The sequence below is a fragment of the Physella acuta genome, unplaced genomic scaffold (assembly GCF_028476545.2).
Source record: "Physella acuta isolate Inbredline_101_S28 unplaced genomic scaffold, ASM2847654v3 ptg001142l, whole genome shotgun sequence".
Classification (NCBI taxonomy): Eukaryota; Metazoa; Mollusca; class Gastropoda; family Physidae; genus Physella; species Physella acuta.
Genome location: NW_026732659.1, coordinates 1 through 104,783, shown reverse-complemented (window position 1 = coordinate 104,783; position 104,783 = coordinate 1). Strand labels below are relative to the sequence as shown.

Sequence of the window (104,783 nt, the reverse complement as noted above, 5' to 3'; positions counted from 1 at the left end):
TTCTCAAACATTTCACTTTTTAGGATGTTGAAATTTGAAAAAGTTGAATATAAGAATTTTTAAAACATCCTAACTTCTTTACTACTCCAGATATATGAACAAATTTGATATCCACTAGGATATTTTAGGATCTTGAGTTCTTAACATTTCAACTTTCAAAAAAAGCCCTGGGATGGTTTTAAAATATCAGTTAGAAATACCTACTAAATGATGTGTGGGCCAATCAGTAGAACATACGCTGCTAACCTGAAAGTCTCGAGTTCAAATCCCGGGTTTGTATCAGCAGAATGTCCGAGAGTCAACCCACCCCTGATGGATAACTTACTCAAGTTAGGGAAAGTAAAGGTGATTGGGCATGGTGCTGACCACATTATCCATTCATATGCCAAGGTTACTGAAACAGGTGAACTCTATCAGCTCCATGGACCATCAAAAGGTTACGGTACTAAGTTGATGTCAAGATGTTTGCTTCAGTTATTATTTGTAACGAGCCGGCCCGCAGCATAACATACGCCGCTATTTAGTTGTTTCTAATTTTCAATAATTCATAATTTGTGAATTCGACAGTATCAACGCTGACACTGAAAATATTTCTTTAAAACACTATAAGTAGCTCGTTAAGGACCATAACCCCCCCCTTCCTTCCCCCCCCCCCCTACGTTTAAAATCGTTGGCTCTGCTTGTAAACATTTAGAGTGAACACAGCTCACTAAAACCATGTAGGGGTGGGGAGGTAGGGAGAGCGTTTGCAGCTTGTTTTCTAACGGCTCGAAGAGGAGAATTATATATATAGATAATTGTATGTTGTTGCATTGGAAATGTACCAATATTCATAACCAATCCCAAAAAATAAAAAAATAAACATACACTTAAAATGAAACTAAGTATTGTTACGCCTGCTATGTGAGAGGTTCTAGCACTACTATTATACTGTCTTTTCAATTACTAGTTCACAATATAATTAATTGTTGCTGGGAAGAAGTTAGAAAGGAGTCTTGATCTAGTAGTCTTGGGATGATGCCATATATGTTATCAAGTATTAATATCAGTTGTACAAGTCGTTGCATGTATTTGTATTGTGAAATAAACAGTAGAGTGACCAGCGTCTTTTATCAAGTCATTTGGATGGTTTGATTTCATCTCACTTTAGAATGAACTAGTAATTGGCTAGACCAGGGGTCTCCAAACTACGGCCCGCGGGCCGGATGCGGCCCGCGAGGTCCTCGCGTCCGGCCCGCGGAGATCTTTTTGTCCACGGAAAAAACGTTTGTTGGTGATGGCTGAGGAACATTTCTTAGATAAATCAAAGACAAGCCTGGAAGAAACTGGCTACCGAACTGAAATTCGATAGTTAATGCGGCCCTCGGACTGAAAAGTTTGGAGACCCCTGGGCTAGACTGAGTAGAATGGTAGTGTTGGAACCTCTCACATAGCAGACGTAACAGGCATAATTCCTAGCTTTGATAAGGTTTTCATAAATAATTAGCCTAAAATAATGCTGTGTAATAATAAAACCAATACTAAACTTTGTACCATTTCTAATTTAGTTGTAAATTTTAAATGTAAAATTAAAATTTTAATCATTAACTAGACTACCCGTCATCCTTTGGATAACTGTGGGATTTTGGGGTTCATCCATAAATGACATCTGTCTGTCACTGATCATCAAAATAAAAACCAGACCCCACATTCAAAAAGACATCACACCTCTGATGTGTTTTTTTTTTTTACTATCCCTTCATATGCTGAGGTCACAAAAACAGGTTAACATTACTTCACCTACCCAGAAGTCCCCCCCCCCCCCCCCCCCCCGCAAATCAGACATGTTTTTTTGTCTTTTAAAACAGATTTCGGCTGAGCTTTACTCTGACCATACTATCCCTTCATATGCTGTCACCAGTGAACTCTACACCTACCCAACTCTACTTCACCTGCCCAGTGTCCCACAAAGTCTCAGACTTGTTTTTATAGTTTAAAAAAAAAAGATTTCGGCAGAGCATGGCTCTGACCACACTATCCCTTCATGTGCTGAGGACACAGAAACAGGTGAACTTTATCATTCACATCTAAAAAATTGAAAAATAAATAAATTTAACTTTGACATGATGTGTCTCGAAACTCACACAAACACCTTAGCTATCTAGGCTCTTCATATCAGAGACATATTTAAATGTATATTACACCACTTTGAGTCTGCGTAAGAAACTTGATTTACGCGAAGAGGTCCTAGTATTATTTCAAATTAAATTTTATCCCAAATTAGCCAATTCCATAGCTAAACAAAGATTTATATAATACAGGAACTTAATATTGGAATAGATTCTAGATAGAGCTAGATCTAGATGTAGAATAGGGCTGGCTTAGGCTTAAGTCTAGTTTTTCTAGATCTAGATAGATAAATCCTATGTATTCTCGAATTAGATGATTATTGAAGCTAAAAAGCAAAGATTTGTATCAAATATTTAAGGACTAACATAGTTTTATAGAGAAACTCAATAATTTATTGTTTTTTTATAATTGATTTAATTTTTAAGTAATTTATTTTGGTTTGACCAAGATTCTAGAGCTAGGAATGACAGCTGATATCTAGATCTAGAGAAATTTATTGTATACTTAAATTAGAAGAACTGTTGAAAATTGATAATTGTGTTGGAACCCAATAAAAATAGCAAACAGATGTATCATTAAAGCTATAGCCGACAGAAAATTAGCTTTATAACGCATTTAACTTTTGAATGGGCAACAAAAACTTTGATGGAAGCCGCCATTATTGTTATAAAAAGTAAATAAACCATTGACATCACTATAAGTAAAGTAATTGTTCTGAACTTGTATAATTAAAGTGGCATTTCTACCAATGAATATATCAATTAATTAACGTCTTTAAATAAATTTGTGATTAACAGTTTGGTCAAAAAGAACATTATTCTCTACCTAAATACGTATTCTACAGCTCTACACACAGTGCAGATTCTCTCCTGTAACCAAACAGACAAATAAAAAAACAATAAATATACAAACATGTAAACAAACTTGAGTTTTATTACTAAAGTAGTACAAACTATAATAGATAATTTAGAGATTTTCTTCTTATTCACTTCACTGATAAAATAATTGTCAGAAGAGAGAGTAGGTGGGGTGGTTAAGGCGCATGCCTACTGTCCAGAAAGTCTCAGGTTCAGATCCTAGATCCAAGTCTGTAGGATGTACATGAACCCACCCAACCAAGGTGACGGAAGGATAACTTATCACACTATATCCCCATACGCTGAAGTTGCAGAGAGAGATAAATGAAACTTCACCTGTCCAACAGACCAATCTAATTGATTTAATATGTAAATGTATAAAAATACTTTAGATGAAATTTGAATGTTGCTTAATCTTTGCACGCATGATTAAGCATGGTCATCTTGACTTGTCAGGACTGATTCAGATTTAAAATAGTAATGTTCTAAAGCCTATTTCCCCTTATATTTAGGCCTACTGGCTACTTTAATTTAATAATATGGTTTATTTATATGTCCAAGTTTAATTTAAGTTAAATCTAAGAATATAAATAAATATTTAATTGGTGACTAGATGTTATGTGGATTGCTTTTTTAATCAGTTATTTTATTTTAAATAAACAATTACGTTAATTTTTTAAGTTAATTTCTACAACAGGCTTAAAAAGTCTATGTAATCATACTAATTTTTAAAAAAAATCTTTAAATAAATATATCAAGGATAAAATTATAGTTATTTTTGTAAAAATTAAAGCTGTTTGGGAACCATCAATTACGCTCATTTTCATATTTTTGTATTGAAAATAAGCAGTTGAATAGCTGATTAGAATTATTTTATTAATTCAAATGTTTAATAAAACTGCCCTCAACCCCTTGTTGAAGTCAACCGGAATGGCCAGGGAAAGTAATACAATGAAAGTCACAACAACTATTTTCCATGATAAAATACATAATAGTGGTCAATGGGTATAGCCTAGTAGTTTATTTACATTAAATAATATAACATCCTCTATAATCACAAAACCCTGACTCTGCTAGTCCAAATTTAAAAATAAATGTGTTAGCTAAATTACAGTACGGGGTCAAAAACGGCCAATGACAGAACATCCCAGTCAAATCGACCATGTCCAAAGGGCTAAAGACAAATGGACTGTCATTTAGGCTCCCGTCATTTCAGCTCCCGACTAATAGGGATTTAGGCTCTCAACAAAATGGCTCCCGTCATTACGACTCATGTATATTATACATTTAACCTTCAGTGCTTGCTTTAAAGCAACAGATCTCTACTGTGGTAAATTAAACATCAAAATTTTGAAGTTGGTGTAATTTAGCTGCTACGGGCTCGATTTGTTTGTGCATTGCTGTTTGATCATGAAAAAAATGTTTTCACGCATTTAAAGATGTTATGGTGGTGGTGGAGGAAGGATACTTTTATGCCAATGTTTGTCATACGATTCGTTTGTCTGAAACCAGTAAGTCGAGAGTCATTTTGTCTAGAGCCAATTTGTCAGGAGCCCATTTGTCAGGAGCCCATTTGTCATGAGCCAATTTGTCAGGAGCCCATTTGTCATGAGCCAATATGTCGGGAACCCATTTGATGGGAGCCAATATGTCATTGTGTAACTATTTCACAAAAAATATTCAATTTTGGTTGAAAAATATGCTTTCTGGTAACAACCATTTGAAACCAGCTTTTCAAGCCTATTTTAACTGGCTTACACATTTTAATGTATAATGAAATTTTTGCTCAAACAAATGCTAAATTTTGTAATTTTTTTTTAAACCGATTGAAAAATTATTACTTTAGAAAGTTACCCCCTTTCAACCTAGACTAAGTTTTATGCGACTGTGGCGCTGGCAAATGCCCTAACCAGCATCCAACCACTTTGCTTTAAATTTAGATTTCAGCAGTTGAATTAATTGTGTGATGTCGTTTTAGAAATGTGTAACATTAAAAGGTCCTAGAAAATAAATTTACACTTATAATAAAAATAAAATATATACTTTGGAAGGCTATATTGAATATATTAAATTATTAATTTTCATTACTTGGGAAATAAGTATCCTTATAAAAAGTTTATAAATAGCCTTTAAACCTGTGCTAATGGTTGATAAACTTAATGTGAGTTAGTGACAGCTGCTGCAAATCTTAACTTCCATTACCATTTCCCTTTTAAACTTAATTTGATTCCAATGTAAACTTGTTTTAGGCAATACGTTTTTTTTGTAGTTTTATTTTTTTTTACAGCACTGATGAATAAATTATTCTTTGTCTTAATATTTAAAAATTAAATAATAATATGGTAAGTATATTCAAAACAAATGAAAAAGGTTATGATATAAGATTTTCAAAATAGTTATAGTTAGAAAATAAAATGACTTCTAGAAAAAAATAAAGTTTATTAAGTAAAACTCACAAGAATATAAAATATAGGGCCAAATATATTTGAATATATTTTAATTTTATTTTTAATATAAAACTAATATTATCTGCAGAGGAAAAAGATTTTCTATATAGCAGCCAATGTTTTTTAAGTAATTCGCTGTATTTCAATGTAAAGGTAACCAAATTATAGTAGGCTTCATTATTATTTTGTAAATCTTATACAAGATTAATCTGTTTATTTAATACCCCTCTTTTGCATTCTTCAAAACAGCCTAAAATGTGCTTAACTTAAATTTTGAAATGAAAATATATTTCCGTAAAAAAATATGAAAGTTACATCTCTGTACGTGTAAATGTTAAAACAGACATTGAGGTAAGCTTAACTTTTTAAAACATTAATTAGTAACCAATAAGTTACTGATTTTGAAGAAATATGTTTCACGTAAGCTAGTTATTATATGGTGGTTCAGTAAATAATAATAATTCTATTACAATTAATTATTTTCATATGCTTTTAGTTCAATAGCTTCAGCCTTAAAACTTGAGAAAATGGTATTTTCACTTTTAAAATATTTTTTTCTTGGCATTGCCACTTGCGTTAGGGAAACAAATTTCAAGCATTTTTCTAAATTGTTTTAAAACTCACTAGATTTTTAAAATGAGTAACCATTTAAATATCAAACTACAATGTAGGCATCAATGGAAACCCACAGGATACAAAAGAAATTATTTGTCTAGTGGAGTGTTATATAAATTAAGGTCTAAGATCATTTGCCAAACTAACTAGAAAAAAAATTGGGATCTTTATCCAGATACGCCCTGCCATTAATGCAAAAAGTGCATGGGTGAAAATGTTAAGCCCTGCTACTTGAGACTTATTTCTGATGTCTAGATATTTGAATATTTAAAAGCAATTTCTTATCTGCCTCTACGGTTAGGGGTGGGGTTAAAGGTACCAAAATAAAGAACTTTTCAGGCAAATTATTAACGACCTGTCCCAATTTCATCGTCTTCAATAAGGGGTGGGGTTAAAGGTACCAAAATAAAGAACTTTTCAGGCAAATTATTAACGACCTGTCCCAATTTCATCGTCTTCAATAAAATCTAAAAGTACAAAGTTTAATTTCCTTTATTTAATAATCTTTTTTTTTGTGGCGAGGGTTAACTTTTTGGCACGGCTTATCTGGATAAGATCCAAAAATCAATTAATGAAGATTTTAAAATTAAAATAAATTTCATTTTAAATAGCAAACATTAAAGAAAAAGAAATCTCTTGTTAAGTATGTTTTATAGAGAAAACAACAAAATGATTTTAATAGTAGTATCTATTGATTCAAACATCGGAATCAAAATCATATTTTGCAAGTTATTATTTAAACCTGGCTATCACAAAAAGGCCCTCAAGGCAAATGATTTCAGCCAAACATATGGCACTCATCATTTTTTATTGTCTTGTGCAAACATTTATATAAAAATTTAAACATATTTCCACTTAAATTCTATGGATCTTCAATGGATTGTTTTTACCTAATCTTGTCAGTTATTGGTAGTCTCTGAACCAAAAACCTGTGTTATAATCATTCTCCTACTGACTAATGAACATTTTGTACTGAAAAGATATTAGGTTTCAGTTGCCAGTTTGCCACACAAATAATATTAGAGAATCAGTAAGGGTCGGCGTGGTCGAGTCAGTAAAGCTCATGGTTGCTAAACCAAAAAGTCTCGAGTTCGATGAGGCTCGTTAGCTGGGGACAGCCACTCTTCTAGGAGGAACAACTCCAAAATCAAACAACTTCTGCCTTGGTTGAACAAAGGCTAAGGAAGCAAAGGATGAAATTAGAGTCAATGGCCTCAATTGCGCATAAACAGTTGACAAATATACTTAATTGTGTTGCAGGGGATCCCTTCAACACAAAAATTAAGAACAAAGAAGAAGAAGAAGAAGAAGAAGAAGAGGACCAGTAAGTGAAGAAAAGACTATCAGGAGAAAAAGCATGGATAGGGTTTACTGCTTGAAGTATTCTCATCATGCTTTTGTTGTTTCTATATATTCTGATTAGGAACTTTGAATGGGCACTATAATTATCTAGTTGGCCTCTTCTTTAAGAAAAATTTCTTCTGCAGCATTTCAGCGAAAACTAAAAATAAACTACAAGTTATTTTGGAAATAAAAGTACATAATAACTGTATATGCTATTATGTATTCTATTAAGTAAAAAGGTTGTTTGGTCATCTACAGTTGCTTTACAATACATAACAAGAACATTTCTGCAATACAGAACTTTTTGCTTTACAAATTTTGTTCCTATTTTAAATTGGTCTAACACATTTAAAGAAAAAGTATTGCATTTGTTAGTTAATCAGTGGTTAGAAGTTAAAAAGAACCAAATAAAACAGCAAAATACAAAGCAAAACAATAGCCTTTAGCTCTAACTTACCATGCAAAAAATTCAGTAGACATTAATTTGCAGTTAAATTGATAAGTCATTGTAGAAATAAACATGAAATTAAAACATGGCACACAAACATACAATATATACATATATATATATATAAATCTATCTATATCTATATATCAATATTTAAATATATATAAATACATATATATAAAATGGATATAAATATAAATAAATAAATAGATATATATATATATATACATATATATATAAATATATATATGTGTGTATATATATATGTATATACATATATATATATATAGCCTATATACATATATATACATATATATTATATACATATATATTCATATATAGATACATATATATTATATACATATATATTCATATATAGATACATATATATACATATATATACATATATATATATATATATATACATATATATATATATATATATATATACATATATATATATATATATATATATATATATATATATATATATATATATATATATATAGATACATATATATATATATATAGATACATATATATATATATATATATATAGATACATATATATATATATATATATATAGATACATATATATATATATATATATAGATACATATATATATATATATATATATATAGATACATATATATATATATATATATAGATACATATATATATATATATATATATATATACACATATATAGATATATATACACATATATAGATATATATACACATATATACATATATATACACATATATATATATATATATATATATATATATATATATATATATATATATATATATATATATATATATATATATATATATATATATATATAAAGTTGAAATGGACTCTGTGGCTCTGCATGTGGCGGGCCCTTGAATGACATGCACACAGTAAAAAAAAAACCTGGACTTCCATCGCCATTGTGTAATATTCTTAAAGTGTTTATTATCTCAATTAATGGGGTCGGCGTGGTCGAGTCGGTAAAGCTTATGGTTGCTAAACCGAAAATTCTCGAGTTCGAACCCTCGGGCAGATGAGGCTCGTTAGCTGGTGACAGCCACTCTTCTAGGAGAGACAACTCCAAAATTAAACAACTGCTGCCTTGTAGATTGTTCTTGGTTGGACAAAGGCTATGGAAGCAAATCCAAAAAGAAAAGCAGGCTGAAATCGGAGTCAATGGCCTCAATGGCGCATAACCAGTTGACACGTAACGCTTAATTGTGTTGGAGGCGTGGTCGAGTCGGCAAAAAGCTCATGGTTGATAAATTCGAACAAAGTCTCGAGTTCAAACCCACTGGCAGATAAATATCGATCCCCTTTAACACTAATAATTAAGAACGAAGAAGAAGAAGAAGATCTCAATTAATGATTTTAAAAAATGATACTGATGGTTTTGTAAAACAATTTTCATTTTTCAAAACTTATCATTTTTTTGACGTCATGTAGAATGAACAAAATCAAAGAAAATGTATCACCTTTACAAAAGATCTAATTGTGTCTGAAAAAGTGTATAAATTACTTCCCTTAGTCCCTTATCACCAATGACTTTTGCTTGATAAATCACAAATAAAATAATTACTTCCCTTAGAACCAAGGAAGGGGGGAGGGGGTACTTTATTTTTAGTTTGTTTTGATGTTGGAAAAACATATTATTAGCATGAATTGATAAAGTGCAATATGCTAGGTAAATCAGGAGTATTTTAAATACTACCTTTTATTTATTTTATACAATGAAGTTACTGTTTACTAATTATTATGTTTAATCAATCAGTTTAGAAAGTGTTCATAAATGTCCTCTATGTTAACTGTTATCTTTCCATTTGAGGATAAGATGGAGTACTATAGTTGTTCACTAAATTGAATCAGGCGAGTCCGCTGACGCTCTGGCAGGGTGCGATTTGCGCCTGAGCTTTCCTGAGAGCGCTATGGTGCATACATTCATTTTAAAGAGTGCGAAAGGCTGTGGATAAGAAGGTTTACTATAGACCTTCACTATATCTAATCTAGGGCGTCCTCCAGCCCCGACAAGGTGCTATGTGGCGCCCCGGGCATTCCCATCACAGGCTCTAAACCTTTTCTGAACAAAAAATGATTTAAATTTAGTCTTTCTCATTGCTTGTTAACCATTTAAAAATGATATAATGCGATTATGGCAGCGGTTATTCACCGTTACCGCTGTATAATTTTATGTTTTTGTGAATCTCATATTTAGTTTAAAAGGTGTGTTTTCAAAACATTATTTAAAATAGTAAAACATTGTGACTAACTCTGTTTTTAGTGGAATTATCTTCAATATTTATTTAACTTTATATTTATTTTAAATTTCTCACAAACTAGGCGCTATATTATCAGTATTGATACTGCATTTTCATGTTCCTTTGTTTTATAGGAATTAGGTCACTAAATTTTATACATTTCTTTTCTCATAGATTTTTAATAATTTAAAATTAAACTACTTAAAGAGCATTTCAAGATCATAAATGAACTTTTTTCAAATAGTAAAAATGTGCAAATTGAGCTAATATGATATGATGTGCTACATGCTACTAATGAAAGAATGAGGCATACAATAACTCAACACAAAGTTGAAATTAGTGTTCATTATAAAAAGAATGATGTAAAACTAAAAATTATGACACTAGCTTCTATTTGAGTGAAACCATAAGATTTTAAGTAAAATTTTTAACATAGATTCAGCTTTGTTTTAACGCATAAAATCTTCAAAAATTTTTTTACTTTCTTCTTCAACTGTTCGCAAGCTGTAAAACCCTACTAACAAAATAGAACCCGTAAGCCTAATTATTAGCGATATCAATACTACCTATTCTCTGTTTTTGTATTCTGTAACAATAACATTTTTGTTATATTATAAGGCCATTAAGCCTATTTAAAATGTAAAATAAAAACGTAGCGAAGCTGTCTTAAACATTATAAACCAAAGGTGGAAATTATTAATTGAACAGTGGTGGATTAAATTCAACAGATAGACTATGTAAGATACAAAGCTTATTAATATAAGAAGTACTAGTTTAAAATACAATTTTACGTGTTTATTCTGTTGTAACAAGCTGAATGTGTACACTGACAGTCTTCATTTATTTCATATCATATTAGTTTATATTGCAAAAGAATTAATAATACCCTTGTAAACAAAGGCCATTTGCTTGATACCCACTCACACTAAGATAACTATTGTATAAGAATTGGGGGGGGGGGGGGAGGCTTTCAGAATTAAAGACCTTTTAAGGGCATGGCTGGGTGATGAAAACCAAAATTGCTTATTTCTAAACCTAATGCTAAATTTTTTAGCATATAGTTTTAACTGACCTAAATCACGGTGGTGAACACCTGCGAGTAAACAATCAGTTGTTTGGCAGCTGTAGGTGTGTCTCAAAATGTGTTCATTATATGTTGAGAGCCTCGCACCCACAGAACATAAACAATCCGTTAAGGAATTGAAGATCGTTATATTCGTGTTGATATAAAATTCAGTAATACAGATAATGTAAATCTAGATCTAGATTCTCTAGTTAAGTAAAAAAGATTTAGTAGCAATAGATCTGGTACAGTAACAAGCGTGAGTCCACTTAACCCCTACTAAACCCCCAATAAATCTCTTTATTTCTGAGGTAACAACCACTGCTGTTCTTAGATCTCAGCAGGGACGTGATCGGACAAGATATACTGATGCTTCCCCCTAAAAATGTCTTACCTACATATACTCAACCCCCAACTGTTTCTAGCCCACCGTAGAACTTCATCTCTTTGTAGGTAACATGGATTACTGTTCTCAGCCCAGCAGAGATGGTATGTTATGTAATTTAAGACCATCATGGTCCAGCAGGGTGGAGACCAAAGAGGAGTCAGTACCACTTCCCTTCCCTCAAAATTTCTTACCTCCATGCAACTTCACACCCAGCCCCCAATCGTTTCTAGCCCCCAATTGTTTCTAACGCATCATAAAACGTGATCTCTTTGTAGGTAACATGGATTGCTGCTCTTAGATCTCAGCCAACCATAGATTTTGTAATTAAATTTAATAAAATAAGTTGATTCTAGATTTTATGTCTACCTAGCGTAGCCAGTCACTCTAAATCTAGATTTAATTTCATTTACAACATGATTAGATTTAGAGCTGGATTCTAGATCTAAATATTAAATAAATATTCCAATTAAATTTTATTATTACTTTTGACTTTGTTCAAAACAATTGCTATTAATATTTACGAAGGCCGAGCATATTTGTTTTTTTAACAGGTGCTTTGTTAATTGAAATGAAGTTCATTGTTTATTGTCCCTACCTTTATTTGCTGCTGCTTCACTCACACCGCTTCGATAAATAGGTCTATTGGCTAAAAATTGACAATGTCTAGTTGCTGTTGATTGCCAATCTCTTTCACCTTGGTTTAATATAACCCTTGGCAGTCGAAATAAAGGAATCCCTTTAGATCCGCCACTTCAAGTATCACAACCTTCCGCAGGACAGATCGTCATTTTAAATGCAGACCTGTACAATGTGATGGCGGATGTTTACATACTGAACGATCCATGACGTTATATGCAAGGACTCTATTAGTCTAAAAAAATGGCTGAAAATTTCCTGCCGTTGCCATGGCAATCGCGACCATCTTGGATTTTTTTTTACTATATTAACCATGAAATAACTAGACTCTCTTAATTATTATTAAAAGTGATAAAAATTTTCTCTAGTTATTCTGTATACATCTACCAACAAAATAACAAATTTTAAAAAAATTTATGGTTTTTCTTTTACAGTTAAAATTGTGTATTTTTTGCACAATTTTTTTTTTTAATAAGTGATTTTCAGAAAAAAAATTGTAAAAACAAAAGTATTTTCAAATTTGAAAATGTAATCACGATTATTAACAACATGTATATGTATAATCCTGCATGTTTTTATTGAATTTGCATAAGCCATCTTTGAGTTATTTCAATGTTAAAAAGGTAAATAAAATCCAAGGTGGCTGCCATCACCCATGGCAACAGCATGAAATTTTTGGCTTTTTATTTTTATTTTTGGACTTAACTCTTTGAGTTATAACTATTACTAAATATTATAGTATTAGGTTTTTTAAAAAAAGCATTTTGGTTGCTTTGGTTTTCATCACCCGCCATAGCCCTTAAGCTACGATATTGGGTTGCTCTTGTTGAATTTGCGAGTTTGATCCTTATGAATACTACCTTTTAAAAGTATGGTTGATAAGTTTGCAATGTAGTCCCGTGGTACCTCTTGCTTTTCTAAACGTGATGCGGAATTGAGTCTACACATCATTGTCCACAAATAAAGTCACGCTCTATTTTTAGACCCCACCCTCCCCCATCCATAGCTTATCCTCATTATTGTCAGATGTTTTCTCCAGACCAGAGGGGGGGGGAGGGGCTGGGGTTAGCAGTGACAGCAGCAAAAAACTCAAGGTTTTCTTCATAAATTTAAAGACTATTATAGTTAGTTGCACACAATTTTTCAATTGATGAAAATGACAAAAAAAACGACAGGGTTGTATTAATGGGACTAAATGCTGCAAAACAATACCAAACTTATGTTTATTGGATAAACGGTTCTCTAGATATGACGGTTTTAGTGTAAAAATTGCGGGGACAACTAAGCCTATGGAGAATGAAACCAAAAGTTGGTCACGTCGAGAGTACGAAAAAAGCGAATGGGAAAATCTTCTAATAAAAGGCATAATTATAATTTCTCAAAATTATTACATTATCGCAGTTTAACTTTGCGCGCGTCTAGTCTAGAGCGAAGAGAGTAGGTTACGTAAGACTAAATAAATTGTAATAAAATGTTTTTAAACAATCTAGTTTATTAGCTTTAAATATATTTACGCTTAAGGAAATACCAAAGCTAGATTAAACTGTCAATGAAAGCTTAATAATAAAAAAAGCTTAAAATTAAGTAGGTTTACCGTTTAACACTAGGCTAATTAATTACTAGATCTAGATATCTAGATTTAAATGTAAATAGACTCTACTCTACTAGTTAACTAGTACCTAGATCTAGTACTAAATAGCTAGACTCTACCCTAGAATCTAGACCTAGACTCAATCCCCATCGCCATCATATCTCTAAACTCTAAAGTTTAACTAGATCTAGATCTAAGTCTAGAATCTAGATTTAAATGAAATTCACGATTATTGAATTTTTTACGGACACATGCATGGTGCATTAAAATTAAATTAATTTAAAACAACAAAGATCTAGCTCTACTCCAAAATTCAACCCTGATTGTTCATGATCTACGACGGGCGCGTTCTAGATTCTAGATCTATTGAGAGACATTTTTAAAAAAAATATGCATCATGACAAAACTTGGTTCATTAAAAATAGGCCTAAACAAGTAAACATGGATATTATTATTAATGGTTTAAATCATGGCACAATAAAGAGTAGTTTAAACTATTTATTATAGCATACATGGAAACTTATGCCTACATTAAAAAATTGAATAAAACAAATTCATAAACAGAGTGTGTCTGTTTTTTTTTATTTTATTTAATATATAGGAAAGTCCCAAAGTTTACAAGCTTTTAATTTTAGGAGTAATGTGTGAATAGAAGCAATAATCTGGCTAGGTTTGTGTACAGTGTAGGATGTGTAGTCTCAAAGTCAAATGAATAAGCTAAAGGCTGATTATTTATGAATATATTAATACATGCATCTGATTTGCAGGAATAATAAGATATATCATAACTACATATCTGATCAGTCCTGCTAATCAGATGCATATATTATTATTAGATATATATTTATGATATTGACAAACATGAACTTAGAATTTTATTTTGTTGAACAAGGAGCAGTCACAAAAATGTATATATAAATTCTTGTGTTTTATAAAGAGACTAACTTTGTGCATTGCATTTATTAAAAATTGTACAATATAACTTCTAAAGGAACATTGCAATGGATATAGCTTTAGTTTATTAAACATTGTACAATATAACTTCTAAAGGAACTTGTAAATTAAAACTCAAACAACAGATGCTTACTGATCATATCAGTTATTAAAGTAGCTACATTGAGTTCTGAGTCTTCACTATTTTCCTCATCAATTGACCAATAACTTTCAATAAGCAATTACAAATCTATCAAGTTTTGTCTCACTAGCTGTGAGTCTTAAGACTATTCTACCAAAAAACAAGGTGTCATTGTCATTTATAAATTCCCACTTGTGTTTTAACATTTGGCCAGTCATATCTTCTCCACTGATAATTTTAGCTAACACTTGTTTTTGTCTGGTCTCCACATTGCAGAATATTTCATCATTAATAAATAACTGACCTTTTGCCAACTTATCAACATCTATCTTTAACTTCTTTCTTTCTTTATTTTCTTTCTTGATTCTTCTCTTCTTTGTATGATTTCACTTTCAATTTCTGGCTGTTGGGTTTTGTGTGATCTTTGCCTGCGAGCACCTTCAGTTATAGCAAAATCAATTAGCTGATTTTGTTCATTGATACTTTTTGCATCAAGCCACTCCATTGTTTTATTTAAGCTTTAACCTTTTCTCACAGATAGTGGTGTTGCCTGTGTGTTTATTCCTACATAGGGTTCATTGAAATAACTAACCAACTGTTGCCAATTTCTTTCAGGGTTTGATTTTAAGAGCATGAATTTTTTTATGATTCTGTTTACAGAGTTTCTGTTAGCAAAATAATTTTTTGTTGTTTTTATATGTCTGTTTCTATCTAATAGCTCATCAAGTACCTTGGAGATATTTTTATTTTTTATATAGTACAAATAAACTACATTGCCTATTCGCACTTCACCACTTACATCAGAATACCTTTGATAGAGATTTACTACATTCAAGGCATTCTTCTTCCCCATTCTGTCTTGCCTATAAATAATAAAATCATAAGTAGTTAATTATAGTTATACTATTTAATTTTTGACAATGGATAGCTAATAAAAAATTAATAGTTCTGCTTATAATATATTTTATTATTAAAAAAAAAAATACACTGACCTTTTGAAGAAGGGCATCGATACCACTAATTAAAAGAGTGACTGGTTTTTGTGTTTTTGTAACGTCCGCAAAAAATATGTTACTACTAATATATCAAGTTATAGGCTTAATAAAGTTAATTAAGATTTAATAATATTAAATATATTAATATATTTATTACAGTTATTAGTTAAACAAAAATTAGTGTGTTTGTGAGTGCTTAAAAAGAACAACTGAGTAATAATAAGCTAGTAAGTCGAAAACGATATGCCTATTTTAAAATATATAGTATATTTAATAGGCCTACTTAATATGGTGTTTTATTAACAAGAACCTTACAATTTAAACAATAATTGAATCCCTTATTTTAATTTTATCAATATTAATCATGTATAAAGCCTTTAGAGCTAATTAATTATCTAGGAAGTTCGGGGCTTAAAAACTAGATTTAAGGCTGAACGTAGATGCGTGTTAAGCGGTATCGATATTACTAGTATTGGTCTACTTTGTGAGACCATTTTCAATATTTTCTACATTGTTAATTATTAACAAAAATAAGTCTACTAGTGCATTTAATTAAATAGATAAATATATTACACTCAATCTATGTTTAGTTTAAGTGTGTATCTTTTTACAGTATTTTATTTAAATAGCTCGATTCCCAGTTCGATCATGATTACAGCGAATTAGTTACAACTAGAGCGGGCCTTCAAAACGTTACATATTTGTATAAATGTGTTTTGTATTAACATTTAACACAAGATAATTACGTTAGCAACATTTAAACTCCAATTTTGTAAGTATTCTTTTTTTTTAAAAGCGTCAATGTCATAAAATTTATTATATTTTACAATCAATCAATCGGCGCGGAAAGGGGTTTAAAAAGTATCGATACCGTTTAAATAGTGTCATTCGGAGGATTGCTTTGTGAGACGAAGTTCGTAGTCTGCTAAAGCGTAAAATATTACAAAAAATTAGACTTAAGCAGAAAAATGGATTATTAAAATAATCCTAACAAATACAGAGCTAATCCGAGTGTTAAAATATTTTAATACAATTTTTGAAAACTTACCTTTTTAAGTGGCTTTTGTTTTGACATATAGAAAAGGGGTCTTGAAGAAAAAATTAATCTGCCGTAAGCGGCCGCATCAAGTCGTTCCGACTAAAGTTAAAACGGGTTACGGAATCACGTGATATCTATTTTAAAGCCGTTTGATGCGCTATGTGTCGACGGCTTTAGACGTAATTATTTTCTTTGTAAACGAAAGGTTTTGAGACTGTGACGTCATATTCTCTTGGTTTGTGCAACTAACTAGACTATTAGATTTAGGTCCTGATCGATCATGTAACCACATCATAGTAAGCATACATCAGTATTTTGTATCAAAAGCTAAGAAGTAGATAGAGTGTTTTTATTTTTATTTTTTTAGTAAAAAAAAATCAAAATAGCCTGACGGTCAGCACAAACAAAAGTTTCCCGGCTTAAGTAAGTAGCCATGCTGCAGACTAACTATTACACATCAATATTGACACAGGCTAGTAACTGAGTGAACAGCATTCTTCTGTTAAACCAGCGAAACAGTTATAAAGCAGGATGGGATCATTTTAATATAGGGTAGCGAACTAAAAAATTGAATTGATTGTCTGAAAAGATTTCCGTTGTTCCGTTAGTCAGAAAAATATTGTTTTTTCAGCAGATTTTGTTTGGAGGAAACTTTTTTTAAAATGGAAATTGTGGATTTCCGGAAATACTAGAACTGTGTTATTTAGATATAAAACAAAGTAGACATTGTATTTCTTGGATCTTAAATGTTGGAGGGGGGGGGGGGGGAAAGGGACACTGAAGATTACAAAATTTGGGGGAAGGGGGGGGGGGGGACCAGAGAAAACTAAAGCTTTATGGGTTTTTTTTTTGTATGAAAGCCTTGAGAATATGTTAATCAACCTCAGTAATAGTGAGTTAGAGCACCTTAACGACTACCCAGGTGTCAGTGGCATCATTAGGCGCTCTCGGGAGCCACAAACTACACTACCTGATTTATTTAGTCATTTAATGTAGTGGTCCACACTGACCTATTGTAGGGTGCTCATTAAAATCAATGTAGGTGAGATAGTGCTCAGGGTGCTCCAGGTCACCAGCCAGCGGACAAGTCTGCTTTAATTTAGTCTACTATATAAGCCCATTGTATACATATATATGTGAATAGTAAATACTGGTGGATACATATTGTCTTCTTTTCTACATATTGGAATTATCTAAATATAAGAAGTTTCTTAAACTTTTTATCAATTTGTCCCTATATATCAATGGTATAAAAACATGTAGATATAAAGTGATACAAAGATTCAAGTTACAAATTAATCCAATTTGATTATTAATTTAGTTTTTTGATAAGGTTACATAAAAAAAACTCACCCTATCAAGTTCTAATGGATCATTTGCTAGCCAAAGCCAGGTCAATTGCACATGAATCATGCCTTGTTTGACATCCTCCAAGGGTAGCCACTGTATAAATAGTGTTAATACAAAAATCAAATTTACATATTTCAGAGCAATTTTCTCCAGTGAAGTTATAAGATATGCCATTATCAGTTTCAGCCCCCCAAAATGCCACCGTATTGTTTTCATTCTATTTTTAATAATAAATAAATATTTATAAAAAAACAAATGTTGTATAGGAACAATTAAGAAGAATGTAAAGAAATAATCTGGCTTTATAAAAATCTATTATTATCTTTGGAAATCAGCCAAGTTGAGTTGAAGGAAGATGCTGGAGGAGGTATAGGGTTTGGAAGATGCTAGCGGAGGAGTTTTTCTTCGTTTATTTACTCACTACACTGTTAATGCTCAATCACTTTAATTCACTTACACGTTATGCTCTTAATATTACAATTCATCCCTACACTTAATTAAAATTAACTACAATTCACTCAAAATAGTTGAAATTTAAAAAAACCCTGATATGTAATGTCGCACTGACATTTATTTCATTACTTTTTGAAACATTTGATTATTTTCAATATCCAGTCCTTCAGTGGACTATTTATCTTTGTAACAAACATGAAACAAAAGTTAACATTTAAAGGATTATGGATAAAAGCTTATTTAAAAATTAGTTGAAAATGAGTTATTCTGGAACACACACAACCACTATGTTTCATAGTGCCACTGACAGAAGTCACACTTTGTCTTCCTTTAGGTAATAAATTCAAATTCTATTTTTTTTAATAGGTCTGAACTATAAAAAGACTTACAACATACCCAGGTATTAAAGGTTTAGCACTCCCTATATTGAGTTAAATAAGGTGTGTTGTTGGCCAACTGATAAATAGCAAATATTTTGCTAGCCTCAATGTCTTTTTTATTTAATAATATGATCTGCACCACAATGGCTAAAACTTCTCACTTTGTTACATGCAGTGGTGACCTACTTTAATTTATCAAGAGAGACATTACAAATCTAAAACCCTAATTCAAAAATATAATCCACCACCCCTTTTAGATTAACGTAGATGACAAAATAGAAATATCATTGACGTTCTGTAGTTCATGTCGTGGAATTTCAGAAATGTGTTTTTCTACTAAGAAATTATTTAATGTTTGTAGTTGGCTCATAGCGTATTTGAGATTATTAGTGACGTCATTGGCTATTAATTTCTTAACAAACACAAAAAATATTGGCATTAGCAAATTTTAGAGTTTTTAATAACTTGCAAAGTTAATAGTTGCTCAACAAGTAAACCTTAATAAGCGAGAGATAAATATATACAATAAGACTGCATTCACTTGCAATCCAAGTCATTTAACAGATCTACATTTTATGCAGATCTAGATCCATCCTGCAAGGAAACAGTTAATAAAAGCCTAGAAAGTTTCAAGAGTCACCTCAAGATGATCTGTGTTTTGTCAGGTAAAGAACGGCACGTAATAGTTGAATACTCATTTGCAATTTTTTGCTTAGTCCCTCAAAATGGTAGCCTGCTAAAAATTATCCGACATATTGTTTGTAACAATGTGTTACAAAAAGAGTCAAAGTTAAAGTATAAAATTACATAACAGGACAGCCATCTCAGGAAAAGCATGGTTCATGTATGTAATTAAACTGTCAGTCAAGTCACTACTAGTGGGATTGTGCCTATAACTGGGCCCCACCCGCTCTCTATGCCACTGCCTGAACATTATGGAAGCACTAGGGGCCTATTAAGGATTTTTTTTCTACAGCAGAAAAGAAACTGGATTTTATCATTTAAAAAAAAATATTTTTATAAAACAAATATTAAATTTTCAATGCAAAATTTTACATTTTTCTAAATAGGAAAAAGGGCCTCTTTGTTCCTTGGTCCCTGTGCCTTGCTTATGCCTATGCATGTTTACTGTAGCTATGCCCCTGCTGTGTGGCCTAGCAGTAGACTGTTGGGCTGTTAAACAAAAAATATTGAGTTCGAAAATCCAGGTTCATGTCAGTAGAATGTCCATGAGGCCACCCAGCTCTGATCAGGTACCTAATTGAAGTTAGGGAAATGAGGGGGCTGGGAATAGTTCTGACCACATTTTCCATTTAAATGCGGAGGTCACAGAAACAGGTTTTTTGTCACATATAAATAAGTTTTCAAATCATTATTTTTGGAAAAAAAAAGACAAAATGGATCAGCACAAAAAAGTTCTAATTTTTTTGGAAATAACCTTTCTGTGGAAAAAATATTGTTTTTCATGGAAACAAACAAAACAATTTGTGGTGAAAATGTATTTCCAATTAAAAACTGATAAGTTAAATCTCTGCTATAATGTATACTTAAATTATAAAGTAAGGTAATAATAATGTGTAACCTCATCTTCAAATCCTTTATCTTGAAGTTTAGACAAATCAAAGCTGACTCTGAAAAAAAAAATTTTTGCTCTAATAATTGATTACTGGTTACCTGTAACGTCAGAACATGATTACATATAATCTCACATTCCCTAAAACATCTTTTGTAATGTACTTAGAGTTTTCACTTTGCATAACCAACAGCCTGAGGTTAGTGAACTATGTTTATTACATTAGCATTTTTTTTTAAAAAGAAGCTTTTGTGAGGAGCCTTATTGGTAGGACCTTTTTATCTCAGGCTTTAATAGGGGACTTTTTTGTGAACTACTGGTGAACTACTCTTCTGAATAGAATAATTTAATTTTGTAGATTTGAAGAGGCTGTTTTATCACACATCTTGAATTTTGCCTGCATTGCTCCTTTCCCTAAACATCTTCCCCATGACTAAATCCATAATCATTTAAAATTAGTGGTGTTTAATAAAGAAAATTAAAATGGAATGAAAGATTTAGCTTACTATAAGTCCACACAGATTAATTAATTTTTGTAACACATATGTAGTGGCCCAAACAAATTTTTTGCAGTGGGAGAGGAAGGCTTTTTTGTCCCACTAATGAATCAAATAAGAACAGTTCTCCCCCCATTGAATCAAATATGAATAGTTGAATATTATCTTACAATATTTGGCCTAGGTGGTTATCTATTCACCATACATGATATAAAACTTACCTGCCCAATTCATCATCGGTTTTACCAGGATCTTCATCAAAAACTTCTAAATACAGTAGCTGACCATCTGCTGAGTCCACAGTCATCTCAAATGATTCATTCCACACAGGAGCTACAGAATTGCCAATCACTTTTGTTTTCATTTCCTTTGGACCAACTGAAATAATTGTAGGGAAATGAAATCTACAAAGAAGCTGACAAAATAATTACCTCTAACCAAAATGTTAAAAAAAATATGAATCCAATCAAAAGCTCAGCTACTTAAATGTGCAACTGAAAAGTTCAAAGCCCATCTTCAATCCTAAGCATATACTCCATCAAATGTGAAAGACAAAAGCAGATAAACTATTTCATCTGCCCCAGTTAATGTAAATTTTGCTTCATTTTTTTATTTTTATTTTTGGAAAGATAGCTATTAAGTTTTCATGCAAGCCTAATGTGTAGCATATCAATAGAATTTTATCTGTTCTAAAATTCAAGAATCAATTAGATTATTATATTTCAAGACGAAACAGGAAAATCCACAGATGTCCACTTTTTGAGTTAGCGCCCTATTTGTTTAGTACTAATGCATACTAATGAACAGTACTAATCACATATAAGAATAGGAAAGTGTAAAACAGTCTCAATCCCTTTATTATTGAGGATTTTAAAATTATTCCACAATTTTTTTTAAATGGATCTCAAACACATTTTTCTCCAAAGTAGAAAACTTTAACAACTGTGGTTTCCTGTGGTCTTCATTTGGTTTCAATCATTTTCTGATCGCATAACCTAAATTTCCTCAGTAACACCTAGGGTTACCGTTATGATGTGTTTTTTTAGGGCATTTTAATGCAAATGAATCTTTGTGAGAATGCACGAAAGATAGTGGAGTTTTATGTAGAAATTGTGTTTCTGTTGCCTAAAAGTTAGATCTAGGCTTTTGATGTGAGAGGGAGTTTCATCTCTGTAGTCTTGTATAAGGAAGTCTAACCTAGGTAGTTTATTTCAGAGACTGAGTCTGTGTAAGTATTGTAAGAAAGAGACTGCCTTGTCTGGGTGTCTGATACAAAACTCGGAAAGAAAGAAATATTGTGAATATGACTCACCACATGTGTACAATTATGAGTAAATAAAATTCAGATCAAATACCCAAATCCTGTCAAGTAATTGTCCATATGAAACGACAGCTGGTTAAATCAGAACCCTCACAGCCCTAACAGTTACCAAATATAGACAGGCTACAGATGTTTATGAAAGATCCTTAAAATAAGATGGCCAGAAAAAATTCAACAGACAACTTACTGGAACATAATAGATTGCGAATGAGGATGGATCGTTATACCCTGATAAGGGAAGAGGAGAACATCAAGAGGTAAGCATTAGACTGAAATCCCCAGGGGAAGAGGAAAGTAAGCCAGCCAAGGCAACCATGAAGAAGGATGGTTAAAGGAGAGGCAAGGGCTGCCAGGCTTATGTGATAGTAAATAAAGACAGCTGCCAAACACTGAGTGCGATGAAAAGGTGCTGTTGCAGCCCTTTGCTGTTTAGGGGCTCCAAAGGAATAAGTCAAGTCAACCTGATTTATTCTTTTTTAGAGACTAGCGTACCTGTCCACGTGCATTGCCGCTGGAATAGAAAAAAGTCCGATGAAATATATAAGAAGGGTTTCATCCATGCGTTACCAATCCTATATTCTTAGACTCGTGACCTTGTTTTCTAAAAGTGAGTTATTTAAATGTAAACAATGCCTGTGCTTGGATCATAAATATCGGGACACGGGTTTACCTACACTACCGCATGAAAACCTTGAGTGTACATTAATCACTCGCCAAAATAATATGGTAGAACACACTTCGGTGACCGCCCATGTGTCAGAGACGTAGAGGGGCGCCAAATCGCATCCTGCCGGGGGGGGGGGGGGGGGGGGGGGGGCCATGCGAAATTAAATCCCCCTTCTCAAACACCCACCCACCCCTATTCCCCCCTCCCACCCCATAAACCTTCTCGAGAGTATTCATCAACTCCCTAAAGTTTTATGGCACCGGGATAAACTGAGTCGAACCGCAATTGTCTTTTATTTTTATATATATTGCGAAATTAAAAAAAGATTTTTTTTTACAGAAACCTTCCCTGGAGTGTTCTAATCAGCTTCCCCAAAGTTTGATGGCGATTGGAATAACGCCGTAAAACCGCTATCGACGTTTATTTTTATATAAAATATAGAGAGAAAATCGCACCCTCCTGTGGCGCCGACCTTACGAAAATAAAAATGAGTTTTTTTACAGAACCCTTCCCTGGAGTGTTCTAATCAACTCCCTGAAGTTTGATGGCTATCGGATGAACGTTGTGAGACCGCAATCGACATTTATTTTTATATACCATATATAGAGAGAAAACAAATCACACCCTGCCGGGACGCCACCCCTGAAAATTTGAAAATGTTTTTAGCGCAAAAACCTCCCAAGGAATATTCTTAACATTTTCCCAAACTTTCATGTTGCTTTTTTTTGTGATCCATTTTGCATTTTACAAAATATAATTTTACCTTTGATAATAACATAAGGATCTGATTTTCCCTTTCCTGTAATTCCAATATCAGCTTTTTTTAAATCTTTAGCCTCTAAAATCTTTACTCTCACCACTCCCTATAAATAAAAATGTTTTTTAAAATTAGAATAACTCCACAAAGATATCAAAATCAGTTAATAAGGCAATGCATAGGTTTATTTCAATTAGTCATAAGTACATGTTTTGTAATAGCTCTCACCACTAAGAAATGTTACCACCTGTGATTTATGTTTATTTTTTATATTAAGTTTTTACTAACAGTACGTGACAAGCCCTACACTGGCACGTGAGATAAAAATTATTTATTAAGGGCAGTGACTAAAGTACTCATTAAGCATCACATACACTGCGCTTTTCGGTGTTTGGGAATTTATACAATTTTCAATTAAAGGTCTATATGTAAATATGGATATTGGTGAAAATAAAACACATACATAATCATAAAGGCAAAAAAAAAAACCAAACAAAAATGCAATAATTAACATTAACACTAACGGAATCATATACACAAACATAAACGACAAAATAATCATAAACTCAAACGTAATCGGAAACATGAAGTTGAACTTAAATACAAACATAAACCCAAACAATAACACAAAAAGTAACATAAAAGCAAACAATAACAGTAATGAAAAGTTAAACATAAATATAGTGGACATTTAGAAACAGCTCCTAAGCTATTATTGATTAAAAACAATAATTAGCAAAAAGAACATTCATTGTATAAAAAATTAAAAAGGTAGTATTTATAATAACTGTGTTTTAACTACCAAATTGCACTTCTTCAATCCATGCTTATCTTTTTTTTTCAACATCAAAACAAACTAAAAGGAAGTAATTTTTTTCTGATGGCCTAAATCTATTTCTCAATTGACACTTTGTTCTCAGGTGAAATCTCTCATGCAAAACCAGATAATGCATAAATGCCATCAAGGGAAGTAATTGGTACTAAGTGATGTAATTTATATACTTTTTTCAGACAAAATTAAAATTTTTGTAAACAGGGTCCATAGCCAAATCCCAAAAGAAAATTCAAGGCTTTTTCAAGGTTTTCAAGGTGATTTTGGGGGGAATTTCAAGGTATAAACTACCACTAACGGGCATTACAATGAGGGTGATGTATGTTTTTTGCACACACAATTTTTGAAATAATTTTGGTGTTATTACAAAATTATCTAAGTCAGGAGATTGTCTGAGAGTCCAGCATAATCCTTTTTGCAATCAGTATCTTTGGTGTCAAATGACACTCCTCCAACTTCAATTTTCAGAAAAACCTCTTTCAACACTGGCTTGACCATGTGACAGAAGCAATAGATGTCTAACAATTTTCCAAATGTTCACATAAGAAATTTTGCTACCAAGCTGTTCTATGAAAAAAATGTCCAGCCTATCATGTTCTCAATTAGATTTAGATAGACAACCATTTAGAGTACATGTATCTATGTATGTTGAAAATTGAAACAGAACTTGGTCACACTCAGCTGATTTCAGTTTCCATTTGTTGACTAGGATGTGAAGAATTCCCTTCATTTTTTTTGGTGAACTGGCTCTATTTTTAAACATTTGCATTAGGCTAAGTCTCTCACTAATGACTAAAGTAATGGAGATTTCAACAAAAAATTTGATGAAAATCCTATCAAAGTTGTCTTACAATCAGATTTGAAATTGAGAATTTGAAGCTCACTTGCTTTGTTTATTTTTTCTAGAGACTTTATTAGAGAGTCAGCAACAAACCCAACTTCAATTGAATGACTTGTCAATGTCAAGTGATAATCAGAATCAGGTCATTATACATAAAAGGAAGCATTGGTTTCCTTTAAAAAGGACTCTGGACACATATAGAAACAAAAAAAAACCTAGCTATGCTTGTAGAAATTATCCTGCTTAATGTCATAAATGACCTCACGCTTTTTAAAAGATTATTACCTCTCCCCCCCCCCCCCCCCCGCCACACATCACAAAAAGCCAGGCCCCGCCCTCTAAAATGACGTCACACCTCAGCCTATAACCCCTCCCACACCCCCCCCTGATTGCAGTTCAATTTTTATTAAAATAGGATTTTTTTTCCCAAACTCTTGTCTGAACTCTGTCAAAATAGAGTATTTTTTTTATCAATTCCTTTTACAATTTATTAAAACAGTTTTCTAAAATGCTAAAATTCGTTTTCTAACATTGCTTTTTAATAATGCAAAAGTGTGATGTCAAACGATCTGACCCCCCCATCCCCTCATCACACACCGTCACACAATTACGGATCCCCCCTCCCCCTACGAGTGTGACGTCATTTATGGACGACCCCCAATGTCCCCACCTATGATATACATGATGACGTAAAGAAATATCGTGGAAGTTTTAAGTTAGTTCATATCGCGGAATAACAGAATTAAGTTGTTTTTTTAGCGCAATTTCCATTCTGGAGAATTGCGTTTATTAACTCGTCATTTCTGGGAATGGATGGATGAATGTATGGATGTGTGTCCGGGCTTTAAGTCGTATCTCCTCCTCAACGAAGCAATATCGATGACTAGTTACAAAAGCAATTATGTTAAGCAAGTTACGAGGATGAGCATAGGCCATAAAAATTCCGGGTTTCTTTCATGTATTTCCCGGAAAAGCCAAAAAAACTCGAAAAAATGCAGTTTTTGGCCCATATCTCGGCAACCAGACCACTTAGCGACTTGAAACATGTACCAATCGATTCCTGCCATAATTTAGAACAATATTGCCGAAGAAAGTTTTCAAAAATATCCTCTCGTTCGGTCACAAATTTTAAAATTACATAAACACCTACAAACCGATCGTTCTTCTAGCTTGAACGCAACCCAGCATTATACGTCAGAGCTATTTTTAGATAACATAAGGAAATTGCGCATAAATGTCACTAGACTTTTTTAAGTAACTTGTTTAAACAATTTCCAAGTAACTACGCTAGTAATACTCATGTCAGAGATGTAGCCGCCCGACAAAGTGAAAAGCCGCAATTTTCTCAAACACGGTAATTCGAGGCTTCTTAAACATTTCAAGGACGTTTTACCACAGTAAAAATCAATTAGATCTAGACCCTGCTAGACGGTGTAACTAAATTATAGCAGACCTACATATTTTGTTCAATGACCTAAAACGATGCAGATCTAGTTTTTGTTTTCGCTTAAATCTAGCAGTAAGCCCAATATTAAAGATAACCACGTTAAAATTAGATAAACAGCGTTTGTAGAACTGCCTTGACCGTGAGACACTACTGTGCTCGCGCGTGGTCTCGTGTCGTAGGTCTTACGGTCAGCGCGACCTTGAAGTGAGAGGTGGTAAAAAGTGTCCGTAAAGTTGAGTGAAAACAGCACAGTCATAGTCCTTCAAATTATTTTTCTTTTCTTTTGATAAATACACATTTTTTTTTTACGTCGGCGCAAAATCTTTCCTTTTTTTAAGAAGACAATCGGCGATGCTAATGAGCTGGTAATGTTAGGATTTAGTTTTTTTTTAATTACACAGCCTAGCGGTAGCCCATTGATGACGTCACGTAATTAATGCGAATTTTACCCCAACCTCTATCGTCATAAATAACCAGACAGCCACGTCAAGAATGACATCAAAAAGTTCTGTCTACAGCCTCACCCATCTCATACAGTCAATGTGTATTTGGTCCATTGCGCATGTGAGATTGACGATTACGTCATTTGCTATTGGTTTTTTTAACGAACGTGATAAATATGCCTATTGGCATTAGGAAATCTTGTTGGTTAATAGTTAAAAATCTAGATCTAGATCCACGACTATATTAATTATTAATATACTGCGAGGTCACTGTAAGTTGAGATAGACCTAGAAGACCTTCTAAGGTCGCAGTGACCGAAACATCTGCTATCGTGGGGTACACAAAGAACCGTGATTGATCTAGGTTCGTAAAAACGTGTCTTCTCGCACATCTAAAACAACAGAACACAATTACTCGATAAATTATATCTCGCTATTTACCCGTAATTCCGCAGCTACGTTTCGCCCTTTTGTGTTTTACCCACACCGAGAAAATTTAAATTTAAATAAATAGAAACCTACGCTCGCATAGTTCAGGCTATTCTTTTTTTATTTAAACCTAAGGCTTATTTTCTTGAAGAAAAAATATTAGTAGTTCTAGATGTAGGATTAATTATAATCGAGATAATTTCCATGCGTGACCAGCATTTTAATGATTTAGGCCACATTCCAATTTTTTTCTTTACGGACATCACCGATCAGGAGACAACAGACCACTCGCGGGGTCAATAAAGTTCACAATATAAATAGAGCCAACGACTGCCAAGATATTGTCGGGAAGGGATTTGGGGGGGGGGGGGGGGGGGGGGTTCGATTGTTATGATTGAAGATGTTTGAAACCATAGAACCGGATAACACGGAAATTTAACACAAGAAAAAAAAAAGGTCGACACTAAATCGATTTTGATGTTTACTGTGGGCTTTTGCGTAACATTTGCGAACTAATTCCGCAACAGGGGTGTCAAAATCGAAAAATTACGGACAAATCCGTACAAGTAGGTAGGCCCTAACAGAAAACAATGAATCTAGATCTAGAATCTAGTAACTCGGTCGTAAACGGAGATATCCGAAAAACGATGCTAAATTTAGCCCTCGGCTACCGTTTACGTCACGATCTAGAATCTATGTTAGGAAGAGCCTATGCAAAACTGGTCAGGTTGAGGTCATACCGCGAGGCTCAGCGAAGGAGAGGGTTGGAAATAGTAGACTCCGAAGTTAACGCAGACCCACGGCAAAAAAAAAAAGCCAGAAAAAATTTAGATCCATCAGAATTGAATTTTTTTTAAAAATTCGATTTACGCACGGTTTTCAAGGTTTACCTATAAAATTCAAGGGGTTTTGCTCATTTTTGGGGAATTCAAGGGTTTTTCAAGGATTCAAGGTCCGCTACGGACCCTGTGTAAACGTTAATACATTTAGTTTGATTTCCTTCTTTGAACTTTACATCAATTAAAATGTTGAATTGTTAAATGAAAATTTCATAAAATGTTCAATACTGAGTTTTCTAGACATCAATATAGATTTTGAAAAAAAAATTAACATTTTAAACAAATTACACAAGTGTGATGAAGTTGAGTTTTTTACAATATGCATGTCATCCACAAGTCCACCATCTACATACAGAGAAACAGACTCCATTTTAACTTTATATATTAGATTAATGAAAGAAAATGAGATCTCAAAGCTGAACATACTTAATATAAACAGTTATAAATAAAAATCTCACTTACTTCTGGTTGAGGATACCGTAATTTATTGAGATCCAAATCTTCAGCCAGTTTAATTGGAAAGCGATTGGGCAAAACCATGAAATTGGCAATCTGCTCTTGAATTATTGAGTGCAGCATATCACTAGAACATAGGAAATATTTGCTAAAATTTAAATTAATTAGTTTTAAATTAATAGTACACTAATGCAATGGGACAGGGTGGTAAAGAGCTCATCTGATAACTCAAAGATCTTGGTTCAGACTCGTGACTGAAGGATGTCTCATATTCCAGCCAGCTCTGATCGGTGTGTAACTCACATAGGGAAAGTGAAGGCGGTAAGGCATAGTGCTGACCATACCATCCCTACATTGCTGAGGTAAAGAAACATAAACACAACTTCCTTACAATAGGTCTTAAAGGGGGGCTTTACTTCCGAAAAATTAAGGAATATACATTATCTATCCTAATATATAAAAGCCCATGTGCGCACTTCTATTTCTCTGTCAGCATGTCCCAAGGCTATAAGATCAGTATCTTCAGCAATATAAGGAGACAGAGTTTCTTCCAGGCATCTCTTCGGGGGGGGCTTTGACCCCCCCGAAAATTTTTTACCGCCCCCCCCCCCCCGAACGAAATGAAATTTATACAATTTATATAGAAAATATATACTTTTAACGGTGTCCGCCCCCCCGAAGAAAGTCTACCGCCCCCCCCGAAAATTTCAAGTGCCCCCCCCCCCCCCCCCCCGGAGAAAAAAGTCTGGAAGAAACACTGTAAGGAGAACTTAAAAATACGGACTTTGTTGAAAATAATATGGTGATGTTTTAAATGTATAAAAACTAAATTTTATTTAAAGAAGCAAAATAAAAATAAAGCAATATTCGAAAGTAGAAACATATTTTTAATTATGCATCCGGAAAAGTGTTTATGGTTGTGACAAGAATACAAAAAACAAGTGATGTCACATGTTTAAATTACGGAAAGTACACAACACTAATGGCATTGCCATCATCTTCCAATTTTAGAATATAAAAAAATGAACTATTTCATTCAAATTTGATTTAGATCTATAGACAGACGCTATGAAATGTATACAATTTTCTCGGTCTAAACTATTACACATTACTTTAAAAAACACATAAATACCATTTAAGTCTCTTAATCAGTGTGTTGACTAATGATGTATATAATCTGATTTTAATTTCTCTAATAGGTATTGGTAGCCTATGTTTTTAGTTATTTCTTTGCTTTGTCTCTAATGTCGTTCAAGGTGTAGTAAAGCACATTGCGCTGTGACAGATAACTATTTTATCAATGATCTTTTCCAAAAAAGTATAACATTAATAAACCGCGAGTGATCTCCCCTAAACTTTCTCAAATATTCTTCTATAACTTGGAATATAGACATGATTTTTAATTACTTAAACTTTTAAAAATAGAATAGAATCTCATAGAAAAAAGAATTGCCCACCAAGCGAACGCCAAAACAAAATGTGCATAATAGTGCATTCTCTATACTTCATACTAGCCGTCCCGGCCAGGCCCTGCTCTGGCTTCTGTGAAAAACCTTTCTGTTAAAGACCATTACCTGTGTGTTTAGTAATCATCATAAACCCGGCATTGCCCACCCAAACCACAACCAACCAAAACCAAAACAACAAAACGCTAACACAATTACAAATACAAACGAAAACCTAACAACAAACCCAACCACAACCACCATTACAAACACAAAGAAAAAACAAACAAAAAAGCAAACGAAAACAAAAACCTAACAACAAACCCAACCACAACCACAAACACCAATACGAACACAAAGAAAAAAACGAACGAAAACGCAAACGAAAACAAACCAACTCCAAATGCAAAACCAACCACAAACACAAACCCAAAGAAAAAAACACAAACGATTAAGCTAACGAAAACAAACCAAATCCAAACGCAAAACCAACCACAAACACAAATACAAAGAAAAAAACACAAACGAAAACAGAAAGAACAAAAACGAACCAAATCAAAACGCAACCACTAACGCAAACCCAACCTAAACACAAAGCACTAACGCGAACATAAGCGCAAAGTGCTCACAGTCTAGCCCGGGGCGGAATCGCCTGTTTCAGCTTAATAAACGACTATAGTACCCCGACTTATTCATAGTCATTTGCACTCACTTTAACGAACGTAGGCGCCAAACCGAACACGGGAGGCCCGTGGCCCCAAATAGCAGCCTGTCTGGGTGCCAGAGAACGCCCATATTTGATTCACTGAAAGACTATAGTAACCTTTCTTATCCATATTCTATCGCACTGTTTAAAGCGAAATTATGCACAATAGCGCTCACAGGATAGCCCAGGGTGCCAAATTGAACCCTGGTGGGGCGCCGGCAGACGCGCCTGTTTCAATTTAATGAAAAATTATAATACTCCAAGCTTATCCGTAAAATACCTACAACATTTGCACTTGATCAATCCCCGCTAATTATGTAATTATTTTTTTCCCAACACCAAAACAAAGTAATAAAAAGTAAATTCTTTTCCACTAATGCAATGTTTTATAAAGGGAAGTAATTGTGTTTTCCTAATTTATCAAAGGGAAGTAAGTGCTAAAGGACTAAATATAAATAATTTTCAGACATAATTAGAATTTTTGTTATTTTTTTTAAATTGTGTTTAATGAACATGCCGACAATTATTACTATCAGTTTGAAAAATGAAAATTATTTCCCAACACTTTCAGCAGTAATTTTTTAACTCAGATTAAATTTAGACCGTGTGCACTATAATAATCTAACACTTAAATCCATCGAAGTATCCACGACAAACATTTTACACTTTACATATTACACTTTACATACAGAATTGAGCTTTATATATTAGATAGACCAGAAAGTAAAAATATAAAGGCCTATAATTCTTGTGAAACCCATGTCTATTTAATATAAATGCAAAGTGTAGGTTACTTTTCTTAACACATGCATTAGATTGTGTACTTCTTACTAGTTTTAGGGACCAATTTTAAAGCTTCTACCCACTCAATTTGCCCCTCCACCTCAGGAAAATAATAACCCTTTATTACTTTTAACCTTCCACCCATCCATTTTTAGTTTTAAATCTCACCAGGCATATTATTTAACTTAGAGTTTTAAGCATTACAAAATGCTTAATCAACGCATAATACTATGTTGCCACAAAAATACATTTTCATTGGTCACAGCCTGTTCAAAATAAGCACCTCTGTAAATAGGATGTTGGTGAAAAACATCTCATTTCAAAAGAGAGAAGAAAAACAATTACTAGGACATTTTTTTCTTCTGGCAAACAGCTTCTAAAATAATATTGAAATTGTGCTTGGCTTTTATAAGTGGAATTTTTCTGGAATAAATTGGGTTTTACCAGGGACAATGATCATTATTACACAACAGAAAACTTCTACAACTTGCTTGATGTTTAATGAAAAGACATGTTCTGTGACCAATAGCTATCCAATGACAAAGAAAGAAGAACACAAAATAAAGTCAACTTTCATTTGGCCCAATTATATTTCTCAATTGACACTTTGTTCTCAGAGTAACATAAGAAATGATGAAATCTTTCAGAAATTACGAAATGAGATATAGCCTAAATGTCATTAAGATTTATTTATTTGGGCAAATGATGAGAAATATCTATCATTGGCAAAAAGAGGCCTCACATAAAACTTGGCAAGAGAACCTTTAACATGGAGTTGTGTCAAAGAATAAAGTTTTAAGAGTATTTTAGATTAGGTTGCATTTTGCCATTCACAAGGATTTTTGCGGACAAAGCCCAGACAAAAAGGAAGGTCAATGCTATCATAAAATTTTATTTTTGAGATTGTAAGTCAGAAGATCACATATAAGAAGATGCCACTGTCACATGTAAGTTATTCTTTAATTTTGAGAAATGTGATAGAACCTTGTTTCCATTCAATCAGAAACAGTACTGAATGATTACCTTCAGATTACCATGTGCAAAAAGTTTGCCAAAACATAAAAATACTACTTTTGACCCCCCCCCTCCCCCCCTTTTCCGGTTGAATACAGTCACTTAAGCTTCATCTTTCTGCCATCCGGTGTTAGAGCCTTGTCGTGGCTTGGCAGCTTGTGTATCCTGACCACCCCCAGAGCTATACCAGCGGGAGTGTAAACTCCTGGTAGGTTCAACCAAGCTGGGAAGGTCTGCGCGGGTAGGGATCAGACCAAAGCTAACACCCTGGTTCTCCAGGTTGGGGGTTGAAACATAAGGCTAGCAACCTTATCTCGTAAAAAAATATACCGCTACAGAAACTACAAGTACACAAATCCAACACCGACTTGGTCAAGGGGGATCCTTTCTAGAAGAGCCCATGATGCCTATTAGTGAAAGCCTAACGGAAGCTAGTTTGCTGACAAATCTCCTAACGCCCAAGACCAAAACCAGATTAATGACCTGGAACATCAGAACCCTATATGAAAGCAGCAGATCAGCCCAGGTCGCCAAAGAAATGAGGAGGTATAAATTAAAAGTCCTAGGATTAAGTGAGACACTGTGGAACGGCAGTGGCCAAACTAGGTTGGTCTTGGGAGAGACTGTCATCTACTCAGGTCATGCAAGGTGCAGCCATAATGATGTCTCCAGAAGCAACAAATGCTTTGATTGCATGGGAGCCAGTCTCACCACGACTCATAGCAGCTCGTTTCAATGCCAAGGGAAGGAAAACAACTTTAATCCAGTGCTATGCACCCACAAATGCTGCAACAGATGAAGAGAAAGAGGACTTCTACAGCGCCCTGCAGGCTCAAATCCACAAATCACCAAAAAGAGATAAAAAGATAGCAATGGGAGACATGAATGCCAAAGTTAGAACAGAAAATAAAGAACCGGAGCTCACAATGGGGAAAAATGGAATAGGCACAATAAATGAAAACGGGGAACTCTTTGCTGATTTCTGCGCATTTAATGATCTAATTATAGGGGGGACAATTTTCTCTCATAAAGATATACATAAAACCACCTGGACGTCACCCGATGGCAAAACAAAAAACCATATTGATCACATCACAGTTTCCAGAAAGTGGAGAAGAAGTTTAATGGATGTTAGGGCGAAACAAGGTGCAGATGCAGCCTCAGACCACCAACTCGTGGTTGCAATACTAAAATTAAAACTAAAATCCTACAGGGATCGAGCTGATAAACCGCACTTTAAATTCAATGCAACATTTCTTAGGTGTCCAAAAATAAAGGAAGACTTTAACTGCGCAGTAAAAAATAGGTATGAAGCACTCTCCAGCCTGGCAGAGGATACAGTAGAGCAAAAATGGCTAGGAATACAGGAACTATGGAAGTCAACATGCACTGACATATTGGGGAGAAGAAAAAATGAACAAAAAGAATGGATCACAACAGAGACATGGGCCAAAATTGAAGATAGAAAAGAGATAAAGCAGAAGATTAACAAATGTAAGGATGAAAAAGAGAAAATAAACCTCAGAACACATTATTTATTATTGTGAAGTAAATCGCATGGTCAGGAAAAGTGCAAAAGAAGACAAAAGACATTTCATTCAGGAGATGATAGAGGAGGCAGAAACTGTGGCACGACAAGGAAAAATAAAGAGGCTCTATGAAGTAACCAGGACACTATCAGGTAAGAACATTAATCCCAACAAACCAGTAAAGGATAAAGTAGGAAATATCTTAACAAGTGACACAGAACAGAGAGACAGATGGGTACAGCACTTCGAAGACATTTTAAACCATCCTCTCTCATCAAACATCCCGGATATACCACCTGCAAATCACCTACTAGATGTGTGTACAGATCCACCCACAAAGTTAGAATCAATAAGAGCAATAAAAAACATGAAAAATGGCAAAGCAGCTGGCCCAGACGGCATCCCACCAGAGGCACTCAAAGCAGACCCAGCCATATCAGCAGACATACTACATCCTCTACTTAAGCAGATTTGGGAAGAAGAGATAATCCCATCTGACTGGAAACTGGGATACCTGATTAAACTGCCAAAGAAGGGAGACCTGACACAATGCAACAACTGGAGAGGGATAATGCTTCTTTCAGTTCCAAGTAAGGTGCTGACAAGAATCATCCTAGAGAGACTTAGAGATGCCTTGGACAAAAAGCTGAGTCAAGAACAGGCTGGTTTTCGTCAGGACAGGTCATGTACTGACCACACTGCCACGCTGCGCATCATTATCGAACAGTCCCTTGAGTGGCAATCCCCCTTATACATGACCTGTCGACTTCGAAAAGGCGTTTGACAGTGTGAATAGAGATGCTATCTGGAAATTAATGAGCCACTATGGAATACCCAAAAAATTTATATCTATCACACAGAAACTATATGAAGACTCCACCAGTCAGGTAATACACAAGGGAAAGCTAACAACACCATTCACTGTGACGACGGGAGTAAGACAGGGATGTATGCTATCGCCAATGATATTCTTGATGGTAATCGACTGGATCATGCTGAGGGCCACAAAAAACGACACAGGAATTCAGTGGAGTTTCACAAAAAGGTTGGAGGATCTTGATTTTGCCGATGACATCTGCCTACTATCTCATAAGCATCAACACATGCAAGCCAAACTAAATCGGCTGTCTGAAGAAGCCTCCAAAATTGGACTAAAAATCAATAAAAACAAAACAGAGGTCATCAGAATCAATAACAGCCAGGACCTGCCGATACAGCTAAATGGAGAAGATTTCCGAGAAACAAACACATTCACAATTCTGGGAAGCGTGATCAATAAGGACGGGGGAGCAGACGAGGACATAAAATGCCGTATTAACAAGGCTAGATGTGCCTTCAACTCGCTGCGCCCGATGTGGAGGTCCACGGCCCTGTCACTCCGGAGCAAAATTGGGATTTTCAACACAAATGTTAAGGCAGTGCTACTCTATGGCTCGGAGACCTGGAGGGTTACGAAGACAAATACTGATAGGCTACAGGCGTTCGTAAACAAATGCCTACGACATATACTCAAAATAAGATGGCCAGACAAAATATCAAACAAAGACCTGTGGCAAATTTTAAGGCAACAGCCAATAGAGAAAGATATTAAGGCCCGAAAATGGGGATGGATCGGACACACGTTAAGAAAAGAAATAGAAAACATCGCAAAACATGCATTGGACTGGAATACCCAGGGGAAAAGGAGGGTGGGCCGGCCAAAGAAAACATGGAAGAGAACGGTTGAGGAAGAGGCAAAAACAGCTGGGCTCTCATGGGCACAGATTAGAGGAGCAGCCCAAAACCGAGTCCGCTGGAGATGTGTGGTTGCGGCCCTTTGCTCCCCAGGGGCCATAAAGGAGTGATGATGATGATGAAGCTTCATCTTTAATTCAATTAAGTTTTAAAACCGTGTTTAACTTCATTATGCTTTTGTTGTTTCTATATATTCTGATTAAGTGGGATGGGAGAAGTATGTCAATCTGCTTAAAAATACAATTACAGATATGCCTACCCCAGGCAAGTTGACAGAATTTTAACTTAACACTATTTATGATATTCTGTTTATAACACACACAACTGTACACACATTTATATAACCATACCTCAAACCTGGTAAATCAAATGCATTAGCCAAATTTGTGAGGTCAAAATTTAATTCCTGAAATGAAATCATAATAAATTTATTTATTTACATATCTTGAATAAGTTTAGTAACATTTCGTGTGTTTTTAAAAAAACACATTAAAACAATTTTGGTTATATTTGGTAGGCCTATAGAAATAATTTGCACAATTAAAAAAATATGGTACTGGATTTTTCAAGAAGAACACAAGCACTCCTCCAACAAGTGGCATTTTATTTATTAAAGGTTTCATCACAACCCTTAAAGTTCCATGGATCTGGGGAAAAAAGCATATTTTTATACTGAATATTAATTACATTGTGAGAAATAGACAAGTTGATAACTTATCACCTAAATAGCAATATTTTTTTTTATATCTACACATGAATTAATCCCTTATTTAAATTATGTCTTCTATGAAGTTACTAATTTATATATTAAACTATTTATACAAGCAGGGTCCTGCACTGGCCTTTGCGTAAACCTATCTGTCAAGGACCCTCACTTTTGTGTTTATTGAGCAGCATATATACGGCTTTGCCCGTGCATAGGGAATATATTACATTTCCAATTAAATGTCTATATGCAAATATGGATGTTGAAGAAAACATTTAAAACCCTAAAACAAACTCTAAGCCTAACTTTAACTACAACCAACCATCAACATAAACAATGTAAAAGCAAACATAAATGCTAGCAAACATAAATATAAACGTGTGCATAAACACAAACTTAAATGCAGACATAAACGCAAACAATAACGCATATGGAAACAAATACAAATCAAAACATAAATGCAAACATAAACATATATGCAAACATAACATAAATATAAACATTAATGCAAACACAAGCATAAACACAAACATAAATACAAGCTTCAACACAAACATAAGCATAAAAGCAAACACAAACAAAAACATAAACCCAAGCATAAACTCAAATGTAGACATAAACATAAGTACAAGAATAATCATTAACGCAAACATAAACTCAAAAATATACACACAACACAAATCAACAGGAAACATCAACATAGAAAAAAAATTATTTGACGTGTTTTAAGCATCAGTGTGACTGATGCAATTTGTTATCAATACTAATGGTGTATTATTAGATGCTTAATCTCAATTTCTGATTGCATCATCTAAATTTAGATGCTATTTGCATCATTCGCAAAGTGACGGAACTGTAGGGAAGGATTTCCTCGCGTTACAATTTTATTTTTAGAAGTGTGACTTTTATTTTTAGATTTGAGCCACCCTCCGAAACTCAATTTTTTACTGAAATATTTTTGTTCGCAGCCAAATTGCCAGGCGGACACGCCTGATTCAATTTAGTGAGTGACTGTTACGCCACATCTGATCCATTGTCTATCGCACTGTTTAGAACTTATGCATACCAATACTTACGATTTATAAACTCAATACTATTTCTAGTATAACCACAAAATACTCTTTTCATTTGAGTCTTCCCTCTTTGATGACCATAACATTTAATACTTGTGTCTGTGTGACAGCATGGATCAGGTGGAGGGGAGATGGGGGTTAACACACGACTGCTGTCCCAAAAGTATCAAGTTCGAAATACCAGACCCAAGTACATTTGTTGTACTTAATTCAGCAGCAACATATACATATTATGTTAGGGAAAGCAAAAGCGGTAGAGCATGGATCTTATCACACTACATATCAAACACCAAGGACACATAAATAGATAAACTTTACTACCCCTGCCCTATGAACCGGCAGGTCAGAAATAACATAACCACTTAACCAAAATTGCTTTCCAGTCAGGCAAATCAAAACTGATTCTTTTGTTATTCAATATTTGCAATTTAAAAAATAAATCTGAAAAACTACTAAAAATCCCCAATCATCAAAGATTTTTTTAAACGCTCAACTAATTGATTTAAAACAAAATTAGTAAATATTCATTTAGACACACTGAAATGTTGCATGCCAATTAAAAACTACTACATTTCAGGAAGAAAATATGGGTAACTTTTTTGTGTGTGCTATGTTTAGAAAATATTAGAAAAATAGAAATTACTAAGCGTCAGTTCATTGTGCCTCAAATTAGTATAATACACCAATGAATTGTTACCGCCCTTACAAAAACGCAGAGTGAAGCATTCTATTGTCTTTATTAAGGGCTAAGCAAAGGCGTAGTCTGAGGAAGTATTTTTTACCATTGGGATTGGTCTACGACCTCAAAAAGCAGAATGGGCAGTCGTCATTTTTTTAAAGGTATAGACTTATATAAAGAGGGAATAACTTTTTATCCCTTGGTGACCAACAGTTTTCCCATATGACCGAGTGAATTACCAAGGTCCATGCAAAAAAAAAAAAAAAAAAAAAAAAAAAAAAAAAAAAAAACAAGAACCCAAGTACTCTAAAAAAAATTTTTTTAAATGTACCAGTTTTAAATACATTTACAATGCTTATAGAAGGAAACACAGCGTCTGCTCAGTTAAAATGAAAATGATTTTTATCACGGTTTTCACCAAAAGGAGACAGTTTGAATTATCCCTTTTCTTCTTGACTGTTTTTTTTTTTAACTCTGGGGATTGGTCACTGACCTCTCAGATCGGTATAAGGGGTTGTCAATTACTTTTATTGATAATTTCTGTTCTGATCACCCATTGCTGGTGCCTTCCAAATTTAAAGCACCTGTGGCACTGGCTAGTGCCTTAACCTATAGTTGACAACTTTGCATTATAATATATATATATATATATATATATATATATATATATATATATATATATATATATATATATATATATAAAACTACTATAGGATGTTACTATCATTGAGTTAAAACATATTAGTAGTTGATGTATTTACTGTGAGATCTTTTATTCCAGCATTGATACCTTTGACACTGACTGCAATGTTGGAGTCACTGCTGTAGCTGTTAAAAACAAATTATAATAAAAATATGTTATTTAGCTTGTACATAATGTCTATTTAATGTAGCTATATTTTAGTATCCTGAAAAATAACTATCTAGTTAGCAAGAATTTTATCATCAGTAATTTACTTTAAAAAATTACATTTAAAGTAATTCTTTTTTTAAAATTATCAGAAATTCCTTTAAAATTATTTTATTTTTAAAATTAAAGACTGCTAGCTAGCTACATTCTCTTATATAAAAAAAGATATACAACTGAGGTGCCATGTAGAAATTTTAAAAAAAAAAGTATTGATAAGAAGCTTTCTTTACATTTTCTTAAAATATTTAATAACAATCCAGTATTTAAATAAATATGAAAAGCAAGGATTGCTTCTTAAATTTTAATAAAGGTATTCTATACATAACAGAGTGACCCACACTTTTCTTTTTAGTTATTTAAATAGTGGTTTATTATAAATTTTAAGAAAACCATTTATTTTCTAATTTTAAATTATATAAGAGGTTGTTATTAAAAAAGTTTTCATGACTTTTTTTTAAAACTAAAATTTTTGCATGACTCAGACATGCCTACCCCTGTCAGCCAAAAGTAGGAACAGTTATGCCTAAAAAGAGGTATTTGAAGCCAAAAAGAGGAACATACGCGCGGACGCAACTTTACTAAGTCAAAAATAAAAATAATTAATTCAAAATTACTCTAATGACATTAGTAGGCTTCTAGTCCTATATAACTAGTCTCTAGGATACATTTAAATACTGCTAAATGTCAGCTTACATTTTAAAAAATAAATTAACCAGTAAACCCCCCCCCCCCCCCGAATAAAAATCATAGCTTTGACATAACATTATTGATTATTTGCTATGTTCTAGGCTATATGAATAACAAATGCTGAAGGCTTCATCATATCTAATATATAATATAAGTTGCGAGCAAAGACCCTTGATCTACCTAGTAAAACTCTTAGTTACTTCTTACTAAGTTCTTCATAATAGTAGTTACTGGTTAAGTTAAACTTACAAGATAGATCAGTATTCACTATTTCAGTATCTACTAGTAGATCTAGGTACAATTCTAGATCTAGTAGTAGTAGATATACTACTAACTAGATCTAGATCTAGTATTAGATGATACTGGTAAATATTGTAAGTAAATTAGGAAACAGAAATGTGTGCCAAAGGGAGATAATCGCTTTTTCCTGAATTTTTTTTTCAATTTACTTGATTACCTTTCTTTATTAATTGTTTTTTTCAAAAAAATCGGAATCAACTGAGTCAATTTCGGAATCACGGAACAAATTACATTTTTAGGTGAAAAAGCGGGACGGTAGGCATGTCTGCATGGCTAGAAAAATGACACACCAAACGAACAAAAATAAAGTGCATATAATAGAGTTATGAAATTAGTACTTTACATAGAAAACCTTAATTAATGGTTGACAAATTAATTAATCATCAAATTAAGACAAATTTGCTGTCACATTGGATAACCATGAGGTCTTGACCAAATTTGAAAGAAATTGGTCAGGTATAAAGTGGTCGAAATTCCACTCATTACAAAAACAAAAGCACGAGTCAAGTTAAATAAAAGCTTGTGAAATAACTATACTTATAAAACAAATAATAAACTATTGACTATGAAGTTTGTAAATGTAGACTTAAAATTCGTCCTAAGCAAACTACAAAGTAAATCTGCATTCATTAATAATACACTCATAAAATACCCACACAAAAACTACTAAAAGTCAAATTAAAGCTATGCTTTTAACCTATTGATCTTATGTTTTATCTTACCACTTCAATGACCTGACAAACTAGTGCTTCTATGAGTTGTTGGACATAAGAGAAGTTATAAATTTTATTTTCCTTTCTGTATAATCAACTGCTTGACCTGCCTAATTTTAATTGTTGCATAGATGATGCATAAAAAATTTTGTATGTAAGAAAACAAAGGCAAGTGCATCAATGGCAGATTATCATGGTACTAGTATAACATATATTAAGCAGTTTGGTTTATGAACAAGTGTCTACTGAGAAAAGAAGTTGTGTAATAGTACAAATTAAAATTTAATTGTCTGTTTTCCTGTTCATCAAATAACGTTTAGAGCATAAATATTTTCATTGAACAGCAAGCAAGTCAGATCTTTTGTCTGTTGTGATGTTATGGTCAATGTCCTTGAATGAACTCAAATGTTCAAGGGCAGTTCATCTTACATAAGGCAAAAACTATCAGAATATTTTCTGATTTCCCAGTTATTTTAGCTGCCATAAGTAGGAGGTTTTTAACAACCCATAACTTATATTAGTCTCACAAAAATATGTTTATCGTGCCCTTATAGGAGACTAGATACATGACCCAATATGCCAGAACAAACAATGTGCCTTGGGCAGACATTTAAAAATGAAAATGGGTGGTTTCCTCCCATGAGGTACAGCGAAGGTTAAAGGATGTTATTTCCCATACTTTTTAGTTTTTCTAATTCTGAGAACTTTAGAAACCAACAAAAAGAATTTAATAGAATTTTTTTTTTCAAATCTTCAATTTCTATTCTTATTATTGTGAAAACTTTAAGATAGGAGCTAAATTAACTATATTGGTATACATAAAAGTCAAACAGAAAAAGTGCTTTAATTTAAGGAATTCTCTAGAGTTATGTTCTTATAGATTATAGAACAACCAATGAGTTGTAGAACCATATTAGATGATAAAAATCAGACGCTTACAGTGCAACAAATTATAAACATACTTTAATTCCAGATCCATGTAAATTTCGTCTCTTCTTAACTGAGAATATACTTTCAATCCACCAATTCTGGGAGGCTAAAAGATATTTTTTTAAAATATAAAATAACATAAACAAAACTATTACTCAAATTAAAACATTGGTGGTGCTGGAAAGTGGCAGTACCAAGGTTTAGTGGGGAAGTAGAAGGATATCTGTCAAGGCGGGTGGAGTGGGAGGGTGGAGTGGGAAGATGGAGCTGGAAGTTGTGTGGTAGAAAATATTTTATATGAGTGTGATATTGCTATAACCTTTCCAATAAACTGTAATAACATAACATTTTCTCATAGAATAGGCTAGTTTTGAGTTAGATATTAGATTGTAATATGAAAAGAGGTTGCACAATATTAAAAAAGAATCAAGTAATCAAGATAAAAAGAAAATAGTTAAAAGTAAGAACTTACAATGTCGCCTAGATCAATCTTGCTGAATTTAAATGACTGCATGGCAGCTGGAAGACTAGCTCTAATAGATTGCTCAACATTTTCTCTCAAAATTTTCTCTACATATTCCCCAATATATGGCCACATCTGACTTAAAATCTGTTACAAAATAAACATACAAGTTTTTGATAATGTAATTTTTTTTTTATTTCTTGACTAGTCTGTTAAACAAAGATCTGTCTGCACAAAAATACCTACCCAACTCTACTCTCCTACTATCATTAACCATTACCAAACTCTCTGATTTAAATAAAATCATGTATACCCTCCACTATAAGTTACTTTTTATGTAATACTAGCCGTCCCGGCCAGGCCCTGCTCTGGCTTCTGTGAAAAACCTTTCTGTTAAAGACCATTACCTGTGTGTTTAGTAATCATCATAAACCAGGCATTGCCCACCCAAACCACAACCAACAAAAACCAAAACAACAAAACGCAAACATAACACTAACACAATTACAAATACAAACGAAAACAAAAACCTAACAACAAACCCAACCACAACCACAAACACCAATACAGACAAAAAAAATATTTAAAAATAAAGCAAACGAAAACAAAAACCTAACAACAAACCCAACCACAACCACAAACACCAATACAAACACAAAGAAAAAACAAACACAAATGCAAACGAAAACAAAAACCGAACAACAAACCCTACCACAACCACAAACACCAATAGAAACACAAAGAAAAAAACAAACGAAAAAGCAAACGAAAACAAAAAAAATCCAAACGCAAAACCAACCACAAACACAAACTCAAAGAAAAAACACAAACGAAAATGAAAAAAGAAACAACAAAAACGGACCAAATCAAAACGCAACCACTAACACAAAACCAACCTAAACACAAAGAAAACACGAACATAAACGCACAGTCTAGCCCGGGGCGCCAAATCGCACCATGCTGGGGCGTCGGCGGAATCGCCTGTTTCAGCTTAATAAACGACTATAGTACCCCAACTTATTCATAGTCTTTTGCACTCACTTAAACAAACGTAGGCGCCAAACCGAACACGGAAGGCCCGGGGCCCCAAATAGCATTCTGTCTGGGCGCCTGAGGACGCCCATATTCGATTTACTGAAAGACTATAGTAACCTTTCTTATCCATACTCTATAGCACTGTTTAAAGCGAAATTATGCACACTAGCGCTCACAGGATAGCCCAGGGCGCCAAATTGAACCCTGGTGGGGCGCCGGCAGATGCGCCTGTTTCAATTTAATGAACAATTATAATACTCCAAGCTTATCCGTAAAATACCTACAACATTTGCACTTGATCAATCCCCGCTAATTATGTAATTATTTTTTTACCAACACCAAAACAAAGTAATAAAAAGTTAACTCTTTTCCACTAATGCAATGTTTTATAAAGGGAAGTAATTGTGCTTTCCTAATTTATCAAAGGGAAGTAAGTGCTAAAGGACTAAATATAAATAATTTTCAGACATAATTATAATTTTTGTAAAAGATGATATTTTTAAAAAATTGTGTTTAATGAACATGCCGACAATTATTACTATCAGTTTGAGAAATGAAAATTATCTCCCAACACTTTCAGTATTAATTTTTTAACTCATAAATTTAGACCATAAGCGCTTTAATAATATAACACTTGAATCCATCGACGTCTCGTTTTTTTATTTTTTGTTATATTCCTTTGTAATCCAAGACAAACATTTTACAAACAAACATTTTACATACAGAATTGAGCTTTATATATCTATATATATAATTCTTTTCTGGGATCAGTTAGAAAACAAGCTGCAAGCGCGCCTTTGCAGTCCCCTCTCTTCCTCTCTATCAATATCACTACCACCCCCACCCCACCCCCACATGATCTGGTGAGCGGTGTTCACTCTGAATGTTTACAAATCGTAGAGCTGGGTTTGTTGACGGATATTTGGGGCAGATAATTTAGTTTGAAACGATTTTAAACTTACAGGAGGTAACTAAGAGAAGGCTGCATTCACGGGGGGGGGGGGGGGGGGGTTGGGGGGGGGGTTAGTGTTTTAAAGCAAATACTATATTTTCAGTGGCAGCATTGGTACTGTCGAATTCACAAATTATGAATGAATGAAAAGTAGAAAATAAAACAACTAAATAGCGGCGTATGATACGCAGCGGGTCGGCTCGTTAGATATAATAACTTACATTGATATAATTAAAATTAGCTGTCTTTTTGTTAAAAAAAAACACTAAAGTAGATCAAATCAATGGCCTAAGCTGAGACACCTTCATCTTATGACATTGTGGGAGAGATGAAGATTCTCTACTCCACAAGCTGAACAAGACTTAATAGAAATCAACCACGATACCGATATCTACAATCAACTCAAAATGTCTCCGATAAAAGCACTAACATAAAGCCAAGAGAAAATAAATTGAGTCAGTATACCATAGGTGACAGCTGCTATGAATCATACCATTCCCAGAAAAATGTGCAAAGGAAAAATGCAGAAACAGAAAAACCTGTGAAATTCAAACTAATTATACTAATCTTATCCATAGTCTATCGCACTGTTTTAAAAGAACATAGACACCATGGCTCTTACTTAATAATCGGAGCGCCAAATTGCACTCTGCCTGGGCACTGCCTATGCAAAATTGAAATTTTTTCTCCCACTGAAACCTCCCCAGATGAAGGGGGAATTAATTTTGCATGGGCGGCCCCCCAGCAGGATGCAATTTGGCGCCCTAATCTTTCCTGTGAGCGCTATGGTGACTACGTTCAGTCTAAACAGTGTGATAGACAACGGATAGGATGGGGCGTTACAAACGCTTACTAAATTGAATCAGAGCCATGAAATACGTTTTTTAAATAATCAGAAAAATTAACCAAGGTTATATTAACTGTGATGTTTCTTTTAGTCCGTAAAAAAATCCAAACAGTTTCGTCACTTTGCGAATGATTTAATTAGCATCTATTTTTAGACAATCCAATCAGAAATTGATATTGAGCATCTAATAATAGACCATTAGTAATGGTTGTGAATGGACTTTAGTGTATTGAATGAGTTTGAGAGTATGTGTGTGGTTGAACGGGTTTAGTAAAGATGTTGATGGTTTGAGAGTATGAGTGTAGTTGAATGTGTTCAAAAAAGGTGTTGATGGTTTGAGAGTATGTGTGTAGTTGTATTAATAAAAGATTCTGAATGCGTGATAAAGGATGTGACGTAGGAGAGTATGTTTTGGTTGTTAAGATGTAGAAGTCAGTCTTGTCTTGTTGTAGTTGTGTTAGGAAGTCTTCGTTGATTTAGTCATCGTGTAAAGTTGATGTAATAAAATTATAGAAACGAAGTAAGCCACCTTGTCTCATCTAAATTCAATCATCCTACCTCGTTCATCCACGTTCAGCATCGACCCTGTACAAGAGCTCACATTATAACAGTAACGCTAACATATTGCATCAGTATCACTGATGTTTAAAACATCTCAAATATTTTTTTACGCGTTAAAGAAAAAATCCTGTTAATTTGTGTCACTTTAGCGAATGACGCAATCTGCATCATTGTTAACAGGATGCTATTGGGCACGTTGGCGTCTGTTAGTTCTAAAGAGCCAGGGGCCGCTAGCACCACCTATGCGGTAGTGTGATGGGGGGGGGGGGTCACCTAAGTGTGTTCTACCTCATTATTTCTGTGAGTGATTAATGTACACTCAAGGTTTTCATTCGGTAGTGTAGGTAAACCAGTGTCCCAATATTTATGATCCAAGCGCAGGCATTGTTTACATTTAAATAACTCACTTTCAGACAAGGTCAGGAGTCTAAGAATAAAGGATTGATAACACATGGATGAAACCCTTCTTCTATCCCTGCGGCAACGCGGGGCGTACGGGAACGCTAGTATTTATATAAAAAGCTATGTATGTGTGTGTGTGTCTGTTTTTTACGCATTACTACAACTCTCATCACATCGCCGAGAAACTTTGGGAAGTTGTTGAGAATATTCCTGGGGAGGGTCCCACGCAAAAAAAAATTTCTAATTCGCAGGGTCGGCACCCTGGCAGGGTGCGATTTGTTTTTCTCTATATACGGCATATAAAAATAAAAGTCAATTGCTATTTCACACCGTTCATCCGATCGGCATCAAACATTGGTGAGTTCATTAGAACAATCATTTTTAAATTCACAAGGAGGATGCGATTCTTCTCTATATAATATAAAAAAAAAATTTTATTGGATAAGGTTCGACACCGTTTATCAGAGTGCCATAAAACTTAATACTCCAGAGATGGTTTCTGGGGGAGGGGGGATTTAATTTCGCACATAGGCCCCCCCCCCTGCCCCCCCCCCCCCCTGCAGTATGTGATTTGGCGCCCTGGTCATTCCCGTGAGCGCTGTGGCGACTAAACCGACTAAACAGTGTGATAGACAATGGATAAGATGGGGCGTTACAGTTGCTCACTAAATTGAATCAGGCATGTCCACCGGCGCCATGGTAGGGTGCAATTTAGCTGCGAACAAAAATTCAGTTTTGGTCCCCAAAGGCTCACATGGGCCGATGAGGACCCTGTAATAAATTTTTTTTAAATAATCACATAAATTAACTATGTCAAAGATTTTTTTGTACGTGTTAAAGTAAACATCCTGTTGATTTGTGTAACTTTAGCGAATGGCGTAACCTGCATCATTATTTCAGGATGCTATGTGGCGCTCTGGGTTATCATGTGAGCACTATGGCGCCTATGTTAGTTTTAAGAAACCAGAGGCTGTACGCTGCGCCTCTGCAGTAGTGTGACCGGGGGGCTCCTGAGAGTACCCCTCTACGTCCCTGGCACATGGGCGGTCACCAAAGTGTGTTCTACGTCATTATTTCTGTGAGTGATTAATGTACACTCAAGGTTTTCATGCGGTAGTATAGGTAAACATGTGTCCCGATATTTTTTATCATATTTATGATCAAAGCGCAGGAATTGTTTACATTTAAATAACTCACTTTTAGAAAACAAGGTCACGCTTCTAAGAATATAGGATTGGCAACGCATGGATGAAACCCTTATTATATATTTCGTCAGACTTTCTTCTATTTCCACGGCAACGCGCGGGGACGAGTACGCTAGTAATACATAAAAGACAAAATCTGACTAAATATATTAGGAGGGTTTCATTAATGCTTTATCAATTCTATAGTCTTAGACTCTACAAATATTGCAGATTTTTCTGAATTCTTAAAAATATATACACATGTAAATATGAGCTTGATTTTAGTAGTATATAGTAGTTTTGTCACCATCATTTCTTTTGAAGCTGTTTGTTCTAAGTTTGAGAATGTAGACAGATGAGTGCTGCATGGTGCTTGTAGTGCAATGGACAAGTAATATTAAATACCACTTATGGGACAATCCATAGAGGCTAAAGCATGCAGGTGCCGAAATAAAACACCTATTGCATTAAATGCTTTTGTAAATCACTATGTGCGCAGAATTGCAGCTACAGCCATTCCAGACCATCCAATGAGGAGGTTTGGTGACATCACCAGTGTCCAAAAAAAACCAAGATATTTGATTTTGAACAGTTAAGAGGAAGGTCATATTGTGTATTGAATACATGTAGGAGAAGAACTGTTTTCTCTTGCCTAAAATTATTAGTGTACTGCCCTTTAAGCAATCCATCAGGGCAGCTTAAGCAAAAAGCTGAATAAAAACGATCATTTCATTATCATGCTGATATTAGATCTATAATTTCTAATTTATTTTCTGTCCTACATCATTGATTAAAACATTACAGTGCTAAACACAAAATATTGGTAACTTAAAAGGGTTTTTAACTAAATGTGCAGCATTTTTGAAAGGGTATCAGCATAATCTAAACATGTGAGAGAGTTAAATAAAATCAATTGTAATTTTAAAAAAGCTTTAATGTTACCTTATTTATCCATTCCGCTCTTTCAACGTCTGGAAAATTTACCTAGAGTACAAACGAAAACATATAAAACAAAAAATTGCTTAAAGATTCAAATACTTTTCAATTATTCAAAAATTTGTATAGGCCATAAATAGGCAAGTTCTTTTTTCCAGATTTTTAATTTGTCCAGTTTTTAGTTTCTCGTATACACAGTAGGCCTATAGAGGAAGTATTGTAATCATGCAAAAATTCGAGATTTGTGAGTAGGAAAAACAGTTTCGCAATTTTGTCCATATGTCTGTGTGTTTGTATATGTATGTGTGTCTGTGACGATAACTTGAGTATCGTTACAGCTAGGTCGATGAAATTTAATATATACAAGTATTATATCAAATTTGTAGTTTTGTATCAACTTTTCAGCATTTTCCGGTAACCTGAAGTGGAGCTTATTCTATTTTCAATTTTTCAAAAGCCTGTAACCTGAGTATTGTTTCAGATAGATAAATGAAATTTCACATGTAAGGAAAAGATCTAATTCTCTGCCTTCTGTCAAATATTGAGCAATTTCCGTTGACCGGAAGTAGTAATGTATGCTATTTACGATTTCTCAAAAAACCGCATGTGAATTTATAGAGTACTAATATATTCTGCACTATTATACACACATTGTTTTTTTTTTTGTTTGGCATTCACTAGGTGCGCAATACTTTTTTCTACGAGTTTAAGTTATTAAAAATGGATTAAAAATCATGTCTATATCCCGAGATGCCATCCCCTAGTGTTATATAAGAATTTTTGAGTAAGTAAGGGGAGATCACTCCCCGTTTATTACAATGGTGCGCTGTGTTCAAAACTGTCGTTAGAATGTGCGCAACAGTCACTAAATAAAGTATGGCTTTATCCTTCTCAAATAAAAATTGGGCTGAAGTAGATAAAAAGTAAATTAATATTTTTGTTATCTAAAATGCTGCTATATTTATGAATCTGGTTTTACTTTCTATTTTCTAATTCATGGGTCTCCATTTTATCTGGCCAGCGACGATCTTTTTGTCCACTGAATAAATGTTTCTTGGAGGTGGCTGAGGAGCTTTGCACAGAAAATTCAAAACTATTTGAAAATGAAGCTTTGTGTGCAAATACAATTACTCGCTGTGTTGCAGACATTGGTGAAAACATAGTGACTCTAATAGCGAAAAATTCAAGGAAGTTCAGCCATTTTTCAATTGCAATGATGAGTCACTGGGCAGCTGTTCCACCTCTCAACTTTGTGTGTTCATTAGAGGTGTGGATGAAGACCTGAACATAACAAAAGAGCTGGCTTCCCTACATATAATGTATGACACTGTTACCAGAGAGGATATCTAACCATAAATAGTTCAGAGACAAACACAAAATCGCAAGATCTACCATATTTCACATCAGTAAGATTGCTAATTTTGCGAGAAAATTCTGAGCAGAGTATCTAAGAAAAGAAATAGGTGACTTCCTGATATAAAGGCAAATCACAGCCATTATTGTCTGATGAAGAGTGGGTATAGAAATTAGCCTCTGCTGCAGACATAACTAGTCATTTAAATTTTCTGAACCTAAAACAGCAACAGAGTGAAATCTAGTTTCTGATCTTTACACCCACATAAAGGCCTTTAAATACAAACTTGTCATGCTTTTGGAACAAGTACTGGCTAACAACTTGACACACTTTCAGCAGTGTAAGGTCTTTACGGCTGAAACAACAACTGAGTTCTCCACGTCATTTACATAAGAGATCATTTAAGACCTCCAGCTGCAGTTTCAGTAGCGGTTTTCTGACTTGGATTCATAGGAAGAAGAAGTGAGACTATTTCAAAGCCCATTTGAAGCAAATGTGGCTAGTTGCAAAGATGAACTGCAGCTGGAGGTCATTGAATTGCAAGAAAATGACTTCCTTAGAGACACGTTCAAAGAAGGACAAATGGGTTTTCATACGTTTTTGCACAAGGAAGACTTTCCTAACTTTTGCATCAAAGTATCTTTCAAATTTTCGAACAAATGTGTGAACAAACATTTCCAAGAATAAAATACGTGAAGAACAATTTGAGAGCAAATGTGGACCTCGGGTGCGGGGGTGTGGACACTTGAAATTTTTATATATTTCCAAATCTATATATATATAATTCTCTTCTGGGAGACGTTAGAAAACAAGCTGCAAGCGCGCCTTGCAGTCCCCTATCTTCCTCTCTATCACTAACACCCCCACCCCCACATGGTCAGGTGAACGGTGGTTCACTCTAAATGTTTACAATCATAGAGCCGGGTTTAATGACGGCTATTAGGGGCAGATAATTTAGTTTGAAACGATTTTAAAGTTAGAGGAGGTAACTATGAGGAGGCTGCTTTCATGGGGGGGAGGGGGGGGTATAGGGTAGGGGTTGGGGGTAAGGGGGGGGGGGTATAGGGTAGGGGTTGGGGGAAAGGGGGGGGGTAGTGTTTTAAAGCAAATATTTTCAGTGGCAGCATTGGTTACTGTCGAATTCACAAATTATGAATTACTGAAAAGTAGAAAATAAAACAACTAAATACGCCACGGGTTGTCTCGTAAATTATATTTCATTGGGGGGGGGGAAGGGGGGTAGACGTTCTTCAGGGGGGGGGGGGGCACGACCCTGAAGAGATGCCTTTAAGAAACTCTGGCCCCCGAACTGATATTTGATAGTTAATGCGGCCCTCGGGCTGAAAAGTTTGGAGACCCCTGTTCTAATTTAAAAGCCCAATAGAGCTATACAGTTTACTGTTTATTATTTATTTCTATTTGTGAATAGAATTACAGATAGATTTGTTGTTAGATTAATTAAAGTTGGATTCCTTTATTATGAAGAACAGTTTAGATGAGTACGATACTAAGTTTAGATGGATATTGAGTAAATGATTAAAAATAGACTGGGTTAATCATACTGTGTGCCGTAATTATTTTGAGTGGATGGGTGTCTGACATCAATATTGAGTTTTTATCTGATTATTTTTAAAATGTGATCATTTCTAAATTGAAAAATTCATCAATTATTATTGGGAAATGATTATTTGGATCTTTTCCAGATAAGTCCGACCAAAAAGTTAACCCCCACCACGCAAAAAAGATTATAAAACTTAAATTAAACTTCTACTTTTAGTTTTTAACCCTAACCCAACCATAACCCTAACCTTCAAGCCCAAAAAAGAGTTGTTTTTATGGCACGTGTTTGAATATTCAAATGTCTAAACATCAGAATTGTGCCAAGGGGGGCATGCATGCATTAAATTGGAGCTGACATAAAGTAGTGGGGGCTTAACTTTTCGCCACTGCATTTTTTGCAGGAGTAAAACAATCTATACATGGCAGAAAACAGATTGGTACAGCAAAATGCATAATCGATCTTCGCCGTTCATAAACTTTCTTACCAGACATCGTTCGGGGATTTTGTTTATACTAATAAATAGAGAGACGTTTTTACAAGCTTCGTTAGCAACATTTTTGCGGAATTCGTTTTTTTATGACATTTTGTTCCTTGGCGAAGGATGCGAAGTATGCAAATCTAGGTGGAATGGATCTACTTGGAAAGTATGTAGGCCTATAAAGACCTACTTTCTTTTGGCTATAGCTTTAAAGAAATTTTTAATTTGTTATCTAAGCAAGAAAAAACCAAAAACAACTATTTAGGCTATTAGGTATAGAGTCCTTTCATATGACGTCACGTCTGTTCCTGATACCTACGTCCGCGCCACGGTGGTGTACACCAGACATAAACACAATCAGCTGTTCACCAGCACTGGATGCGTTCACTGTATGTAAAGAACCGCACCCGCGAAAAAGGAAAAATACGTTAAAAAACTTGAACTCTTAGGAATTGAAGATCCTTATACTGTTATTGACAGTTTCGTAGATAATATAAATATGTGGCCAAAATTTCTAAATAAAAATACTGTTAGTAATCCTGTTTGCGTTTAGAGTTTAAGTAGACGAATCTGATCAAATGCAGTTCTCGATACTTTGTTTCAGGTAAGGACAGTAAAATAATAAACTTCATTTTAATTATAAAGATAACTATTAATAAAACAAATATGCTCGACATTCACAAATACTAATAGTAAAAGACAAAGTCAAAAGTAATAATAAGAATAATAAGATCTAATAGTAGGCCTAATAATAGTGTTTTAATATCCAGATCTAGAATCTAGCTCTAAACATGGCGTAAACAAAATTCGGACCACAGATCTAGATTCTGGATTTAGGGTGACTGGCTCCGCTGGGTAGACATAGAATCTAGAATCTACTTCTTTACTTAAATTTAATTACAAAATTTAGATCTACATTCGATTCAAAATACACCCATAATAAATCAAAAGTAGTCATAGTAGGCCTAATAAAGCATTAAATTGTCTCTAAGATCTAAAATCTCGCTCTACAATCTAATCATTTTTTTTAGCAAACGAAATTTTCTGAAATTGAAATAGATTGTATGACTAAACTTAGATCTAGAATCTGCTACTTAAATTAAATTTTAAATTTTTTATACAAGCATGTATGATATTATTGTAGTAGAAGGCTTTAATAAATTACTAAGGCCTACCTACTTTGTGTCTTTTTACAGCAATATGTATCTGATACTGGACTGAGTTTAATTAAATTAAAATGCATTATATCTAGTAATTACTAATTAGTCTACTAAGTTTATGTAGCCTAGTAGTAGAATCTAGATCATACCAGCCAACAACAAATAACCACAGCCGGTTGGGAATAGCCGTATTGGGGCTATTCCCAGCCGACTGTGAATAGCCCCAATACAATAATACTATAATAGTAGGCCTATCTAATATCTATGGGCTATTTTTATAATGGAAAAACGCAGGCCCAGCACCGATGGTTGGCACTAGGCCCCAGGCCCCGCATATTCCTAACGTGGACTATGCAATCTAGTTAGTAACTGTGACCTAACACACAATGTTACATAGACCTAGATCTAATCTAGATCTAAATCTAGTAATTTTTGGAAAAGTTTAATCCGACTTTAATCCGACACTTTACTTTGACAATCATTTGAATCATCCCATGCATGATCTAGATTCTATTTCTAATCTGTCAGGCCCTAAAGGCCTAACCTAATGTAACTATTAATTTATTAAAACTAGATTAGATCTAGATTTTCTAGATCAAATTGAAAATATTAAAAATAGGCCTAATGTTCTTACTAACTTCTTACCCAAGATGGCAGATCTTCAACCCTGGCTAAAATGACAGATTTTTCATCGGTTGCTAATTGTTGTGAAATACATATTCTATGCTCGTTGGACTTGTTTTGTCTCTCCTTCCAAACATAAAATACTAATAAGAGCCAAAGCCAGCTGACCGAGAACTTAAAGTAACCTACGAGCCAAACGGCAGATACTACTCCAGCTAGTTTAAAATATTTCTGCACAACTTTCATCAAAAGTGTATCTTCCACAACTGTCTTCCTTGGTTCTTTATGTTTGCTGCTGTTTTTCTTCGGCATTTTAAATTTTCTAGGGACGATATCTAGATCTAGAGATAGATCTATGCTTTAACTTTAACACACACAAAATTAAAGTCTCAATCTAAGGCTAAGGTAATGATAGACCAGTAACCCTAGAATCTAGACCTTGGAAAAATCACGATATAGAAATCTAGCGTCGGTTATTATTCCGGAATTGTACAGCAGTAAAAAAAAAAAAAAGTAAAACCATGTCGTAGTCTGTCGAGACGTTCCGGGAACCACCGGAAATACTGTAAGCAATCCTTTATTTGCCGCCATATTATTTTTAATACATAATGTTAAAAATTGTACATAGATTGATTTTAGTTGCATTTTAAATACTGTTTTGCAATTATTCTCAAAAACTCCGCGCGTTGCCGCTAATTGTAAACAATGCATGAGCTTGTATCATAATAAGCTGCATCCCGTGCTCCGCCACGGTAAATATTTTTTAAATGTACCAACTTGGGAACAGAACAAAACTAAACACAACATAAACGAACGCAAAAAAACAAACAAACGGAAAAAAAAACATAACACTCATAACATAAACACAATTTAAATGTAATCATAAAGGCATATTGCTCACAGTCTAGCCCGTAGCGCCAAATCGCGCCCTTTCCGAGCGCCGCCGAACGCGTCTGACACAGTGAATGACTACAAAACAGAGGCGTAGCGACCCTTTCCGGCGCCCGGGGAAAAACTTTCGATTTGACTCCCCAAACCCCCTCAAACTTACGATTTGCACGCCCTCTCCTCAAAATTCCAATTTCCACCCCACCCCCTTAAACTTTCGATTTTCACCCCCCCCCCCCCCCCCCCCCCGTTCAGACCTTCGATTTGCACCACTTTTGTTTGAAATTCCCCCCGCTCAAACTGTTGATTTGCACCCCCCTCAAACCTTCGATTTGCACCCTCCCACCGCCCTCAAACTTTCGATTTCCACCCCCCCCCCCGCAATTTTTTTCCAACCCACTTTGGCGCCCCCTTAGGTCGGCAACCGGGGACATATGTTCCCCCCCCCCCCCCTCTCTACGCCTCTCCTATAAAACCCCCAGCAGTATTTAAAATATCCGTGTTTTACCTACCATATTATATCACTTTATCAATTCACGCATTTTTTTCCCCAGTACTTTAAATTTTAAAAATTTACAATAGAGTTTCATAACTAAAACCATTGCGCACCCAATGAACGTGATGACGCGTCTATAATAGTGCTTAATAGTTGATTAAAAATTATAAGTAGTAAACATTACATTCAGTGAATAAAATAAATAAAAGACAGCCTTTTATCAATCAATGCTAATTATAATATTCCAACAATAATGTACTCTTACACGTCTGCATAATTTGCATTCACATTTTGCTAATTATATTATTCCAACAATTATTCCGTCTTGCAGATTCTGCATTCACATTTTTAGCGTGAGTTCAATTTATTTTTAAAATACCTCCCTTGGCAAAATTACTAAACAGTTTAATTAGATTTTTCTAACCTACAGTTATTATGTTATTAAAATGTATCCACTTTTTTCTAGGAATATTAACGAAAACGATATTTGACATTGATCCTTTTAATATATTTTAGCAATGTGCGTGTATTTAATATTCTCTTTACGTTATGCAAAATTGTACAAACAGTGGAAATTATAAAATAGCTCTATGTCGTTATATAAACAAACTCAACTCTTTTACTTATAATAAGACACTGCGGTGCACTGAAAAGCACAGCATGGTGCGATGTTTACTTTTATAGTTCCAAAATCTATAGCGATGACGGAAGGAAGGACTGACACACGCTCAGCCCGCTTATATTATAGATTAATATCGGGACACAGGTTTACCTGCACTACCGCATGAAAACCTTGAGGGGGTCGTCCATAAATGACGTCACGCTTTTTGACGATTTTTACCTCCCCCCCCCCTCCCATCAGTCACACGTCGTCACAAAAAGCCAGACCCCCCCTTAAAATGACGTAACACCTCAGCCTACAACCCCCCCCCCCCCTCAAAATTGCTGTTGAATTTTTCTTAAAACATTGATATTTTTCCAAAATCTAGTCAGAACTCTGTCAACATAGTGTATTGTGCACAATTGCTATTACAATTTATTAAAAACCGTTTTCTAAAACGCGAAATAACGGCTATATATAACTCGTTTTCTAACATTGCTTTTTTATAATACAAAAACGTGACGTCACACCATCTGAAACCCCCCCCCCACCTCCCCCTAATCACACACCGTCACAAAATTACGGACCCCCCTCCCCCCTACGAGTGTGACGTCATTTATGGACGACCCCTGAGTGCAGTGTTTCTTCCAGACTCCCCCCCCCCCCCAAGAGATGCCTGGTAGAAACGTTAATCACTTAGCGATATAATGAGGTAGAACACACTTCGGTGACCACCCATGTGTCAAGGATGTAAAGGGGCGCTCTCGGGAGCCCCCACACTCAGACATTGCTTTTTAGATAGATGATAGATAGATAGATAGATAGATAGATAGATGGATGGATGGATGGATGGATGGATGGATGGATGGATGGATGGATGGATGGATGGATGGATGGATGGATGGATGGATGGATGGAGGATGGATGGATGGATGGATGGATGGATGGATGGATGGATGGATGGATGGATGGATGGATGGATGGATGGATGGATGGATGGATGGAAAAATTATAATAAATTCAGTTTCGCGATTAAGTTTTATAATTTCAGTACAATACAGTACAATATATACTTTAATTGATAACTAAATATATATTTAAACGAATGCTATAATTTGTAATTTTTGTTTTGTTTTTTCTTTAAAATAGTATACATTTTTTTTAAAATATTACTTTAACTAAGTTACCTCCCCTGTACAAAGTCCGGGAAAATTCGGTAAATGGGTCAAAACTGACCAGTCTTATTTCCCAATATAATCTTTGTATTTTATGGGAAAAACAGAGGGTGATTTCAAAACGGATTTTAGGGCACTTACCGTCTTTACATCTGGCTAATCTTTTGCATACTCTTAGGTAAATGGCTTGACCTTTAGGGAAAGCTGTCGGTTTCACTCAAAGCCCTCGACGAGGGCTAAAATGTGACCGTGAGTGAAATTCTCTTTATATGAGCTCTATTACAAAAAAAAATTTCCGACGACGACCCCCCCCCCCCCCTTGAAATTTTGTGAGGTGGTAGGAGAACGCCTTGGGGTGTCACAAAAAACTCGCCATGTCCGGGAAAAATCGGGAAATGGGTCAAAACTGACCAGTCTTATTTCCCTATATAATATTTGTATTTTATGGGAAAAACAAAGGGTAATTTCAACAAAGATTTCAGGGTACTTACTCTTTGTATATCTGGCTAATTTTTTGTACACACCTCTATAGATGACTAGGCCGTATGGAAAAACTGTTGGTCAGACTCAAAGCCCACGAAGAGGGCTAAAAATGACCGCGAGTTACATTCTCACTATACGAGATTTGATAATTTGGTCTATTAACAGGGGAGGTAACTTTTTAATATAATAATTTTTAAATATTTTGTATACTCTTTTGAAGGAAAAAATAAAAATCATAAAGTATAGCAGTGTTTTATATAAATTTTTAGCGCAATTTCCATTCTGGAGAATTGCGTTTATTAACTCGTCATTTCTGGATGTATGAATGTCTGAATGAATGGATGTGTGTCCGCAGCTTTAAGTCGTATCTCCTCCTCAGCGAAGCAATATCTATGACTAGTTCCAAAGCAATTATGTTAAGCAAGTTACGAGGATGAACATAGGCCAAAAAAATTCCGGGTTTCTTTCATGGATTTCCCGGAAAAGCCAAAAAACCTCGAAAAAATGCAGTTTTTTGCCCATATCTCGGCAACCAGACCACTTAGCGACTTGAAACATGTACCAATCGATTCCTGCCATAATTTAGAACAATATTGCCGAAGAAAGTTTTCAAAAATATCCTTTCGTTCGGTCACAAAAATTTTTTTGAATTAATTAAAATTTGGATCGAATTAGTAGGCATGTTTATCCAACCACACCACACGCGTCATCACGTTCAATAGCTGCGCCATCACGTTCAATTGCTGCGTCATCACGTTCAGTAGCTAGGCGCAATGGTTTTTTTCCCACGTTTTCTTTAACTTGCTTTCTCTGTTTGTGTGTTTGTCTTTCCAATCAAATCTTGCGATCGAAATTTCTGGCACTTCCCAGTTAGCTAGCGCGCTGAAATTTTCAGGGAAGCTTTCTTTTGGATGACCATTGAATATTCAATTGTTATTATTACTAAATTGATCAATGGAAACATTTTATTGAGCATTTTAGACCGCTATATAATCTATATATATAATTCTCCTCTGCTAGCCATTAGAAAAAAAACCAGCGACGCGTACCTCGCGCGCAGTGAAGCGAACGATCACATGTCGCCACAGGCTTAGGGGCAGAGAATTTAGCTTGAACCGAGTTTAAACTTACAGGAGGTAGGCCAGTTTGGGGGAGACGATATGGTCGAGTGGTTGGGCACACGATTGCTATCCCACTCGACGCGGGTTCAAATCTATGTGTTCTAGTCAGTAACGTATTCAAACAACGTGTTTTTTACGAGTTGTCTTTTTACGAGTTGTCTTTTTACGAGTTGTCTTTTTACGAGTTGTCTTTTTACGAGTTGTCTTTTTACGAGTTGTCTTTTTACGAGTTGTCTTCGTTTACCCAAAAAAAGTGAAAAGATAAAATCGATAGCAAGATTTTAATGCAAACAAACAGACAAAGACTAAAAAGTAGAAAATAATAATCATTAAAAAAGTTTTAAAAAACCCACGTTTTCTGATTGAACTAAAAAGTAGAAAATAAATGCTATAGGCCCTACATCACAATAATGCAAGCGATCACTCTACTATAAGCGAGCAAAAACGTGGGGCGCCGTGATTTTCTTACAGTTTCTAATACTGTTGACTCTCTACAAGCTCCCTAATAAAAGTCAATAGTATTATCTAATCAATAGTAATATAACTTTTACTTCGGCGCCCCACGTTTTTGATCGCTTATAGTAGAGTGATCGCTTGCATTATTGTGATGTAGGGCCTATAGCATTTATTTTCTACTTTTTAGTTCAATCAGAAAACGTGGGTTTTTTAAAACTTTTTTAATGATTATTATTAGTCATGTAACTCTATTGTAAATAAAACATGTATTTTTCCCACGTTTTCTTTAACTTGCTTTCTCTGTGTGTTTGTCTTTCCAATCCAATCTTGCGATCGAAATTTCTGGCACTTCCCAGTTAGCTAGCGCGCTGAAATTTTCAGGGAAGCTTTGTTTTGGATGACAATTGAATATTCTATTGTTTTTATTACTAAATTAATTCATGGAAACATTTTATTGATCATTTTAGACCGCTATATAATTGTACCAAAAAAAACGTGGGGGAAAAGGGACATTACCCAGTAACTGTAATTTGATGAAAACAAGGTTCGGCACTCCCCCTCTTTTTGCTTACTGAGTAGTTGTCACGCGGTGTTTGTGTACAAACAACCATAACCTAACAACTGGTGGCCAGTATGGGGGAGACGATATGGTCGAGTGGTTGGGCACACGATTGCTATCCCACTCGACACGGGTTCAAATCTATGTGTTCTAGTCAGTAACGTATTCACACAACGTGTTTTTTACGAGTTGTCTTTTTACGAGTTGTCTTTTTACGAGTTGTCTTCGTTTATCCAAAAAAAGTGAAAAGATAAAATCGATAGCAAGATTTTAATGCAAACAAACAGACAAAGACTAAAAAGTAGAAAATAATAATCATTAAAAAAGTTTTAAAAAACCCACGTTTTCTGATTGAACTAAAAAGTAGAAAATAAATACTATACATCACAATAATGCAAGCGATCACTCTACTATAAGCGATCAAAAACGTGGGGCGCCGTGATTTTCTTACAGTTTCTAATACTGTTGACTCTCTATAAGCTCCCTAATAAAAGTCAATAGTATTATCTAATCAATAGTAATATAACTTTTACTTCGGCGCCCCACGTTTTTGATCGCTTATAGTAGAGTGATCGCTTGCATTATTGTGATGTATAGTATTTATTTTCTACTTTTTAGTTCAATCAGAAAACGTGGGTTTTTTAAAACTTTTTTAATGATTATTATTTTTAACCAATGGTTTTACTAACCCTGCTCTTGATTTACGCTACGACAGAGCTATTTTTAGATAATAGCGAAAAGAATTTAATATAATATTTGATTGATACTATTAAGAAAGCCATTGCGAATATTCCATCAATATTTGAGTGACATGGAATTATTACACTCTATATATTTAGGCCCTAAGCATTTAACATAACAGTCAATCACCTATTAATTAATCATTCAATTTTTTTCAATTTTTCTGAAAACCTAAGCGAAGCTAGGCAGTATGCCTAGTAAACTATAGATGGTAATATACAATAGAGTAGCGGTCGATTTCGTCGCCCAGGACGAACTATCAATTTTTGCACCCCTCACCCCAAAAGTAGGTTTATATAGGCATATATTTATTCGCGATGGTGAAAATAAAAACCCCACCTTCCTAATCTGGAAAGGCCAGGGCGCTTTTTACCAGTCACTTAGCCTTTTTAGTTTCGTGTCACATAATTGATGTAGAAAACGAACATTTCAAACGTTTATCTAATTTTAATGTTGATTTAGTGATCGCTCCAGCGCATGACGGGGCGTTCAGAAACACGTGCAATTGCGATTTTTAATAGGGCTTGTAAGTCTCGTTTTCTCTGACTTTGAATTAGAAATCTGTTCTGGTGTATAGAGTTTTGTAATGATGGAGTGTTCAAAGTATCGTATTTTTACAAAGCTTTTATTTAACTCACTTCCTCTGTCTGTCGTCAGTCTGTCTAGATCGAAACGCTCGAGCGAAAATTCGGACACTTCTAACTGACAAATTCGGTTCACAGTTGGCACGTGGGACAAGACATTATTTACTAATGTTTAGGAAGAGACCCACGCTTTTCTTTCTAGTTATTTAAACAGTAGTCTATAATTTATTTTCTACTTTTTAGTGCATTAGTACATAAAAGCTTGTTATTAAAACGTTTTTATTACAAGTTATTATTTAACTCACTTCCTCTGTCTGTCGAAAGTCTGTCGTCAGTCTAGATCGAAACGCCGGAGTGAAAATTCGGACACTTCTACTTGACCGATACGATTCATATTTGGCACGTGGGTCAAGACATGAAGACAATGCAATCTGAAATTAAATTTGACTTGATTGGATGCCTAATTACTTTTTTATGAATTAATTAAAATTTGGACCGAATTAGTAGGCATATCTATCCAACCACACCACACGCGTCATCACGTTCAATAGCTGCGCCATCACGTTCAATTGCTGCGCCATCAAGTTCAATAGGCGCGCAATGGTTTTTAGTCATGTAACTCTATTGTAAATAAAACATGTAAAGTACTGAAATGTTTTTTTTTCCATAAAAAACGTTTTAATAACAAGCTTTTATGTAATAATGCACTAAAAAGTAGAAAATAAGTTATACACTTCTATTTAAATAACTATAAAGAAAAGCGTGGGTCTCTTCCTAAACATTAGTAAAGGTATCCAATAGATACTAAAGTGACCCACGCTTTTCTTTATAGTTATTTAAACAGTAGTGTATAATTTATTACAAACTTTTATTTAACTCACTTCCTCGTCAGTTATTTAAATTGTAGTCTATAATTTATTTTCTACGTTTTAGTGCATTATATTAAATAAAAGCTTGTTATTAAAACGTTTTTTTTTTAATGAATTTTTTTACAAACTTTTATTTAACTCGCTTCCTCTGTCGTCAGTCGTCAGTCTGTCTGTCTAGATCGAAACGCCGGAGTGAATATTCGGACACTTCTACTTGACCGATACGATTCACATTTGACACGTGGGTCAAGACATGAAGACAATGCAATCTGAAATTAAATTTGACTTGATTGGATGCCTAATTACTTTTTTATGAATTAATTAAAATTTGGACCGAATTAGTAGGCATATCTATCCAACCACACCACACGCGTCATCACGTTCAATAGCTGCGCCATCATGTTCAATTGCTGCGCCATCAAGTTCAATAGGCGCGCAATGGTTTTTAGTCATGTAACTCTATTGTAAATAAAACATGTAAAGTACTGAAATGTTTTTTTTTTCCGTAAAAAACGTTTTAATAGCAAGCTTTTATGTAGTAATGCACTTAAAGGTAGAAAATAAGTTATACACTTCTATTTAAATAACTATAAAGAAAAGCGTGGGTCTCTTCCTAAACATTAGTAAAGGTATCAAATAGATACTAAAGTGACCCACGCTTTTCTTTATAGTTATTTAAATAGTAGTGTATAATTTATTACAAGCTTTTATTTAACTCACTTCCTCGTCAGTTATTTAAATTGTAGTCTATAATTTATTTTCTACGTTTTAGTGCATTATAAAATAAAAGCTTGTTATTAAAACGTTTTTTTTATGAATTTTTTTTACAAACTTTTATTTAACTCGCTTCCTCTGTCGTCAGTCGTCAGTCTGTCTGTCTAGATCGAAACGCCGGAGTGAAAATTCGGACGCTTCTACTTGACCGATACGATTCACATTTGGCATGTGGGTCAAGACATGAAGACAATGCAATCTGAAATTAAATTTGACTGAATTGGATGCCTAATTAATTTTTATGGATTAATTAAAATTTGGACCGAATTAGTATCCAACCACACCACATGCGTCATCACGTTCAATAGCTGCTATGTCACGTTCAATGGCTGCGCCATCACGTTCAGTAGGCGCGCAATGGTTTTTAGTCATGTAACTCTATTGTAAATAAAACATGTAAAGTACTGAAAAAAATTCATAAAAAACGTTTTAATAGCAAGCTTTTATGTAATAATGCACTAAAAAGTAGAAAATAAATTATAGACTACTATTTAAATAACTATAAAGAAAAGCGTGAGTCTCTTCCTTAACATTAGTAAAGGTATCCAATAGATAGATACTAAAGTGACCCACGCTTTTCTTTATAGTTATTTAAATAGTAGTCTATCATTTATTTTCTACTTTTTAGTGCATTATTACATAAAAGCTTGCTATTAAAACGTTTTTTTTTTTAGGAATTTCTTTTATGAAATTTATTTAACAATATTTTATTTAACCCACTTCCTCTGTCTTTCTGTCTGTCTAGATCAGGGGTCTCCAAACTATGGCCCGCGTGCCGGATGCGGCCCGCAAAGTCCTTTCATCCGGCCCGCTGAGATCTTTTTGTCCAAGGAAAAATCGTTTGTTGGTGATGGCTGAGGTACTTTGCCCAAAAAAATCAAAGACATGCCTAGAAGAAACTGGCCCCCGAACTGAAATTTGATAGTTAATGCGGCCCTCGGACTGAAAAGTTTGGAGACTCCTGGTCTAGCTCGAAACGGCCGAACGAAATTGCAAGCACATCTAACTGACAGATACGGTTCGTAATTGGTACGTGAGTCAAGACATGAAGACAATGCATCGTGACATTAAATTTGACTTAATTGGTCGCCTGATTAATGTTTTATGAATTAATTAAAATTTTGACCAAATTAGTAGGCAGTTCTATCCACACGCGTCATCAGGGCAAAAGCGCGTCATCACGGTCAGTAGCTGCTTATACCCGTGCTTCGCTAAGGTGTGGATATATATTACCTCAGAGTTTACAGCGCTGCGCGCGGGTGCGGGTCCCCGCATTGGGGCGAATATTACTTTAGCGCTGCGCGCGGATAGCTTATACTCGTGCTTCACTACGGTTTGGATATGGATATTACCTCAGAGCAACGCGCTGCGCGCGGGTGGGGGCCACGCATTAGGGCAGATAATCCTTCAACGTATCGCGCTGAAGCGGGAGTCGGTAGCACTTTGGTGTGGTAAAAAAAATATTGAGCCAACGCTCTCACGCTCTCTTTTTAACCGCCGCCGAAGGACACGTTTTCCCGTGCGTCCGCGCCCGGGGACAGACTTCCAAAATCAAATCTATAGCGATGACAGAATGACTGACACACTACCACCAGCGTTATATTATAGATAATAATAAATTCGAGTGTAGATCTAGTAATTAATGCTGTTTTTAAGAAACACATGAATGAAAACTTGCAGAAGATTTGCGACAACTAGATCTAGTGATCCCGATTGTCGCAAATTTTTTTTTCTGTTTCTTAAAAAAACATTATTTAGATCTACTAATTGTTGCCAATTTTCTCTCAATTAAATTTTAGAGTCGCCTGTAAGAAACTCTAAATGCGAATTTTGTCGACTATATTTTTACTTTCTCGTAAATACGTAGTATAGAGAAAGTCTTGTAATCGTGGAAAAAAAAATCGAGATTTTTACAAATCTCGACGTTTTACACCTCACTGATACGGAAAAACATAATTTTGCAATCTTGTCCGTATGTCTGTGTGTTTGTGTGTGTGTGTGTGTGTGTGTGTGTGTAATCACGATAACTTGAGTACCGTTATAGCTAGGTTGATGAAATTTCATATATAAGTATTTTATCAAAATCGTAGATCCGTATCAACTTTTGAGCGATTTCCGATAACCGGAAGTGGTATTTTTTCTACTTTGAATTTTTCAAAAGCATATAACTTGAGTACTATTTCAGATAGATAAATGAAATTTCACCTGTAAGTAAAAGATCTAATTCTCTACCTTTTGTTAAATTTTGAGTAATTTCCGTTGACGGGAAGTACTATTTTACGCTATTTCCGATTTCTCAAAAACGCATCTAAATTTATAAAGTACTAATAACATTATGAACATCTTTATTCGGCGTTTGCTTGGTGCGCAATACTTTTTTTTCTATGAGATTCTATTCTATTTCACCATCAAATTTCCAGACCCATCTGCCCGACCCACGTTTTTTGTCAGTCATCACAAGAACCTGCACAGCTCGAGGAAGCACAAAAGAAAAATGTATTTTCTACTTTTTAGTCCACAAGAAAAACGTGGTTTTTTAAAAAGTTTTTTATATAGTTTATTTTCTACTTTATCTAATGACTTGATTAAGTATGACTTGACTAAGTGTTTATAAATACACGGACTAAAAATCTTGAGCGACCGATACGCTTTAAACAGAGAAAGGGCGTAATTTAATTAAGCCAACATGCCGTGACCAGGATTCGAACCTGGGTTGTCGCGGCCACAACGCAAAGTACTAACCACTATACGATCACGGCCAGCGCGCTCACATCGATTGGGGCCGAAGTAACTGTGTCAATAGGCCTCCAGTCTTGTCGGTATGTTTAGAAATCATGTCCTCGATTTTATGGTCCTTGGGGCGTAATTTAATTAAGCTAATTACGGTCTCTAATTGCTAGTTTTTATGATTGCATCTGAAATTGTTAGGCGAAAATAGCCTGCATTCCAAATTTCAGATCTCTATAGCAATCAGAAGTCGGCTAATTTTCGATGTCAATTTTAACAACAAACACACAAACGCTTAGCTAAGTTAAGAAAAACGTGTTAACAAGCTGTAAACGCGCTCCCTACCTCCCCACCCCTACATGGTTTTAGTGAGCTGTGTTCACTCTAAATGTTTACAAGCAGAGCCAACGATTTTAAACGTAGGGGGGGGGAGGGGGGGAAGGAAGGGGGGGGGGGGGTTACGGTCCTAAACGAGCTACTTATAGTGTTTTAAAGAAATATTTTCAGTGTCAGCGTTGGTACTGTCGAATTCACAAATTATGAATTACTGAAAATTAGAAACAACTAAACAGCGGCGTATGTTATGCCGCGGGCCGGCTCGTTCTTATATAAAACAACAGGGGATGGGAACTCGGGATATAGTTATGATTTTTAATCCATTTTAAATACTTAAACTTCTTAAAATAGAATAGAATCTCATAGAGAACAGAATTGCGCACCAAGCGAACGCCAAAACAAAATGTGCATAATAGTGGGGAATATTATTAGTGCTTTATAAATTTACAAGCTTTTTTGAGAAATCGGAAATAGCGTAAATTAGTACTTCCGGTCAACGGAAAATACTCACAATTTGAGAGAAGGTGGAGAATTAGATCTTTTACTTACGTGTGAAATTTCATTTATCTATCTGAAATAGTACTCAAGTTATAGGCTTTTGAAAAATTCAAAGTGAAAAAAGTACCACTTCCGTTTATCGGATATCGCTCAAAAGTTGATACGGATCTACGATTTTGATAAAATACTTATGTATGAAATTTCATCAACCTAGCTGTAACGGTACTCAAGTTATCGTGTTTACACACACACACACACACACATACAGACACACACACAGACATACGGACAAGATTGCAAAATTATGTTTTTCCGTAATAGTGAGGTGTAAAACGTCGAGTCTCGATTTTTTTTTTTGCACGATTACATTATACAAGACTCTATACTTCGTATATACGAGAAAGTAAAAATGGTCGCCATATGAAAAAGTTTGTTTCGGGCATTTAGATAACCCTTTTTAAAATGAAAATCGCCACGGCAACCAGGGCCACTACTCATAATAATATAATATTAATATAATTGTATACTCTATTAGTGTATACTGTATATTATAGGTATAGATCTTGATAACGATCTAGATCTATATAACTATATGCTGTACACTATAGATTTAGATCTTAGATCCAATTTTTCAAAATAACTAGATCTGGATCTAGATTCTATTATTATTTCTATCAGCCGCATGTGTATAGTAAATAGTAAATACAAATAGTTATCTAATAATAATAGTTAGTATAGTAGTATACTGTATAGTATAATTCAATATTAAAAATAGGTAGATCTAGATCTAATCTATCATTTAGTTTAGGTACGTAAAATCGCCCGCGACTAGTAATTTGAAAAACAGGTGACTCCTTAAATTTTAATAATTATTTCATATTTTGATGAGAATTCATGTTTTGAAAAATACAAAAATGTGTCCTTGTTTCATTTATGTACCTGTTTTTAAGTTACAATTAAATTAAAACTTTTTAGTAATAAATGAAGACTAGCGATGTTTTCATCAGATGCAAATTACAATCATGCTCATTTACTATAGATCTAGATCTAGTAGCCGTCTTGTTTGTTTTATTTTGTTAAACTTATAGCGGGTGATTCAGGGGAAACCACTCTATTTTACAAATGGCTGTTGTTTATTATATAGCAAATCTTGCTCGCAAACACTGTTGTTTAAAGTTAATTTCTGGCCTACCTTTGAAATATTTAGCCATTGATTTTGGTTTATTATTCAGTTATCTAGAATATTTTAAACAAATATTTCACAATATACTTCTAGTAAAGCCTTGATATATATATATATATATATATATATATATATATATATATATATATATATATATATATATATATATATATATATACGCAAATATGATACATGGAATACTCATTTCGGGCTTGTTCAAGCTTTAAAAAGTAATGAAAAATACTTAGTTTTTATTATAAAGTAAAAACAAGTTACACCACGTCATTTGTGTGACTGCTATTAGTCTGTTTTGAAAATCTCTGTTTTAACATGTTTGCTATAATGAGGCATTTTGACTTCCGCTGTTTCGATTCGGTAGGACCACATCTGGACTTTTTCATCATACTTGTTGAAATTCGCCATTTTTTAACATGTTAATTCTCGCCATCGGAATCGAAGAATAAAATGTATTCAATATGAATATATTTGAGTTGAATTTCATCTTTTATACATACTAATAAATTAATTAGCTCCCGTTTTACATTGTCCAATACCAAAAGCTATCAATGATAATAGCGAATATTTGTCGAAATGCCGACGCTGCCGAACTGGCGCATTGACAACTAAATTTCAGATATAAATAATCATCTAAATTGCATGAAAATAGGCTTAAATAGCATGTCAACCATTTGGATAAATAGAAATGTCGATTTTAAGGGTTTTTACGCATGGGGCAATCAGGAGTAGCGCGATAAAACTCGTACCGTAGGAACGAGAAAGCGTGCGTAATTTCATAATGGCGGCCGAGTTACGAGATATTAATAGATATGCGCATACGATGTTTTTTAATAGCTGTTAGTTTTTAAATGGACTGTTACAATAAAATAGGCTTTAAAATAAATATACTGTAGATCTATATCTAAATTATTTAATTAAAAATGGAAAGAATGTAGGCCTAATTAATTGCTGCCTAAATTATAAAATTTTAAATTTGCCAGATTTTTATTAACCTTCTTAATACCAGGTCTAAATCTAAAAAGCATGTTTTTATTGCATGTCAACAACATTATGGAAGGAGTCTCATCTACTGGCTGGTGTCCATTAATGTCTTTTTAAGAATTTATCAAAGGATACGTCAACTTCAGTTAACATTTTATAAATAAGAATACTGTGAAATGTCAATCTTTGAGTTTTAGCACATCTCAACACTTTTCATCAGAAACATTACAAGAACCACAATTTTCTAAATTAATAATAACATTTTTATCATGTTATACACAGACACAAATCCAATGTTTATGGCAAATCGTTTAGTATCTTGATCATATTGTGCTGTATTTGTAAGTTCTAACTCTATACATTACCTGTACAATATGTATACTAGCATTCTTATTACTAACACCAGAATCAATATGTAAAGTTTAACAATATATTAGCCTGTAGTTAATCATCATTCATAGTCTAATTGCGCTGTACTATATTCAAGTTCACTATTTATAGTTTTCCTCTAGCTATGTTTATTTTACTTGCATGTTTGTATTTTTTACATTCTCTAGTCCTAATATTTAAAGTTTCATGATGGTATATGGAATAGCAACCTAGCTGTGCAGTCTGGAAATAGAGAACAATTTTATAAATTTTATTGGAGTGCCAGCTACTGGAGCTAGACAGTTTTTATAAATATAATGCTGTGTATAATACCACGGGTCGTAGACATTACCCACCTGTTATAACCCCTCCCTCCCATCCCGCATAGTAGCCATTTCCCCAGCTTCTTTAATTACTTGTCTATATCCTTCAGAAACAGCTTCCAATAAACAGGGCTGAATATTTGTTTGCTGAAAGGCCCCGATTTCTCCGAAAACGTGCATCTGCCAAGTTCATTAAACGTATTGAGATCGTGTTATAACTATACTGAGTCTATTATTAAGAATAAAAGTATATCTAATTTTTAGAGTAGGGCCTATGACATCCCCCCACCCCACTTCGCTTCTTTATGTTAATTATGTCCCATTTTAAACCTAAATAATTAGCCTATGACTTTTTTATCTGCCTGTTTTTATAGTTAGTTGATTATGTGTGATCCACGAGCACATTCTGGTGGGCCTAAAGATTTATTCATGTCAGTCGGAAACTGAAAAATATGTTGATACACTTAAAACAAAATATTGGTCAAGGAAAAATTGGAGATACATTTGGTTAAATTATATTTTTTAATTAATTATTATTTTCGTAATTAATACCTAAACTGGCTTGAAAGCAAAATTGTAATGCCTTAGACATTACATTATTTCATTAAAACGTGTTTGGAATTTAATTAAAGAAATGATAAGTAATTATAAAAATGTAAATTTTAGAGAAGTTATAAATTATGAAATCCTGTGCTCGAAAACTCAAAATCAGCAGAATCTATATTTAATTTTGCAATCAGCTGAGACCTAGGATGCGCTTACTACTTTTAACGCATGCGCACTCATCTGAAAATTCAGAACATGTCCAATGTTTTCGCTCAGCGAGCGAAGACAAAAACTTGACCCAGAACATAAAAAGGGGCGTGGTTTTGTGCCCCTGTGACTCAGAAGAAGTTCCATATATACTTAACATGTTTAGTATACACTTTAGTAGGTCTAGTCTAGTATACATGTCATAAGTGTAAACGTGGCGTAACTAATATTTCTTCAGAGGCGTAGCGACACTTCCCGGGGACAAACTTCGGATTTGCACCCCCCTTAAGCTTTCAATTTATTTTTCCAACCCATTTTGATGCCCCCTAAGTTTGGCGCCCGGGGACATTTGTGTGTGTGTGTGTCCCCGCACCCCCACGCTATGCCTCTGTATTTCTTATATTAATAAGATTTGGATCCAGCAGTCTACTTGGTGAATTTAATCAACCACTGTTCAATTAATAATTTCCACCTTTGGCTTATAATGTTTAAGACAGCTTATATACATCTTTATTTTACATTTTAAATAGATCTAGACCTAATGACCTAATAATATAATACAAATATAGCGGAATACGAAAGTGGAGAAAGGTAGTGTCGATATAGCTAATACTTGGGCCTACGGGGTCTGTTTTGTTAGTCGGGTTTTACAGCTTGTGAACGTCTGAAGAAGAAAGTAAAAACATTTGTGAAAATATCATTAAAAATTTATCGACTCACACTAAATTCAAATTTTAAGTCTGAATGTTTTCTTATTTTAATTGATCTAAATACCAACGGATATAGCGACAAAACATTAGCGATACCGCTTTTCTCGATTTTTAGATTTAAGCCTCTACTATAATGCATTACAAAAAAGATAATTTTCGTTGTTAAAAAATTAAACTGAAAATCCTATAGTCTTACTCAAATCAAACCTAGTGTCATTATTTTTAGTTTTAAATCATTCTATGTATAACTTAATTATCCTAAGTCTATTTCAATCATTAGTAGCACGCAGGACAGGCTCAACACATACAACTTTTACTATTTTAAAAAGGTTAATTTATTATCTTTGAATCTACTCATTTACTAGTTTAATTATTAATATTCTTTAAGAAAACAATGTATAAAAATTGGTGACATAATTCCTATAAAACGAAGGAACATGAAAATGCGGTATCGATACCGCTAATAGGGTACCTAGCTTATGAGATATTTTGCATAGTCTGCTAAAAAGATAAACCTAATATAAATATGCTAGTTAGAAAGCTTAATAAAAAATAAAGATAATCCTACTAAAAACAGAGTTAATCTCAATGTTTTACTATTTTAAGTAAATTTTTGAAAACTCACCTTTTAAACTCAATTTGAGATTAACAAAAACAAGTAAAAAGTTGAAATAAAAAGTATACGGCGGTAACGGTCAATAACCGCTGCTAATAAGGAGGGCATATATAATTGGAATTATAATCGCGTTCTATTGTTTTTTAAACAGTTAACATACCAATGCGAACGACTACATTTGAATTAGAATTTTTTGTTCACGAAAGGTTTAGAGCCTGTGACGTCATATTTTATTTACTTGTGCAACTAGCTAATATTATCTGTTGAACACCTTTTGTATAATTTTAAGAAACGACCCACATTTTTTTATATTATGCATTTTTTTTCAGTCCTATCTGTTGGGGGTTGAACATAAGGCCAGCAATCTTATTATGAAATATTTTGTAAAAAAAAATGCATAAAAAATGTTTTAATAACAAGCTGTTATGTAATAATGCACCAAAACGGAGAAAATAAATGGCTTTCTTTATATAGTAGGTCACCCTCCTTTTTAAATTAATTCATAAAAAAATATTTTTACATCCAATTAAGTCAAATTTGATGACAGATTGCATTGTCATTGGGTCTTGACCCACTTACCAAGTTTATGATCAGTCATTTAGAAGTGCTTGACATTTAGCTCGACAAACAAAGGAAGCAAGTTAAATAAAAGCTTGTGATAAAAGAAACCAAAGCAGTAAGCTACTTGTGCCCTTGGCACAGATGCGAAAAGTTGATAAAAGGTCTTTCTTAAAAACCAAACATGCTAGGGAAAATTTTGATTAGCTTATACTACACATTATTTTGATAATGTTATATGTGTTGCAGGAAACAAATTATCATCTAAATGGGGGAACCAAGATTTTCTTTAGAAAGAAAGAACTTTGTTTTAAATCTCGCAAAATCAATTACAGAAAAGCAGGATGCTAAAGTTCCAGGTCTTCTCCTAAGGTTAAAATGTAAGTTCTAAAGTTTATGTTAACCTATTTGTTCTATATTTAAAATTTATTATCTTATTTGAGTTCAGCCTCATTAAGCTTGCCCCCCCCCCCCCCCCCAAACAAATATAAATGAGTATATACAAGTCAAGACATGTGTGGTTGTGTGTATATTATATATATATATATATATATATATATATATATATATATATATATATATATATATATATATATATAGACAGACACAGACAGATAGATTAATAAATATATGTTTATATAATTCTAATGTTTATTTATAATATACATACATATAATCTTTTTTAAATGTATCAACTATGGAACAGAACAATACTAAACACAAACACAAAAGTAAACAATAACACAACGCAAACACTAAAACCAAAGAAATCACAAACCAAACACACAAACACAAATAACACAATAATGCCCTCTTGGACGTCCGCTGAATTTGCATTCATGTTTTTTTTAATTAGTGTGATTTGAAATTTTTGTTGTTGAAATTACTTCCCTTGGCATAGGCCTAATTTTTAAACATTTTAAGTAATTACTTTTTTTACCCTTCTGTTTTTAAAATATATCCATTTTTCTAGGAATCTACTCGATAATATTTATTTGACATTGATCCGTTTAATATGTTTTAGCAATGTGCGTGTATTTAATATTTTCTTCACGTTATTCGAAAGTAAAATCTGTGGTGACTATAAAACAAATTTAAGACGTTATATAAACAAACCCTACTTTATACCTTATAACAAAGTAATGCGATGCAATTTAAAAGCACTGCTTTGTTTGATGTTTACTTTTATGATATAGATTTTGTAAAAATAATATTATCACCATTGTAAGCAAATGTGATGTGAGTGTGCATTTGTGATATTTCCACTAATCTTGGTATTAGCAATTAGAGTTCTTTTCAAAATGCTGTTGAACGTTGTGAGCACAAAATACCAGTATAAGAGGGGAATATAATATAAATACACACACAAGTATATTTTTATATACCTATCCATACATATATATATATATAAATAAATATATTTTTACAAATATATATATATATATATATATATATATATATATATATATATATATATATATATATATATATATATATATATATATATATATATATATATATATATATATATATATATAAGGCTGGTGGTAGGGTGTCAGTCTTTCATTCCGTCCTTCAATTTTTAAATAAGACAAAAAATTATTGAAGTTAAATGTATTGAAAATGTTGTAAGTAACAGAGTGATTTTTATTGTGTAAGGATTTGATTATCTGTACTATTATAGAACTGTATGCCTTTAAATTATGATATCATCTCTGTTAATAGCTGTTCTTGATGAACATGTTACAATGAAAGGACTGGCAGTAAGGAGAGAAATTTTGGAATATAATTTGCTGAAGGTGTTAATTCTTATACTAAGACAAGACTACAGTGTCATTGATGGACAGTGGGAAACAGCTGCTGAGTTGGCAGTTATTTTAAGGTTTGTCATTTACTTTTAAATAAAAAGATGTGGTTTGTTAACCTTTTTGGATATACTGAACCCCACCAGGCATGGGGAGGGGGGGGTTAAGGACCCTCCTGTAAAAAACTTGTTACTGTCATAATACCACTGTTACTGATTTAAACTATTTCTGAATCAGTATATATGTATAATTATAAATGTATGTTTAGAAAGGTCATCTAAAAACTGACGCTATGTTCAATCCCCCACCTCACTCCTAAAACGGGACTGGCCATATTTGTGTAGAGCAACATTAATGGGTAGGATAATTGACCTAAAGTGACCGGACAGTGGTGAATAAAGTTAACCCCCCCTCCCCCAACCCAACCCAAACTGATCTGTTAAGTACATTTGGAAAAATGCGTAATGAGGTACCTAAGTACTGTGCCGCCAGAATCATAGCTTTTGAAACAGGTAAAACTATTGTTTTTGCAATTACCAGTAAAGAGGTGTGTGATCAATACAGTGATCTAAACCATACCTTATCATGGAAAAAAACTTTTTCATAAAAAAACGTTTTAATAACAAGCTTTTATGTAATAATGCACTAAAAAGTAGAAAATAAATTATACACTACTATTTAAATTACAATAAAGAAAAGCGTGGGCCACTTTAGTATCTATTGGATACCTTTACTAATATTTAGGAAGAGACCCACGCTTTTCTTTACACTAATTTAAATAGTAGTGTATAATTTATTTTCTACTTTTTAGTGCATTATTACATAAAAGCTTGTTATTAAAACTTGTTATTAAAACTTTTTTTATGAAATATTTTTTATGACTCAAAATCATTGCGGGCCTATTGAACGTGATGACGCGCTATTGAACGTGATGACGCACATGGAGTAGTTGGATAGAACTGCCAACTAATTTGGTCAAAATTTGAATTAATTCATAAAAAATTTACTATGCAACCAATTAAGTCAAATTTAATGTCATGTTGCATTGTCTTCATGCCTTGACCCACTTTACAACTATGAACCGTATCTGTCTGTTATAAGTGCCAGTACTTTCGCTCGGTTGTTTCGATCTAGACGGACGACTGAAAGACAACAGAGGAAGTGAGTTTAATAAAAGCTTGTAAAAATGATCTTAAAAGAACACAAAAAGCAGTAGCTAATTAAAATATGAATGATCTGAACTGCAAGACCAATATTTTATAAATTACTGAAAAGTAGAAAATAAAACAACTTAATAGCGGCGCAGCATATGCTATGCCGCGGGTCGGCTTGTAATGAATATTTACTGCAATTCAGTTACTTCTGCTGTGGCCTTTCAGAAGGTCAACTTCACCTTGAATTCAGTGAGCGTTGTGCTCCATTATATCTCCATGCAGTTTAAGAAATTGTCCTCTTAGTTTTGCGGTTGCTAGAATTTCTCAACTTGCGTTGCAAATAATGCAGTAAGGAATCTGACTCCCATCAAGTTCAGTTATACATGTGAATCCATACTGTACCCCAACCCATGCCTTTATAGGTGCTGTTGACACGATGTGTAATGCATTTATCATAACATCAAGTATTCTATGATACAGCACTTTCACTATACTGATCTGTGTTATTTTGCTCTGTCACACTTTATTACAATGTCCTGATGTCGCGCTTTTGCTGTCGTATAATTTGAGTTGCCATCGGCCGCAGCCACTAGTTCTCTCGTCCACATTGATACAATCCATTTCCAAATCACATGAGTCCGTTGTGTGTCTTGACCTCTGTTGAACCCCTAAGAATGACTCCTCGAACCCAGGTTAAGAACCACTGCTTTAGAAGGTTGTATCATTGTCATATACATATTTTTTAACTTATTTTTTCATGATACATTTCACGAAATATACACTTTTGAGGTCATTTAGCATTATTTTCAGTTAAATCCATACATTGAAATTTCTAGACATTTATTTTATCTAGTATCTTAGTTCATTGATCCCTCAAGTCTTTTGATTATTTTAACTTTTACTACTCAACTGTTGTAAAACCAGAATAGAGAGTGCACCATATGCTGCTACTAAAATTGGATTCTAAAGTCTACATGCACATATAAAAGTCACTCGAATTTTAGTGTTGCTGTCTTGATTAGACAAAGGATAATGTTTTAAAATTGTATCATAAATATATACATATTTTAAAGTATTGGTTATTTAGTTATATTTTAAAGAAAGGTGTAATCGTCATGTCAATCTCTAAATGAATTTTTTTAAAAAATTCCAAACAAAATCTCATGCAGCAATGTTATTTGTGGACTAAGTGTTGATGAAAGTTGTCGAAAGAAACTTGAAAAAGAAGATTTACCAAAAAGTATTGAGAGTATATTGTTACTCGCTCGACATGTTTATATTATTCTTGAGGCCTCATCACGCAAGCAGGTTAGTACTTTGCATCTATTTTTTATGCTACAAATACAAATGCTTGGTCAATACTAACAATAGAATCCGTTTCAGTATATATTCATAATTCAAAGCATTTTTGGAAAAGTACACAGGATTGTTTTGTAATCTTTTTAAATAATGAAATAGTTTGTACCGCTATACCTGTGTGATGTCTTTTATGGACAACCCCTTAAATATTTGACATGATATTCATAATGTGTATGTTTGTACAAAACATAATTTTACATTTATACATTAAATCTACTCTACTACCATTGTAATCCATTATATCTTGAAAGCCCATCTGCCCCCTTCAATCACCGTCATCCCATCATCTCCCCAAATCCATTATTATGTTAAAATAATAAACACTATTTGGGGTCATCCATTTATGACGTCCACAAAAATTTGGAATTTTAGGCGGAACCCCCCCCCCCCCCCCCCCCATTGTGTTTGTCCACAAAAATTTAGTAGACCTCTCAAAACATGCTGCAAAATTCATTTACATGCAATGTACATTAACTGATAATGTAATATATGGATTTGATACTTTCGGTAACATCTATTACTAGGCCAAAATAATAATTGGGAGTTATTTTTCCACGATGTTCGAAAGTCTACGGCGTGTAAACTTTTTTAATGCATATTTGCTATAGTGCTTCCTAAGTATTAGTGGGTAAAAATAATTTTAAGTATGAAAGTTGTGTATGTGTAATGCTTTCTCGCGTTATGTTTATTTTTATGTTTTTTTTTGTATTTATATTATTAGTTTTAAATACATTTCCTTTTAATGCTTTGTTATTCTTTATTATGCATTATTTAAAAATAATAATTAAGAGAAAGAATTGCTTTTTAATTTGTTTAGTGCAAATCTATTAAAAAGTGCTTAAGTGCACACATATTTGACTATTTAAAAAAGGGAAATAAGTCATGGAAGTGGTTTGAACGCTTGCCTATCTTTCATGCGTTGGATTTATTTTCATAGAATTTTGCCGATAATCCAACCGAAGCTACAATATTCTTTTTACAAAACAACCATCACGTCAAAAATGCAAGAAAATTATTTTTTTTTAATTGTAAAAAAATTGATTTTGGTCGGCTGTGGGCCCCTAAACGCCCCCCCCCCCCGCATTGCGGGGTCTGGCGGCATTGTAGTTCCGCCCCTGGATTAGTAACGCATTGATGAGATCCTCTTAAAATTTTACAGCAGCCTTATGGTTCCTGGAAAATATGCGCCAGTGGCGTTGGAAGGGGGGTCAGGACCCCTCTGTAAAAAATTGTTACTGTCATAATACCACTGTTACTTATCTCTATTTCTGAATCAGTATACATGTATAACTGTAAATGTATGTTTAGAACAGTCATCTAAAAACTGACGCTATGTTCACCCTGAGTTGGTTATTTCCCTCCCCCCACCTCACCACCACAATTGTGTAGAGCGATACTATTGTCACGCCTAGGTATACGCTGGTAGGATAATTAACTTAAAGTGGCTGGACAGTGGCGAATGAAGTTGAACCTCCCCCCCCCCCCCCCCAACCCACCCGAACTGATCTGTTAAGTACATTTGGGAAAACGCGTAATGAGGTACCAAAGTACCATGCCGCCAGAATCACAGCTTTTGAAACAGGTAAAACTCTGTAAAAAAAATTTTTGTAATAATTATTGGGGAAGACGCACACAAAAAATATACGACACCCTTATACACGAGAGTTAGTTGGGCCAGAGAACACAATATAATAGACTTTAAAGATACATTTAGAAACCTACATAAACGCATTACACCAAAAGAAAGGGAAGTAGCATACAGACTGATTTTTAATACAACTCCAGTTTCACGAAATACAAAGTCAAATCAAAATTTTAAAATAACAAGTCAAACGTGAAAATAAAATATACAAGAAACTGAGAAACACATTTATTTAGATTGTATATTAGTACAGAAAGCAAAGCAAACACTTGCGATATTATTAACAACCACCAATCAAACAGCCACAACAAATAAAGCAATCACGACTAGACAAAGAACAGAAGACGAAAACAGACTAGTAGAAACGGCTATTTATAGATCGACTATATGGCAAATAAGGAATAAATTCAGATTTTTTTTTCACAAAATACACGGACATCGAGTTAAAAGAAGTATTTCAAGCAAAGCTAAGACAGACTGGAAACTCTCACTTAACTGAAAATAAACCAGGAGTGATCTCCCCTAAACTTTCTCGAATATTCTTATATAAAACAACAGGGGATGGGAACTCGGGATATAGACATGCTTTTTAGGGGTCATCCATAAATGACGTGACGCTTTTTTTGGACGATTTTTAACCCCTCCCCTTCCCTCCGTCACACGTCGTCACAAAAAGCCAGACACCCCCCTAAAATGACGTCACACCTCACCCTCAAAATTGCTGTTGAAATTTTCTTAAAACATCGATATTTTTCCAAAATCTTGTCAGAACTATCAACATAGAGTATTTTGATCAATTCCTATTACAATTTATTAAAACCGTTTTCTAAAACGCGAAATAACGGCTAAAAATCATTTTCTAACATTGCTTTTTTATAATGCAAAAGTGTGATGTCACACCATCTGAACCCCCCCCCCTCCTCATCACACACCGTCACTAAATTACGGACCTCCCCTCCCCCCTACAAATGTGAAGTCATTATAGACGACCCCTTAGTCTATTTTAAATGCTTAAACTTTTAAAAATAGAATAAAATGTCGTAGAAAAAAGAATTTCACACCAAGTGAACGCCAAATAAAATGTGCATAATAGTGCGCAATATTATTAGTCTAATATAAAAAGTTCAATTCTGTATGTATGTTTGTAAAATGTTTGTCGTGGATTACAAAGGAATATAAGAAAAAATGATACTTCTATGGATTCAAGTGTAAGATTATTAAAGTACTCTAGGTCTAAATTTAAATAAAAGAATGTATCGACGTTTATAAAATTTCTAATCGTGTCTGAATATTATATGCATTTATTCCTTTAGCGCTCATTACAACCCTTGATTAGTAAAACACAGTTACTTTTCTTTAATAAACATTACATCGGGGGGGGGGGGGGGGGAAGAAAATTTACTTTTTATTACTTTGTTTTGGTGTTAGGAAAAAAAAATTAGCGGGGATCGATTAAGTGCAATGTTGTTGGTATTTTTAATATTGCCTTTTATTTATTCCATACACTGAACGTACTGTTTTCTTCTTCTTATTTTTAATCAAAGACAGGTGAAGTAAAAAAAATAAACCGGGAGTGATCTCCCCAAAACTTTCTCGAATATTCTTATATAAAATAACAGGAGATGGGAACTCGGCCTATAGACATGATTTTTAATCCATTTTAAATACTTAAAGTTTTAAAAATAGAATAAAATCTCGTAGACAAAAGAATTGCACACCAAGTGAACGCCAAATAAAAAAGTGCATAATTTTGCGCAATATTATTAGTACTTTAAAAATTTACATTAGTTTTTTGAGAAATCGGAAGTAGCGTAAATTACTACTTCCGGTCAACGGAAATTACTCAAAATTTAACAGAAGGTAGAGAATTAGATCTTTTACTTACATGTGAAATTTCATTTAGCTATCTGAAATAGTACTCAAGTTATAGGCTTTTGAAAAATTCAAAGTAGGAAAAGTACCATTTCCGGTTATCGGAAATCGCTCAAAAGTTGATACGGATCTACGATTTTGATAAAATACTTATATATGAAATTTCATCAACCTAGCTGTAACGGTACTCAAGTAATCGTGTTTACACACGGACACACACACACACACACACACACACACACACAGACATACGGACAAGATTGCAAAATTATGTTTTTCCGTATCAGTGAGTTGTAAAACGTCGAGTTATGTAAAAATCTCGATTTTTTTTTTGCACGATTACAATACTTTCTCTATACTTCGTATATACGAGAAAGTAAAAAGACATGTTTATTCGGAAACGGGAATTCCCGCAGGTTATTATTTGTCTTTTTTGCGCATTCGTTTTGTCTGTGCTTTTTTGCGCACGAAGGGGAATTCATTTTTGTCGGTCGCACCAGAAAGCTCTTTTATACACACCTGCACCAAACTACAAGAAGATATATATATTATATGGTGTTGGAAAAAAAACTAATTACATTATTATCGGGGATTGATCAAGTGTAATGTTGTTGGTTTTTTTAATACTGCCTTTTATTTATTCCATGCACTGGACGAACTGTTTTCTTCTGATTATTTTTAATCAAAGACTCGTGAAGTAACAAAAGACAATTTTATTTGGGAACCGTAATTCCCGCAGGTTATTATTTGTCTTTTTGCGCATTCGTTTTGTCTGTGCTTTTTTGCGCACGAAGGGGAATTCATTTTTGTCGGTCGCACCAGAAAGCTCTTTTATACACACCTGCACCAAACTACAAGAAGATATATATATTATATGGTGTTGGAAAAAAAACTAATTACATTATTATCGGGGATTGATCAAGTGTAATGTTGTTGGTATTTTTAATACTGCCTTTTATTTATTCCATGCACTGGACGAACTGTTTTCTTCTGATTATTTTTAATCAAAGACTCGTGAAGTAACAAAAGACAATTTTATTTGGGAACCGTAATTCCCGCAGGTTATTATTTGTCTTTTTTGCGCATTCGTTTTGTCTGTGCTTTTTTGCGCACGAAGGGGAATTCATTTTTGTCGGTCGCACCAGAAAGCTCTTTTATACACACCTGCACCAAACTACAAGAAGATATATATATTATATGGTGTTGGAAAAAAAACTAATTACATTATTATCGGGGATTGATCAAGTGTAATGTTGTTGGTATTTTTAATACTGCCTTTTATTTATTCCATGCACTGGACGAACTGTTTTCTTCTGATTATTTTTAATCAAAGACTCGTGAAGTAACAAAAGACAACTTTATTTGGGAACGGGAATTCCCGCAGGTTATTTTTATTTGTTGTTTGTTTTTGTCTGTCATTTTTTTGCGCTCGAAGGGGATTTTTTTTACCTCACCATAGTGCGTACTTTTTAACGCAATTTCCATACTGGAATTGCGATTATTAATTCGTCATTTCTGGATGTGTGTCCGCAGCTTTACCGCAGCTTTAAGTCGTATCTCCTCCTCAACGAAGCAATATCGAGGACTAGTTCCAAAGCAAATATGTTAAGCAAGTTCCGAGGATGATTGTGGGCCAAAAAAATTCGTTCCCGGAATTCCTTCCTGGATTTCCAGGAAAAGCCAAAAACCTCGAAATTTCTGGATGTATGGATGTGTGTCCGCAGCTTTACCGCAGCTTTAAGTCGTATCTCCTCCTCAACGAAGCAATATCGAGGACTCGTTCCAAAAGCAAATATGTTAAGCAAGTTCCGAGGATGATTGTGGGCCAAAAAAATTCCCGGAATTCCTTCCTGGATTTCCCGGAAAAGCCAAAAAACCTCGGAAAAATTGCAGTTTTTGGCCCATATCTCGGCAACCAGACCACTTAGCGACTTGAAACATTTACCAATCGATTCCTGCCATAATTTAGAACAATATTGCCGAAGAAAGTTTTCAAAAATATCCTTTCGTTCGGTCACAATTTTTTTTTAAAATTACATTATACATAATACACTACAGTACTATATAGCAATATAGAGAGCGCGACAACTAAATACCCCCTACACGTCCGCAATTTTTTTAAAAATCTCGTTAATAAATATTTTTTAATTTTGTTTTGAATTATTAAAACTACTTGTGTTGCATTATTTATTTGCTGAATATATGATTTATCTCGATTTAAAATTGTTATGGATAACATAAGGAAATTGCGCTTAAATTGTCACTAGACTTTTTATTAACTTGTTTTAAGCAGACGTTTGAACAGTACATTTAGCAGTGTAAAGTTTTACTACGTTCTCGAAGAAAAAATTTCTTTTAAGAGTTATGTTTATGTTTTAAAGCTTCAAAGTTTCCATCAGATGAACACAAATATTTTTTTAAAATCAATAACAGTTTAGAAGCAAGCTCCTATATGTCCTCTATGTTTACCTTTATCTATAGTCTTTAACTGAGCCGAATCCGGGCGTCCTTCGGTGCCCTGACAGAGTGTTTTTTGGCGTACCGGGCCTTCCCGTATTCGCTATGGCGCCTACGTTCGTTTAGGTTAGCGCATAAGACTAAGAATAAGTTGGGGTACTATAGTCGTTTACTAAGTTGAATCAGGCGGTTCCGTCGGCGCCTCAGCATGGTGCGATTTGGCGCCCCGGGCAAGAATATAAGCACTTTCCGTTTGTTTGCGTTTGTTTTCTTTGTGGTTGTGTTAGTGTTTGCTTTTGTTTTTGTGTTTTCGTTTGTATTTGTGTTTGTGTTATGTTTGCGTTGTTTTTGTGTGTGTTTTGGTTTTGTTTGGTTGTGGTTGGGTTTGTGTTTGCGTTTGGATTTGTGTTTGATTTCGTTTGCTTTTTTTTGTTTGCGTTAGTGTTTGTGTTTTCTTTATGTTTATGGTTGGGTTTGTCTTTGCGTTTTATTTTGTGTGTTTTCGTTTTCGTTTGTATTTGTGTTTGTGTTATGTATGCGCTTTTTTTTGTTTTGGTTGGTTTTGGTTAGGGTGGGCAATGCCGGGTATATGCTGATTACTTAACACACAATAGATAGTTTTTCAGAGATGCCAGTGCAGGGCCTGGCAGGGACGGCTAGTACTTTATAAATTTACATTCGTTTTTTTGAGAAATCAGGAATAGCGTAAATTGCTACTTCCGGTCAACGGAAATTACTCAAAATTTGACAGAAGGTAGAGAATTAGATCTTTTACTTACTTGTGAAATTTCATTTATCTATCTGAAATAGTACTCAAGTTATAGGCTTTTGAAAAATTCAAAGTAGAAAAAGTACCACTTCCGGTTATCGGAAATCGCTCAAAAGTTGATACGGATCTTCGATTTTGATAAATTACTATTTTATGAAATTTCATCTACCTAGCTTTAACGGTACTCAAGTTATCGTGTTTACAGACACACACACACAGACATACGACATACGGACAAGAAACTATGTTTTTCCGACTCAGGGAGATGTAAAACGTCGAGATTTGCAAAAATCTGTTGTTTGTTTTTTTTTTGTTATTTTTTTTTGCACGATTACAAGACTTTCTCTATACTCCGTATAAACGAGAAAGTAAAAAAATGTACAGGAAAACAATAAATAAAGTATTAATTTAAATTTAGACAGTCTCAAGCCAAACATCACTCGAGGAGCCCTCAAGTAGATTAACATTAGAACAGTTTCTGTTTCCCAGGTTTTAAAAGTGGACAATCTGATTGGTAGAAAGAGATACTCATCTCCCCCCCCCCCCCCACCCACTCCCCCCCCCCCCCTCCTCTCATTGTCAGAGGTAAATTTTGTGCACAAACACATTCTGATTATCGGAAAAGTCAAAAAATGTAGGGGCCCTAAAAAGTTTAAACTACACTGGGACTATCAAGGGTGGATTTAGACGTACTAAGTACCTGAGCTATTTTCGATATGCAGTTCTTTATACGTTCATTATAAGTCGATATTACACGTCAGTGCCAAATAAAATGTGTGCTTATAATTGTAAGGGAAAAATAATTCGGCCTTGACCGCGATTAGAAAAAAAGTAAATTACAAATACATTAAAAAAATAAGAATGGCAACAAAATGTCCACCAGGGTTTATATTTAATCCGAATTATTAAAAAAAATCGGGGGGGGGGGGGGGGGGGGGCAAGGCTTAGCTATAGCCTGTTAAGCTAAGTTATACACAAATCCGGCAATGGATGCGGTTTGTGAGGTGCGTGAAGTTTGAAATTTTGTTTTTGAAAAATTTGGAATAATCATATCTCTATCAAATATTTTTAAAAATAATTAATAGTTAACGGATTGTTTAGTTCAAAGTCTTAATGATTTGTGTTTTCTTCGTTTATTTTTTATAAGCTTTTATTAAACTCACTGTCTCTGTCTGTCGTCAGTCTGTTTAGGTCGAAAAGGCCGAGCGAAATTACAGGCACTTTTAACTTACATATACGGTTCGTAGTTGGTACGTGGGTCAAGACATAAAGACAATGCAATATGACATTAAATTTGACTTAATTAGTTGCCTAATTAATTTTTTTATGAATTAATTAAAATTTCATCCAAATTAGTAGGCCGTCTCATCAAACTATTCCACACTATTATTAATTATACACTCGTTATCACGTTCATTAGGTGCGCAATGTTCTTTAGTCATGCAACAATATTGTAAATTTAAAAAAAATAAAGTACTGAAGAAAAATTAATTAAAAACTTTTAACAACAAGCTTTTATGTAATAATGCTCTAAAAAGTAGAAAAGAAATTGTACACTACTATAACTATAAAGAAAAGCATGGGCCACTTTAGTATCTATTGGATTTCTTTACTAATATTTTGGAAGAGACTCATGCTTTTGTTTATAGTTATTTTAATAGTAGTGTATAATTTATTTTCTTCTTTTTGTGCATTATATTATTACATAAAAGCTTGTTATTAAAACGTTTTTATGAATTTATTTTACTTTCTCGTATATAGAGGATGTATTGTAATCGTGCACAAAAATCCTTTGAAATTTTGAGTTTTACACCTCAGTACTTCATCATGCACGGAGTATAGGGGACTTATTTTAATCGGGCAAAAAAATAAATAAATGCAGATTTATCAAAACTTCGGTATTCTGTGCGTAATCGAGTCGGAAAACTGGGCTTTGCAATTCTGCCCGTATATTTGTGTGTGTATGTCTGTGAATACGATAGCTTGAGTACCGTTACAGCTAGGTTGATGAAACTTCATAAACAATTATTATATCAAATATGTAGTTCTGTATAGACTTTTCAGCGATTTCCGGATGTGGAACTTATTCTACTTTTGTTTTTCAAAAGCATATAACTTGATTACTGTTTCACATAGTTAAACGAAATTTCACAATTAAGTAAAAAGATTTAATTCTCTGCCTTCTGTCAAATTTTGAGTAATTCCGTTGACCGGAAGTAGTAATTTATGCTATTTCTGCTATTTTTTTTCTCAAAAAACAAATCAAAACAACCGATTGTGAATTTATAAAGTACTAATAGTATTCCGCAATATTATACACAGATTGTTTGGCGTTCACTTGGTGCGCAATTCTTTTTTTTCCTACGAGATTCTATTCTATTTTTAAAAAATTTAATTAAAAATTATGTCTATATCCCGAGGTGCCATCCCCCGTAGTGTTATATAAAAATATTTGAGAAAGTTTAGGGGAGAAATTTAAAGTAGAAATGCTTGATACAATCACGTCCATATGTTATGTAACAATGGGCGGTTTAAGAGATACACTTTTAACCCCGTAATAATATATTCCTGAGAATTTGGTGTTTTTCTAGGTACCTACGGCTCCAGAGCTATCTCCTTAATAAATATCAAATTTTAGTCGCACATGCCAATGGTTGATATAATTCAAGCACTAAAAAAAAGAATTATAGTTATATAAGGCCGAAGTCAGTATAGGTCAGTTTATGATCACTTTTAACGCGATTATTGAAATGGTTCTAATTTCCCCGTAAGATTGAATTTTAACAGCCCACTTTGTCAAGAACAATTTCCATGCCACTTTCCTGCAAATACCCAAACAAACAAACAAACAACCACCACTTTGATGATATGTGTAAGCCCTGGCAGGGTGTGACTATAGTATATCTACGTCCCTAGACTTACATAAATTATCAGGTCAGTGCAAGTCCGGCTAAATCCAGACTCGTTAAACCCTTACCTTAGTCTTATAGTAAAATAAAACAAAAAAAGCTAACAATTTATTAGATTTATTAAACAAAAAGAATGGAACCAAATGTCAATAAAAGTTAATTTTTAAAGAAGTTTAAAAGGGACAAATAAAGACTAAACAAAATAGACTTACCACTACAGACTAAACATAACAAAACAAAACACCCAACTTCCGATGTTACATTTTAAACCTTCGATGCCTCGGATAGTCTAGGTTTCTGACCGACAGAGAACCTTCCTATCCCCTGCGACAATCGAAAAGCTTTGTAACATCCGCACCAAACACACATGTCAAACAATCAAAACATCCAACCAAAGACTAAACAAATAAAACATACAACACATACAAAAAAAACAACATTCAAAACACAAAACACCCAGCCAAGTTGCAAATGCAACCTCACTCCGATATGACCTGCACTCTCGACTCGGGTCAAAAGAAAGAAAGACCCAAGAGGTCGGTCGGCTTATATACCCGCTCGGCCGGAAGGGAAACCCCGTAGCCGCTGTCCAGTTGACCATTCACGCACAGATTCGCACACAATAATATACTAATATAAATAATACATCCACCCGCCCATATATATATATATATATATATATATATATATATATATATATATATATATATATATATATATATATATATATATATATATATATATATCTCCGAGTTAGGGCGTGACAGATGAATTTTGCCAAATATATATATATTGATATATTATGTAATAATGTAACATTTTAAAAATATAGGTTTCTTTATTTACCGTCCTATTGACCATCCCTTCCTTATACAGTTTTTTTGTTCATCTTTGTTGTATTTTGCTATTGAAAAATACTAAACACATTTTTTCTTTAACTTTTAGATTACAAGCACGGAAAAGCAAAATACGACTAGAACATTAAAAATTGTGATAGATTCACTACTGGCTATATGCTCTACCTATACTTATTTAGTTGCCTCAGGTAATATTATAATTTAGACTTAAGATTTTTGTAATTATTATGATGCTTGCTTCGTTGATGATGCAAAATAATTTCAATTTTCTTAAAGTGCTTATTTCCTCCAACGTTAGATGAAATACGCAACTTGCATATATCCTCTTACATCCTGTCGCTATATTGAACTTTTTATAGAAATACTTATTTTTCAATTTTTGAACCGAAAATATAATCATTTTAAAAAAGTTGATTTTATTTCTTTTTTTTTTTTTTTTTTTTTTTTTTTGTTATTTTTAACAAAATATTTAAGGTCTGCGTGGCACAATCGATAGAGTGACGGCTATCAATTACAGGTTTGGGGCTCAGAACCTGTTAGAATTATGTTTTTAGCGCTATTTCCATTCTGGAGAATTGCGATTATTAACTCGTCATTTCTGGGAATGGATGGATGTCCGCAGCTTTAAGTCGTATCTCCTCCTCAACGAAGCAATATCGAGGACTAGTTCCAAAAGCAAATATGTTAAGCAAGTTCCAAGGATGATTGTTGGCCAAAAAATTTCCCGGAATTCCTTCCTGGATTTCCCGGAAAAGCCAAAAAACCTCGAACAAATGTAGTTTTTGCTCCATATCTCGGCAACCAGACCACTTAGCGACTTGAAACATTTACCAATCGATTCCTGCCATAATTTAGACCAATATTGCCGAAGAAAGTTTTCAAAAATATCCTTTCGTTCGGTCACAAAAAATTAATTAAGAACATTTAAACTGAGCATATTGTAGGCCTAGGATGATTTAAACTGAGCATCGTGTAGGAGTTTATATTTATAGGATGATATTTACAAAAAATTAAAAATTGTTATGGATAACATTAGGAAATTGCGCTTAAATTGTCACTAGACTTTTTATTAACTTATTTTTTTTTACTAGTCCAAAGGGTATTAATAATATATTTTTTAAATGTGTGATTAACGGTTAGGGGTTAAGGTTGGATAGGACTTGGGACAGTCTAAGACTATTAAGAGTAAAAATAATGATCTATATCTGAGCGAATATTAAAATTTTAAACCGAATTAATTTAGAAGTGCTCTTGTTTTCCCTTGACTATTGTCTTACTATAGAGAAAATACGCAAAGTGCTTGTATCCTCTCACGTCTTGCCCAGGAAATTAGCACTGTTTTTTCCCCTCTCAACCGTGAGAAAAAATATATATCCTCAACAGAATGAGAGAGTAACAAAATAATCAGCCTTGCCCAGCAGAGTTGATGTCTCTTTGACAAATGAGATAGAGTATGATAAGTTTCATGTTCAGCTGCTTTTACTTTCCCTGATCTAATAAGTACCCTTCCGGGCTGAATGGGATGACGTAGGTGTTATAGACTTGGGTCTGGTAACCGAACTCGATACTTTTTAAGGAAATCCTTCGTGCGCTAACCCACTCCACCCGATTCCACGTCTTCGCACCGACAAGTTTTAAATCCGTTAGTTAATCTAAGTAGCGAAAAAAGTTTTTAATGAATACGGTATTCATTTTTAAATTGAAAAAGTTCGTGTTTAATTAGAAAATGTATTACGGGAACATTGTTTTTCGTAAACCTAAGCGAAGCTAGACAGTATGCCTAATATTAAGTAAAGCGAAGATGGTTGGATCTAGAACTTATCCCATTATACCAACCTAGTGCGAGGCCAAAGAAACAGGTTATGTCTACTGCATATGCCCTATGTACTGCCTGTTCTCAAACGTAACTGCAGTGTTAAATTATCACGCGAATATAATTGTTATGGTGCACCGTCAAAACGACCAGGACAAAATGGCCCCGTCAAAATGGCCCCGTTATTATATGACCCCGTCAAATCGACCCCCGACAAAACGACCCATTCAAAATAGCCCCGTCAAAAAGTCCCGACTTATTCGCTCCCGTCAAATAGGCTCCCGTCATTTTGACTCGCGACATATAGGCTCCCGACAAATGGGTTCCCGACATTTATGCTCCCGACAAATGGGCTCACGACCTTTGGCTACCGACAATTGGCCTGCCGACATGTTGGCTTCCGACAAAGCGGCTCCCGACATATTGGCTTCAGACAAATGAATCTTATGACCACTATTGACATAAAAGTAACGGTTTTTTCACTTCACAGTAGTAAAAAAATTATTAAAAAAAAAAAAATTCATACGTTGACTCCCTTACAAAAAGCCGGAGTGAACTAGTCTTTTTTTCCTGTTTGAACCGACTTTTGAGGTTGTAGAGTCTAACCGACAATTTTTCCCATAATGCCGATGATTGAATTACCGATGTCCAAGCAGAAAATTATCCGTCTTGCAGAGCCTAATTATCCTAGAATCTTTTTGAAAAGTTAGCTTGTTTTTCACCAAATTTATATTGGTTATACAAGGAGATGTGATTCGTCAACTTCTACCCATTCAACGATTTTTCCCAGACATGACACGTTGTTTCTATCACACATGGCCATTGACCTGCAACCTCAAGAATATCTTGTAGGTCGTCCAGAAGAAATTTTAAAATGTTAAGACTTATATAAATAGTTGGTTAGTCGCGGTAAGCTTTCACTCCTCGGCGACCACATCGAGGCTGACCTTCAGTTTTTCGTTTTAGCCTAGTGCAGGGGTCGGCAACCTTTTGAGACGGAAGAGCCAATGCAAAAGTTACTATTTTCAAAATTTCCCAGTTTTTAAAGAGCCACTAACATTTTTTTTTCAATATTTGGTATTTGATTAGGATTAGGTAAATAAATCGTATTTTTTATTCAAAATAAATAGCCTTAAATATGAAATAATATTTATTCATATAAAAACATACACGTTTCGTTAGAATAATAATCTTAGTAATCAAATAATAAACCTATAGGACTATCCCAACCCACTTTAGAAGCTGTTAACTTTTTTTTTCTTTCTTGACGGATATCCCCGGCTCAGAAGGTGTCTCCAATTAGCCAGGCAGGCCTCAACACGACAAACTCCGACTAACTGTCTTGGTTTGAATACCGTGTATAGGTCGCTTCTGTCCTTTGGTTCTCACCAGGCTTATCTTCCACCCCATTGAACGCAGGGTAAACTCGTACCCCACCGTCCAGTAGCCAGCTCAACAGTAGGGAGCTAATAACTAATAAAAACTACGTCACTTAGGTCAAATTAAAGAATACTGACAGATAGGGAAATGCATTCTGAATCATTCCCCATTTAATGATGTTTCAAAGAGTCGGCACTTGGGCAGTGGCAAGCATGGCATTGTTGCCACGGAGCTGGCTACAGCACGGCTATGGGGCTGGGTCTGGTGCCCAAGCGGCTGTCAGTTGTCCGTATACTCTCTACTGCACCTATTCTCACTGTTCTCTGATGAGTTTTTTTATCCTGTTTAAAGTTAATTTTTTTTTACAGTATAATATTTGCTGCGAGTTTTAAAAATGAAATAATATAAATATTAATATTTGTGCAGGGAGCTGGAGAGCCGCATCGTGACATCAAAAGAGCCGCATGTGGCTCGCGAGCCGAAGGTTGCCGTCCCCTGGCCTAGTGAATTACCTAGGCCATGCAAAAAAAGGCTAGATTTAAAGAGCCTAAATACCTTTACTATTGATAATGTTGATATTTTTACTTTAATAATTTGCGTTTTCTAAATTATTTTCTATCAGTGTTATCCTCACAATGGTTTCTCCAACTTCTTGTTTCTGATAATGCTGATGTTGCTATAATAACCATGACAGCCTTGGAAGAATTGGTTATTTTAGATTTGTAAGTTATTCCAACACTTTTTTTTTAAACTTTCAAATAATTTTAGAAAAAAAAAATGAATTCAATATTGTACACTAATAGCTATTACATAAACATTATAATGTAATTCAATACTGTTCTTGATAGTTAAGCCTTAAAAGTAGTAAATAGCTTTCTGAATGTGTCTCTGAATATTTAGGAATGTATATCTCATTATCTACAAGTGTGAGGGGCTGGAAAGCTATTTAATAAGGACTATTTTCTTGTGGGTAGTATGTGGTGTGCTGTTGTACTCAGTGGCGTAGCGAGGGAGGGGGGTGTGGACCGTACCGGGTGACACCATTTAGGGGGGTGACACCAAGGCAAAAAAAAGCAAAATATATACAGAAAAATGATAATTCCATTTAATTAAATGATTAATTATAGTGTTAAATAGTCTTTAAAGAGCAAATTTGACAAATCCTCACAATGGTGGAGAAGGGGGGGGGGAGACACCAAGACATGAACCTGCTAATGATAGAGAAAACATGCTACATCGAACTGTATTTATTACTGACTATAGATAAAAATCGTTAGTATTATATCTGAGCACAGTTTAAAGCAACCGTCGTGGGGGTAGGGGGAAGTTACATTAACTCAAGTTGCAAAATATGCCTGAGGTAAACGGTTTGGTTGAGAGGTAAAAATATTAAAAACAAGTAAAATATGTGAACACATATACACGCGCGGGGTATATATATATATATATATATATATATATATATATATATATATATATATATATATATATATATATATATATAAACACAGATATATAGCTACATTATATGCAGAAAGAAAAAGAATTAGAGGGGCCGGGGCGAAAAAATATTTTGCTTTCCTAGATGACATCGCCACAGTAACTTTTAGGAGTTTGATCTATCTGCCTTTTGCTTTCGCTGCCTCACGTATTTCTATGCATGTCATATGACTTGTGAGGAGAACTGCAATTATAAAATCTTTCTTGTGTTATTACCTTTATCCCTAATATTACCCAATCCCCCAAAGACGAGTAAATACATGTTTGCAACAGTTGCATGTTTGTGTCAACCTATGCAAATAGTTAAATAATCTTAATTTTTTTTCCATTTGTTTCTTGATTTCTTTTTATTTAAACACATACCTTTGAAATGTTTCATTGATTTTGTAAACAAAAAGTTTAACAAAACGTTCATAATATCTTTCACCGTATGAACTTCTAGAATCTGTGTCCGGTCATAAACCCCTGGACATAACCCCCACCCCCCCCCCCCCCCCCCCACGATAAGGAAAAACCAAAGATGATAAGAACCAAAATTAAAAATTAAAAAGAAAACAAACATTAGAAAGAAAATAAACCGGGAGTGATCTCCCCTAAACTTTCTCGTATATTCTTATATAAAATAACAGGGGATGGGAACTCGGGCTATAGACATGATTTTTAATCCATTTTAAATACTTAAAGTTTTAAAAATAGAATAAAATCTCGTAGACAAATTAATTGCACACCAAGTGAACGCCAAATAAAAAAGCGCATAATAGTGCGCAATATTATTAGTAGGCCTACTTCTAAAATTTACATTAGTTTTTTTGAGAAATCGAAAGTAGCGTAAATTACTACTTCCAGTCAACGGAAATTACTCAAAATTTAACAGAAGGTAGAGAATTAGATCTTTTACTTACATGTGAAATTTCATGTATCTATCTGAAATAGTACTCAAGTTATAGGCTTTTGAAAAATTCAAAGTAGGAAAAGTACCACTACCGGTTATCGAAAATCGCTCAAAAGTTGATACGGATCTACGATTTTGATAAAATACTTATATATGAAATTTCATCAACCTAGCTGTAACGGTACTCAAGTAATCGTGTTTACACACGGACACACACACACACACACACACAGACATACGGACAAGATTGCAAAATTATGTTTTTCCGTATCAGTGAGGTGTAAAACGTCGAGATTTACAAATCTCGATTTTTTTTTTGCACGATTACAATACTTTCTCTATACTTCGTATATACGAGAAAGTAAAAAACAATGTTTTATTACAATTTTAAAAAGAGAGATTGTGAGCAAAGCATCGCAAATACTCTATAATGGTGGGCTCCTGAAAATTTTTAACAGCATTTAAAATTCGAGCGCTGCTATCAATATATTTTTACTTTCTCGTATACGACGGTATAAAGTGTGGTAATCGTGCAAAAAAAAAATCGAGATATTAACAAATTTCGGCGTTTTACACCTCCCTGAATCGGAAAAAGGTAGTTTTGCAATCTTGTCCGTCTGTCTGTGTGTGCGTGTGTGTGTATGTAAACATGATAACTTGAGTACGTTATAAGGTGGATGAGATTTCATATATAAGTATAATATCAAATTTGTAGACCCGTATCAACTATTTAGCGATTTCCGGCAACCCTAAGTGGCACTTATTCTATAACTTGAGTATTGTTTCAGATAGATGAATGAAATTTCACATGTAAGTAAAAGATCTAATTCTCTGTCTTTCCGATTTCTCAAATAACGCTTATGAATTAATAAAGTACTTATAATATTCCGCAATATTATACAAATTTGTTTGGAGTTCACTTTTGTGTACAGTTGTGAAAACAACACGGGAGCTGTTTTGAATGTACCATCCATAAACCAGTGCTGACTAACCTCCAAAAACCTAAGGTTGTCATCAGTTCCAAACAAAAACATCCTACCTTTTGACTCTGCACCAGAATTGAACAGAAGAAAACTTTGTCCATCTTGTGTCATTTTATATTGACCAGGAATGATTATATCATCAACATTTCTTGGATCAGACAGTGGGTGTTTTGACGTCGACCCCTGATGCTACGACGTATGTGTGAAACCGATGGCAGCTTGGCCTTGGCATCTTCAGTAATCGTAGTAATAGACTGAGTGATGATCTGCTGAGGTGTTGCTTCCGTTTCTTCTGCCAGTTGTTTCATCTGCTGCACTACTTTTTACACACTTCTAGTTGAGATGTATCTGGTCCATGCAGGGGCGGAACTACAGTGCCGCCAGACCCCGCAATGCGGGGGGGCCCACGCCACTTAGGGGCCCATAGCCGACCATAATACATTTTTATAGTTAAAAAAAATAATATTCTTGCATTTTTGACTTGACGGTAAAAGCTTTTGTAAATAACAAACAGATCTACTACAGCAGTGATGTTATACAGTAGCTAACACATGCTGTTGCGTAGACAAATTTAAGCCTGATCTGTAGTATGAAAGATAGGCAAACGTTCAAAGCACTTCCAAGACTTATTTCCCTTTTATAAATAGTTAAATAGGGGTGTTTATAAGCTCCTTTTAATATATTTGTACTAAACAAATTAAAAAGCAATTACTTCTCTTAAACATTTTTTTAAAAATACATTCTAAAGAATGACATAGCCTAAAAAGGAAATATATTTAAAACAAATAATTTAAATACAAAAAAAGCAAAAAAATAAACATAGCACGAGAAACCATTACATATACATAGCTTTCACGTTTTATATTCTTTTGATCGGCTAAAAATTGAGGGTTGGCAGTATTATAAAAACATTAAATAAATTAGTTCTAAATCTTAAAAAAAATAATTCAAAACATACGAAAGCATTTCACACATGACATGTAATTCGTTCAAATTTAAAAAAAAAAAAGCCTTTTTTTAAAAAAATCCGATCAGGCCAGAAATGATTATGCTATGTTTGTATTCTGTGTTTGCATATATATATATATATATATATATATATATATATATATATATATATATATATATATATATATATATATATATATATATATATATATATATATATATATATATATATATATATAAAGGGGGCCCAGAATTTTTTTTTGCGGGGTGGCCCTTTTTTTCTAGTTCCGCCACTGGGTCCATGCGAATGTTCATTACAACGTCCGACAAGCTGTTCACCATGAATTTTTATCCTAGCTTTGCATTCTGCCTTGTTGCGTCTTTTGGCACACTCAAATGGCACAACACCGTTCGCCAAATCTTTTTGCTTGACATAAACATAGCCTTCAAACGTCGCCTTTAAATTGCCTTTATTAGATTGAACGAACTCCATTCCAAAAATTATACGATTTGTGGAGAAATAAATCTAATGTTATATCTATACCATGTATTCTGTGTGCCAAGGTGGATATGAACCAAGCTGAATCTCTCACATCTTTTGTATTGTTAAAACTGTGTTGCTTTGATCCGCACGGCTTCAACATGTGGATAACCTATAGTTAAGGTGTTGTCGGTGTCCGATCTTTGATCAAATACAACCGTGGTCATTCCTTGACTTTCTAATAGCATGCTTTTATATAGAAACTTTTGTTAGTCGTTAAAAAAATTACATTAATTTAATTAAATTTAGTTTTTCTTGGTTCTCATCATGGTTCCTTATATAAACCACATTCGGGGAGAGGGGGGGGGGGGGTATTATCCAGGGGGTTATGTCGCTGGGGGTTTTTGTCAAGAGGGTTCATGTCCAGGGGATTTTTGACAAAGTTTGTAGGAATAATGCCGTCTTCTTCTTTATTGATACGCGCTATTACTATTACAATACTTTCTCAACAAATTCCACCCATCTCTTCTTTTGTTCAAGTTGAGTGCAGGTAGAGGTTTGTTCTGTTGCCTGTTGTGAAAACTTACTTGGTGCAATTCAAACAAAGCTGCTCACGAGAAGAGCACTTGGCCTTCACGGCTGTCACTTAGTAGTGTAGATACAAACTGCCACTATGCTAAATTTCTATTATTAATCATGCTCGTTGTACTTAAAACCTAACAGATACACTTGATAGTATTGGTACTTTTTTAAGCACATAGACAAGGCTATGAAAACACGCCTAAGCCCTTAGTCTTGTTCTGTCACTAACTTAAGTGTACACAGACTACATACTCAAGGGTTATAACTATAATATGTGTAATACAAGGGACGTAACCATAACTTATCAGACGTTACGTCATAGGTTGTTTGATGTGCAGGCCAATATGAGATTTCAAGCTAAATCTGTTAAAACTGTTATTATCTTTTATAATATAAATCTTTTTATTTCATGGTCCCTACCCCAAATTGTAATATGATGAATCATTTTACTGAATTATGAGAACACATTCAGGACCTACCCTGCTGAATATCAAAATAAAATATAAAAAACAAGGACCAGGCTTGTGAACGCACGCGCTTTCCAATAAGCAGTCTGTACTAATTGGATATTTTTTGTTTTCTTTAACATTATAACATTAACACTTGGCAAAAAGAATTCTTGTGTAATAATGTTGAAAATTGTAGAAACAAATTGAGTTGAATGAGTCTGGTTTTAAGAAAGGCGATATATATGTATATTGAAAGAGGGATATAAATATATATATACACAGATATATATATATATATATATATATATATATATATATATATATATATATATATATATATATATATATATATGTGTGTGTGTGTGTGTGTGTGTATATATATGTACAGAGAGAGAGATAGATATATAGATAATATATATTGTGTGCACATATAAATATATATATATATATATATATATATATATATATATATATATATCGGAATATCTTTTCTATAGAGATTTTCCTACCAAAATTGATCATAATTTGCTGTTTACTTTGTTGGATGAACTCATTTACAAGTTGACAGTCAATACTGATTTAAGAATTGCAATGTAAGTGGTTAAATGTTACTGTTAAAAAAATAATTTTCTTCTCTGCTAAAATTGGCATTTAAAAACAAAAGATTGTGATGGAAAGCAATTAAATAGACTCAGTACATTATTATATAATATGTTAAAGTGTAATCAAAAGCAAATATGGCATTCTCACTCTCAGATACTAACACTAAGTTATTTTTTTTTTAGGAAAGCATCCAAGTGTCTACTAAAGTTTTGTGATTCACAAAGACATTTGGTGGACAGTCTGTGTGCACGTTATATGTAAGTACAAGATTGTATACACACAAACATGTGTACAATTGTCATTTTCACACAAATCTTCAAAATATAAAACAATATATATATATATATATATATATATATATATATATATATATATATATATATATATATATATATATATATGTGTGTGTGTGTGTGTGTATGCATTTATATATACTAACCCGTGCTCCGTCACTGAATTTTTTTTTTAATTTACCAACTTGAGAACAGAACAAAACTAAACGCAAATACAAAAACAAACACGACATAAACACAAAATAAAATGCAAACACAAAAAACAATACAAATGCAAACGTAAAAACACAAACGTAACACACAAACAAAAAAAACACAACGCTAACACAGACTAAACAGAAAACACAACGCAAACGCAAAAAAAACCCCTAAAAAAACGAAAAAGCAATAACAAACGCAACACTTAAACACGAAAGCAAACCTAAATACAAACAACAACGCATTGCATCAACACAAACTTAAATGCAAACCATAAAGACAGAGGGCTCACAGTCTAACCCGGGGCTAACCCTAACCCATAGGGTTCACAGGATGGCCCATCAATTTAGTGAAAGGCTATGAAAAAAAAAAAACAGTTGCCGGAATGGTATTTCGTGTATGCCTATATTATATACTAGGCATGCTGCCCAGCTTCGCTTAGGCTTTCGAAAACATTGAGAATTTGAATGCTTAATTAATGCGCCCGAGGGTCGGTCTACGACCTCAGGAGTTATGAAGAGGTTCCTACGTGGACAAATTTTTTTCGATTTATAGCTCATATAAGGCGCCGGTCAGTCGAGGTCAGTTTTGACCCCCTCATCGTAGACTTTTCGGCCAACCGGCCCTCGTGTTCTGTCGCCCCAAGGCAAGATCCTGCCAAATTTGAAGCGCCCGCGGCGCCGGGAAGTGCCCTATCGGACACCCGACAACTTTGCTTTATAGATCATAGAGATTAGCAAATTGCAAAGATAAACAAAGATTTCAATAAAGTAATTAAGGCCTGAAATACTTTAGTATAGAAATGTTTTGTTTGAATAGATTCTAGATCTAGGTAGGGTCTACATCTGTGTAAGTCTAGTTTTTCCGTAGATCTAGATCATCTAGATCTAGATCTAGAATCCTAATAGAATTTTTTTTTAAGTTTAGCCCGAGCAAAATAAAAAAAAAAGATAAACCAAGTAGACTTGGTGCGTCTCGAACCCGCACCAACTGCGTGGGATTAAGTACACTATCATCTCCGCTATATAGGCACCTTATAAAACACGGAGAATAAAAGAGGTATTTTAAAATCTTAACTTACGCGAATATGCCTATTCTTTCAAATTAATTTTTTTATCCCAAATTAGCCAGTTCCAAACAAAGACTTTGTATAAAATAATTATGTCTTGAAATAGTTTAGTCCTAATATAGAAATTTATTTTTGGAATAGATTCTAGAGAAGTTAGAGTCTAAATCTAGATCTTAGCGTCTACGTCTCGATCTAGTTATTGCGTAGATTTGTAGATTTAGATCTAGTCTAGATCTAGAATCTCTAGATCTAGAATCCAAATAAATAAAATAAATGTTATGAGTTTAGGCCGGAAAAATTGTATTGTGTACATTTCATAGTGTACGTAGATCTAGATCTAAATCAAATTTGAATGAAATAGTTCATTTCTTTTTATTCTAAACACGGCAGATGACGTCATTAGTTTATGTATAAACATTAGTGACGTCACAGTTTTATGCGTTCTTTTTACATCTATATATGCTTTTCCGGTTGCATAAATAATACTGTTTCTCTACATTCGAATACGCCTTTATTTTTTTATTTTTCTTCTTTAAATAAAATTGTGGTTATACATTTAAAACATCTAACATATTATTTTCAACAACAGTCCGTAAAAAGTTCTCGATATATCGCTGTAGATTCTGATGTGATGTCCGGCGAAAATATTTTGCGGACAGACAGAGAGAGAGAGAGGTGCGAACGTGGCCCATTATAGATTTATATATATATATATATATATATATATATATATATATATATATATATATATATATATATATATCATATAGGCCTATATATACACTTTAATATTTTATACATATATATTATCTATCTATCTATCTATCTATCTATCTATCTATCTATCTATCTATCTATCTATCTATCTATCTATCTATCTATCTATCTATCTATCTATCTATCTATCTATCTATCTATCTATCTATCTATCTATCTATCTATATATATATATATATATATATATATATATATATATATATACATATATATATATATATATATATATATATATATATATATATACATATATATATATATATATATATATATATATATATATATATATATATATATATATATATATATATATATACATATATATATATATATATATATATATATACATATACATATATATATATATATATATATATATATATATATATATATATATATATATATATATATATATATAAAGCAATGTATGTGTGTGTGTCTGTCTGTGTGTCTTTTATGCATTACCACACCTCTTATCATATCGCCGTGAAACTTTGGGAAGTTGTTGAGAATATTCCCGGGGAGGTTTCTGCGGAAAAAATAATTTCAAATTCGCAGGGATGGCGCCCCGGCAGGGCGGGATTTGTTTTTCTCTATATACGGTATACAAAAATAAAAGTCTATTTTGGTTTGGCATCGTTCATCCGATAGCCATGAGACTTTGGGGAGTTCATTATACCACTCTAGGGAAGGGTTCTGTTAAAAAATCATTTTAATTTCGCAACGGCGGCGCCACGGGAGGGTCCAATTTTTCTCTATATACGGTATATAAAAATAATAAAAGTGAATTGCAGTGACACCGTTCATCCGATAGGCATGAAACTTTAGGAAATTGTTGAGAATATTCCTGGGAAGGTTTCTGCGAAAAAAAATATTTCAAATTCGCAGGGGTGGCGCCCCGACAGGGCGCGATTTGCTTTTTTCTATATTCGTTATATAAAAATAAAAGTCGATTTTGGTTTAGCATCGTTCATCCGATAGTCATGAGACTTTGGAGTTCATTATACCACTCTAGGAAAGGGTTCTGTAAAAAAATCATTTTAATTTCGCAACGGCGGCGCCACGGGAGGGTCCAATTTTTCTCTATATACGGTATATAAAAATAATAAAAGTGAATTGCAGTGACACCGTTCATCCGATAGGCATGAAACTTTAGGAAGTTGTTGAGAATATTCCTGGGAAGGTTTCTGCGAAAAAAAATATTTCAAATTCGCAGGGGTGGCGCCCCGACAGGGCGCGATTTGCTTTTTTCTATATTCGTTTTATAAAAATAAAAGTCGATTTTGGTTTAGCATCGTTCATCCGATAGTCATGAGACTTTAGGGAGTTCATTATACCACTCTAGGAAAGGGTTCTGTAAAAAAAAAAATTAATTTCGCAAGGGCGGCGCCACGGGAGGATCCGATTTTTCTCTATATACGGTATATAAAAATAATAAAAGTGAATTGCAGTGACACCGTTTATCCGATAGGCATGAAACTTTGGGGAGTTTATTATAAAACTCTAGGGAAGGGTTCTGTAAAAAATCATTTTTAATTTCGCAAGGGCGGCGCCACGGGAGGCTGCGATTTTTCTCTATATACGGTTTATAAAATTTCGGTTTCACACCGTTCATCCATGTACCATGAAACTTTAGGGAAATGATTAGATCACTCAATGGTAGGGTTCTGCAAAAAAATATTGTTTAATATTGCAAGGGCGGCGCCCCCGGGGTGGGGGGAGCGATATTTTTTTTCTCTATACACGGTTTATAAAAAATAAAACTCGGATGCGGTTCATCCGAGTACCATGAAACTTTAGGGAGTAGATGAGAATACTCCCGAGAATATTTCTGCGAAAAAGAAAAATAAAGTTTCTTATGGGCGGCGCCATATAGGGTACAACTTTCGTCAATACACGGTTTGGCGCCCAGAGTTTTAGAGCGACTATGTTGGCACTTGGCACCCGTTAATCGAGCGTCCTGCATAGCGAGTAAGGAGTACTACTATATTCAGCGGTAAAACTACAACAGGCTTCTAAAAATAACTTTGTAACGCGAGGAAATCCTTCTGTACAGTTTCGTCACCTTGCCAAAGATGAAAAAATAACTTTTTGAATATGAGGAGCCTACTGTAGAGTTTCGTCACTTTGCGAATGATGCAATAAGCATCTATTATTAGACAATCCAGTCAGAAATTGAGATTGAGCATCTAATAATAGACCATTAGTAACGCTAGCATATCGCATCAGTCACACTGATGTTTAAAACATGTCAAATACTTTTTTACATGTTAAAGAAAAAAAAACTGCTCATTTGTGGCACGCACTTTAGCGAATGATGAAATCTGCATCATTATTAACAGGATGCTATTTGGTACGATGGCGTCTATTACTTTTAAGGAGCCAGGGGTCGTTGCGGTAGTGTAATAGGGGGTGGGGGACCTGAGAGCGTCCCTGTACGTCTCTGACACATGGGCTGTCACCGAAGTGTGTTCTAACATATTATTTCGGTGAGTGATTAATGTACACTCAGTGTTTACATGTGGTAGTGTAGGTAAACCTGTGTCCCGATATTTATGATTTAAGCGCAGGCATTGTTTACATTTAAATAACTCACTTTTAGAAAAGACGGTCACGCGTCTAAGAACATATGATTGTACGCGTTGGTGAAATCTTTCTAATACATTTCGTCAAACTTTCTTCTATCCCCGCGGTAACGCGCGGGGGACGGGGACGCTAGTATATATATATATATAAAGCAATGTATGTTTGTGTGTGTGTCTGTCTGTCTTTTATGCATCACTACACCTCTCATCACATCGCCGTGAAGCTTTGGGAAGTTGTTGTGAATATTCCCGGGGAGGTTTCTGCGGGAAAAAAATTCAAATTCGCAGGGGTGGCGCTCCGGCGGCAATTTGTTTTTTCTCTACATACGGTATATAAAAATAAAAGTCGATTTTGGTTTGACATCGTTCATCCGATAGCCATGAGACTTTGGGGAGTTCATTATAAAACTCTAGGGAAGGGTTCTGTAAAAAAAATCATTTTTAATTTCGCAAGGGCGGCGCCACGGGAGGGTGCGATTTTTCTCAATATACGGTGTATAAAAATAAAAGACGATTGCGGTTTGACACCGTTCATCCGATAGCCATGAGACTTTGGGGGAGTTTATTGGGACATTCTGGGGAAGGGTAGTGTAAAAAAAATCATTTTTAATTTCGCAAGGGCGGCGCCACGTGAGGGTGCGTTTTTTCTCTATATACGGTATTTAAAAATAATAAAAGTGAATTGCGGTAACACCTTTCAAACAATCGCAATGAAACTTTGGGAACATGTTGAAAATATTCCTGGGGAGGTTTCTGCGCTAAAAACATTTTCAAATTCGCAGGGGTGGCGCCCTTGCAGGCGCGAATTGTTTCTCTATATATGGTATATAAAAATAAAAGTCGATTGCGGTCTCACAACGTTCATCCGATAGCCATCAAACTTCAGGGACTTGATAAGAACACTCCAGGAAAGGGTTCTGTAAAAAATCATTTTTAATTTCGCAAGGGCGGCGCCACGGAGCGGTGGGATTTTTCTCAATATACGGTGTATAAAAATAAAAGACGATTGCGGTTCGACGCAATTTATCCCGGTGCAATTAAACTTTAGCGAGTTGATGAATACTCCCGAGAAGGTTTCTGGGGTGGGAGGGGGGAATAGGGGTGGGTGGTGGGGCGGGGAAATTTAATTTTGCATTGGCGGCCCTCCGGCAGGATGTGATTTGGCGCCCTGGACTTTCCCGTCAGCGATATCAACTTTCTTTTTGCACCACCCCCCCCTTCAAACTTTCGATTTGCACCTTTCCCCCCCCCCCCCCCCTCAAACTTTCGGTTTGCACCCCCCTCAAACTTTCGATTTGCACCCCCCCCCTTATACTTTTTATATATACCGAGGGGTCTATGGTGGGGGTTATTACCCCCGCACAACCCCCCCCCCCCCTGCCTACGCCAATGAGCGCTATGGTGACTACGGTCGGTCTAAACAGTGTGATAGACAATGGATAGGATGGGGCGTTACAAGAGCTCACTAAATTGAATCAGGCGTGTCCTCTGGCGCGCTGGTAGGGTGCGATTAGGCTGCAAATAAAAATGTCTGTTTCGGCCCCCAAAGGCTCACATGTGCCGCTGAGGGCCATGTAATACGTTTTATTTTAATAATCAGAAAAATTAACCAAGGTTAGATTATTAACTGGGATGTTTCTTTTTGTCCGTAAAAAAAATCGTCACTTTGCGAACGATGCATTTAGCATCTATTTTTTTGACAATCCAATCAGAAATTGAGATCGAGCATCTAATAGTAGACCATTAGTAACGCTAACATATTGCATCAGTCACACTGATGTTTAAAACACGTCAAATAATTTTTTTCGTGTTAAGGAAAAAAAATCCTGTTCATTTGTGTCACTTTAGCGAATGACGCAATCTGCACAATTTTCAACAGGATGATATTTGGCACGATGGCGCCTGTCAGTTTTAAGGAGCCAGGGGCCGTACGCGGCGCCTATGCTGTAGTGTAATCGGCGGGGGGGGGGGGGCGGGGGGGGGGGGGGGCTCCTGAAAGCGCCCGTCTACGTCTCTGACACATTGGCGGTCACCGAGGTGTGTTCTATCTCATTATTTCGATGAGTGATTAATGTACACTCAAGGTTTTCATGCGGCAGTGTAGGTCAACCCGTGTCCCGATATTTATGATGCAAACGCAGGCATTGTATACATTTAAATAACTCACTTTTAGAAAACAAGGTCACGCGCCTAAGAATATAGGATTGGAAATGCATGGATAAAATCCTTCTTATATATTTCGTCGGACTTTCTTCTATTCCCGCGGCAACGCGCAGGGACGGTTACGCTAGTATATATATATATATATATATATATATATATATATATATATATATATAAAGCAATGTATGTGTGTGTCTGTCTGTTTGTCTTTTATGCATTACTACACCTCTCATCACATCGCCGTTACACTTTGGGAAGTTAAGAATATTCCGGGGGAGGTTTTTGCGAAAAAAAAAATTCAAAATCGTAGGGGCGTCGCCCCGACAAGGCGCGATTTTTTTTTATACCGTATAAAAAAATAAAAGTCGATTTTCGTTTGACAGCATGCATCCGATCGCCGTCAAACTTTGGAGAGTTCATTAGAACACTCCGGGGAAGGGTTCAGTAAAAAATCATTTTTAATTTCGCTAAGTCGGCGCCACGGGTGGTGCGATTTTTCTCTATATACGGTATATACAAAATAAAAGTACGATGTGGTTCGATACCTTCCATCCGATCGCCATGAAACATTGGGGAGTTGATGAGAACACTCCAGGGAAGGGCTCTGTAAGGGCGGGAGGGTGCGATTTTTCTCTATGTACGGTGTATAAAATTAAAAGTCGATTTTAGTTTGACACTGTTGATCCGATAGCCATGAGACTTTAAGGAGTTGATTAGAACACTACCTGGAAAGGTTCTGCAAAAAAAAAATTAATTTCGCAAGGGCGGCGACACGGAAGAGTGCGATTTTTCTCTATATACGGTGTATTAAAAAATAAATGTCAATTGCAGTTTCACACCATTCATCCGATCGATATCAAACTTTGAGTAATTGATTAGAACACTCCAGGGAAGGGTTCTGCAAAAAAAAAAAATCTTTTGTAATTTCGCAAGTGCGGCGCCTAGGGAGGGTTCGATTTTTCTCTATATACGGTATATAAAAAATATAAGTCAGATGCGGTTCAAAACCTTTCATCCGTGTGGCATGAAACTTTGGGGAGTTGATGAGAATACTCCCGAGAAGGTTTCTGTGAACAAAATAATGAAAATATGATATGGGTGGCGCCTCTGAGGGTGCGATTTTGTTTATCACAATTTGGCGCCACGAGTTCCAGAGCTGCTATGTTAGCACGTGGCATCCGCTAATGTGCGCCCTTCATAGCGGGTAAGGAGTAATACTATACTCAGCGTTGAAACGAACACTATGGCGCCTATGTTCATTAAAAGAAGGCTATACACTAAAGCAGGGGTTCCCAACCTTTTTTTACTCTAGAGCAGGGGTCTCCAAACTACGGCCCGCGGGCCGGATGCGGTCCGCGGGGTCCTCTCATCCGGCCCGCGGAGATCTTTTTGTTCACGGAAAAAAACGTTTGTTGGATTTGGCTGAGGAACTTGCTCAGAAAGTCACGACATGCCTGGAAGAAACTGGCCCCCGAACTGAAATTTGATAGT

At 34.4% G+C, this 104,783-nt stretch overlaps 2 protein-coding genes across 13 annotated transcripts; one reads left to right on the top strand and one right to left on the bottom strand.

Annotated features, from left to right (window-relative positions):
* Positions 1–3,092: 3,092 nt before the first annotated feature.
* On the bottom strand, positions 3,093–54,426 carry LOC131956263 (extended synaptotagmin-1). Of its 6 annotated transcripts, none has more exons than XM_059320697.1 (13): positions 53,955–54,426; positions 48,763–48,804; positions 42,849–42,986; positions 42,409–42,482; positions 39,598–39,664; positions 36,936–37,025; positions 36,729–36,784; positions 29,174–29,294; positions 23,887–23,986; positions 21,357–21,513; positions 20,648–20,696; positions 18,236–18,325; positions 3,093–3,253 (listed from the first exon to the last, which is right to left on the bottom strand). In XM_059320697.1, exons 1-13 carry the CDS (start codon positions 54,243–54,245, stop codon positions 3,179–3,181), a joined length of 1,350 nt encoding a protein of 449 aa, XP_059176680.1. In that variant the 5' UTR covers positions 54,246–54,426; the 3' UTR covers positions 3,093–3,178. The 6 variants fall into 6 exon arrangements, with proteins under 6 accessions (XP_059176680.1, XP_059176678.1, XP_059176679.1 ...); XM_059320695.1 differs by having other exon boundaries at positions 3,127–7,206; XM_059320696.1 differs by lacking the exon at positions 3,093–3,253 and adding an exon at positions 9,228–9,800.
* A 12,278-nt stretch (positions 54,427–66,704) lies between these two features.
* Positions 66,705–96,464, top strand: LOC131956261 (IQ calmodulin-binding motif-containing protein 1; the record flags this gene model as incomplete). Of its 7 annotated transcripts, none has more annotated exon segments than XM_059320692.1 (8): positions 66,705–66,795; positions 72,002–72,132; positions 73,478–73,634; positions 75,881–76,019; positions 86,665–86,764; positions 90,392–90,491; positions 96,102–96,197; positions 96,390–96,464. In XM_059320692.1, coding segments are annotated over 7 exon segments (779 nt in total), but the record flags the coding sequence as incomplete, so codon positions are not given.
* Between the last annotated feature and the right edge of the window lie 8,319 nt (positions 96,465–104,783).

Coding starts and splice junctions, on each gene's coding strand:
- LOC131956263 (XM_059320695.1), bottom strand. CDS start 54,245: ATGCCGAAGAAAAACAGCAGCAAACATAAAGAACCAAGGAAGACAGTT. Junction 48,805..53,954: donor TTGAAGATCTGCCATCTTGG/GTAAGAAGTTAG, acceptor TTTGTACTCTAG/GTAAATTTTCCAGACGTTGA. Junction 7,207..18,235: donor ATCCATTAGAACTTGATAGG/GTGAGTTTTTTT, acceptor TTGCTTCCTTAG/CCTTTGTTCAACCAAGGCAG.